We start from the raw sequence: 121896 nt of genomic DNA on the forward strand, positions 1-121896 counted from the left end.
TGGCTGTCATCCTACCAGCCTGGACCTTGGGGGTGGTGGTCAGCTGGCCCCTGTCTGAACAGTTACCCATCCTGCAAGGGAGGCTGTCTTCTTGCCACCAAGAGCCTTGAGAACCATGGGTGGCCTCTTCCTGCCAGTCAGAGCCTTGGGGGTCCCAAAGGCTAGCCAGTGACTGAGCAGTTAAGCATCATGCATGGATGGCTGGAATTCCACCAGCAGGGGTCATCAGAGTTCAGGAAAGCTAGCCTCTGTCTGAGGGTGGGGAGGAGTACTGGTGTGGCTGTCTTCCCATCAGCCAGAGCCTGGAAGACTCCTGGTGGCTATCTTCCTGAGCTGGAACCCTAGGAATCTAGGCGGGCTGGCCTGTCTGAGTAGTTAAGGATCAGGCTGGGGTGGCTGTTTTCCTGCAGCCTGGGCCTTGGGAGTCCCTGCAGAGTAGCACCTGTATGAGCTGTTAAGCATCAGGCGGGGCTGGTTCTCTTCCCATCAGGTACAGCCTTGAGGACCCTGGTTGAGCATCATCCCACCAGCCAGGGCCTTGAGGACCCCGGGTGGCTGTCTTCCTGACAGCCAGAGGTATGGGGGTACCGGCCCCATTCTGAACAGTGAAGCATCAGGCAGGGTTGCTGTAGTCCCGCCAGCAGGAGCCTTGGGGAAGCCAGTGACTCTGTTCCCACTAAGTAGGGCCTTGAGGACCCCGGGTGGCTCTGTTCCCACCAGCTGGGGACTTGGTAGTCCCAGCCAACTTGCCCCCTTCTGAGTAGTTAAGCAACAGGCAGGGGTGACTTTCTTCCTTCCAGCTGGGGTCTTCAGGGTTCCCCGGTGTGAGCAGCTAAACATCATTCACCTATCGCTGTCTTCCTGCCAGCTGGTGCCTTGCGACCTGGGGGGTGGACTCACATCCTATCCGCCAGGGCCTTCAGAAAGCACAGTGGCTCTCTTCCCACCAGTCAGGACGTTGGTGGACTCAGCTGGCTTGTCCCCATCTGAGGAGTTAAGGATCAGGTGGGGGTGGCTATGTCCTGCCAGCAGGAGCCTTGAGGACACCAGGTGACTCTCATGTCACCAGCCAGGACCTTGAGGACCCTGGGTAGCTGTCATCACACCAGCAGGGCCATGGAGATCCTGGTCGGCTGGCGTCAGTCTGAGCATTTAAACATCATGCAGGGCTGGCTATCTTCCGACCAGCCAGAGCCTTGAGGACCCTGGGTGGCTGTCTTAGGGACAGGTAGGGACCTGTTTGACCAGGCCAGCTAGCACATTTCTGAGCACAGAGGCATCCGGTGGGCATGGCTGTCTTCAGGCAAGCTGGACCCTCGAGGATCATGGGAGGCTGTCATCCTACAAGGCAGAGCTTTGAGGACCCTAGGTGGCTCTCTTCCCAACAGCAGGGGCCTTGGGATTCCTGGCCAGCTTGCCTGCTTCTGAATAGTTAAGTGTCAGGAAGGGTTGACTGTCTTCCAGCCAGCTGGAGCCTTGAGGAACCATGGTGGCTGTCATCCCACACATTGGGTCGTTGAACACCCTGGGTGGCTGCCACCCCACCAGCCAGGGCCTTGAAGACCCTAAGTTGCTGTCATCCAGCCAGCAGGGCGATGGGGATCCCAGTCAACTGGCCCCAGTCTGAGCATGGAAACATCATTCAGGGCTGGGTATCTTCACACCAACCAGAGGCTTGAGGACCCTGGGTGGCTGTCTTCCCAGCAGGAGAGACCTGTGAGTCCAGGCTGGCTAGCATACTTCTGAGCACATAGGCATCAGTTGGGTGGGGTTGTCTTCCAGCCAGCTGGAGCCTTGAGGACCCCTGGTGGCTGTCATTCCAGCCGCTGGGGCCCTGAAGACCCTGGATGGCTGTCATCCCATCATTGAAAGCCTTGGGGATGCCAGCCAGCTGACCCTTCTCTGAGCAGTTAATCTTGAGGAGGAGGTGGCTGTCTTCCTACCGACCAGGTCCTAGAGGACCCTTGGTGGCTGTCATCTCACCTCCCAGGGCCTTAAGGACCCCAGGTGGCACTCTTCCCACCAGCCACGGCCTTAGGTTTCATGAATGTAAAGCACCCATCTAAGCAGTTAAGCATCAGGCAGGATGGCTCTCTTCCAACTAGCTGGATCCTTGAGGACCCCGATTGCCTGCCTTCCTGCTGATGGGTCCTTGGGGGCCCCACAGGCTTGCCCAGTCTGAGAGGTTAAGCCTCAGGTTGGAGTGGCTGTCTTTCAGCCATCCTGGCCTTGAATGTTCCGGCCAGCTAGCACCCATCTGATCAGTTAAGCATCAGGCAGTGGTGGCAGTCTTTCACAAACTGGGAGCCTTGGGGACCTCAGGTGGCTGTCATCTCACCAGCCAGGGCCTTGGGGATCGTGGTCAGCTGGCCCAAGTTTGAGCATTTGAACATCATGCAGGGCTGCCTGTCTTCCCACCAGCAAGAGCCTTGAGGACCCTGGGTGTCTGTCATCCCACCAGTAGGGGCATGGGGATGCTGGTCGGCTGGCCTCCATTTGAGCATTTAATCATCATGCAGGGCTGGCAGTCTTCCCACCAGCCAAAGCCCCGACGACCCTGCGTGACTGTCTACCCATCAGGAGGGCCATAGGAATCCCGGTCACCTGGCCCCCGTCTCAGCATTTAAACATCATCCACGGTTGCCTGTCTTCCCACCAGTCAGAGTCTTGAGGACCCTGGGTGGCTGTCTTCCCGCCAGGCAGGGACCTGGGAGTCCAGGCCTTCTAGCACCCTTCTTAGCAAGTAAACATTAGGTGGTCATGACTGCCTGCAGGTAAGCTGGACCCTTGAGGATACCGGGTGGCTGACATCCCACCAGGCAGGGCCTTGAGGACCCTAAGTAGCTGTCATTCCATCAGCGAGTGCCTTGGTGTTCCCAGCCAGCTGGCCCTTGTCTGAGCTGTTATGCATCAGGTGGAGGTGGCAGTCATCCTACCGGCCAGGTCCTTGAGGACCCTGGGTGGCTGTCATCTCACCACCCAGGGCCTTAATGACCCCGGCTGGCTCACTTCTCACCAGCCAGGGCCTTGGGGTTCCGGAACCGCTAGAACCCCTCTGAGCAGTTAAGAATCAGGCCGGGGTGGCTGTCTATTGGCTATCCAGAGCCTTAAGGACCCCGAATGTCTATCTTCCAGCCTGAAGGGCCCTTGGGGTCCCGGAGGGTGGCCGAGTCTGAGACCTTAAGCCTCAGGTTGGGGTGGCCGTCTTTCAGCAAGACTGGGCCTTGGACGTTCCGGCCGGCTAGCAACTGTCTGAGCATTTATTCATCAGGCAGGTGTGGCTGTCTTCCCACTGGCAATAGCCATGAGGACCCCGCTTGGCTGTCTCCCTGCCACCTGGAGATATGTGCGTCTGGGACCCTTTCTGAAGAGTTAATCATAGGGCAGCATACCTGTGTTCCCACCAGCCAGAGACTTTAGGGTCCTGGGTTACTTTCATTCTCCAGCCAGGGCCTTGAAGACCCCTCCCAGACAGGGCCTAGAGGAACCCGAGTAGGCTGTCTTCCCGACAATGGGAGACATGGGGGTTCCGGCACCTGTCTGAGCAGTTAAGCATCAGGCAGGGTAGCTGTTTTCCTGCCAGGCAGAGCCTTGAGAATCCCTGGATATTCTCATCCTCCAATCAGGGCCTTGAAGACCCCGGATGACTGGCATGTTGCCAGACAGGGCCTTGAGGAACCTGGGTGGCTGTCTCCCGGCCACCCAGAGATATGGGGGTTCTGGCACCTGTCTGAGCAGTTAAGTATCAGGCATGGTATTTGTCTTCCCACCAGCAAATGAATCTGGGAGGAGTTGGAGTAGTGTAAAAGCATGATAAAAATATACTGTAGTGGAGAAATTTTAAATCAGCACAAAGAGGATAAACAAACAAACGAATCCTAAAACCTACTGCAACAATATACAATAACAAACAAAACAAAACAAGTCATGACAAGACCACAAACAAACAAACAGCTAGAAGACAGTGAGGTCCTGGGCACTAGAGGGAGCCCACTACTGCTACTTCCCAGACCAGGACACTTTCCAGCTGCATTCTGAATATGGATCCTTACATGCACAGATGAGCTTGGTTTGGCCCAGAGAGAGACTAGTACAGAAATGCAGAACCCAGGAAATTGTTGAGAATAACTGACTGTGGGGGGCTCATCTCCAACGAATATATCTACAGCACAACCCCTATACCAAAGGCTTAGGGAATATTTTGAAAGATGGGGCAGAAAGATTGTAAGAGCCAGAGGACCAGGACATCTGAGATGAAAAAGTTGTCTTCTATATTGATGGGGAAACTATGGTCACCTAAACAAGGCCTACACAATGACAGTATGAGTTTGCATACCAACGTGGATGGTGAAAATCTCACCAGGCCCTACACCTAAAAAAAATCACAAGCACTCGTACACATGCCAATACATGCATGTGTGTGTACCACAAACAAATACAAATACAAAGAGATAGTGCATCAGTCAATAATGTTTCTTCCTTGTTAGGATGCATTTTAAATTGTCTCCCTCTCTGTGATTTTCACTCAGCAGAGACCACTAAAATGGGAGGTGCAATTTGCAAAAGCAGCGCAAGTGTGTGGAACCAGATTAGGGGTGTGCGTTACCTCAGTGAAATGTGTGTGTGTGTTTTCTGATGTAATAAATACATATATGACTTCTAATGGTTTTACTCTTGATTGTATATTACTTCATGAAGTTTTAGGATTGTTTCATTTGTTTCTTTGTCTTGATAGAGGCTGAACTCACAGTCCTCTGCATGCCAGGTAAACTCTCCAAAATTGATCTATATCTCTAGCTAGAATGTTTTTCTTTTTTTGCACTCCTAATCTACTGACTAAAATTCTAGTATACACCATATACTGTCCTCGTTTATCCTCCAACCGTTATTGAAGGGAAAGGGGCCAGTGTTTTTAATTGGCCAGTAAACATTTGCATATTGGATATATGTAGCAGGTGTTGTTGTTTCCACAGTCCATATTCTGTGTCCACAGTTAACATAGAGGCCAGGCCCCCTGAATGTTTTTCTTCCTTGTGTTTCTCCTTTCTTTCTTTCTTCCTTTCTTTCTTTCTTTCTTTCTTTCTTTCTCTCTCTCTCTCTCTCTCTCTCTCTCTTTCTTTCTTTCTTTCTTTCTTTCTTTCTTTCTTTCTTTCTTTCTTTCTTTCTTTCTTTCTTTTTCTGGAGAGAGGGTATCTCTTTTTAACAGCCGTGACTCTCTTGGAACTCACTCTATAGACCAGGCTGGCCTGGAACTCAGAGATCTAATGTGATAAATCTATGGGAGCCTGGTTACGGAGTATGAGGGAAATTTCTTAGGGTGAATTGAGGAAATACACTCATGAATAGAGAACAGAGTAGACAGCTGAAGTCATCCTCTGATCTGACCTGGAATGAATGCACCTGGCAGTTTGATCAGACCAGGCAGCAGGCAGCAGGGAGAAGGGGTTCGTGACCTTTCTCCCTTTCCTTTTAAAAGGTCACCTACAACAAGAAGCACCACCTCCTTCAGGCCCTATGGCCCAAGGTCATGGGCAGAGTAAATACCACTACAGAGATCTACCTGTCACTGCCTCCCAAGTGGTGGGGTTAAAGGCATGTGCCACTACTGCCCGACTCAGGCCCCCCGAGGTTTTTTTTAATTTAATTTAAATTTTTTTATTAAGAAAAAAAATGTATTCATTTTACATACCAAAGATCCCCCTCTTCCCTCCTCCCACCCTCCCAGCCTCCCCCTCCCAACCCACCCCCCATTCCCTCCTATAAGAAGGCAAGGCCTCCCACTGTGGAGTACATTTAGTAGAGGCAGGCCAAGCCCCTCCCCTGGCCCCAAGGCTGTGTGGTGTCCCATCATACAAGTGGCCCCCTGAGTTGTTTTACAAGTGGTTTTGATGGTAGTTTAAATCAAACAAAAGAAAATCTTGCCATGTCACCCAGAGATTGTCCTTTTGGGTCTTCGTCCTATTGAAAACTTCTGTACACACACAACTTTTCATTCCACTGTTTATGGCAGCTTTCTTTGTAGCAGCTGGCCAAAATCTGGAAACCAAAGTGCCCAACAGATGAGTGAAAAAAAGAACTGACAGCACACCCAGACCATGGTATGGCACACAGCAATGAAAAGGAGTAGCAGGAGAGAGTCCATCTTTGTTTTCTTGTTGTTGTTGTTGTTGTTATTGTGTGGAGCTGGGGATTCAAAACTAGAGCCCCACACATGCTGGGCAAGCAGCTTGCCCAAAGCTACATTCCCAAAGAATAGAGTTTTGATATAAGCAATCAAGCGTGTAGAATGAAGGGCATGGTGGTGAGTGGAAAAGGCCAGCCCCAACACTTTTATATTCTTGAAATGATTGTGGAAATAGTGAACAATGCAGTGTCTGTCCCAGTTTAAGCATGCTGCTGCTGGGCGTCATCATAAGAACTAGCATAAGTAAGATATTTCTGAAGGAACAGAGAAGAAACTGGATTGCACTGGTAATGGCATGAATTACACATATGATGCAGTGACAGAGAGGTCTGCACACCCAGTTACCAGTGTGAGTGCCCTGCTTTTGATATACTATAGTTGTGTAACATATTAGGGGGACTAATTAGATGAAGAATGCTCTAATGTTCTGATACTTCTCTCTCTATAATGGTTTTGAAACACAAATTTCACATAAACACACACACACACACACACACACACACACACACACACACACACACACACACACCCCTCCACCACACCTAGTGCTCCTTCTGGGCTCCAGTCAATAAAATGGAATGGAAGCAGATTTGAAAAGAGCAAGCCAGAAACTCTGCATCGATGTTCTAACTTTATTGGCAACAAAGTAAAGGAGGAAAAGCCGAGACCGGAGGAGGGGAAATTGGTAGATCGCCCCATGGGAACAACAGCATGGGGAGTACAGAACCATCGCTATCTGGTTGCCCTAGCCAAGGAGCATCTGTTGCCAGAATGCCCCAGAGGGGATGCCAAAACCACTAAGAAAACGACTGTTACATTTCTGGAATAGGTTTGAAACTCGCCATCTGAAGATATTATTGTCACCAGGCTGGACATTTTTACTCCTCCTGACCATGCTCCCAAAAAGATTTCACCCTAGGGTTTGGTGGTGTTGACATTCATGATCCTGTAGGTTCTGATCTTCTTTACATGAGGATAACAATGCCAGAGTTATTCTGTCCATTCGTGGAGAAGCCTTTGAAACACCTTTTTGCTTTTCTGCTGCCAGTGCGTTTTGTTCTTTTCTCTCTTTTGTATTTCTTGCGCAAGAGTGGGCTGGGTGGTATCAGGGTTGAGTGACAAGTTACTGAGGTCTAGTATCAGCTTTTCACAGGATGGTGAATGAGAGGCTGCTTCTGTCATGGTCCCCGTCCCCATGGAGACCCCAGACATGTTCCCCACATCCTTCTGACAGTAGCAGCATTCACATGTGAACATCTCCTGATCTGCATCTCGAGGGGAAGAGGGTCTTCTTTTTCTCTCAGTTTGGTGAGGTAAGAGAAACCTAACACGTTTCTTTTTCTTGATTTCAGCTAGTTTTGTTTTCTTTTGGGGTGATTTTGAACTCTCCCAATGCTGATCTTCTTCCATCCTTTCCAAGAAAGAAAGCACACATTAGAAACAGAAAGGGTCTATTGAAAACAGCTCATGCTGTCCACATGCCTGGAGCACCTACCAACATGCACAGATACACATCTCAGAAGGAGACCCTCATGGTTTCAGCAAAGGAAATCTTAGCTTCTAACTGGTTTGTGCAGCTGTTTTCGGTTTGTTTTGTTTATGGGTACCCACATATCAACAAGCAAATGGTGAGCTCTTTGCATTTGAAATACCGGTTTTAGCCCGGTTTCCCTTGGACTTGATTATGTGTGCCACAAGGAACCCCAGGACAGAATTCCTTCAAGGGGAGCCCACAGATGACTACTTCTTAGTGTAAACCGCTGGTTTCTTTAGAAGCGACTCTTCACAAAGAGCCTCTTCTTTAACTTCTCCTTAAAGCTCTCGCTCCCTCCACATGAATGTGATTTGAGGCAGTCTCCTCTCAGAGGACGTCTTTGAGGTTTGAGGCTCTACAAATACAGTAGCTCCTAACACTGGTACTTAGGCCTTAAGAACAGTGATACGGTTGCAGTCTCACTTGCTTGGGCAGGAGAACAGGACCAATCAAAGAGACTTCCCCTAATCCAACTGCAAAGGACCCCTCTGGCCATCAGCCACAGCCACATTAACCAGAGAGGGGTAAATGTGCGGGGGGATTCCTGGGCACAGTATGTGCTCTGTGTAACCTGCGGCTCAGGCCATACTTGGTTTTCTCGCACCCCTTGCTGAGACAAATAGAATACCAGAGAACAGCAAAATGAACCCAAGGAGAAAGCCACTGGACACAGATTGAGGTTGGTCTGTGATGGGCCATGTCTTCTTTTAGTAGCACGGGTCAGATCCTGGAGAGCACAGAATGCCATGCTAACAGCAGCAACAAAGGCACAGGCCATCTTTCACGTGCCGGAACCCTGTCCTTGCACCTAGAAGCTACAATGATTCTTGGGACAGAACCAGGGGCTAGAGGTCGGGTGTGGGGGTGTGAGTGTGGGCAGAGTGGGGTGATTTCAACGGATGCATGCACTATAAGAGTTTAGATAATTGTAATTTCTAGCTATGGCTGCATTTGTGGGGGGAAGGTTTGGGATCCAGGCATGAAAGGGTTGATGCACGGGAGAAAGGCTCACTGTTTTAGCAGAGGAAAATTTGGTTCCTGGCAAGATCTTTACCTCTCTGAACTCATTTGCCTCCCGCATTAAAGGGTATTACAACCTACCACTCCCAGGTACAGTTCCTAAGAGTGACAGCACAGAGGTTATGCACTAAAGGAGTTTATTGGGAATGACAGCAGTTTCCCTTTGAAACCAAGGAAATAACTGGACTAGCATATGAAGATTTGTGGTCAAAGATGCTTATGCTACCTCCCCAGCCACACATATGCATAGAGGGAAAAACTGAAAGCAAAGGCCACCTGCAGGACTTGGTTGAATGAGTTAGGCAGGCTTTGCACCGGGATACGTAAATCAGTGTGACCATTATGGAGACAGTTATGGAGGTGTCTCAAAACATTTCAAATAGAACTTCCGCATAGTCTAGCCATCACGCTCATGGCTAGAATGCAAAGGAATCAACAGTGCCTTACGACAGTGATAGCTGAGTATCCATACTACTAACGGAAGCCACATAATGGATTCAGCCTAAGTGCCAGTCAGTGGATGAATTGATAAGGAAAATGTGGTACCCATACAAAGGCAGTCTCACTTGGCTGCAAAAAGGATGAAAGTACAGTGTTTGAGGGAGGACGATGGATCTTGTGTGAAATAAACCAGATTTGGAAAGACAAATATCACGTTTCCTCTCATGTGAAAGCCATAAAAATCCAAAGTAACCTAAAAGCCAATAAAAAGGAACATAAAATTAAATGAAGGAACACTGGGGCTATAGGAGGGGATTGGGAAAAGGGGAGGAGAAGGGATAACAAAGAGTAGTAACAAGGGTGAAGACAGCCAGATTCTACTACGGCGTATACAGAACTATCATAACTAAAGCCGCCCGTTGTATGGTTAATATACACTAATGTAAACTGAAAAAGACAAAGCTGCTTTGGATGGGTGGCTGGGAACTGTGCCGTCCAGGTGTGCTTTCGAGTTACCAAATGTAGCAAGTGATGTTTGACTCCTGAAAAAACAGATCAGAACAACAAGCTTTATCTCCTTTGACTCCCAGTACCTAGCACATGCTGCTGTGTGAGTCCTTGGGAGACTTTTCCCACACATCCGGTGCCCCCGCCCAGTCCAGCAAAGCATTAGGTGTCCACTCACAGGGTGACCAGCTTTTCCAGATTCCACCCCAAGTCTTTCCTTACATCCAACAATATCTACCATCTCCGCTTCTATAGTTAGCTGCCTTCCCACCAAGTCGATGTCTGCCCCTGCCTAGCACAGTGTTTGCGTGCCTTGTCACAGACTCTGAAATTCTCCTGGCTCTCCTGTACTCATGCCTCCTGTTTTTACTATTCCTCCAGACACCTTTACACCCTGATCCCTCCCTGTCTTGATCTATCTACTCAGGTAGGACGTTCTCGGTAAGGCTGGCCCTGAACACTTCATTTAAAAGTGCAAGCTGGGCCAGAGCTCGGGCGTGGTGGTGCACAGAGAAACTTTAATCTCAGCACTCTGGAGGCAGAGGCAGGTGGAACTCTGGGTTCCAGCCTAGTCTGGTGTACAGAGTGAGATCCAGGACAGTCAGGGCTATGTAGACAGCGTACCCTATCTCAAAAATAAAAAAAAACAAATCCACAACTACAAAAGTATTTGTCCTGGCATGCTAACCCGAAGGGGGTAATACTGACACACATACCTTGCCTGTAAGCAACAGCTTTCAAATTAGACTTAGGACTCACTCAAAAGAGAGAAATCATGCCTGCTCCCGGAAAGCTAGGCAAGTCTCCACAGCCTGGCACGGTCATGAATCTTGAAGGAGATGCCACAACTGCCGTTTTACAAAAGCAGCATAACCCCCAACTACCTTCTAAGTATTTTCCCTCATACCCACAGACAAGTCTGGTCCTCAGCCCTCACTAAGGAAACCTCACTTTGTGACAGACAGAGGTCAATAAGGAAAACCACAACCAGTCAAAATGCAGAGTTGTAAAGCCAGGTCCCAACAGATTCATCTACAACCAAAATCCTGCAGCTAAGGCTCACGGATCATTGTGGAAGAGGGCGCAGAAAGATTGTAAGAGCCAGAGGACCAGGGAGATTGCTGTGAGACCAGGCTTTGCCTCCTGGGAATGTCAGAAGCTACACATATATAAAACCCCACCGACATGGCCGCATAAACATGAGCTGAATACAGATGACCCCAAAAGACGTGCTGACATGGACAGGGTCGGGGTGGGGGTGGCAGGTGGGGATCCTGAAGTCTTAAAGAACTACAGGCAACTAAGGAATGCTGAGAGCAGGGAGTCATGGCCTTCCCAGAGAAGGTCCTCACCAACAGGTTATCTAATACCATATGCTCAGCCTTGAAAATATATACCTAAACGGAACGTATTACAGACTGAGCAGGTTGTCTTTATGCATTTAGGAATACGTATACATATATGAATACAACAACGATTCAGGAAAAAGAGAATGAATTTGAAAATGAACAAAGGAGGAGTATATGGGAGGTTTTGGAGGGAAACAAGGGGACAGGAAGTGATGCAATTTTAATCTAAAAACATTCTATTTAAGTGCATGCCCAACAATCACCACTGGCAACACCCACCCCAACCACCCTCCCATCCCCCATCCCTGCTCTGCTTTCCTGATAGCAAAGTTCTGCTTCCTACTGCACTACACAGCATGGCATGTTGATTCAGTAAGTTCAATGTTGATTTCTGTAGACCACAGTACCACATAAACTCCACAAGGGCTGACATTTCCAACGGTGCCCTGAATCATGTCCAGTTCTTAGGTCACTTCCTGCCACATGTCCAGCTCTTGACCCACTTCCTGCCACATAGAAGGCCCTTGCTAAATGTCCCTGGAGTAAAAGAAGTGCCTGGCATGGAGAAAGCCTCCGTAAATTACAGCCTTTGTTACTATTGCCCGCCCTCCCTGTTGGGTGAAGCTGGAGAGCAAGCAGAGAATCAGGGAAGGAACAGTGCAGTCTGATGAGCCACAGAGGGAGAGCAGGGCTTTAATGGGTCACCACGGGCCACACAGTTTGTGCAGACGAGAGTCCTGGAAGTTATTCTCCATTGAGCAGGCATCTCTCACTCTCCAGAGAGGTACACTGTAAGTAGTCACCATCCATATCACACTCTTCAAATTCCCAGTTGCCCAGTGTTCTGTTGTACATACCAGCACCAGAGCCAATACCCCGTGAAACTGCAACTGCGTTTCTCCTGACTACTAAGGAACAATGGAGAGCAATGGCCAAGACTGCTACGTCCAGACACATATCCACACTATAATATTATAGCCCCTGCAGATAAAGGAAATGACAGTTTAGCCAGAAACAGAGGCAAGCCCGAGGGAACAGAGCCAGTCACAAGGATGGCACTGACTGGAACCATGGTTGGAATAGCTCTGGAGCCTGTGAACTTACCATCCCACCTTTCAGATGGAAACATCGACATTCATGAGGGGAAATGTATGTATCACAGTGAAGGGTCAGTGGGAGGACAGTTAATAGACTTGAATAACTTGAAAAAGAACATCACACATGGGGCTTAAGAGTAGAATCTGTTCCTGAGTGGGGCGGTGGTGGCGCACGCCTTTCATCTCAGCACTTGGGAGGCAGAGGCAGGCGGATCTCTGTGAGTTCGAGGCCAGCCTGGGCTACAGAGCGAGTTCCAGGAAAGGCACAAAGCTACACAGAGAAACCCTGTCTCAAAAAACCGAAAAGAAAAAAAAGGGGTAGAATTAAACCTTTTTCCTTCGTTTGAAAATAGATTGTTTTCTCACAAAATCAATCCTGATTATGGGTTCTTCCCCTCATTCTACTCCTCCCAGTTCCTCCCCCCTCCCTTCTCCTCTACATCCACTCCTTTTCCGTCTCTCATTAGAAAAGAACAGGCTGCTAAGGGAAATATGGAAATATAACATATACATTACAACACGGTAAACAAACACCATCCATCAATGAACAGCGTCGGAAACAGACTTGGAACACCTACCCGTATCCCACAAACAGAGGCTCCGGGGAACTCAGAGTGTTCAGACGCCTGATGTAAAATGGAAACAAGCCGTTCCAACTGAAGGCACAGAAAGAAGATGGAGCCACACCCAAAGTCACTCGCTGGGACCACAAGGCCAGCAGTGGGAGTGTGTGAAGGCGTGCAGGGAGGAGAGCTGGGGAAGATATCTGAGATGTAAGCAGGTGGGGACCAACCGGGATCCACCATCACTGCACCACCCACAGACGGTGTCAGCGGTGCTCTTCCCTTCTCGTTCTCACTGAAGCCACAGGCACTGGGCTTTGTTTGTGTGCTTTCTAGAGCAGGTGTCTCCTTTCCACTGCTGGACTTGAACTGACTACCTAGTGAAGGACTAATGTGGATGATCTTGAGCTCCTGATCCACCTGCCTCCACCTGCTCAATCCTGGGATTGCAGGTGTGCACCCCCATGCAGGGCTTTATGCTGTGCTTGTGTGCCCTGTGTGAGAGGCAAGCATCCTAACCACAGGGCTACATCCACAGCCCTCGTTGGATATTTTCTAGGGAAATTTGTCTTGTAGAGTGAAGTATAAAAAGCACGCAGTCCACTTCAGAAAACTATGGCCCATAAGAGGTTCCGAGAACGCTAGTACAGGAGACATGAGCTTAAAGAAGGACTTGTATTATTTATGAATGGAGGCAGTCATGAAGGCAGACGGTGTGGGAAATGACAGATAGCAAGGGCAATCCCCTCCAATGAATGGCTCTCATAATGCACCTTCGTGGGGGGAATAACACGGATCAGGGTGTGAACTGTTCTGAGCCCTTCCTATGTCTTCCCTTACTCATGGCAATGTGACCCGTGAAAGACTCACAAACGGTCTCTTAATTCTTTCCCGTGTGTTAGTTCTCTGCCTCTGTGGTCAAGGAACATGCCCCAGGGACAGAGACAGCGCTGTCTCTGCTTCTGCCTTCATCCTGACAGATTACCTGGCAGAATGGGTTGACAAAGCATTTGAGTTCACAGATGAAAACGTTGACCTCATGGCATGCTGGGCCTTCTGGAATGACTCAGGAGAACTGAGAAGGCTGCCTGGCAGTGGGGAAAACACTGAAGGAAAGAAGAGCCTCAGCCTCAGCTCCCCAAAAGTCTACCCTGGGAGCACTCTGAGCAACCGGAAAAATGACACAGCCAACGGGACAGGAGGTGGAAAACGCAAATGAAGGTGCTCACAGACATATCCCGAGTCATGGGCCTGAAGACCATTGCTTCCTGAGGGCTGCCAGCTCAGGGTTCACATTGTTGTGTCTATGGCCCAGCTAGACCACTTGTGAGCTTGTGTCTATGTCCTAGCTAGACCACTTGTGAGCCTGTGTCTGTGTCCCATTCCACCACTTGTGAGCCTGTGTCTGTGTCGCGCTCCACCACTTGTGAGCTTGTGTCGGTGTCCCACTCCACCACTTGTGAGCCTGTGTCTGTGTCCCGCTCCACCACTTGTGTGCTTGTGTCTGTGTCCTGCTCCACCACTTGTGAGCTTGTGTCTGTGTCCCGCTCCACCACTTGTGAGCTTGTGTCTGTGTCCCGCTCCACCACTTGTGAGCCTGTGTCAGTGTCCCACTCCACCACTTGTGAGCTTGTGTCTGTGTCCCGCTCCACCACTTGTGAGCTTGTGTCTGTGTCCCGCTCCACCACTTGTGAGCTTGTGTCTGTGTCCCGCTCCACCACTTGTGAGCTTGTGTCTGTGTCCCGCTCCACCACTTGTGAGCTTGTGTCTGTATCCCACTCCACCACTTGTGAGCTTGTGTCTGTGTCCCGCTCCACCACTTGTGAGCCTGTGTCCGTGTCCCACTCCACCACTTGTGACCTTGTGTCCGTGTCCCACTCCACCACTTGTGAGCTTGTGTCTGTGTCCCGCTCCACCACTTGTGAGCTTGTGTCTGTGTCCCGCTCCACCACTTGTGAGCTTGTGTCTGTGTCCCGCTCCACCACTTGTGAGCCTGTGTCTGTGTCCCGCTCCACCACTTGTGTGCTTGTGTCTGTGTCCCGCTCCACCACTTGTGACCTTGTGTCCGTGTCCCACTCCACCACTTGTGAGCTTGTGTCTGTGTCCCACTCCACCACTTGTGAGCTTGTGTCTGTGTCCCACTCCACCACTTGTGAGCTTGTGTCTGTGTCCCGCTCCACCACTTGTGAGCCTGTGTCCGTGTCCCACTCCACCACTTGTGAGCTTGTGTCTGTGTCCCGCTCCACCACTTGTGAGCTTGTGTCTGTGTCCCACTCCACCACTTGTGAGCTTGTGTCTGTGTCCCGCTCCACCACTTGTGAGCTTGTGTCTGTGTCCCGCTCCACCACTTGTGAGCTTGTGTCTGTATCCCGCTCCACCACTTGTGACCTTGTGTCTGTGTCCCGCTCCACCACTTGTGAGCTTGTGTCTGTGTCCCGCTCCACCACTTGTGAGCTTGTGTCTGTGTTCCGCTCCACCACTTGTGAGCTTGTGTCTGTGTCCCGCTCCACCACTTGTGAGCTTCTGTCTGTATCCCGCTCCACCACTTGTGAGCTTCTGTCTGTGTTCCGCTCCACCACTTGTGAGCTTGTGTCTGTGTCCCGCTCCACCACTTGTGAGCTTGTGTCTGTGTCCCACTCCACCACTTGTGAGCTTCTGTCTGTGTCCCGCTCCACCACTTGTGAGCTTGTGTCTGTGTCCCGCTCCACCACTTGTGAGCTTGTGTGTCCCACTCCACCACTTGTGAGCTTGTGTCTGTGTCCCAGCTCCAGCATTTATAAGACATGCTATGTTGATTTCTCTCAGCCCTCCAATGTGCTACTTAACACAGCCCATGCCCAGAGTGTGAAGTAACTCCCACAAGAGGGGTGTGTGGGGGTGTGTGTGGCATGGTGGGAGAGCATCTTAAAACTATGTCTGTTGAAATGCAGAGCCTTTATTTACCCTGGGAGAATGTAAGCAATCGCCCCACCCAGAACTGTTCATCTTTTTTCATTCACACGGACAGGCATCTTTGCTCCTTGTCCCCCTCTTCTCTTCTACACTCTTCAAGCCTTCTCAGTATCTAATTCAGGAGCCCTCCCACCACATAAGGGATGCCATGCGTGTGACCTTGCCCTACACTTGGCATGGACTGAACCAGAATTCTCTGCTGAGTATCAATATGAGTCCTTTAAAAATCCTGTCCCCATGCAACCATCAACTGGAAACCCAGAGCTCCTGCAAGTCTGTACACAACACCCTATGGTAGGGGTTCATCAAATGCCCAAAGTGCCCACGCACCAGATAATGAGGTCTCCTGATTTTCCCACTTGAGCACGGCAGCTGCTGGACTTTGTTTAAAATACTGCTCGTCTGGATGCAGAGACACACAGCCAAACAAGTATACATAGAAGGACCCCAAATGGGAGATCTGCATCGGGTACCTCCCCTGGGTGCTCAGAAAACTCCCTCAGAAAAGGGGGGGGGGAGATCTGTGGGAGCCAAGAGTCTGTCAAGGACACTAGGAGAACAAGACCCACAGAATCTACTGAGCATGGCTCTTGGGAGCTCACAGAGACTGAAGAAACATTCACAGAGCCTGCATGGTTCTGGACTAGGTCCTCTACATGAATGTTATGGTTGTGAGCTCGGTGTACTTCTGGAACGCCTAACAGTGAAAGTGGGCATATCTCTGATTCTTTGGCCAGCCCGTGGGACACTTTTCTCCTACTGTTTTTCCTTGTCCAGCCCGATGAGCGGGTTTGTGCCGAGTCTTATTATAAATTGTTAGGCTGTGTTCTGTTGATATCTCCAGGAGCCTGCTCCTTTCTGAAGGGAAACAGGAAGAAAGGATCTGGGGAAGAGGGCAGGTGTGGGAGGGGACAGGGAGGCGTGGATGGGAGGGTGACTGCTCTGCTGTGGTCAGGATTTATTCTATGAGACAAGAGTAAAAGAAGTATAAAGAAAAAATAAGAAAAACTCGTGTGTGTGTGTGTGTGTGTGTGTGTGTGTGTGTGTGTGTGTGTGTGTGTTTGTACTGCTGGCCAACCCTTTGTAACTTTCTTATTTTCCCATCTTATTGTCTTCATCACTAATGACTGAGCAATGAAGCCAAGGAAAGCTGGGAACACCTGATTGTCTGGACATGTCACTCAGGTCACTCAGATTTCTAGTCACATTGCAGTTCCGGTGGTCACCACCATGCAGGAGTCTGGTTATCCACGGTGTGGCACTCACTAGATATTCTGGACAAGCTTGGTTATACAATAGGCAGTGCAGGAATGCAAACGCTTGCTTCATAAATCCTCTGATAACACCTTAAGCATTCCAGGACAAGGGCTCTCTGATTGCTTACATCCAGGGAAATATGCCTTACCCAACCCAACTGGTTTTCCGTCAATGCTCTGCCAATCAGCCACCAAAGCTCTGGCTTCAAGGGACTGAAATTTCTTATGCAATCGAATCCAAGCTTCAGAAGGCCATGTAGTGTTGGCCATAGGCCCTGCCTTGGGAATTAACAGGCCCCAAGCCAGATGTCCCTAGTGCTGCTCTCAGTACAGGAGGTCCTGAAGGAGCTGCCGGGTCCAGGCTCACTCCGGTTCCTGTGGGAGTTTAGTACTTCGACACGGGGGTGACCAGACCCCTGTACCCTTGCTGCCCAGCAGCTAAGCACAGTCAGGTGCTGCTGGAGAGGCTGCCCCAGTGCCCTCCTGTGCTCTCTTTCAGCCTCCTCCAGCAGCCCACTCCCGAGACAAAGCATTCTCTCTCTCTCTATGCCTAGGTCCTGTCACCTGTTGCTTCCAAGGTCCAACAGAAGCACGAAAGAGGTGCTGGCACAACTTCCGGGAGGGTCATGAGGGCATTCCCTTCTCCTGACTATGCACACAAGCTCCTGAATCATTTACCTCACCGCTACCGTAGTGACCCTTGTTAGCATTCAATATTCACTTAGTACTACGACACAGAAGACTTCATATCATCCAAAACTCGAGATATGGGAGACATCATATTTTAATTAGCCCTATCATCAGACATCTAAGACATTTCCAACCCTGACTGTTACGGAGTCCTCAACAAACATCATTTTATACACACCTTCCTCTACATCCTAAGTGGTTTCTTTGGTATATATTTGTGGCAGACCTGGTCATCTTCAGTGGGCATGTATTGTTTTTTTGTTGTTGTTGTTGTTTACATTTATTTTATTTTATTTTATTTTATTTTATTTTTTGAGAGAGAGTCTCACTATGTAACTGTGGCTGGCCTGAAACTCACTCTATAGAGCACACCACCCAAGAACTGGCACCGAAGTGCCTGCTTCTGTATCCTGATACCTGGGATGGGCTATCATGCCCTGTCAATTCTGGAAAAAAAATTGGGGGGGTGGGGTTGTTGTAAGCTACGTGGCCCAAAGTCTGAAAACGGAGTCTCTTCTGTCAGTCATTCAAGTCTAATTGGTTCGTGATGGACATACAACCTGTGGAGGTCCAGTTTCTCCAACCAGAAAGGGACCAAAAATATTCTGAACAGGATTTTAGATCATTAGATCATAGCCATGACCCTAGGAACAGGATACAACCCCTTACTCGGGAAGCCCATTGTGTCTGATAAACAAAGATCATATATATGTGCCCAGTCTGGTGGAAACACCGAGTCTCACCTCACCTGATCGTAGCAGATCACCTTTCTCTGTCTCTGGACGGAGTCCACGCTGCCTGGATATCAAACTCTGCTTCAGTTCTTCCTGCTACTGGATGTTGTACAATGGAGAGTGGCCTTGGGGGATACAGACAGCTGAACTCCCAGAGCTGAAGGCCTACAAGACAGTGCGGAGAAGCTGGGCCCTCCTTGCCAAGGTCTCTTGGGAACTGGAGCCTGGCTGTGTCCAGAGCCTCTCTGGGGAAACAGGATTCTTTCTCAGGAAGATTGGCTCTTTCCCTGAAGGGAGAGGGTAAGCTGGGGAAAGGAGACAGGACTAGGTCGAATTGGTGATCAGCTTCTTACCTTTAGCAGCCAGCTAGATTTCTTTTTTCTTTTCATGTGAAATCAAGTTCCACTCCCTGACTGGGGGCCCTGAGACCATCAGCCCCCCACACCACTCCCAGCCCCAGTGGACAGTGTGGCAGCCCTGGAGGAGACCTGCCAGAGGCTCTGCGGCCTTGCTGGGACTCATTGTGACCAAAGAAGAGTTTCCAAGGTGCTGAGAGTGACCTAACAGTGGAGGGAGGGAAAACTGGTCCTAAACACTGTCCTCAGGGTGGTGGTGTAGGGGGAAGTGTCCATGGTTAGGCCTGCCCATTGAAAAGGAGGGAGAACCACTGTGTGACAGGCTGGGATTGCCTTTCTGTTAGAGTCCAAGGAAAGGAGTAATTCAATGGGAACACTTATGTATTCATTGAAATGAGTTGAAATTGGATATTTATCAGGGTTTGGAGGTCAGGGTCTCATGTAGCTGAGTCTGGCCTCAAATTCCCTTTCTAAGCAGGATGATCTTGAGTTTCTGATCCTCCAGCCTCCACATCCCAAGTGCCAGGATTGGAGGCCTGTGCCACCACACCCATTTTATGTGAGGCTTGGGATCAAACCAAAGGCTTCCTGCGACATAGGCATCTCTGTCAAATGAAATGCAGTCCCAGCCCCATAAAGGGTTTATAAGAACCGAAATAACGGGTTTCTTCACAGCAGTGCACACATGAACACCATTGTACCCAGCCTGTACTCACCTGCTCCACAGTCCTCACTGGTCCCCTCTGCCCTTCTGCTTAGCCCCTTCCTCGACAAAACAGCATCTCTGTAGAGCCAATCATCATCTACAAAGGCAACATTCGCGTTCACTAAGGGATGGCGGCAGCGTTATGGTGTTACCATCACCTTTTTGTTCCCATCCCTCTCGTTGAGTCTGTGAAATGGAGGAGACACAGAGGGCTTTGACATGCTGTACCCAGTGAAGGATTTAACAGGTCCTGGAACCCCCATGCAAACCTAGGCATGTTGGTCTTAACCGCTGTGCTGTGTCGCCATCTACTGATGACTCCCAGCTCCACAGCTGCACCTCCGTCTTGGAGATGGTCCTCAGTTTCTAGTGTCCTCCCAGTCCACTCTTACCTGATAGTCCCAGGGATCCTGGACACTCTGTGCACCGAACTCACCATCGCCAAACACTTGTGAACCTCTGTCTCCTCTAGTCTCGGTAATCTTTGAAAGCCTCCACCATCTACCGGACTGGCCCACTGCCTCACAGTCCTCCACTGCTCCCACTGTCCCTAAGACATCCGGACTGTCTAGACGACCTGCCAATTCCTCTTTCACCCACTCATCGTCCTCTTCCCCTGCTACACTCATAGCCATGCAGGGAGTGACACAGCGACACAAAGAGGGTGCCTGCTATACAGAGACCTCTTCTCAGGTTGTCATGTCATTGATACTTGGACACAGTGTGTAAGCATGTGTGGTGCCTGTGCAGGTGGGAATGGCTATATACATATATATATATATATATATATATATATATGTATGTATGTATGTATGTATGTATGTGTGTGTGTTTGTGTGTGTGTGTGTGTGTGCATGAATGCATTCTCCAAGAGCCTGGCGGATGCATGTGCACAGTAGCCTGGAATCTCCAGACTGCAGCAGTGTGTGGGAGGTTGAATAAGCTTTATCACAGTTGGAAATCAGGTGCTGAGAAGCAGCGGCATTACGTGCAGACAGGAACACCAAATCTAATTTCGCACCTTACACAAAGGTGGTCAAGACTGGGTGAAGGACAAAGGGGAAGAAGGATGTGAAATCTTTACGGAGCAGACTGCTGGGGAGGCTCTGCCTTCCTGACCACTGGACTTAAGATGGGACTCTGTCTCAGTGTCAGCAGAGCCTGCTGGTTTCTGGGAATGCATCCCTTGCTCTCAGTGTGAAATGTGCAGTGAAGAATCAGCTCCACATCAGCCACATCACGCTTTCCACTTCCCATTGCTCTTCATGAACACGGGGGCAAGGGAGTGGGTGAAGAGGGAAGAACAGCACCACCAGATGTGATTTAAATGACCAGAGAAAAACTCTGTGCACGGACACCACATCATCATCGGCCATCATGGTTTGAATCGGCCCCCAGTCCAGATGGGATCTTCAGGCAAATGGAGCTGCACATCTGAGAATTCTCATTCTGCTGGGGTGGCTGGGTGCCTGTTCGACATGCGTTTCCAGGAAGGAGAGAACCATCTGCCTGACAGCTTCTGGAGTGCCATTCAGAGACATGAGGAGGCCTCAGCCATTACACTGGTATCCTCTGAATGTACCACCCACTCATGACAGCGAAAATCTCATTTCCAATGATGGACATGTAAAGCCTTCTGGGGCAGCTTCACTCACAGTCTGCCATTTTAAACCACTTAGCACACGACGCCTAAAAGTGGGGAGGTATAGAGAATCAAAAGTAGGGACTGGTACAGATGCTGTACTTACAGGGATGCCCTTTTCCCTGGTCACAGGTAATCCAGAACTCTGTGCCTGTGCCAGCATCCTTCTCCTCCTCGGAGGCCACTGTCTGTCCCAGGGCCTGGGGGTATAACAGGCCCTGAGAAGCTGCTTTGGATTCTGAAGTCAAGAAAGAAAGCATCAGATCCTCACTTGGGCCCACAAGGTAACTAACGACAATGAAGAACAAAAGTCTGGCATCCTTTTCCTGTTGGTCTCCTTTCCTTTGTCAGACCCCTGTGTCACCCTGCATACCTACGACAGTCACTCAGCGACTGTCTGTCTAGAAGAGCCATTTGTACCTAACCCTGTCCTCACTCCCATCCAGACTGAAGGCCCAAGTGGAGTCATTGTCCTGAACCTGTAGTCACCCTGGATTCTAGGAAGAGCAGAGCCCCACAGCAGAGGGACCATTACACTCCCTTGAGACCAGTTATCCATGATGGCGAGGCTACACACCCTGCAGGAGCCAGATCCACGTCCTGGAGGGGTGGCGGTATAACGATTTCTGCAGGTAGTCTTTCAGAACCGGACCTGGACAAGAAAAGCTCAGCTTGACCTTTGCTCTGGATGTCTTAGTTATGGACATTCCTTGACTGTTTTCCCAAGTTCTTCCTCACTTTAAGCTAAAAGCATATGTCAGGGTCAGCAGAACGACCCTGTGGTCACCAATCCCATTTATCTACCCCTGTGCCTATCTCAGGCTGGATCACCTCTCATCTCTTAAGTGGTCCTGGGCTGGGGAGCTTAGCCTAGAATTTTGAAGTAGCTGAGGCTGGAGGGATTTCTCTGAGCTCTGATTACAGCAGGGATGTTTATATCTCCATGCCTCTCATTGCAGAGAGAGGGTAAGGCGAGAAAGTAGGTCTCAGGGTCTCAATGAGTCTTGACAGGTGGATCACCACGTATAGGAAGCACAGGCCAATACTAAAATTGTTCTCTCAAACTCTCGATTATTAGACACCGTCTGCCCCCACCCCAACCCAAAACTCTCTAGACTAGGAAGGCTGGAAGAATGTTTCAAGTGCTTGGAAGAATGTTGTTTTCCAGGCAGGCAAGAGGACATTTACATTCCTTTTGACTCAAAGACTATGGCATAGGAGAAAACCAGCTAGGCTTCTTGCAGGCCTTCTCCTCTCTCTGTTCCCCCAGATTCAACCTCCCAGTCTGGTCCCTGGTGCTGCAACAGGACACCAGCTGGAGCCTCCCCCTCTCCACCTAGAACTCCGATGGATCCCAAAGACCGTCCCTGCCTAGTCTTCCTCCCCCCACACATTGCTGTATCCAGGCTCCCAACTCCAGCAGGCAACCTCTGCTAAACCATGGGCCATGGCTGTCAGAAAACAAGGTAGCAGGAAAGCTGCCTGCAGATTTCTCCTCTCTCTCTGTTCATCAGATGCAATCCCCAGTCTCTTCCCCAGCTCTGTAGCAGAGCACCCCTGACTGCCTTCCCTGCCCCCTGCCTCCATCTACTGGCTTTCCCACAGAGCTTCCCCTTCCAACATCACCCCCCACACTTGTTGCTTTGGTCCAGAAACCAACTCCAGCAGGCACCCCTGCTAACCCAAGGGCAACTCCTTCCAGGCCAACAAGTAGGCTGAAGGCAGACCCACACCTCTCCTACTGCTCCTGAGATGAAATCCCCCCCAAGTCTCATCCCCAGCCCTGTGGGGGGAAACCTGCTGTGGTCTCCCTTTCCTCTCTGACCCCATCCCCAACAGATCATAAGGACCTTCTCCTCCAACCTTCCTTCCCTCAACTCATCCAGTATCCCAGCCTCCAACACCAGCAGGCATTCCCTGTAAACACACCGATTGAGCAGGCCAGGAAAACAGGCAACACATAGCCATAACACACTGTGAAAATCAGAGAGGAAACAGACACCAAGGAACAAAACACCCACCCAATGAAGACAACACCAGATATCAGCATCTGGAATTGCAGACTTCCCAAACTCAGATGCCTGCATGCCAGTGTATAAACACAACCAATAGCACCCAGACAACATGTCACCACTAGAGCCCTGCTGTTCTTCCATATAGGTCCTGAATATTCCAACATAGCGGAAGCACAAGAAAAAGACCTTAAAACAGCCTGTATGAAGGTGACCGAGGCCCTTAAAGAGGAAATAAAGAAATCCCTTAAAGAAATCCAGGAAAACACAAGTAGTGGAAGGAAATGAATAAAACCATGCAAGACCTGAAACTGGAAAAAGAATCAGGAAAGAAAACCCAAACCGAGGTAATTGTGGAAATGAAATGTTCAGGAAATCCTATAGGAACTACAGAGACAAACAAACTTCACCATCAGAAGACAAGAGATGGAAGACTGAATCTCAGGCATTTAAGATAGTATAGAAGAAATGGATACATTGGTCAAAGAAAACGTTGTCTGTAAACAAACAAACACCTGACACAAGACATGCAGAAAATCTGGTACACTATGCAAAGACTAAACCTAAGAATAATAGGTATAGAGCAGTGGTACTCAAACTTCCTAATACTGTGGCACTTTTATACAGTCTCTCATGTTGTGGTGAACTCCAACCATGAAATTATTTCATTGCTACTTCATTAGTGTAATTTGGCTACTATTAGGTATCATAGTGTAAATATCTGATGTGCAGGACATCTGCTATGTGACCCCTGTGAAAGGATCTTTTGACACCCCCCCCCCAAAGGTGTCACAACTCACAGGTTGGGAATTCGTGGTAGAGAGGAAGGAGAAGAAACCCAGCTCAAAGGCCCAGAAATTTGTTTTTAAAAAAGTCATAGAAAAAAATTTCCTAACGTGAAGAGGGAGATGCCTATTATGGTATAAGAAGCACACAGAATACCAAATAGGTTGTAGTGAGAAAGAAAGTGAACCCACCACATCATAACCAATACAATAATTGTACAGAACAAAGGAAGAATAATAAAAGCCTCAAGGGAAAATGACCAAGTAACATATAAAGGCAGACTTGTTAGAATTACACCTGAAGTCTCAATAGAGACTCTAGAAGCCAGAAGGGCCTGGTCAGATGTGCTACCGACTCTTAAGAGACCACAGATGCCAGGTCAGACTACTACACCCAGCAAAACTTTCAATCACCATACATAAAGACAGGAAGATATTCCATGACAAAGGTCAATTTAAACAACATCTATCTACAAATATAGCACTACAGAACGTGCTAGAAGAAAATCTCCCAAACTCAAGGAGGCTAACCACATCCAGGAAAATACAAGAAATAAAGAATCTCATGCCAGCCAAACAGAAGCAAAGAGAACAATACAAAGAATCAATGAAACAAAGAGTTGGTTCTTTGAAAAATCAGCAAGATACACAAACCCTTATCCAAATTATGCAAAAGGCAGAGAGAGAATATCCCAATTAACAAAATCAGAAATGAAAAGGGAGACATAATAACAGGAAATCCCGAGATACACTAGGTCATACTTCAAAAGCCTATACTCCATAAAATTAGAAAAATCTAAAAGAAATGGACAATTATCTTGATAGGTACCACATACCAAAATTAAATCAAGACCAGGTAAACAATTTAAACAGATCTATATCCCCTAAGGAAATAGAAGCAGCAAAAAAAAAAAAAAAAAAAAAAAAAGCCCAGGACCAGATGGTATCAGCACAGAATTCTACCAGAATTTCAAAGAAGAGCTAATTCCAATACTCTTCAAATTGTTCCACACAATAGAAACAGAAGGAACATTAACAAACTCTTTTTATGAGGCTACAGTGACTCTGATTCCCAAACCACACATAGATGCAACAAAAAAAAGAATTACAGACCAATCTCCCTCATGATCATTGATGCAAAAATACGCAATAAAATCCTGGCTAACCAAATCCAAGAACACATAAAAAAAAAATCCACTGTGATCAAGTAGGCTTCATCCCAAAGCTGTAGGACTGGTTCAACTTATGAAAATCTGTCAATGTAATCTACCATATAAATAAATAGAAAGAACAAAAATCACATGGTCATCACATTAGACACTGAAAAAAGCCTTTGACAAAATCCAATACCCTTTGGTGATAAAGGTCTTGGAGAGATCAGGGATTCAAGGAACATACCTAAACATAATAAAAACAATATATGGCAAGTAGACAGCCAACATAAACTAAATGGAGAGAAACTCAAAGCGATTCCACTAAAATCAGGAACAAGACAAGGCTGTCCACTCTCTTCTTCTCCATGCAATACAGTAATCGAAGTGCTAGCTAGAGCAATAAGACAACAAAAGGAGATCAAGGGGATACAAATTGGTTAGGAAGAAGTCGAACTTTTGCTGTTTGCAGATGATATGATAGTATACATAAGTGACCCCAAAAGTTCTACCAGGGAACTCCTACAGCTGATAAGCAGCATCAGTATCGTTACTGGGTACAAGATTAACTCAAAAAAAATCAGTAGTCCTCCGATATATAAATGATAAACTGGCCAAGAAAGAAATTAGAGAAACATCGCACTTTACAATAGCCACAAATATTAAACATCTTAGGGAAACTCTAACCAAACATGTGAAAAACCTGTATTACAAGAACTTAAGTCTTTGAAGAAAGATATTGGAGAAGATAGCAGAAAATGGTAAGATCTCCAATGCTCATAGATAGGTAGGATTAACATAGTAAAAATGGCAACCTTACCAAAAGCAATCTACAGATTCAATGCCATTCCCATCAAAATTCCAAAACAATTCTTCACAGATCTCAAAAGAACAATGCTCAACTTCCTATAGAAAAACAAATAACCCAGGATCGCTAAAACAATCTTGAAAAATAAAGGAAATTCTGGAGGTATCACAATCCCTGAATTCAAGCTCTGCTATACAGCTATAGTAATTAAAACAGCATGGTATTGGCAAACACACACACACACACACACACACACACACACACACACACACACACACACACACACAAACAAACAGGTGGATCAATGGAATCAAATCAAAGACACTGACCTAACTCCACACACCTATGAACACCTGATTTTTGACAAAGAAGCCAAAATTATGCAATGGAAAAAAAGAAAGCATCTCCAATAAATGGTGATGGCATAACTGGATGTCAGCATGTAGAAGAATGCAAATAAATCAATATCTATCGCCAAGGTCAAAACTCACGTCCCAGGGGATCAAAGACCTCAACATAAATCCAGTTACACTGAACCTGATAGAAGAGAAAGTGGGAAGTAGCCTTGAATGCATTGGCACAGGAGACCACTTCTTTTCTGAATAGAATGCTAGTAACACAGAAGCTGAGAGCAATAATTAATAAATGGGAACCCCTGGAATTGAAAAGCTTCTGTAAGGCAAAGGACACTGTCAATAAGATGAAATAACACCCTACAGAACGGAAAAGATATGCACCAACCCCACGACTGACAGAGTGCTGATCTCCAAAATATATAAAGAACTCAATGAACTAGTCACCAAAATACCAAACAATCCAATTAAGAAATGGGGTACAAATCTCAACAGAGAATTCTCAACAGAAGAATCTCAAATGGCTGAGTCACACACTTAAAGAATTGTTCAACATCATAGCCATCAGGGAAATGCAAATCAAAACAACTCTGAGATACCATCTTACACCTGTCAGAATGGCTAAGATCAAAAACACTGAAGACAGCGTATGTTGGCGAGGATGTGGAGCAAGTGGAACACTCTTTCACTGCTGGTGGAATTGCAAACTTTATACTATACAGTCACTTTAAAAATCAGTACGGCTGTTTCTCAGAAAATTGGGAATCATCTACCTCAGGACCCAGCAATACCACTCTTGGACAGATACCCAAGGAATGCTCAATCATACCAGAAGGACACATGCTCAACTATGTTCACAGCATTATTATTTGTAATAGCCAGAACCTGGAAACAACCTAGATGCCCTTCAACTGAAGAATGGATTAAGAAAATGTGGTACATTTACACAATGGAGTACTACTCAGAAGAGAAAAACAGTGACATCGTGAAATTTGCAGGCAAATGGATGGAATTGGAAAATATCATCCCGAGTGAGGTAACCCAGACTCAGAAGGACAAACATGCTATGTACTCACTCATCAGTGGATATTAGCTGTAAAGTAAAGGATAACCAGGCTACAGTCCATACATAGCTCCAGAGAAGCTAGGTAACAAGGAGGGACCTAAGAGGGATGCATGAATTTCCCTGGGAATCAGAAATAGAAGAGATCTTCTGGGTAAATTGGGGGCAGGGGCTGGGGATGGGAGGATGGGAATAGGAGAGATAGGTTTGTGCTGCTTGGGAGCATGACGGAGAGAGAGAGTAATGAAACAGATAATTTGATAGGGGAGAATTTTGGAGTTAGGGAGAAACCTGGTTCCAGGGAGACTCCCAGTAATCCACAAGGATGACCCAGCTAAGACTCATAGCAATGGTGGAAAGGGTGTCTGAACTGGCCTTCTAGTGGAATCAGATTGTTATCAGAGAGCATTCATCCACTAACTGATGGAGGTTGATGCAGAGATCCACAGCCAAGCACTCTGTTGAAAAAAGGGAGGAGGGGTTGTACAAACCAGGGGGATCAAGTTCATGAAGGGTGGTGGGAACCCACAGAGACAGCTGACCTGAGCTCCTGGGAGCTCACAGACTCTGGATCCACAGCTAGAGAGCCTGCAGGGGACCAACCTAAGCCCTTTGCATGTGGGTGACTGTTGTGTAGCTTGGTCTGTTGTGGGGATCCTAGCAGTGGGATCAGGACTTATGACCACTATGGGAATCAGTATGTCAGTTCCTGAAATCATTAAGAATCAATCAACCTCAAGTTCCAGCTATACCACCCTTGGGCATATGTGCAAAGGATTCTTCATCCTACTTCAGGGACACTTGTTCAACCATGTTCATTGCTGCTCTAGTCCGAATAGCCAGAGACTGGAAACAACCTAGAAGTCTGTCCAAAGAAGAAGAGACAATGAAAATATGGTACAATTACACATCGGAACAGAACACAACTTTTAGAAATGACATGAAATTTGATGGCAGTGGATGGAACTAGAAAAAAAAATCATCCTGAGTGAGGTAACACAGACACAGAAAGATAAATACGTATGCACTCACTTGTAAGTGTGAATTAGCCTTTAAGTAAATGATAACCACTGGGAAGTGGTGGTACAAGCCTTTAATCCCTGCACGTGGGAGGCAGAGGCAGGTGGATCTCTATGCATTCCAGGCCAGCCTGGTCTACAGAGTGAGTTCTAGGACAGTCAGAGCTACACACTAAGAGCCTGTCTTGAAAAAAACAAAAGAAACAAAAGTAAATGATAACCAAGCTTCAATCCTTAGACCCAGAGAGGTTAGGTAGAGAGGAGAGGTCTAGGTGGGGATGCACGGATCTCCTGGAAGGGGGAAATATAGATTTTACGATAGGACTTGGGGGCAGGTGGGGACAGTAAGGAGGTGAGGAATTAGGTGGGGAAGTGCTAGAGGGAGAGAGTGGGGGAGGGAAGGCTGGATTTGGGGGACACTTGGGCAGTGGTATAGAAATATAGTGCATTGAAAACTTCCTAAAATCTTTGGAGATGATCCTCATGAGGACTCCTAGTAATGGGGGATGGACACTGAGTCATAACTGACCATCTCTTGAAGCCAGCCAAGACTTTCACTGGAGGGACTGGGTTACATTCAATTGAGTTCTGGGCCAAGGGGATCCCATGGAAATCCTCAACCCAGGCTGTATTTAAGACAAAGGGATGCACTCTGAAAACTGACAGTTGGAACCCATTGCTGAGGACACACAACTCATTGAATATGGAGAAGTTGAACTGCTGCCTACAAGGAGCTTTCACCCCCATGTTCTGGTCTCTTTGGTGTGGATGCTAACAGAGCCACAAAACTACTGACCTATAGTCTGTCCTTCTTGCAAAATGTGCTGGGGCAGTGGTGGTACAAAAAATGTCAGAGTGGCCAAACAATGTCTGATTTGACTTAAGGTTCACTACTCAAGAAGGAATTCATACATGACATTATTTGGATAACCAAGATAGAGAGCCCACAGACCTAGGGTAAAACCAAACACTGCTGGTCTAAAAAAATAAAAAAAAAATTATTTTCTAATGATGATCTGCTACACTCATAGATTAGTGCCTTAGTCAGTCATCATCAGAGAGGCTTCTTCCAGCAGCAGATGAGAACAGATGCAGACATCCACAGCAAGCTGTTATGAGGAGAGAGAGTCTACATTGGAGGTCTCTATCAAATCTCTACCAACAGAGCTCAGGAAATCCCAAGAGGCTAAAGACTGTAAGAGCCAGAGGTGCTGGAGGACACCAGCAGAACAAGGCCCTTTGAATCAACTAAGCAAGGCACACAGGAGCTCACACAGACTGAAACAGCAAGCACAGGGCCTACCTGGATCTACACCAGGTCCTCTGCATAGGTATTACACCTACTGGCTTAGTATTGATATGGGACTCCTGACTGGGAGGACATGGCGGGGGGGGGGGGCTCTCTGACTCTTGTGCCTGCTGTTGGGACTCTTTCCCTCCTGTGGGAACACCATGTCCAATTTGATATGATAGTTTTGGCTTCATCTTGTTGTATTTATTTTGTTGTTTGGTTTTATCTCGTAGAAGCTTGTTTGGTTTTTTTTCTAATGAGGTGTAGAAAGAGAGTGGATCCAGAGCAGAGAGAAGGTCAGGAGGAATTGGGAGAAGCAGAGGAAGAGGAAACCATCATCAGGATATATTATATGAGAAACAAATTTATGTTCCGTAAAACAAAAAAAACCTGTGAATAAAGATATTTATGTTTGGAGTATATTGGACACTAACTGAATCAAGAGAATACCAGTTTCTAAAAACCTCTTATTTCAATTTGTGTGTGTAGGGGTGTGTGTGTGTGTGTGTGTGTGTGTGTGTGTGTGTGTGTGTGTGTGTGGTGTGTATGTGTGTGTGTGTGTGTGTGTGTGTGTGTGTGTGTGTGTGTGTGTGTGTGTGTAAGGGACTGGATCTGCAAGTAAGTACAGTGCCTGTGGAGGCCATAATAGGGCATGGGATTCTCTGGAGGGCTAGGCTTCTTTGCATTTGTGGGGTGCCCCACAATGTTTTCTGGAACCAATTCCCAGTCCAATGCAAGAACAGCACATGCTGCTGTTAACTGCCAGACCCCCTGCATTTCATTATGTTCACAGAACTTCTTGGGCATCCATTTGATTTCTTTACCATTACTCCAGGCACACTGCACTCTCTCAGGATCGGCCTGACAGAAAGTGGGACAAGCTTTGTTAATGGAACACAAGGAAGATCCGAAGAGATCATGACTGGGAAATGAGGCTCAGTTGAGTTTGAAGGGCTTTGGACTACAAATGTGCAAGCTGATGGAATCCATCTGATGGATACATAGTCAGATACTGCCAGGGGGTCCTCTCTCCACTCTGTTCCCCTCAGTGGCCAGATATCACCCATGGGACTTTCTATCAAGCACAGCACTGGAGCCTGCCCAGTTGTAGTGTGACTCACACCAGCCCAGGTACATTCTGAAGGCAAGGGACCCTTCATCGTGTGTGCAGCAAATACTCAGGATGGTGTAGACATCTTGTTATATTTGCTTAAACGCCACAGTGAGCTCTGGGGATTCACTGGAGAATGTGGAGAGATCCTAGCATGGGTGCTCTTGGGAACAGGTCAGTCACAGCATCCTGTACCTGGAGTGTGCCAAGAACCTCTTTAGCCACCTGGCAAAGTGGAGGGTGTGTTCATGGGGGTTTTTAAGTCTTCCCTGAATTCCCCATGCTTCTGAGTAAGTTTGTGAGGGAATGTGTTCAACATTGTAGGAAGGGGGAGTAGTATGTGAGCTCTGTGGGAGAGGGGGCAGGGAGGCAAGAAAGAGGAGGGAATCCAGAGGCTGATGGGCAAGAGAATTGTTGGGCAAGGGGGAGATGTGCCAGAGTAGTTTCATGTTGAACAGGGAGTCATGAGTGCACAAGAAATGGGTCATCAAGGATGTCTTCTGGGGCTAGCTCTAGGACAGAGAGGAGACTGTGGGGGGAACCTGATGAGGTATATATGGTGTCTCTCATTCTTGTGAGTCTTGCTCCGGGGCTATGGAGTGTGAATATGAGAAATCTCACGGTCACATCATAAATTACCACAGAGGAAGTGGAATTGAGACACAATTAGAGGTCAGCGTGTTACTAGAAGGTCAGTGTTCTTGGGCTGGGAGCAGGTATAACAGACAAACTTTGGCCAAAAGGAAAGTGCCTCTTTTTTATTTCCTCAGACTATGGGCATCAAAATGAGACCAGATTTGGAGACCATAACCTGGGCAGGGGTAGCAGAGGTAGAGGTTTCAAGTACCAACGGTTTCCTAGGAAAACTACAAAATCCTCTAGCTGAAGGGGGCCATCAGGGCAATACAGGCTCTCCCTGTTTGGTAGGGGTGAGAACCAGTCTCACCACATAGATTTCTGAAGGTCTACAAATTCCTGGGGATTCTCAGGATGATTCTCAGCCACAGAATAGATAAGAGGGAATGGGGACCCGATGGCCGAGGCAAAGGGAAAACCCTGGTGGTTGACTGTGGGTCTCTTGGATCAGGAAGCTTGGCTGGGAAGAGAAAGTGGCAGGGGAACCGAGCATCCTAGCCATGAATTCTGTTCCCTCCTCTTCTGAAGAAGGGCAGCAAAGGCTGGCTAGGCTGGGAAAAGCAGGGAGGCAAGAGCAGGAAGAGGAAGTTCTGAAGACACATGTCCCTTTGCCCTGGATGAGCTGTCACTGTCCCCACACCATACTCTAAGGTGGGGGCAGCTTCCGGTGAGAAGAAGAGCAGCTCCTTACCCTGGGGGACTCTAGTGGATTATCCTCCTTTGCCATTGGCTTCAGGACCCACCAAAGTGTCAGCATGGCCAGGATCTGTCCACTGCCAATGGGAAGTCCTTCTTTGCACAAAGAGCCCAAAGGAACTCCAGAGCTCCGTCTTGAGGTACAGTGACTGTGATCTGGATTATTGGATCTGAAAAGATCAGTCGTCCCTCCTGAGACTGACCATTTGGAGAGCGGTCCCAGGGTCATTGGGAATGAGCCTCTAAATTGTTTAATAGGATGCCACAAGCCATCGGGTCACTTCAAAGAAGAGTCTGATGGTTGGAGAGTGGCAGGCTTTGCCTTTTTTTGTCTGTCTTTCTGTCTCTCTCCATCTCTTTGCCATGCTCTCCATGAGCATCCTATACCACACAGAAGTGATGGCTGTGGTTGAGTGTGTCCCCTAATGCTCACAGGAAAGAAGCTTTGTCCTCTAAGGAGCAGGGAGAGGAGTTGGTGGGATGCTTAGGGGTGGAGCAGTGGGGGAAGAAGTGAAGTTAAGGCCAGTTTGCCTCCAGAAGGTCTTTGACCTACGTCTGTGCTGTTTCTATGGATGTCGTATGTGAGCAGATACATGTTTGTTTGGGGGCACATGTGCCCAAGGGGAAGTGTGTGTCGGTTATGACACCCACACATGATTCAGGCATTGGCCACCTTGTTCGTGGAGACAGTCTTTCTGGTGGATTGAAGCTCATGATTAGCCTGGCCTTGCTGGGTGGTGATCCAAACCAATCTACCCACCAGTCTGTGCCTCACCAGATCTAGGATTCTGAGGGCAGGCTGCCATGCCTGGCTGTTCCCACTTAACTCAGTCACTCATGTTTGTGCTGCAAGCACCATTAGTGTCAGAGCTAACCCCCAAACTTTTCAAAATGGCGTTTCACAGATCTCGCGTGAACCTGCACAGGTTCGGTGCTTGCTGTCTGGACTGCTGTGAGTTCATTCGTGCAGCTGCTCTTGGATATGCACACATCCAAGAAAATTCTTGTACCACACATTGATCTTCAAGAAAAAAGTCTTCAGATTTAGGTGAATGTGGAAGGTTGGGTGGATCTGGGACGAGTTGGGGGGAAGGGTGTGGGGATGATGAAAACAAATTATATGAAAACCACAAAGAACTAGTAACGGTAATTTTAAAGGTATTTGATGGAGGTCATGGCCACTCAGATTGTCTCTCATTTCCTGTCTCAACTGAGTGTCCTGTCACCCTGTCCCATGCCCTCCTACAAGGAACTGGAGCTTTGCTGATTGGACACTCAGCCCCGCAAACTGGGGCCAAAATAAACATTTGAATGAGGTATGTGGTATAGTCATTCATTACCGGAAATGGAGTTTCAGTAGCAGTGAGTCTCTTCATCCAGCGGGTAATAATGCCAGCACATTTCCAGTCACAGTGTATTTCTTTTTGTTGGGGGGGGGGGTTCGAGACAGAGTTTCTCTCTGTAGCTTTGGAGCCTGTCCTGGAACTCACTCTGCAGACCAGGCTGGCCTCGAAATCACAGAGATCCACCTGCCTCTGCTTCCCGAATGCTGGGATTAAAGGCATGATACAGCATATTTCTTAAGTCCACAGTGTAAAGATTTCCTGTGATGCTTACCGACCAGCAGAATTCTAGGAAACAGAATACATGAAAATCTGAGACCAGGGAACAGCAAGATGATAAACCACTGTGTGAGCAAGCCTTTTGACTGAGTAGAGTTCCTTGACCCCATGTGGTAGAAGGAGAGAACAGACTCCCCGTGTTGTTCTTTAATATTCACATATGTGTGCTATGGCGTGTACATCTGTGAATACACACACACACACACACACACACACACACACACACACACACACACACACACACTTTTGAAATGTAAGAATACAATCAGAAAAATTGGAAATTATATTCTGGAAAGCACTTGGGTTCACGACACCCAGGAAAGACACCATCTTCTGGTGCCCAGGTGCCTGGGAACATGAGAAAGTCAGTTTGGACACTGTTGCTTGCTCTCCCCAATGCCTTTCCTCAGCCAAGCACCGAGGCAGTAGAGAACAAAATGGTTATGCAGGCAGAACCCGAGAACTGTTGCTGGTGAGCCCCTTCTTCCTATGCACGTGCACTTCCCTCTAAAATATGACCTTCCTCCCTGGATCCCTCAATTGTACCAACTGAAAGAGATAATGCATTCCATGTCCCTCACATGCAAGAGACCTGGACAGGACCAGAGGTGTTGAGGTCCTCTGCTCTAAAGCTGTCTTTCTTTGTTCTCCAGACTATTTGGAATTCAGTTCCACGTTGTGTGGACCTAGGGGAACAAGCCTGCCTATTAGATGAGTGTGTCCCTACCTCTTCCCAGAGGACTCCCCTTAGTAGCTGCTAGGAAAAGATGACAATCAGGCAAGCAGCAGTCTAATTTGGACAGTGAGTATAGGAGCTCAGAATGCCATTAATATTACTGAAGGTGTATGGTTTTGGGGATTCACTGTCTTGCTAGAAGGGTTCCTGTTCAGGCAGCAGGGTAGGTGTTTTGAAGTACTCAAAGCAGAGTTTCTTTCTCTGTCCTTTCTCCTGGTATCCGTGTTTTTAGTTCCTAATGCTTACATTGTCCTGAAGCCCTATAGATTGTCCATTGACTTCAGGAAGGAGAGGCTTCTCCCTCCCACAATTTCATCTGTGTTATGTACCCAAACACCACAAAGCAAGGACATCCATTGAAGTCTGAAGTTTGTTGAGCAATTTCAGCATCCAGCCCCCAGCATCAACATATCTGGAGGCCAAACCTTAGACTAGGCTCAGTATAGAGCAATTGACAGAAATGCTGAGGGCCACCATCAAGAACGCAAGCAAATCTGTAAGCCCATGAGGATGCTCTTTCCAGGTCATTACCAACACCTCACCACCCCCACCTGCACAGTACTCAGTTCTCCATGTGTCATCCTGTGTTGCATGTGCTCTGTGGCACAGGGCTTACCAAGAGACCTCACTCTAAATGGGGATAGTCGCACGTAAAGATTAACATCTGTAGGTGTCTTAGGGTTTTCTTGATATGAAGAGACATCATGACAGTGGCCACCCTTACAAAGGAAAACCGTTAACTCTGGCTGGCTTACATTTCAGAGGTTTAGTCCATTATCACCATGGTGGGAAGCACGGTAGCATGCAGGCAGACATGGTGCTGGAGAGGTAGCAGAGAGTTCTACATCTGGATCCACAGGCAGCAGGAAGAGAGTGAGTGAGCCACTAGGCCTGGCTTGAGCTTCTGAGACCTCAAAGCCCACCTGCCAGTGACACACTTCCTTCAACAAGGCCACACCTACTCCAACAAGGCCACACCTCCAATAATACTACCCCTTATGATTCTCTGGGGATCATTTTCATTCACACTACCAGAGTAGGGATAGCACCCATTGACTGGACATACTCATGACTGTTTCCATTCAAAGGACAAGGTAGTCATTAGGAATGGAGACTGAGCTGGGCGTGGTAGGTCTCACCTTTAACCCCAGCATGCAAGACCCAAAGGTAGAGAGATCTCTGTGAATTTTCTTCCTCACTGGGATATTTATACAGTTCTGGGACAGCTACAGCTACACAGTGTTGCTCAAAACAAAAACAAAACATAATGGAGACTGAAGGCAGAATGCCTGCTTCTCCTATTGCATCCCACTAACTTTCATGTCCTCTAAACTTGTTCCAACTTCTTTTCCCTCAGAGCTGGATATTCACACTGGGTCACATGTAAACTGTGATGGTACCCACATGCAGCGCATTTCTGTAAGGTTGAGTAGATCAGACATATGAACGTGGTGGGATTTGGCCCATGGTACTAGACAGGCAGGATGAAACATTGCACCTTAGGGGCATTCATCATGTTTTTGATCCTTTCCTTGAGAGGCACCTGCACAGTGTCTGTCCATCCCAGTCTTCACTTCCACCTGAGTCAGTGAGATATGGCAATGGCAGCTCATTTGTTATATTTTCTTTTTTTCCCCTTGATTTTGGAGACAAACATGAATGGGAATTGTTATCCTCAAATTCCATGGGGGAATTCTGCTTGGAATCTGTTGTTCATGCTTTTGAAGTCAAGTCTCAGGGCACATGTGTTAACGATTTTACTTGGCATGCAGCTCTGCAAAAATCCACCTCACCATGATGAACAACTTATTTTATCATTGTGAAAACGATATGACCATTTTTGGTTCCACACACAGTGAGGTCATGAAGTATACATGTATACATATAGTCAAGCTCATTTAACTCAGAATTACAGCCTGTGAGTGAATATATGGTGTGTAACGTATGACAATTTCCTCTCTTCTGTGTCCTAACAGAGACACTGAGAGAGAGGGAGAGATGGAGGGGGGAAGGTGAGGGAGAGGTTCTTTCTGCAATCTTGAGAATTCCTTTGTGCAACCACCAGACCATGGATTCTGAGCTTGTTCCATTTTAGCCCTTTTGTGAAAGCACCCGCACATGCAGCACAACAGGGCAGTCGGCCCAGAAAGCAGAGCATCTGTGGCACTGGGACCAGGACTGCACAGGTGTTCACAGACCCTCTCTGGGTTGCCAGCAGGAGGAAAGGAACTGCCCCATTTGGACACTCTCACTGAGAATCCAATGGGCCCTGTAGCTAGTGGCCGAGGCCCTGTTCTTGTCCTCTCTGACTCTGCTTCTCACAAACAGGCTCAGAGCACCTTCAGGAAACTCCTAATGTTGAGAAGGCTCTGAAACACTGAACATGCTCCCCCACACTCTTGCTTCAGGTCGGGGTCCTGCAGAATGAGGCTGGTCACGTGGCAGTCTCCATGAGCCCTGGCTCTCTCCTGGTAACCTAGGCAACCACCCACACTCCATCCGTTCAGAAAAATCTCTTTTTCTCCCAGGTTATTGATTTCCTCTGGCACAGCGGTTTCGGGATGAGATTACCAACCTACACCTCTGCCACCGCCTCCTGTCCACAGTCCTCACAGGGCCTCACACTGAGTCACGACATTTAAGGAACACGTATCTCCAACCTCTCATGAGAGAAAATCAGAATGGGGCACTGGGGGAATGTCTGTCTATTTCAAAAGGGCTGGGAGGGGTTGGCACGACACAGTCATAGAGGTAAATGATGTTGCACGATGAAAGGTATTCCAATGGCATCACCATGACAACTCCAATCAAGGCATAATTAGAGTCTCTCTTGCAGCACCAGCTTTTGAAACGTGCTTGTCGTTTTGAGAGCAGCAGCAACACACCTAAGGCACTGGAAAGTGCTCGGGAAGATGCTGCCTGCTGTCTTGTGAGTGTGAGGAACACATCCTGGTCTTCTCATCCAAGAAACACCTCACCAAAGACTGTGAGGCAGGAAGTGGGAGCACAGTGTGCCTGGGGGCTTTACGACTCAGGAAAGAGCTGGTGTTGTTTGAAGGTAGATTGCAATTGATTCCAAGTGTACAGCTCAGGGCTGGGGAGCCAGGTGGCTGGGAAAGTGTCTGGCTCATAGGCAAGAGAGCCTGAGATAGGATCCCCAAGCACTCACTCAAAACTCAGGCCTGGCAGGAACACCCCTAATCCTAGGGCTGCTAGGCAGAAAGAAGAGGATTCCTGGGACTCACTGTCTACCTGATCAAGCCACACTGGTGACTTCCCAGATCTTGGGAGAGATCTGGCTCAGAACACATGATGGAGAGAAATAGAGGAACACACCCAGAGTCAACCTCAGACCGCCAGCCACACAGGCATGAGGGCCCACACTTGCACACTCCTGCAGGCACTCACATACAACACACATATGTAATTGTACAGCTCAACCCCTGGAGCAGGACTAAGAAATGAAATGAAAGGAGGTAAAGACTCCTGCAGGCACTCACATACAACACACATATGTAATTGTACAGCTCAACCCCTGGAGCAGGACTAAGAAATGAAATGAAAGGAGGTAAAGATGATGAGTCAGTAGTCATGGTCAAGTGAGAGCGTCAATGGGACTCAAACAACCAAGGACAAAGTAAGGCGACTACCTCGTCGGAACAGAAGACAACCCGGAAGGGGAAGCAGGGAGCATGGGTGATGGCTCCAGTGACCATTAAGATGCCTGGGGCAGAGATCTTGGCCAAGCCTTCAGTGTTGTTATCCATAGAAGGCATGGAGTTTCCAGGGGGTGGGGCGCTGGAGCTGGCAGCTGAGCCTGGACCATCCTGCCAAAAGTTCCTGCATCCACCATGCCAACAGAATCACAGTGGATCCTGTTGTTGGTTGAGGTGGCTCACTTGACTATCCAGGGAGGTGGGCCTTAGGCCACATGGTTCAGTGACCTCCTCCTACTCTGTCATCTCTCTCTGAAACTTTACCAGTGTGTATTCTGACAAGGGGCATGTGGTCATACTGCATGAAGAGGTGCCGTCAGGAAGACCATCAGGCAGGTGAAGAATCAGGTAGGGGAAGATGTGACAGGAAGAAACCACCTACACCAAGAGATCCACTGTTGAAAAGGACAAAAGTAAGCATTGCTGTATCAAGGAAGGAATATCATAAAGTAACAAAGAAAACTTAACTGTAGTGGAAATTTAACTTGTCACATATCAGTAGTGTGGCTTAGACCATGTGTTACGAAACACACAACGTGTTGAACAAACAATCCACCCTGGATTAGGGTGGAGATCACTACACAGTTTTTTCACCTTCCCAAATCTCTGACAAAACGACATGATGACTTTCCAGTCCACATTAACAACAGGAGGCAGTTGGTCACAGAAGAGAATATGTTTTCACATTTGGAACAGGGCATTTCACGGCGTCTGGTACAAGCACAGGACACTACAGACTTGAAAAGAGCAAATCATTTCAATGATGGGGAAGGTAAAACCCACTTGTACGCCCTGACACAACTGATCAGACAGAGGTACAGGTGCCCTGTCCACTGACTGCATGTCAGGGGGCATGTGAGAAGTTAGGACTACAGAGAGCACAGCAAAGGACACGTCTCACCGTCTCCCCTTGTCGCCTAGAAGACAAGATTTATCCTAACAGGATGCCTTCACACTCAGAGCTATCAAGGCACCCCGAAATGGCTGGCAGGGATGTGTTTCCGAGACTCCACCAGCTCCCTCTAGCATTGAGAAGTCATACACTGAGCACTGCACAGCGGTTGCTAAGCAGCAACCTGGAGCAATGGCCAACTCTCTCATTTGAATAAGGCCCCAGACCACCCCACCTGTGTGGCATATAGGCAGGTCAAAGACTGGTCTTCTTGTCAATTCAACGAGGGGTGCATTCTGCCCTCCCATCTGCTCTCTTGAATCATCAGAGTCTTTTAGCAGCTAAGAGACACAGAGCGTGCACAGATCCCCAATACTACCACTAACAAACCTATGGAATACTTTCCACTGCTGGCCCTTGACCTGTAAGAGCAAACTTAAGGGCAAACTGACCTCCCCAGCTTCCACTCCATAATACGTGTATACCCAGGCCACGGTTATTTATACTGTCACTACTGGAAAACATGGGACTCGTGAAGACAGTCCTTATGAACATTCGCCACTTATCACCAGTTTCTGGTGATAACAATATGTACACCACTGTCCGGCACTATAATGATGCCACCCAAACCTTCCTTCAGTACAGTCCTTGCCCATTCCCCAGACTGTCCATGCTGACCGCAGCATGTACACTTGAGCTTCTCGTCTCTTTGTCTCCTCGTCTACATGAGACTATGTCTCTCTTGACCTGGCTGCATGTCTTTAAATGATTTCATTGAGCAGATGAAGAGGAAGGGGGTTGGTTGTGACGCAGTTCTGAAATTCCAAGTCAGCCTCTGCTACGGCAGAGTGAACAATAGGTAATTCCTGCAGAGATCCAGGATTTGGTATGGCTAAGGAGGGACTCCTCTCTTGTTCCGTGTAGGTTCAAACCCTGGGGGTTTTACTCAATACAGTGCATTCGGTAGCTAGCTGCTTTAAGCCTGCATTCCCTTGCTTCAACTTCTAGAAGCTGCAAGTCGATCTGTGTCTGCTATCCAGAACATGCATCCCATCATATCTGTAAGCCCTTTTCTGGGGCACTCAATAAACTGACATCAAGAAGGCATATAAAAGACATATGTATGTCTTATATATACATCATATATACATATACATATATACATATACACACAGAGACGATGTTGGTTCTTCTTAACTGGAAGATGGGGGCATTGAGTTCCCAGAAAAATGAGTGAAAACTCTGTGTGTGAATCACAACATGGGAGCTCAGTGATCCCTGGTCCCCAGTTTTCTTTTGTATCGGCTAACACACACCACCATACCCACAAAGGCATGCTTAAAGACATAAGCAGGGAAGTTGAAGCCTTTCCTAGGACAACTCCCATCATAGCACAAGTGTTGGGACTCATCCAAAGGCAGCTGACTGCCTTGATCTCAGAAGGGTCTGGGCCCCTGAGCTGGCCGTGCCACACTGTCTGAATACGTTTTCACCTCCATCCTCTGGGAGCCAGCTCCGCGGCCTTCTTCCATCCTCTACTTGAGCATCCTCTGGAACATCCTCAGGCTTTCCTGCTGCCTCTCCAGCTGGAGCATCTGCTCTGGCTCCTGATGCTCCCCAGGCCCCTCAGGCAGGGGGCTCGGTCTGTTGGCTCCCAGGCTGAGGGTGAGGCCACTGAGGCCCTGTACCAGCGTTTCCCAGGAGGGGGGGTTGGGAGCCTTGTTCCCGTCTCCACTCACCCCAGCAATGCTCGGCACGTGGCCCTGGCACCGGAGCTGATTCTGAGCTCTGTCACCTGAGGGAGAGCCTCTGACATCCCTTTCAAGCAGGTAAGGTGCCATGTGATCCCGGTGCCAGCGTCTCGAGTGTCTCAGGAAGACTTTCTTCCTCTGAGGAAAGCCCTGCTTTTCCCAGTATTGCTGCCACAGGGCCTTCTTCTCTCGGGCCTGTTGCTGGAGCAGTCCCTCTGACAGAGGAGCAGGGGCAACTGAGCCAGGGCTGCGGCAGAGGCTCAGGCCACTCAGACTCATCCTTAGCTTTTCTGAGGAGGAAGGCTGAGAGCCTGCTGAGGCCTCTTGGGAGCTTGTCACAGTGGCCATGCAGGAGGGCATGGAAATCGACATTGGATCCCATTTCTGCAGCGGATCCATGGGGCTCTAGTCTGAGCCGGAGGCCACCCTGAGCCCTGGTTCCAGGAGGAAAAGTGAAGGTGGAGACTTGTGGAATAACTAGGCGATAGCCAGGAGGAATGTGTGCAGCCGGGAAAATCCAGACTGTAACAAGAGGTGAGAAGAGAAGAAAGAAAGCCCATGATTATTCATCTCACTTTGTCTGTCCCTCATCTTCAACATGGGGCCACCTCCCAGGCTTCTTCCGAGGGTTACACGAGATGATACATGTCCAGAGAGCTTAGCACAGGGCATGGTACATCAACAGCATTCCTGGATGGCAGCTGGAACTCTTTCTCATGCCTGACAGCTCATGAGCAAGGGAGCATATGGTGAACCACATCGATTCTTGCCTCACTCCCCGCCCCTCTCTCAAAGGCAACTCAACTGCAATGAATGGACAGTGATCGCCATTCTTCATAGAGGTGTCTACATGAATTCATAGGACAGAATTGTTTATGAGCGTACAAGGATTGGAAACCTAGTACCTCACCCGTCTCTGATTTTCATCCCACTGATCATTGGCTTGCCATGCTCTCCTAGAACCTGCTCAGTTGCCTGTGTGAACACTTCCATGACATGTACTGAGATCATAACCAAATTCCCTCCTTGTGATGAGAATGATAGAATCTCGGCAAGGGGCTTTCATTGACTCTGAGGTGGCTCTTTCCTGTGTAGGAACATGTGACCTTAGACAAAAGTCAACAAGTAAACGTTGCCTGCCATTAAGTTTCAGCCACAGATGTCCTGATGTAGTGCTCAGAGCCAACTACCGCTCAACTGCTTGAATATGGTCTTGCCTTTACCTCCTGTAGTCCTACACCTACTCATCAACTGACCTGTGAAGACCATAGCCAAACTCCATTCTTGCACTCTGCAATGCCAGGGTTTGTGTCCTTTCACTTGGGCATGCAAACTGCGTCCCTGAGCATGGCTGACAGCTGCAAACTGTTGTGTTACACAGAAGTCTCCTCACCCAAGGGAAAAGCAAGGACCGTGAAAGGCAGGAAGTAAAACCAAAGGGGTATTGAACAATCTGGGTAAAGGTGGCATCAGTGAAAGAGGGCAAAGTCTGCTTAGTTGCTCATAGATTCGGACATGGGAGTCACACCTCTGCCTGCAGATAGCAGCAAGGTAGAGTTGGCCATGCTCTGTCCCAAGTGACTGCATGTTCTGCACACTTGAAAGACAGAGGACTGTGGAGGCTGAGGAAGGCAGCCTTCAGGAAGGCTCCCTATGTTAAGGCATGGGGGATAACTGAAGAAAGACATTCTGCGTATTTGTTCACCTGTGTGTGGGTGGTGGGGGGGGTGATCAAGTTAAGCTTCCTACTGCATGGAAGTGAAGAAACTGCTTCCAGGAAGGAGATACTAAATAATGTCACTGGGCAGCACTGCTAGTCAGCTGCCATTCAGTCTTGCAGCCTCCTGAGCACGAGCTTCACGAAATTCCAAGACAGCCAGGGAGGTCAAGAAGGGAGGGGTGAGGGAGAAGGAACGGAAGTGAGGGAGAGACTTTGAGAGAGAAACTAGTCCCACATTGTTCATCGAAGTCATCAGAAAATTTGCCACTGCTTTTTCACCTCCTCTGGACTTGGTTTCTGCTCTTCTATGCAGTCACTGAAGAAGGTCCCTGGCACAGCTACAAGGTCATTGTCCTTTCCACTCCACTTCCCTCTGCTCATCCAACTACGAACGGCAGCCATCATCACTGTGAACATGGTTAGCTTAATGATACCTGGTGACAGCCCATCTTCAGCACAATGGTTTCCTGGAATATGTCTTCCCTCTTGATGATCAAGGTCCTCCTCTCAAGATATTCAGAACGCTTTGCGTACCTTTCTCACCCAACATGTCCTTTCCTGGTTCTTCCCTGGAGACAATGGTTTCATAGGAAACCAAGTTACTCCTCAATCACCAACTTGCACTTCCCCAAGGCATGGATCTCTCCACATGCATTATGCCCCTACTACAGAGGAGCACTCCTTACCAGGCCGATGAGGGCCCGTCCTTCAGAAAGATAACCATTCCACAACTCAACCTGACACACCATGTGTTTTCAGGGTCTCTCATGTGTCCACCTCCAACAGAGGAAGAGGCAGGCTTGGCTGGGTGGAAATGAGGGATGCAGAGTGCACACTGCTCTCATTTAGCTATCCCACAAGAAACTGGAGGAGGGAGGCCATGTCTTTGTGTGGCAGCCATGTGAAGGCTCATCTTTGCCGAAGGCTGCTGACACCTCCATCCCTGCGGTGTGACTAGCTCTAGTCTATACTCCAGACCAGGTATCTGGTGAGGGTGCTCACATTCTGTCTACTGCTCAGTAAGTGATATTCATGGGGAACTTACAGGTGCTCTAGGAGCTGAGGTGTGAACTCATATGGATCCTTTTATCCGGGAGGCAGAGTATTTGGGGGTGGCGGATATTACACTCAAAAAAATAAATATTTATTTGGCTTTGGTCTTGATGCATGAACAAAACTACGATCTATCTCAGGATCAGGTAGCACAGAAAGCAAACCAAACAAAGCCACCCCAGGATATCCGAGCATGTAACAACCTTTGCATTGCCAGTTATGGGAAGACTAGGAATCCTCTGGGATAATGTGGAGGGCTGGTGTGGGGGTTGGAGCAGATTCTGCGTACAAGGACAGTGTGGTTGAGGGTTTTGAAGTGGGAAGCAGGGTGTCACAAGATGAGTCTAAAGTGGTAGCCGCTCACACTGCTCCATGAAGCAAACATTGTGGGTCAAGGGCAAGGGTTTGGGCACATTACCTTTAAAGCAGTGCCTAGGCTGCTGTGGCTGCTGACAGAATGCCAGTTCCCTCACTATATCCCTGCACTTCCATGGATATTTTGCACCATTCCTCAATTATGTTCAAAGAAATATTTCTATAGATGCGCCCAATCATACAGAGAATTCTACGGATTTGAACAGGAGAATAACGCCCTTAAATTACTCGTTTAAGAATTCAATGGGGGGGCTGGAGAGATGGCTCAGAGGTTAAGAGCACTGACTGCTCTTCCAGAGGTCATGAGTTCAATTCCCAGCAACCACATGGTGGCTCAAAACCATCTGTAATGAGATCTGGTGCCCTCTTCTGACCTGCAGTCATACATGCTGTATACATAATAAATAAATCTTAAAAAAAAAAAGAATTCAATGGGACCTCAATATCTCGTGATGGGGTTAGAAGTGATGATGCCAACAGCCGGGGTGGGAATCTTTCCAAGTCCTGCTGAGACAGGCTGATGGGACACTAGTGAAGCTGCAGCTTACTGGACAAATTCTAGGTGGAGGACAGAAGAGAAGACTTGTTGGGGTCCTGCTGTTGAGATTGGATGAAAGCAAAGAGCAAGCCTGAGACTTCTATGCCTATTGGGACAGTAAGATCGTGTTTGAAACTGGCAAGTGGGAGATGCTCTCGACTGGCAAGCTCTCAAACCGACAATGTCTCTACCTGTTGGGAGGGGATATTAATGATGTGGCAGAAGAGAAGTTCCAGGCCAGCCAGGCATATGCATTTGAAGCCTCTTGGCTTCACTCAGGGCTAGTGGACAGCACTAGTGAGAGGAGATCACCAAAAACTAGGCTTTGAAAATGCCACAATGCAAATGTCAGGTTTGGTGGTTTGTCTAAACTAAGAAGAAAAGGGCAAACGGAAATGAAATACAATGGGTGACATAGCCACACCATCGTTTAAGGACAGCAATGTGGCAGCATAGTCTCATGTCAGTCCTGTTGTCCCCCTTATTTAAGGAAACACGTCCTGATGACTGAGTCTCTAGACGAATTTCTAAATGGTCTTATTAAATAAGAAACACAGAGCCAAATATAGGGGTGAAAGCCTTAGAAATTAGGGAAATAGTGAGAGCCACCAGCACACCTTAAACTCATCAAGTAGCTTCCAAGAGAGCTACTTCCTGTCTACCCAGGCTTTTATTGCCTTGCTGTTCTGCCCTCTCATTGGCTCTTAGCCCAGCTACCTCACTTCCTGTTACTGCATGTCTGTACAGACCTCCAGGTCTCTGTGGTTGGTACTGGGATTAAAGGCGTGTGTCACCACGCTTGGCTGTTCCCTAGTGTCTCCTTGAACACACAGAGACCCTTCCTGCCATGTGATTGGATTAAGGGCGTGTTCTACCACTGCCTGACTTCTGTGTTTACCTTAAAATGCCTTGCTATTCCCTTTGATCTCCAGGCAAACTTTATTTATTAACATACAAATGAAGTATCACCTCAAGTCACCCTGGTGCTCTTACCTACAACAGTAGCTACCCTGTCCTGGAAGCTCAGTGCTGGCAGACAATCATCAAGTCAGATAACAGGATTTCGGTGGCCCTGGGGTGTATTCGGGTGTCCTTTACCTGAAAGCAATGAGACTAGGACAACTGCTCCACCACCCACTGTAGCTGATCCATTCCGAAAGCCTAATAGGTCCTTACTAACTTACTGAAGTTCCGTGTTCAGAACATACAGATTTAGGCATTCATTTAAACCCTTTTATGAATTTATTCTTTAGTTTTAATTTTTTATTTCAGGTCTCACTTGTAGTGTAGTTTGACCAGAAACTCACTATGTGGCACAGAATGATCTCAAATTTCTGGCCGTCTTCTTGCTCTGCCCTCTCTGGGATTATAGGAATTGGCCACTATGCTTACTGAATATGTGGGGATGTGTCTGGGTCTTCCACACTTATAAACCCGCTCTCACATGTGTGCAAGCTACATGTGTGCAATGTTTGCCACATGGCCTGGATCTCATTAGGCAGCCAAGGCTTGCCTCCAACTCCTGATGCTTTTGCCTCTGCCTCCCAAGATCCTGCCTGAGAGACTTGCTGACACCCATCTGCCTATCTCTAACACTTATCGAGGCATCTACGTTCTTAAGCTGAAAATGGAGAACATGGCTCTCCCAGTGTAGGGAAATAAATCCCATTGCTGACTACTGGATTCTTAGTTCTCTGCCTAAATTACACGTTTCTCAGTGGGGATGGGGGCACTCTGACTGATGGGGAACAGCACGCCCTTACTACACTTGACTTGAGCATTCTTCTTTAAACTTTGATAAAAGATTCCAAAGTAGACCTCCAGTAGTTCCACACAATGTGCTCCCGAGTTTTACCCTTGTAGGTTCTCAGCAGCAGCCGGTCCCCTCCAGATGACCAGATCCTAGCAAACAGATCAAGCATGTCACTCTCCATCCAGATTGAGAACCGTCACACTTGCCTCCTATTACTGCCTTCATCAATGGGATGCGCCACGGTCCATTTGCCAATAGTGGCTCCCCGGGCAGTGTTTCAGCTTCAGACATTGTGGGTCAACTGCCTTTGGAAATTAAAGTTTAAATTGTAGGTTAAACTGGACTAATGCCTTTCTGATTCATCTTCCCTCTGATGAGGCCAACAGACCCACGGATGTCCTCACTGTGGAGATTCAGTCTCTGACTTTGACATGCCTAGATGCATGGACTCTGTATAAAATGCCATGTAATCAGTCTGAGGCATTAGGCAAGCACATCTCATAATGTACTTGGGCCCAACCGCAGCATGCTGTAGAGCATACCCGAGGACCATCACATGACCACAAGAGTATCAAGAAAACACAGTCCTGTTCATGACTGGATGCTGCCAGTCAAATCGAGACTGTTACCATTTGAGTAAATGAGGCCACTCAGAGAGTTGAGAAATCACCAAGCATGTGTCAAGTCAACGTCAACAATGAAGGCCCTCAGAACATAAAGGAGACTTAACTGACCATGCTTAAGATGACCAGTAGGAAGTTAATGTCCAGTCCTGGGTCACAGGGATACCACCAGATCAAGCATTGTAAAAGAGAGTGCAATGAAGGTTATGATTGCATCCGTCCAGTCCTATTTGTTGAGTAACTTACCAGCATGTTGTCTCTGTGTGCTACATCACCTCTTTACAACTTTCCACTAGCAGGAAAGAAGATCCAGTCTGATCTCATACTTACATTGACTCCTGAGAGATGCCTACATGGGAAATAACTTCCATAAAACTTATGGACACTTTACTGGATTTTTATTTCTTTGTGTATGTTTACTTTTGTCTGTACATGGTATTGAACGTAGGGCCTGATATAGAGTAGGCATAAGCTAAAACTGGGCTACACTTACAGCCTTTTCTTTTGAAATTTTCTTTTGACACAAATTCTCACATCCTCTACACAGGCTATCCTTGAACTCAGTCTGTAGCTCTGCCTTAGAGTCTTTCATCCTCCTGCCTCTGCCTCCCAGCTAGCGGGGATTACAGGTATCCACCAGCAGGCATGTGTTTTCATTTTTATTTGAAGGCAAGTCCTTGGACAACTTTCCTCTTCCACAAGAAGAAAAGACCAGTACTGTTTATCCCGAGAGGGCCATCAATTATCAGCTCTTCCTTTTAGCTTCATTTACCCTGTATGTGCTATGGTGTTTTGAAAATTGACAAATAAATAATTTTGCTGTAACACGAAATCTCAGCATATAAAAATACAGTGGCCACAAGTGTGACAAAGGCCTGTGAATGAGAGTTATAACAATATTAAACTTCTTACAAACGTAAAGAATGTGTGCCATGTTTAAGCACCTATTCCCTGTCAAATGCAATTAAAGAAACACAGACACACAGACACACACACAGACACACACACAGACACACAGACACACACAGACACACAGACACACAGACACACACACACACACACACACACACACACACACACACACACACAAAGAAACCCAGACTGTGAGGTCCACCTTGTGAAGAATGCTTGTTTACCACTCTCTAGTCTTAGTTCATAACAAACCATTTCTTCTTTGCAGAAATCATCCTGGGCAGAATCCCCCACAATTGATCCCAAGCAGCAAAGGATGAGGTAAGAGTCGTTATCAGCTTGTAAATCTGCCTCAATTGGTGGGGACACAAGTGATCTTATTACCTAGACCTCACATGATATGAAACAAATAATGATGAAGAAATTGGCACAAGTCTTCAGAAAATCCTTCAACAGTTAGAGTTTGATGGAGACCTGGAAGTGACCTTTGTTTCAGTCAGTTCTGTGTTGTGGTTAAGTAGACAGAAAAGGATTCCCCAGAGGAAATGATCTAATGATCATGTTAATCTGCAGCAGGGACCATGTGCGAGTAAGAAGAAAGGATAGCATGAGGATTGTGATATCATGCAGGTGACTGTCATGTCTCTCAAGTGAAAAATCACGAAGTGAAACCAGTGCCATCGGCCCATGGCCCAACTGAGGAATTTCACAATAATGCTGCTGATAAGACATCCAGGAAGGAATACATAAGAACCTCCTCTGCTCATTAGGACTTGTCCAGGGGTCATTCAATGGGTACAAACAAGTCCACCATAAAGTTTGTCCCTCAAATTCCTTCTTGCGTAACTTGAGTCAAGATATCCCTCTTGTCTGTGGCCATGAGTAGACAAGCCCATCCTGAGTAAAGACATTGAATTGCTCCATGCATCAAGTAGTAGTTGTGTATGAAAAACCACCAGGAGGATGTGGGTTTCAGGTCAAAGTTCTTGATTTGGAGATGGAGGGAGTAAGTCAGGGAGAGAGGGAGGGAGGGAGAGCTTGAGAAAGAGTGAAGGTCAGAGATGGAGGGAGACAGAGTGTGTGAGAGAGAGGCAGGTGGGGCAGACAGAGAACCACAGAGCAGAAGAGAGGAAGAGAGAGAGACTGTTCCCAGTCTCTGGTGGTCCACTGTAAGCATCATGGATGGCATCACTAGGTTTAAATACTGTCTAGTTGCACAATGCAGTGAGTGGACATCTCCTGCTGAAGTGTCTAGAATCACCCGGCCTTGCCTAAAACAGCCCACCTACGTTAGAGGAAAGGGAGCTTGTGCTAAGTTGAAAAGACCCGCTTTTCAACTCTGGTGTTCTTTCTCTGAAGTTGTGTGCCTTAAGCTGCTCATGGACTCCTGTCACTTTCTTCAGGATCTGATGGACAGGTGGACAACTTGTGTCAAGGTGCCCTCCCTGCCTCTGACTTCTAAAGCTCACCCTACTTCTGTCTCAAGGGGTGTTGGGAGGAACTCCCTGAGGTGTAGCCCATACTAGATTGTTCCTAGAGGCCAGTTAGGTCCTTACTCCCTAAAAACAAGCCTTGTATCACCCTTGGCAAAACCTTCTTTCCTTGTTCAGATACCTGATTCTTCAGGGGAAAAGGATCCCTTCTCTTGCCTCTTGGTTACTTACAAAATACTTGTACTTTACACGAGGGACATTTGTGGAGGGTGAGATTCCACCATTCCAATAAGGACTTGGGATCTGTTAGGACATAGGCTGGTGATAACCAGTTAAATAACTTGCAAAAGACAGTACGGAGTTGACCCAGGACAAGAGTTATGAAGCAGGCAGATTTCCAGGAGTTTGAGTCCAGCTGGAGGTACATAGTCATTCCAGTTCCAGCTTGGTCACATGGTCAGAGTCCGACTTTAAAAACAAACACAAATAAACGTTTTAGAGAGATCAGACATGATGGCACAAACAGTGAACCCTAACACAATGGAAGCAGATGCAGGCTGTCCACCTCTGTTCCATGACAGCCTGGTCTACATGGAGAGTTCCGGGCTAACCCTGGTGAAATGTGAGACGAGAAGAGGAAGAGAGAAGAAAGGGAGAGAGGAAGACAGAGGGAGGGAGGGATAGAGAGAGACAGAGAGAGAAAAATTGCCTTTCTGCTTTCAAGAGGGCAGAGGACCACTTTCTGGAGTCCATTCTCTCCACACATCACGTGGCTGCGAGGCATTGTACTCAGGGTGTCAGGCTAGGTTAAAAGCACCTTTATCCCCCCAAGAGATCTCAGCTGCATGACTGTTACAGCTGCATACTCATGGAGAGCAACCTGCTGTAGATTTCACCCTGCAGAATTCTCCTTAGGTGTTCTGGAACTGTGTTGCACGTATGCAGCTTCAGATTTCAGATTCCTTCTCCTCTTTATTATTTATTTGCTTTACTCTTACAGAGAAAATGTTAACCAAGTTTCTGTTAACTGTCGCCTGCCAAAAACACTAGCATCTTCTCCTGAAGACCTGCTTCTCCAACTTTGGAAACAGGAGCCGTTAAAAAATGTCCTTTGCTTGGTCTCTGTTGGGGGCCCCCTGGCAGTAGGATCAGGATCCATCCCCGGTGCATAGGGTGGCTGTTTGGAGCCCACTACCTATGGTGGGACACCTTTAGAGCTTTGAGGCAGGGAAAGGAGCTTGGACTTGCCTCTACTGAAGATACCAGGCTCTGCTGACTCGCCATGGGGGAGACCTTACCTTCTTATAGGAGGGAATGTTGGGTGGGTTGGAGGGGAGAAAGCTGGAGGGGCAGGAGGAGAGAAGAGGGGGATCTGTGATAGGTATGTAAAATGAATAAAAGATTCCATGAGAAATAAAAATGTCCTTCACATGGCATGTAGTTTCCTTTATAGAGAGCTTGCTTAGCAAAGAGACTAAAGCTATTCCCATTAAATGTTAAAACAAGTTGTAGTGCTCACAACTAAAGGGCAATTAGTATGATACCTTCTGGTTCCTTGATCACCTACCTGACTACTGAAAAATTGTAACCATTAAAGAAGTGAGTCCCTGCACAGGTTGGATTGGTTGCTAGATGTGACTGAACTCAGGGACAGATCCATTACAAAGGGGCATTGCCTGTTTCTTCTAATGGTGCCTCAGTTCACTCATCACAAGCCACAGGAATTGTGCTGATAGTTAGACCATTACTGGGGTCTGCCATAGGGTAAACAGGCACTGTTCCATGAGCCCACCCTGCCCGAAACAACTGTATGGATTTTGATGATGTGAGATGCCCTCTTCCCCAAGAAAGACTTGTTATACAACGGACAGTCATCCCTCCCAGCTTTACAAGACCTCTTGAGTCAGATATCATGTCCAATAGCTTAGACTTTATCTACATTAGACATAATAGATGTAACTGTAAGGAACAATACATAAGCAGTTCACAAGTAGGTTTTGCACTTAAGCCACGGCATTGCTATGCACTTCTCTAACAGAATTACAAGTGCTTTGCACAAGGTATGAAGGGCACACACGGGAGCATTAAAGGAAGAAGGCTTCTCCCTTGGAATACAAAGAGTGCAGTTACTAGACACAGGCTTCACATTTACAACTGCATGGGCTGACATTGGCACCATTATAAGTGGAGATTGATTTCTGTAGAACATCTCCCTTCAGAGGAGCAGCCCTGTCATTCATTGTAGAATGAGAACCAGTCACATTCTCCCTCCTACCCAATGCTCATTACTGGTTGGTGTTGGCTCGTTTCTTGTTGCTGTTTCTTCTTTCAAGTTTTAATGAAAACCACACATTCTTTTTTGGGCCACTTAGCTTTTCAGAAGGAGTCACATTTTAAAACGACATTTAACACAGAGACCCTAGATGAGTGACTTGGAACCCAACCCGAATTGAACATATAAGTCATTCAGTATCAGGAGAAGTCCTCAGGTTGCTATTTTAACATGAACTGGACACCAGACTTGACAGAAAACATATCAAACTGTCATGAAGGACCTTTTGAAATCGCAGTGGTGGAGCAAAACAGCAAAAGATTACAAATGCCCATTGACCTCTTACTGAAAATACAGACAAAAGCCAAGACTGCTTTATGTGAATGCCATTGTTTTTTATAAACAAGGGAGGAGGACGCCTAGGTGATCATGTCGAAGATTGTCCTCTCTGCTGTAGGCTGTAGAAGTGAGCCTCCTTCAAGATCTGGTTAATGTGGGAGTAAGGACCATGACCTTGGAACAATGCATAGTCCTCGTGGGAGAACTCGGGGATATTGGAGTTAAGTTCGGCAATGTTCTGGTTTAAGCTGCTCTCTGGTACACTTTCTCTGTTGGGGTTATTGATGCTGCTGTGGATCCTTTCATTATCACTGCTTGACGACTGGAAGGAGAAAGACAGAAGGAGGATGGCTATTATGATACTGTCATCATTTCCTGTTCAGCTTGAAGAATAATGGCATCACACTCTACAAAAGGCTTCACAGTCTATAAAGTGCAATCACTTGGGTAGTCATTCCTTTCTCACAGCAGCACTATAGCTCAAGCTGGGGTTAATGGTACCCATTTGACAGAACAGGAAAGAGATGTCCCACAGGCCCAAAGGCCAGTCTCTGGGAATTTCAGGGAGAGGGTTCAAACACAGGCTTTCTCACTCCAAATGCCTCCACATATCCTCTGGCCCTGTTTGTACCGTGCATCCCAATTACCTGCACCAGGGAAGTGTGCTCCCAACCTCCAGGAGAAAGCAGCAATCAATGCTGCAGACTGTGATAGGGATTTGATGAAACAAGTAAGATGGAATGCAGGTCCACGTTCCAATGTGGCAAAGAAATGATGGGGAAAGCTCCATTTACATATATACATGCACAGGTACACACACAAATAACAGGATCTTTCCATACCTGTCCCCAAGAGTGGACATAAGTGTTTTTCCTAAATTCAAGGCTCTACTCATATCTCAAAATGCCTTTGATAGTTTTAAATGACAGCTATATGCCAACACTCAGCATTTCTAATGACTAACATCCCTAGGTCTCCTGTTTGTGGTTCAGTGTGCTTTCTGTACTGTGTGTTTGCTCCTAATATTGTCTTTCACAGAAATAACTTCACTCTGTCATATTGGTGATATTTTATGGGATCTCTCCACCAAAAAAAAGACTTATTTCGGAATTCTGTAGACTAGGAATGTAACTCAGTGGTAGAGTACTTTCCTCACATGCATGGGACCTTGGTTACCAACACCTTGAGTACAGGAACACACACTTATGCACACACTCATGGACTGCTTGCCTTTAATCTTAAGACTTTCAAAGTGGGAGGTGGTGATCACAATGACCCTTATCTGAATAGAAATCATGAACAATATTGGTATTGTATGTGTGTTTTGGTTTTTGTTTCGTTTGCTTGTTTTATTTTGTTTTGTTTTGTTTCCGAGTCAGGGTTTCTTTGTGTAGCTTTGGAGCCTATCCTGGAACTCGCTTTGTAGACCAGGCTGGCTTCAAACTTACAGAGATCCGCCTGTGTCTGCCTCCTGAGTGCTGGGATTAAAGACATGAGCCACTACCGCCCAGTCGTATTCTATGTCTTATAAGGCTATTTTTCATATTTGTAGCTCTAAGAATGAGAGAAACCAAGATGATTCGTCATTCTCAGGTCATGTGGATCTCCTCATCTCACTACATCACCCACAGGTATCATATGGCAGTACATATGCAATGAGATTCATGCATTCAAAGACTGTCTGTGAGAGACACAGAAGGCAAATGAATCTGTGTGTAACTGTCAAATAGCTTTCCATGGATTTAAGGGCTATGCTTGTGAAAGAGGTCTCTGAGGAACCCAGAGAAACTATACCTCTTAAAGGCCTCCAGGGAAAAATCTAGATGTAGCAATTTTACTGTATGTTTTGCTTATAAACACTCAAAAGCTATGTAACCTGTCACATTGAATAAAATCACCCAGCACACAATCTGGTTTCCCTTAGGTAGATATACTTTCTTAGTTATTTGGTGTGGGTTCGTTCGTTCTTTCTTCCTTTATTTCTTCCTTCCTTTCTTTCTTTCTTCCTTCCTTCCTTCCTTCCTTCCTTCCTTCCTTCCTTCCTTCCTTTCTTTCTTTCTTTCTCTCTTGCTTCTTTTTTCTTTGTTTTTTTTTTTCTGCTGGACTATATTCTGAACAATATGGCAAGTAGGGGAACCATCAGAAACGAGAGCATATTAGGTTTACACTCTTGTGTCATGAAGATTATAGGATCATATGAAGAGGGGATATAGTACATTTAGTGGCTGAGGATATGGTGAGATGGATAGAGAGCTCACCTAGCACACAGGAAATACTGGGATGAAGCCCAGTTTAGAACACCAGGTGCTGAGAAGCACTGGTGTAAAACCAGGTGGAGTTTGGAGGATCACAATGTCAAGGTTATGATCATCTTGGGCAAAACAGTCATGTTGAGGTGAACTTGAGCCACCAGAGACCCTGCCTATGAGAACTTACAGAAAAACCCACAGCCCTGAATGGAATTCTTCAGAGCCATTGAGAAGAAAACAATAGATGACCAGCCTCTCATTTCTAGTTGACATAAAATTTTTACCTCAGTTATGTAGAAGCATCATTATTACAGTAATGTTCATTGATGGTTTTTACAACTTCAGCATCTCAAATATTAACAACCACATATCATTAAACAATTTTTATAAGGGAAGTAACTGCCAGGGCATATTAGCACATACCTGATATACCACCACTTGGGAGGCAGAGGTAGAAGGATCTGGAGGTCAGTCTGGATTACATAGTGAGTTCCAGTAGGACATAGGCCAGTCCTAGCTGTGTATTGAGAATCTGCCCAAACAGAGAGACAGACAGGTAGACAGGCAGGCAGACAAGTAAAAAGAATGAATGAGAGAAAGAAGTCGGAAATAAATCAAATTCATCTAAATGATATTACTTCTATTAATTAAATAGAGTCTTCCGGCCCATTTCTCGTAACAAGGAGGGTACAGTTGTGTTTTTGATGATATAGAATGATGTTCGTGATTTCTTATGGGATGTCTATTTCTCAAGTCATTTGAAAGCATTGAAGGGTAGTTAATAAATGTCAACACTAATAATTGTGCAGAAACAGACTAATGTTGTCTTAGTTACTTCCTATTGTTGTGAAGACACCATGACTAAGGTGGCTTACAGAAGAGCTGTTGGACACCTACTGTTTCAGAGGGTAGTTAGGGTCTGTGACTACATGGAAGCTGCATGGCAGCAGGAAGGCAGGCATTGGCTGGAACCGGTGCTGAGAACTTTAACTGGACTCACAACCATGAGGCACAGAGGGGGTAGGAGCAAACTGGGAATGGCAAGGCATGAGAGTTTGAAACCTCAAAGCCCACCCTCATAGTGACACACCTCCTCCAACAAGGCCACACCTCCCAATCCTTCCAAAACAGATTCATCTACTGAGGATCAAGCATTTAAATATATGAGCTATTGGAGCCATTCTTACTCAAACTACCACACACTTACACAGCTTGAGACAGGAAACCATTATTTCTATTTTTGTGATATCTTTACTTTCTGTCTCATCTATAGCAAGAGGTTTATAGACAAAGATTCACTTTGTAAGTCACTGAATCACAGAATGCTACCACAATGCCAATGAAAATCTAAGTGAGACTCAGTTCCTCCTGACTTCCAACAAGAGATTAGACAAATGAAGTATAGTGCTGGAGAAGAGACCTTGGGAAGAGTGCTCAGTGTGCTCCATTGTGGCGAAGACAGACTAACCTCCTACTCCCCAGCAGTGCTTTCTCCATCCACAGTGGCTATTAATCTAATCAACAGTCCTCCCACTGACAAAGCCTGGACAATGTAACGTTCCTGCTGTGAGAATGACCTTGAGCAGGAATCTTTGAATTAAAGAAATATTTATGATGCAGGACCAACCGTGAGTTGGTTTACTGCTTGATCAGCTTGTCCTTTTGATAGCCCAACCTGCTCTTCATAACAGAAATATTTTCATCTTCCTACACCTCAGTTTCAGAGGTGAGTTCTTTTCCTAGAACATAAAAGACCTGATATGCTTCAAGATTGTCCAAAATTTTATTGACACATGAATGCTTCTTAGCACGTCCTGACTGGTCCCAGAAACGTCTCTTCAGAATGCCCACTCAAGTAGGAAACCCAATTCTTTCGGGGAAAAAAAGAAAACTTATTGGCTGAGTTATAGTGGCACATGCCTTTAATCCCAGCACATGAATAGTGAGGAAGTTGGATTTCTGTGAGTTCAAGGCAATATTGGTCTACAGAATGAGTTTCAGGACAGCCAGGCCTACACAGAAAATCCCTGTCTGAAAACAAACAAACAAACAAAAAAGATTGATTGATTTATGTGTTCTTGAGTATATGCTATGTGCACCATGAGTACTTAGGTGCCTGTGAAGGTCAGAACAGGGGGATGCATGCTCTCCAACTGGAGTTACAGGTGGATGGAAACCCCTCAGAATGGACGTCCACGTCCTCTGAAAGAGAGGGTACTGTTCCCAACTGCTCAGCCATCTCTTCATTCACACAAAGCCCACTCTTGTTTATCTACACTCTCAACATAGTTTATCACTTGTTTTGGGCACATCCTTGCAGGTCCACACACTCTATAAAATAGAAGCATATTTAAGAAGAATCTGGGGAAGAACAACTTACCATTTAAAAATCCGAGGTGTGCTAAACAATGATGATGTGGCCCAGGTGCATGTGCATGGGCAAGGTTATACATTGTTCAAGGCCTTAATAAAGTCTGCATGTTTTCCTCAGAGCCAAAGAAGCTGTGTGGCCAGCAGAGAACAGGTATAGTTCTATTTGAGGACAAGACAGAGAATCACCTGTGGTGCTTTTCTCTCAGTAGGCTCAGAGCCATACTCACTTGGACTGCACTTGTGAGAGAATGCCTGGGTAGGCACATGCCGTTTCGATGCCCAATCTACCCAAACACATGCTTGTGTATTTACTAATGGAGAAGGAATCTCATCCTGTCCCCAGAGGCCCCTGAGCTGGAACTGACCTGAAAGCCTCCTCCCTGAGGACTAGCTATCATGGCTGACTACCTTTCATGAGTAAAAGCTTGCAAAAGAGGGATGCAACCAGCAGTCCTACCCAGCAATGATGCCTGTGGACTATAACGACCAACACGGTTAGAAAACCCTAAGGGTGTGATAGTGGCACAAACATCAATGGTAACCTGCAGACCCTTAATCAGCCTTAAGCCCTGATCAGTAGGAGGGAAATCATACCTGGTACAGGAAACTTAGCCAACTACCCAAGGGTAGATGTAGTAATGGAATCTGGAGAACCAGTAACTGCCACTTTACCAAGACAGCATATTCCCTAACTACATTCCAAATGTTTACCTTAGACCCACAGAGAAGTGTGGTCTCCATGCATCATCATGGAAACTTCCTTATGCAACAGACAGAACCAATAAAGAAAAGCACAACTAATGAAAATGCAGAATTGTGGAGCCCCGTCACCACAGACACAACGAAAACAGTGGAAGAGGGGGCTGAAAGATTGTTAGAACCAGAGGATCATGGAGTTGACAGAGAGACTGTCTTCTAGAAATGAGAGAAACTGAACCCATAAAGTCTCACCACCAGGAGGGCCTAACCATGAACAGAAGAACAATTGTAACAGACATGCCAAAGTGGACAGTAACAGACATGCCACAGTGGACAGGGAAGGCCCGAGTCACTCAATGCTACAAAACGAAAACAAAAATAACACCTATAGCCAACTAAGGAGGTAGTGAGAGAAAAGAGCACACCAGCTGGTTATCCAATACCAAATGCTCAGTCCAGAAGACATGCATAAAAGTAAGATTATGCAGACTCAGCAGGTTGTATTTTTCAGTCACTCTGTGTGTGTGTGTGTGTGTATGTGTGTGAGTGTGTGTGAGTGTGTGTGTGTGCGTGAGTGTGTGTGTGTGTGTGTGTGTAAGTGTAATTACATTAAAGAAAAAGAGGCCTAAAATTTGACAGTGAGCAAGAAGGAGGGGTATAGGAAAGGGTTTCAAGGGGCAAAGGGAAGGGGGAGATGATATAATAATATTATGATCTTAAAGAATAAAATAAATGACTAAAAGAAAGAATGAAAGGCACCTGCACCAGCCAGTGTAGGACGGGCAGAATACTAACAGGCAGAACAGGTGCTGAAGAGTGTGAGGAAGATTTTGAGAGGCAGACACATGATGATAAGATGAGGGTTTGCGGCCCCTAGGGGATTTCTCCAGCCATAGAAAGCACAAGAACCGTCATGGCAAGAACATGTGGAGGAGTGGGGTTTCATGCTGAGAACTCCATTGAGCTGAGCAGACAGATATTCTAATGGACGGATGGGAAAGGAGGACAAAGAACACAGAGGCCACCCTCACAATTTTGCTAGGTATCCCCAAACAGGCTGTGCTCATCTTGATGATGTTGGCAGAAACACAAAGGAACATGCAGTGATACCAGAGAGTGGAGGAGGAAAGAGTCGCTGAGAGCTCTGTACATACACACAAGAACATCCCAGCCAATGCAGAGGACTCCTGGCAGGGCAAACATACATTCTGGGGATTGAGTTTAGCAGGCTCCCCAGGTTGAGTTCTCCAGTGTAAGTTATGGCCAAGGAAGGGGCTGCTGCAGAAAGTGGGGTGCAGTGAGCAGCTGTAGAAAAGGAACTGCCAGACAGATGGTGGCAGGGATGCAGACAGCAGCTTAGAATCACAGGAGAGAAGGAAGACAGCACCTGGAAGAAGGATGGCCGGTCTCCAGGCTTCACAGGAGGTGGAAAGAGACCTTCAATTGGCTAATGATAGTAATGACGGGAAAACAGAAACGGAAGCCATGAGGAACAATGTTATCATGGAACAGCATCACAAACACTGAATGGAAATTCACGTGTATTCGTGATATAGAACTGGATAATGCTTCCTAAAGTGAAAAGCAAGTGGATCCAAGATTTTTCTACCTTCAACCCCAGCTTTCCGTCCAATTCCATTCCTATATACCTGAGAAGCATTTGTTTCTGAACCCCAATAGTGTAACAAAATTCACCCTTAAACCTGCTGCACCTCCGGAATTACATGCTGCTTTTTACTAACTGAAACTGACAATCCCAACCATGCCCACTGCAGTCTCTAGACTAAGAACTCCCAAAGGCTCCTCACCATTTGCACTGGCGGCCTACCCTCTCTGATCTCTCCAGAACGATGTACACTCTCTTGAGTCAGAAGACTGTTGAATCACTACTACTTTGTTAATGAGCAAGGGAATGAAGGACATTCATATCTGAAGTTCTGTAGGCAGGTAGGGGACCTGATCCAGGCTCTCTGAAGACCAGGAGGTAAAATTGGGCCAGACCTTGAGTTCTAAGCTGTATTTCAACTGAAAAATTCAACCTGTGATACAAGCTATGTCGCCTCATCTGTGTGAAAGAAGGGAATGGATTTCAACAAAGCAAACCAAAGATGACTAGGAAAGCCTCACCTGCAGAAAACATGTGGACATGATTATCTTCAATCCACAACTCAGCTTCTAACGTGAAGGTGCACATGAGAGTGCTTGCCGTATTTGGACATGCTCCACGGACAAGGGTCCTTAAAGTGTCTACAAGCTATTAGGCCAAGCTCTCCCACCCCATGCACACCCATCCAAGGAATGTATCTCCCAAGAAGGTCATTTCAGGGGTACCCACTTTGCTTAGGCTTTGACAACACAACTAATGACATCTCTTTGGCTCAGTAAGAGACTCAGAGCCCTCAATTGCTCTGTCTTCCAGATCATAGAAAGAAATCAAGAGTGATGGAAATGGCCCCCTACTCAGTTCATTTCTGTTGTGGTGATAAAACACCCTGACCCAAAGCAACTCAGGGTTGAAAGTTTTTCTTTGGCTTACAGATCCAGGTTTTCATTCCTTACTTCAGGGAAGTCAAAGCAGGAGTTTAAGAGCAGCATCTCACCTTCAGTCATGAGCAGAGAGAGAAAGCACAGGGATCCTTGCTTGCTTATCCTTTGCTTATAGCTGGCTTTCCTTTTCTCCTATACATTCTGGATGCCTTGCCCAGGGAGTGGCACCACCTACAATGGGTTGGCTCTTCCTACATTCACCAACAATCAAGACATACCCCACACACATACCCCAAACTGACAGAAACTATTCCTCAGTAAGACTATTGAAAGTCAATGAACAACTTTGGAAAAAATTACACTGAGTAAGGTCACCCAATCCCCAAAAGGAAAAACACCACATCTTTTCACTCCAATGTGGGTCCAGGCCTCGAATATTTTGTTTTGTGTGCTTATCCTGGAGTCCATTTTGAACCCAAGAAACTAGAAACAGGCCACTGGGTTGGGGGACATCTGGTTGAAGAGAATGGAAATAGCAGAATACTTGTAAAATGAACATAGAGAGCACAAATCCTGGTGTCTGAAGGGTTCTTGCAGTTTCTGGATTGATGGGAATTGGAAAAGCAGGAGTTGGGGTAAGGGCTAACCAATATGAAGTGTGCAGAGAGAAGCTACATGAGAACCCATGGCCTTAGAACCCAGGTAAAAATATTTAACAAGATAATGTGGTGAAAGGCATGTGATATGAAAAAATGTGATGGGAATACTGGGGGTTAAAGTTTAAGTGAGAATAGGGGAAAAGGAATGGAGAATAGAAGGCAGGATGTGGACATGCTAAGGCAAACTAAGGATGTATGAACAAGCTTTATGAAAATGTACTCTACAGTATACAAGGTCATACAATGCAATTTATTTAATGATTCGTTTATCCTATGTGCATTGATGTTTTGCCTACGTGTATGTCTGTAAAGGTGTCAGATCCCCTGGAACTTGAGTTACAGACAAGTATGCCATGTGGATCTGGGAATTGAACCCAGGTCTCCTGGTAGAGCAGAAGATACTCCTAATGGCTGAGCCATCTCTTCAGCCCCCATACACGCTATTCTGAACAAGGATACTGCATGTGGGTGAACAATGGTATTCCCAGAAGCTGTAAGTCATTAAGTAAAATCTCAGCACGGCACATAAATTACCTCCCTATAGTCTGGCCAGCCTCAGAGGTGACCAAAGAATGAAGGCTATTGCCATTGCTCTTGGTTGCCCAACAGAACAAGATGGTAGGACCCTGTAACCTAGACACTATACACTTCCGTTGCAGGACACAGGGAAATCAGTCTTGAACTCACCAAGAAACTCTCCCAGCTGGCCAATGTCCATAGTACCGAGAAGGTATATATAAATGCTGGCTGTCGTGAGGGAAAAGACATAAGTGATCTTACCCATTGCTGGACCCTGCACGGTATAATACTGGCCCACCAGGCATGATTAACCCACTGGTGGAGTAGTTGCAGTTCTGTGCCTGGGGCTAACCAATTCTTCTCCTGATTGGATCTGAGGCCTGCTCCACATGAATGAGTGTATGCCTGGCACTGTAAACATAGTCAAAACCTATTATTAGTGGGTCCATGGTTCCTCCAAAGTGCTGGGGGTGGACTTACTGTTGTTCTGCTAAAGGCTATGTTGTCAAACTGCCTTCTGAATATTTATGTTTGCATGCATAGGTCTGCACTGCTCTCAACATTGGTTTCAGAAGCTCTAGTTGCAATGAGTAGTGGTCAATGTAGAAACACATAACTGTTCAAAGTGCTGACACTAAGCAACTGTGAGTGCTCAGCCACAGAGGGGACATCTACACCACCTGCCCCTGCCCTTGGGCTCAGGGAATATTGTAGATGAGGAGGCAGAAGGAATGTAAGAGCCAGATTACAGGGAGGAGTGCAGTGAAACACTGTCCCCTGGTTATGGTATGGCTCTTGCACACGGGAACCCATGGTAGTTGTGGTTACCTGAACATAATGAAGCCAGGTTAATCCCCTGGGAGGTGCTGTTGTGGCTGGACCTCTAGCTAAGGAGCTTTGGCCACTGATGGCTGCTGGAGAAGGAAGCATCTACTTCTCTCTGGGTAGATGGCCCCTGGTCAGTTACCTGGGACTCAGTGGATGACCCCTAGGCTCTGTGGACTTCAGAAGCACTAGCTGGACAGAGTGGGTTAAACAGGTACATGGATACACGGTGAAAAGGAGGCTCTAACATTTAGACCGATAGTGGTTGGGGGAGTCCAGGGTAGAGCTGCAGGGAGAGACTGCAGGTGAAGATGATCAAGAAATAGCATGTCTATGCATGACATTTCAAAGAATACAGAAGAGTATTAAAAAGAGATCCTCCTCTCAGGGGGTTCCATGTCCTGTGAGGCTGGCAGTTAAACTAACCAGCGTGGACCACAAACTGCTAACACCAGAAAGAAATGTAAGAGGCTACCAAACTTTCCAGCAGACAGCCTAACTCACCCAGCCTAAATCAGTGGTGTCACAGAGAGCTGTAGTCCCAACAGTTGGGGAAAATCAAGGATGCACAGATGTCTAACCGGAATAGGTGTGAGGCCCTTAATGTATTTTTTCCCATTTGTCTTACTGCTGTTTCCTTGGAACCTGAGCATTAGTTCCCATGTGATCAATAGCAGAGTAGAGGTCTGGGATCTGTACTAGTGACCCACAGCTCACCCCACACTGTCCATTTCTTCTTTTACTCAGCTATCAGGAAAACACTGTGAAGCCCTTGTTCTTTATCAGGAAGACAGACATGTACCAAAGCTTTGGGTCTTATGTTTGCACTACCATATCTCACACCTTTGTTCCAGGGAGCAGATTTACATGGAGGTCTAGGGTGCTAACATTGTAAACATAGGCCAGTATTCATATTTAGGTGACCATATGCAACAGAAAACTCAGTGGGTCAAGAACACTCCTTGCTTGACTTGGGTAAGTCTGGGTACATTTTATCCAAAACCTACCTGTGTTTGTGTCCCAGAGGAAGGCACATGTTGATAAGCCTTTATCTCTTGCTCGGGAAAGGAAAAATTGAGCCATACTTACTCATTACCTGATGAGACTTGTCCAGAAACCCTTTACAATGCTCCCTCCTCACTAAGTTATGCTTCCATTCAAACCATGCTGCATTACCACTTACTGGTTGTTAAACTGAAGTCTGTTGAAGTTGAAATGCCAGCTCTTCAGCACAAGCATCCCTAAAGCTTTCCCAAATCCCTTCACACAACCCCAACTTGGCTCTTTGTTTTTCAGGGAGAAAGCAAGAAGAGCACTGTAACCAGTAGTATGCCTCTCTGTTCTTGCAGTTTATTTCTATCCTAATCGTAGAAGGGGTTTGATTCTCCCTCCCCATTTGCAAGGTGGAGGAATTTCTGGAACCCCATTCCTCCTGGTTGTGCTTGGGAAAGCCTCTCTGTCAGCCCTGTCTCTGTTCTGATGCACAGTAAAATCATGCTTATGTCAATACTTAAAATCCTGCTCTGCCCCAAAGCCATTAGAGCCAAGGAGAAGACTTTCCCGAGGGCATCTGGGAGGGTTCTCTTGCCTCGTGGAGAAGGAAATGAACACCACAGAGCGGGCAATGTGTCAAGTGTTGAAGCTGGGTGGCCATAGTTCCTACCTCTATAGCCCGAGGGTCCTGGAAGGCCTGGTCCTTCTTATTCCTCTTCGAATGACGGGGAAGGTGGGTGTCTTCCTCATTGTCATCTCTTCTCCTTTTCCTGAAAAGAGTTTTAAAGGGAGAGGAACATCTGTCATCATTCAGCAACTGATCTTTCGGGTGCTTAACTTTCAGCCCTGTGCTAATACCCAAATCCACAGCCTTGTCTGGGGATCCACCAGTCAGAGCTTCCCTGATGGATTCAGATTCTGCAGGCAGATGGCACTAGGCAGTGGAGGAACCATGTCAAACAGGAATTCTATGTATACCCAAAGCCCAAGTTCAAGTTCCCAATCAGAATCTTAATGTGAACCACTGCTTGGGACCAAAAACATAAAGATTTTATGATCAAATGTTAAAATTCTACCTGACCAGCCCCATTGTCCACTGAAATAACCGTTCCAGGGTATATGATTTTCAGCTCTGCCAATAAGGCAGCTCTCAAGGTAGGTGCGGCTTCTCTTGCCTCTTTGCTCTTATGTGTCTTCAGCCAGTGGCTAGGAACAGACACTTCCTGTGTACTGTCAGATTATTCCTGTTGCTATAGCGACAACTATTATGTCACTGTAGCTACTTCACTGTCATCATGACACTGGCTGATTACTTCCCTGAAACTGAGTCTAGAAGTATTTTAATGAAACTATATATAGTGATGTATGCCTGTACTCCAAGCCCCAGGGATGCTGGGGCATAAAGATCTCTAGTTCCATTGCTACTTGGGCTACAGTATGAGTTTTAAGCCAGCCTGAGCTTTATATAAGATAAATGGTAAGACACTATTTCAGAGGGGAAAAAAAAAGTATATACCCCACCATTTAATCACCAATTTTGTTGTGGTGTTTTCCATTATAATTCATATCATCCTGTTTTCTTTTATTGTTCAGGGTCTCACTCTATAGCCCAATCTGTCATGAAACCCACTATCATGGCTTAGCTCTTCTTTAACTTGCTGTAATTTTCCTGCTTCTGCTTCAAGAGTGCTGGAAGCCTTGCCTGGTCTTAAAATTCTCACAGAAATCCTAGAATTTATTAGCCAGACATTCTTTTTAACCACTTAATTAGAAACCAGTTTTCACAGTTTGGCATTCCGTAGTACTGTTAATTCTAATAATGTCCATTATTTCTTTCGTCTCCGATCTTCCATTCATCTCTAAGAGACTTGAAGTGCTATCAGACTCTTTTTCAAACACCTTCCCCCTCTTTCCTGTTTCCATAAGCAGTGTGTAATAGAAAAATGGGGACTACTGAGAACATGGATGTTTAAGGACATCCCTCCTTGGATCTACTTTCCTTTTTCAAGTGCTATCCTCTCAAAATTGGGGAAACATCCTGGAGAAATGAAGTGACTAGATAATAAAATAAGGAAGAAGGGCAAAAGTGACTGGAGACCAATTTTCTTGAGTAATCACCCCATCCCCTCTTCTACAGGAAGGGGAAAAATTAGTGCATAATTAGATAGCTATTCAAACATTTTTTTGGTTTTTTTTTGTTTGTTTTTGTTTTTACGGCAAAGAATTTGACAGTGTAGTTAAAGTTAGATTATTTGTATAGAGTGGTATTTAAAAAGAAAATTCTCAGTAGCAAATACAAGATTTTTTTTTTCCAGGTATGTAAGGCATGCCAAAGCAACATCAAAACCAGTAGCTGGTCTTAGAGAATAAGAAATATTTCAATAAGACTAGCTTTCCTTCAAACACATTGTTTCCTGTGAAATAATTGTGTTCTTAATTACAAGAGTACAATAGTAGTTTGTCCCCTAAATTCATATTTCTAAATTCTATATTCTTCTGAGAACCCCTACTTCATACATGATCCAAATAAAAAATCCAATGTAACAATTTAAGCTAATTACAGATTTTTAACTCTTTCTCAGTTAACCTTGAGATAATTTCCAAAATCTTAGTTGTTATGACTTGCCTATGATACAGAACAGTGTCCTTGAAATATAGGAAATATAGTGAGAGCCAATCAAATCAACTCATGGAGCAACAATAACAGGTCCATCACATTACCCAGAGAAATTCTGTGATACATAGCATGTAGTTAAACCTCACAGAATAAAGGAAAGCACTTTGAACTTAGAAAGGTCAGGACTCTGTTTGTTACCAGCTAGCTAAATGGTTTCCCCTTGAGTGAACTAACCAGGCTGAAGCTAATAAAATTGATTTTCAAAACAAAATAATAAATAGAAAAAATGATGTAGAAAACTCTTTACAACACAATGCTATGAGTACTATGGCACATATATACACAATGAAAAATGCAAATGTTTTATTTCGCCACACTCACTGAGCACAGACTACAGTAAAGACATTCCTCCAGGTGCTGCATTCTGATTAAGCATAAATCTCAGCTCCTACCCTCACAAGACTGCATGCTGATGACTGTCCTTGAACCATGAGTTACTATACTCTGATCTCTTACTTAACTGAAGCTTTCACTACTTTACATTTTAGTTCTTAAACAAAAATGTGTATAATGTAAAAAAGGGTACTTTTCAAAAATCTAAAACTGAGCTCTAAAAAGCAGTATGTTTAAGTTATAATAAAACACGAGCTGGGCGGTGGTGGCACACACCTTTAATCCCAGCACTCGGGAGGCAGAGCCCGGAAGGTCTCTGTGAGTTCCAGGCCAGCCTGGTCTACAGAGTGAGATCCAGGATAGGAACCAAAAACTACATAGAGAAACCCTGTCTCGAAAACAAACAAACAACAACAACAAAAATCCCATGCCCCCAGTTTAGTTAAATATACTTCATGAATGAAAATATCTAGGAAAATTATCGCAGTTCATTATGAAAGCTTAATCTTTCAGCAGGGGGACTATGCATAAGATTAGCTTTCTGTATTGTATAATATCAGCCTTCTGAATTTTCTACAGTGAGAAAGAATAGTTACTATAAAGGATGAATATGTTGAGAAAGGCCTGTAAATCCCAGGACATCAATGGGTCCAAGAAATCAGAAAGATCTTTCAGAGAAGCAGAAATGCCAAGTTGCTCAGGTATCTGTGCAATTCCATGGGAGAACGGGATGTCTGAAACTCTAAAGGGTTCTATCACTAAATGATGACGTTTTGTCCAGAAGGCAGCAGCCCCACCACAATAGGAAGGGCTTCTCCAGCAAAAGGCACAGCTTTTTCCAAGGTGAAGGGCAGGGCAAAAGGCGGAGTAGCTGTGGCAAGGCACATCACTGCCATCCCTAAATCAGAGGACAATCTATCTTTCCAGCTACTTTTCTGTGGAAAACTCAGAGACTTGGCTGAGGAAACCAAGTAGGATGAAAGGGAAGATAATGGATGAACTAGTACCAGCAAAGACTCCAGCACAGAAACGTTAGTCCTGCCTTCAGAACCATGGCAACAGCAACAGGGAGTATATGAGCCACAGGAAGCATGAATGAAGTGGGAGAGACAGGAGAGGAAGTCTACCCTAAGACTGGCAGGTTCTAGGACTGTATAGGAACCCAGAGGTCACCTCTAGTCTCCAGCCTGGGGTTTGCCTAAATATTCCTTCTAAAGCTGTTGTGAATTGCAGGCTAAGAGTTTACAGCACTGATATAAGAAACACACTGACTAATTATTCCTGTTGTGCCAGAACTGAGACAAGTGCCAATTCCCTGGACATACTCCTCCCACTCCGGTGCTTGCGCTGTCTTCTCTGCAGCCCTCAACCTTTAAAAGTAACTGCTCACCTTGGTGTCCACAACACTGAGAAGGCCACCAGTGGGTCCTCTCCCTGGGGACATTCTCATTTTCTCTTGCTAAGCCTCCCTGCCTGTGGCCATGCCATGGGCAGCCATGGGCAGACTATGCCTTTCCATGGTGTCCTGTTCTTTCATTCTCCTCTCTCATCACCAGCAGTCCCATCTTCTGACCTTCCAACTCCCTAATCATTCCACATCACATCCACAGCCTTCAACTTCCTGGAGGCCCCACTCTACTGGCCACACTGTTTCTTACCATATACAAGACCTGTAGCTATGAACCCCTCAAAACTATTTCCTATGCTCCATCTTTCCTCCTCTTTAATCTGCAAATGCTCCAATCCTAGACAATGTCTATGTTCTCGCTCCTTGGTTTACAGTAGCCTTCCAAGAGCACCAACACCAACTCTTCTCATGCCGTTCACCAATCATTCCTTGACTAGGGTCTAGCTAAATGGTTCAGTTGCTTGCCCTACCAAGCATGAGGACCTGGGTTTGTATCCTTAGCACCCAGTAAGCATACTTTGTAACCCAGAGAGGGTAATTGGGGAGACAGGCAGATTCCTGGAACTTACTGGCTAGCCAGTTTAGCCAGATGTTCAGCTCCAGGTTCATTGAGAGACCCTATCTCAAAAATAATAAACAAACAAACAAATAAATAAATAAGGCGGAGAGCAAGTAAGAGGCAGTAGATCTCAAGGTCAAGGCCTGCCTGGGCTACAGAATTCAAGTTCAGCCTGGCCAGCCTAGTGAGGGCCTGGGCAGCAAGAAACAAAAGAAGACAGTATCTGAAAAGAAAAAAGTAGTCTGAAAGGGCATTATCTTGATTGCTAAGAGAGGATTCAGGTGACCCAATTTCTGTCACTTTGTGACAACTGACCCCAGAAGCTGTTGTGATGGGAGCAGGAAAGTTGGGAAGCAGATACAAAGTGTGTGACCTGTGAAGATGTAGCTGTGAACTTCCTCTTAGAGGAATGTGTTTTGCAGGATTTCCCCCCCATATAAGCTCCATGGATATGTGATGCAGGAAACCTTCAGGAACATGGTAACAACAGAAAGACCAGAACTTTGAAGATGACTACAGAAATTCCAGGAGAAATCTTGAGACATCAAGTCACAGAGAGACTTTGAACATAATAAAGATAATCCATGTGGCAATAAACTCAGCTGGATTCTAGATCCCACTGTGAACAAGAAAATCCTTGTAGAGTCAAATCATATGAAAAGCAGGTGTGTGGAGATGGAGACATCCTTGATGTTCATTCATCCCCAAATGTTCACATCACATCTCAGAAAGGAAACAAACTAGTATTAGGAACAGAAAAATAGGGTGAATGTAAAGAACATGGACATGCCTTCGCTTCTTCTCAATGTAAGGATTCACATTATACAGAAACTGTGAAAATATACAAAATGGGAAAACCTTCAGTTGTTCTGGTTCCCTGTGAAAATATATAAGTTCACAGAAGAGAGACGGAATATGAGAAGGCTCCATTATCCCAAGATGGCAGCACATAATAAAGAAAACTCATCAATGTTAAACACCTGGGAGCATCTTTGGTCATGTCAGTTCAATTAGTAAATATAAAATAACACCTTGGTGAGAAATCTTGATTAGAAGAGATATACAAAAATCATTAGTTTACCAATAGAGAATGAATACACAATGGATCAAAACCACATAAGTGCAAGATAAATCTGTCATCTGTAACAATGTCAGAAACCTGGGCAAATTCCTTATGTAGTGGAGTGGCACAATTACAAGTAATAGGACGTGCTTGATACAAAGCAATTTTCACACAAGGCTCCCAAAAATACATAATTGCAGGAGATGTTCTGAATGTTTTAAATGCACTGTGTCTGTCAGGTACTCACTGTGAAATTAATAAGTGTTACATTTCTCAGACACTGAGAAGGTATCCGCAAGACAATCATCAATTATATCAAATACACAAATATTTTTAAAAGAGGGCCTGGGCTCAGTGGTCAGGTGCTTGCCTAAATGCATCAATCTTTGGTTCGCTCCCCAGAACTGGAAAAAAAAGTAAAAAGTAAAACAAAAAACCCACATGCATGGATATTAAAGGCATGAAAAGACACCAAATCTCAAAATAATTTAAAAGATATTATTTTCATCTCTACTTTAGCAATCCACAAAAGGCACATTGTCTGAAATTAGAGAAATGACATATTTGTTGTACAATTTTTCTAATTCAGAAAAAATATAGGAATTTCAAAATACATTATGGAAGATACATGTGCTAGAATACTGAGAAATTTGAATTTCCAAAAATGTATTATTTAATATGAAAACTTTAGAATTCAGTATTGGATAACATACTTTGAGAGAGTATATTTATAGTGTTTGAAAATGTGGAAAAATTAATGTGATACACAAAACACATCAAAATAAGATGTTTATGAGATCTTCAGTAATGATTATTTCCCTTATTATTTTCTGTGTGTTCCAAAATTACAATAGAAATGAATTGTCAGGCCAGCAAGATGGCTCAGCAGGTAAGTTGTCTGCCTCCAAGCCTGTGGACCTGAATTATTCAATTTCCAGGATCCACATGATGGAAGGAAAGAACCAATTCCCAAAAGCTGTCCTCTGAATTCCATATGTGTATCACATCTCTCTCTCTCTCTCTCTCTCTCTCTCTCTCTCTCTCTCTCTCTCTCTCTCTCTCTCTCTCACACACACACACACACACACACACACACACACTTTTAATTTTTAAATTTTTTAAAAATTTATTTTATGCGTATGGATGCTTTCCCAGCATATAGTTTATTCACTGTATGCATATCCACTGTATGGCATCCAGAAGATGGCACTGGATATCTCAGAACTGGAGTTACAGACAGTTGTGAGCTATCCTGTGGGGAGCCAGGAATCAAACCTGGGTCCTTCGGAAGAGCAACCAGTGCTCTTAACCAATAAGCCATCTCTCCAGTCCATTAAACAAAAATTTATAGAAATGAATTTCATTTTTAAAGTAAGAGTGAATGCATGAAGAGATCTCCTTGGCAGATTAAGCAGGGAGCAGCCAGCCCTCTCCATCTAAACAATGAAGTCAGGTTGCCATACATCAAAGAAAGGAAGCAGATTTAAAACAGTTCACCATGCAAAAATGGACGCCCTCTTTAAGTGTGGAAATGGTAGAACAACTGTGATTAGTGAAGCCATTGCTCTCTCTCATCCAGAATAAATGAGCTGGCAGAGAGGAAGACTATAACAATATGCAATATACATACTACCAAGGCCTACATGTTAAAAAACAGAGTGTGAGCAAAAAAGCCTGCACTATGCAAATGACCTATAAATGGGTCAGTCCTCCATGCTTCTAACCTTCCTCCCAACTCCACCCCACTTCCTCCCTTGGAAGTGTATTCCTTTCTGATAAATTGTGTCTATTTCTGCTATTATCTACATTTCTTTGTCTAGCTCCTTGTTCTGGGACATAAGAACCCAGAAATCTCAATAGATGTCCACAAAACCCCAATATCTGCTGATATCACAGGTGCATGTAATCCCAGCACTTGGGGAGACTGAGGATTCCCAGGAGTTCAAGGTTAGCCTGGGCTGTATACCAAGTATCAGATTAGTCAAGGCTATATATACATAGCAAGACATGTCTCATAAAAAATAAAGGGTCGTTACTACATACTGTAGTAAATACAGTAGATAACAAGAATAATAGTGAGTCTACCCTGGCCAGGAGACAAGCTAAAAACATCTCTTGACTATTATGCAAAGCATCATCTCCCTGAAACAGGCAATTACTACTTTTAATGCATGCTTCCAGAGACAGCACAATACACGTGGAGTCAGTTATCAACACATCAGGAAACTTGAAGGCAAGCATAAAGGTTTACCAATGGCCCTCCTCTATCAAGTCTCTAGCCAACCCAGTGACTTAGAAGATGCTTTTCTGTCCTGTAATCCAAAAACGAGTAAAAGACACACCAAGTAAGAATGTCAAACAACAAACAAAGACTATTTTGGTAAATTGTGATAACAAACACATCCCCACAAGAAAGTGGAAGGAAAGATCATTTAAGAAACTGCAAATATGCCAGGCGGTGGTGGCGCACTCCTTTATTTAATCCTAGCACTAGGGAGGCACAGGCAGGTGGATCTCTGTGAGTTCCTGGACAGCCAGGGCTGGTACACATAGAAACTGTGTCTTCAAACATCTCCCCCAAAAAAGAAGAAAAAAGAAACTGTAGACATTACAGAGTTTTATAAAGTGACACATGCATAAACAAAATCAATTAACCAGAAGAGATGCTCCTGTGTTCAACAGATGCTGGTGTGGAGGGCAGGCTACTAGACCTGTTCTGTTGGTGTCCTGGTTGGGGGTGGGAGTAGGGGATGGGTATAACTAGTAAAGCTCCCATCCCAGGGAAAAGTCCTTTGTTGTTTAACATTTACATAGGAATTCAAGGGCTCCTTTTGTTTTCCATGTGAGTTCTGAAAGAACTGTGTCATAGCTGTAGCTCATTACTAGGATAAAGCTATCATAGGCTAGCTAGATATGTGGGCTTTGAAGGTAACTCACAGTAACTGTACAGGTAATGAGACTCACAGCAATAATTCCACAGGGTTTTTGTAATGTGCAAATATGGATCTCAGTATGCTTTAAATGCACCTGTATGGAAAACCTCTGAAGCAAGGATCACAAAGTGGAATTAATGGTGATCACTGGGTGACAGGACTGTGAGTAAAAATTGTTTTCATTAATACTCCCAGAAAATGTCCAGAATGCAGTGAAATACAATCTATACTGGAAGAAAATATTTGCAAAGTTGCATAAACTCCAAGGCCAGAAGGGGGAAAAAATGAGTTCCTAGGCTGCCCCACTAAAGCAAGGCCAACTAGAAAAGAAAAGGGCTTTGTCCAAGAGGTAGGGAGTTGGGAGGGAACCTCAGAGGAAGCTGGTAACTTAATCTCCTGCTCTGAGACTTTTTTTTAAAGCCTCTACATTAGAAAAAATGCTCCACAGCAGGGGATTTTTTTTTTTCGACACAAGAAGGGAGGGGGGATGGTGCAGAGCGGCCCACTGCTCTGAGAAATACTGCCATCTAAGGGTCAGAGAGCCGTAAAGCACCAATATCAGAGAAATGGTCATCTTTTCTGAGAATTTTCTGCCCCCAGCCCATTAAATGAAGATGAAAAAAAAAAAAGCCAACCTACTGAGATGACTGACCAGACAGATGATACAAGAAACTCACAACTCACACTTGCCCAAGTCTATACCAACAAAGGAAGCCTCCCTTAGTTCTGCTCTTGGACCATAGCAACGGCAAGAGGAAATCCCTACCACATTGCAAAGATGCTGCTCCTGGTAGTGGTGCTGAATGGCAGCCCCAGCACAAGTGTCCTAGGGGCCTTGGCGGCTCTGTCCTGAGGCAGGCCTGCACTTCCCTCCAGTGCTGTGGTTCTCTGCTGACCAAGGGATGCAATCGCTGATGCAGAATGGGACTGCTGATAAGGAGGACCTCTGGCCCTGTGCACCGTGCACCACGTGAGATGAATGCCAGTCCCTGGACACACTCCTCCCACTCCTCCCAGCCTTTGATCCGGCTTCTCAAGTGGCTGCACTCACTGTCTTCCTTGCATCACTCATCCCCTCTAATCCTAACTCCCTACCTCATGGCCCCATGACACGTAGCAGGCAGCCAATGGAGCCTTTCTTTCCTCTTGGGGACCCTTCTCTTCCCCTCCAAAGTCTCCTACTCATGGTCATGCCCTGGGCAGCATAGAAGACTATGCCCTTCTGTGATGTTCTACCTTACCCTGCTTGCACCACTCTGCTCCTGTCTTAACTTATTTTAACTCAATCCTCAGAGAAGTCAAAGGTGGGGGGAAAACACATATTTACTCAAAGGGGGAGAGGGAGTTAAACAGTCCTGTGAGCAGGGTAAGACAGGCCTTGGCCAGGGCTCAAGAGATCACCCCTTCCAGTCCAATAGCCATCAGCCTCTCCTGCTTTACTGGGGGAAAAAAAAAAGTAACCTGACAAGGAAAACTTTTTGTTCTCTGGGCAGGCTGTTTCTTTAACTTTAAGAAAAAAGAACCAGAAGCTGAGGGTAGCAGCAACCAGGCAGGAGAGTGTAAGAGAAGAACCTCTTCATCTACACCCCTCCCCTAACAAAGTTTCTTACACTTAAACAGTTTGAAATCTACTGGTCTCAAGCTCTCTAAGCTTTCTTCCTGGTGTCAAAGGATGTGACAAAGGAAAGTAAGAAAATGAGTAAACTTAACCATCCTTAATATAAACAGTTTGAAATCTACTGGTCTCAAGCTCTCTAAGCTTTCTTCCTGGTGTCAAAGGATGTGACAAAGGAAAGTAAGAAAATGAGTAAACTTAACCATCCTTAATACCAGGCACCCAGAAGTAGCCCCGATGCTTAGGTCTGCAACACTGGTAAGCTGTTAGCCAGGTATAAACTAATCAAATGACATAAAAAACAAACAAACAAAACTTTTTTCCAAGGTAGTGTATCTTTACTACCTTCTTGTGCCCTAGCCACATCCATCATTGAAAACCTCTCTACGGAGTTGGGTCCTATTTCTTCATGTGACTGTGTGCATCATTTCTTTTCCAAATAGCACAAGATACTTTTTCCTAAATTTAATTATCTAGTATCACAGGTTTTAACACTTTGTAGCAGAACTCTGTCTGCCATTTTGAAGATGTAAGGAAATTTTGTGTCCCCACCCCACCCCTTAAAATTTGTGCCTCCAGAGTTTGTGGTCTTATGTGGCTAAGACTATACACGTAAGCTTCTGAGAATCAAAGCCCGAAAGCTTCTGCTGCAACAAGACACCACAACATATGGTTAGGATTGGGTCCTGTCTTATAACATGAACAGTGGTTCCCACGAAGGAAGATCTATATGTTCTGTCCTCTGCAATCTTAGTGTGGCAGGATCACTCAGAAATAGCTAGCTCAAGGTACTGGGATGTGAAATGGGAGGAAAGTCATACATGTTACCCTGTTTAACTGATAGACACCAGGGAGAATCCTAAGATGGACCAACTCTAGAACTGAACCATGATGACAGTTTATATAGGGCAGGCAGTCTGTGACTATGATCTTTCTCAGATTATAAATCCGCATATGGAAATGTTTGGGGTGCATGGCTGACAGAATGTTCCTTGAGAAATGTTTGGATTGGTTTAATGTTCATTTATTTACTGTTTGTTTGTTGTTTTGATTTTTTTTGTGTAATTGGATTTACTTGCCCACTTGCTATGAAAGCTCAGTACCACTGAGACATACTCCCATGCCACAATGTGTTCCCTTTAAAACCAATATCACATATGAAATCTTAAAGTCATTTTCACAGAGTATATAAAAATGTATGAAAGAGCGAGCACTGAATCACAAATAATATAAAAGGTATTTTTAAAAACTAAGACAGCAAACTCAAATCTCAGCATAGTAACATTCTGAAGGTTAGCAGTAATCTCAAAACGCAGTGGTGCAGATACTGGCAAGTTTTCTTGGTCAGAGGAGTTTTGCAGTATGTATCCACTTGGCAGAAACCACAGTAGGCACATTGTTTAAATGAGGGCAATGACGTACTAACAATGTTTATTGTAGCATTATTTTTTCTTTTTCAGAAATAATGAAGGAACTGCTAATCATATTGTAGAAGATATATATGATAGACTATTGGGAAATTTGAATTTTAAGAAAATATTCTTATTACCTAGTAGGAAAAAACTACTTCATGATCTAATATTGAACAATATATTACCACAATTACGGGGAAAAAAATGAATGTAATATGTAAAACACATTAAGAAAAGATCACACTTTTTCATTTATTCTCTTCCATATATTCCAAGGCAACTACAATAGAAATGAATCAGAAAGTCAGGCTTGTGACACACTTGTTATCCCAGAACATGGAAGGCTGAGGCAGAAGAACAGAAACACATTGGACTGCATAGGCATACATACCCTACCTCAAAAATAACCAACAAAACAAGCAAACAAAAGAGACTGCCATGTCATCATATGGAATTAATGATAGACTAATAGTGAATGTGTGAAACAATTTCTTCAGCAGGTTTGTAAACTCCCACACTCACTGGACAGGATCAAAGGAGTAGTCAGCCTTCTCCATGGAAACAACAAAGTAAGACTGCCAGAGGACAGAGAAAGCAAGTGGAGTTCCTGCAGGTCTTCTCTCAACGCTGACATTCCTTTTAGGGTGGAAATGGTAGAAGAGTCATGGTTAGTGAATCTACCACTCCCAGTCACACTCATCTCTTCCTCTGATAACACCATCATTGCTTACTCTCACTACCAGCAATTCTTTGCCTTTCAGCTACACTGAAGGAGGGAGATAACTGCTTCCACACCTACCAGCTCTGCCCTCATCAGTGAAGGTTAAATTTAGGGACATGCATGGGCAGCTTTAATGACTCAGAAGCTGTGGGATCTAGTACTTCTAGTGAGAGTTTAAAAAGCATGTAATTGTGCTAAATGACTACAAGTTCAGGGATATACAGAATAGACATATATTGGAGTCCTAGAGGGTAGTGATTTTAGCAAGTTGTTCGGGAAAACCTTAAACATGTAGTCACTTGGAATTTTTACTTATTTGAGGTTTTCAAAGCATTTTGATGGGGACTTCATCAGGACAGTGGAAAACTAAACAGATTAGGCTAAAAATAAGTGGCAGGGGAGGTAGGACCAGATGGGACTTTCAGCTCCGTACCAAAGAATAAAGCGGTAGACAATGGGATTCAGTGCTTGGAGGAAGGCAGTAGTTCAGTGGTAGTGTGTTCATCAAGTCTCCAAGCTCTAAGTTCCACCCCGACAGAGAGGTGGGGGTGGGGGGGTACTAATAATTATATAGCTAAAGACCACAAACATCATTAAAAAGGAAAACATTTATAATACATATGTTACAGTGGGGTTAATTTCTACATTTGCAACATAAAATCAATACTATTTTTTAAAATTTATAAATGATTATGAGTGTACAAAAACCCAAAGTTCACATAGAACGGGAATTAACTTTCATGCATGTACCCATAGAATAAAAGTTTGGACTTACATATAATATTGTCAAAAACAAATTTCACTAATAAAAAAGTTTGGACTTGTAAAGTCAATGAATCTACTTGTAGAAATACAATAAGAATGTATGAAAATATTCTTTGTAAATTAAAGAAGCAATATCATTGAGTAATGTATTAATATTTTCCTCCTTGACTCAGTTCACTCAAAATTACAAAATGCTTTTCCTACTAGAAGGTAGAAATGGGAATCTCAAGAGGTTACATTTAAAGAGATTTTATCACACCCAGACTCAAATACAAATAAATAAAAAGCTGGTTTAAAACTCTCTCCCTACTACACATGTCATGGCCACCAGGACAGACAGCAATAATGTGACATCTAGCAGTGAGGACCCAAGTTAAGAACCTGTTGAGCTTTGTATGCAGGCTATCAACACTGAAGCAGATACTGCAGTCACCACCTTTTATATTCATGGCAACTGTGGCACACAGATGTGGAATGACATTCTAAATTATACACTCTTGTAGAACACCTTTTTGTGCTAAATATAAGAAAAAAACAAGACACTCTCGAAAGGAATGTAAACCTGAAAACAAAGGTGGTTTTACGTTCTAATAATATACTTATTACTCACATTGTTTAAATGGAAAGAAAAAGCATGTAGGAAACTAAACACTACAGGATATTACAAAATGTCACACAATATTTGTAAACAAAATTACCCCGTAGAAATCAAACACTAATTCTTACACACAACATATCTATTCAGAACACACTGCTAGCCACTTTTTTATGTGCTTAAATATAAATGGTGAGCAAAAAGGAAGCAAACTAGTACAAATTTTGTCCTCAGCAACAATACTTTTAAAATATTTGATAATGAGATGGGGTTATGGGTTGTTTGTATTTTTCATATCAGTTTTTAAATAATTTTGTCACACTGAAGAAAATGTTCAAGTGACAAATAACTCAAGCTAAATATATGAGATTTTTAATGTGACATATAGCAATTACATATATCAATGGAATTTGGTCTGATTCTATAAAAGGGTTTTTAAGATGCTAAAGCAAAGGCACAAATATGCATCCTAGTATGTTTAAAAGACCCGTATGGATTAGAAAATCTCTAAGGCAATTACCATAAAATACAATTAATGGTGACCATGAGGTGATGGGACTGCAGGAAAAAACTTGTTTTCATTAACACTTTACAGAAATTTTCCAGACGGAAGTGAAACAAATTCTACACTGAAAGAACACAAACCCCAGGACAAGCAGGGGGTAGAATAATAAGGCCTTTCAGGGAAGCCAAAATACAAGTAGCTGTAGTGTCTAGGCTGCCCTACAATAGTAAAGCCAACTTGAAAAATAAAGGGATTTGTTCTAAAGCTGTGAATATTAACAAGGTAAGTCTAGAATTTATTAACTCAATTGCCAGTTCCAGGCAGGCACAAATCCTACTAGAGGAAAAGGAAAGGGAGGGGAGGAGAAAGGGAAGAAAGGGGGAAAAGGAAAGGAAAAAAAGCCTTTTTAGTTTAAAAAGACTCACAGTATTTTTTCAAACACATAGGGCTGAGGAGAAGGGGCTGTATGGCGCAACACTGCCATCTAAGACTTTAAAGAAACAGACAGGCACCCACATCGGAGGATCGTCCATCTTCGGAGGATCATCCATCTTTTCCGCTGCTTTTCTGCCCACAGCCCATAAGATGAAGGCTAGGAAAGACAGGTGGGATGAACAACACACAACGCACTCAAACCTGAGCAAGGGGACTAGAGAACCATTCAAACAAAGGAAGCCTCTCTTAAGTCCCGCCCGCGGAACCATGGCAACAGCAACAGGAAGTCCCTACCACATTGGAAAGATGAGCTCTTCTTAGTGTAGGATTGGCTGGTTCAGAGTCTGCAAGCATATGCTGGCGAGGTTGCTGCTAGTCTGGCTGGGAGGCTCCTGCACTTTCCTTCCAACGCTGTAGCTGCCTGTTGCCTAAGAGACGTGGTTGGTGATGTCCAGAACCTGCTCCCGACAGCCCCCTGCGCCTCACGCTCAAGACGTGTACAAGGACACGCTCCTCCCACTCACCCCAGCCTCGAACCCACTTCTGACGCACTCACTGTCCTCCAGGCCCTCATCTAATCTGAATTTAACTGCTCACAGCAGCAAGCCAAGCAAGCCGCCACTGGGGCCTCTCATCCTTTGGGGCCTTCTTCCCCTCTTAGGTCACACCTGAGCATCAAGGAACAGTGTGCCTATTGGTCCAATAATGCATAGATGCCCTAGCTGTTACTGAGCTCCCAGGCAATGACAAGAAAAATCGCAAAAGCCTTCTGAATTATTTTTAGCTCTATCCAAACATAACTGAAAAAAATCATATTTCATAACAAAAACAGGTTTGATTTTTTTTAATGGAACTGTACACCATCGTTTTAATGACAATAGTAGGTTTGCCATAAAGACAGACAGGCAGTTCTTAACGTTTCACAGGGCCTCCCGGTGGGCCAGAGACTAAAAGAACTCCCTTTCATCTGAGTTCCACTATTTCCCTGAAGTACAGTCCCTTATTTTCTGGGCATGCTGTTTCCTCAACTGTAAGGATAAGAAGCCAGAGAATTCCGTATTCAGGCAAGGAGCTGAGAAGAAAGGCCCCGCTTCTGCTATAGCTCCGCCATGCACAGCACTTTCCCCTCCCAGGAGGTTCTATCTCTTAGAATTTAAAATCCATTGGTCTCTAAATTTTCCTTTCTCCTCAGTATCCCATAAGACAGAAAAATAAGATGAGAAATAAGAAATTACAAGAATGAGTAAACTTTGTCATCCTGAAGAGTACCCAGACACCCAAAAGTAACCTCTAAGCTTAGGGCTACATCAATGACAAGCTTTTGAATTAAGAGAAATTTTCATTCTTAAGATATTTTTTAGTGCCCTACTGTGTCCTACCTAAACAGTATGGAGGTGCATGGACAACAATAGCAACTACTAAACTCCACAGATATTTGAGTCCTTCTATTTCAGGTGAGGTTTTTTTTAACAAACTTTTTCAAACAGTAAGCTCATCATATTTTTGCCAGTATGTAGTTCCTAGTGACAATGTAGGTTGTGGTGTTGTTACAGCACCTTTTCTGATTTGAAGGTGCATGAGGAACCCGTTACTTCTAAAGGCGTGACTCCAGAGCTTGGGGGCTGTTAGAAAATCATGTACGATTTGAGTATACACTTAAGAATCAAAGCCTACAAACTTCAGGTTGCAAGTGTTACTACTACAGCCAGAGCCTAGGCCCTGGCAGACCACCTATCCTCAATAAGCCAATTAAACAAAGTAATGGTAAAAAGTGGAAAGATTTGTTTACTGCAGCCACAGTGGGCAGAGGAGCATAACACTCCAGTGATCTGCCCCAAAGCCCATTTTCCACTATACAGAAGTGACTTTTAGTTTTTATGGTTTTGTTGTTGTTTGGGTTTTTTTTTTTTTTTTTTTTTTTTTTGGTTTTGGTTTTTCGAGATAGGGTTTCTCTGTGTAGCTTTGCGCCTTTCCTGGAACTCACTCTGTAGACCAGGCTGGCCTCGAACTCACAGAGATCCACCTGCCTCTGCCTCCCGAGTGCTGAGATTAAAAGCATGTACCACCACCGCCCAACTTAGTTTTTTTGTTTGTTTGTTTAATTAAGAGATTTTTCTATTCATTTTCCACCAACAACCACAGATTCCCTTCCTCTCCCTCCTCCTGTCCCCCAGCCTCCCTCCCCCCATTCCCACCTCCTCCAAGGCAAGGTCTCCCATGGGGAGTCAGCAGAGCCTGGTACATTCAGTTGAGGCAGGTCCAAGCCCCTCCTCCCTGCACCAAGGCTGCACAAAGTGTCTCACCATAGGCACTAAGCTCATGCACCAGGGATGGGTCCCAATCCCACTGCCTGGGGGCCCCCCTAAACAATTCAAGCTAAACAACTGTCTCACTTATCCAGAGGGCCTAGTCCAGTACCATGGGGGCTCCTCAGCTATTGGTCCACAGTTCATGTGTTTCCAATAGTTTGGCTGGTCATCTCTGTACATTTTCCCATCATGATCTCGATGTCCCTTGCTCACAGAATCCCTCCTCTCAGCCGGGCAGTGGCGCATGCCTTTAATCCCAGCACTCGGGAGGCAGCGCCAGGCAGATCTCTGTGAGTTCGAGGACAGCCCGGTCTACACAGTGAGATTCAGGAAAGGCACCAAAACTACACTGAGAAACCTTGTGTGTGGGGGGGGAATTTCTCCTCTCTCTCATCGATTGGACTCCTGGGGCTTGGCCTGGCCATGGATCTCTGCATCTGATGACTTTTAGTTTTAAATAGAAGGCAGAATAAAGTATGCAGAACTAAGCTGTCTTGCTCAAGGTGTAGTCCTAGCCATCATCATATTTTAGACTCCAGTCTCTTACAAGGTATGCCAAGGTATCAGAACTATGTGCAATCTCTTCAAGAGCAGCTTCTCCCTGTGCCTGGCACAGGTTTCAGTATTTTAGTTCCCCAAAGTGAAATTCCTGGAGAAATTTCCAATTCCTTGAGGTCCACTGTTGAACAGATAGCCAAAGGAGAAAATATATAAGTATCTCTTTAGGACATCTTCATTCCTGCCTGGACACTTACACAAGGAAATAGCAGATTACACAGTCAAGAACAGGACTTGCTATTTCCCAGAGGAAAGCCTATGTGCTCTATCCTTGTCTGTAATCTTAGTGTGGAGAGATTGTTCAAATATATCCAAGGCAAGGTATCATAAGGTAAAAAATAAACACATGACTTAAATTTAGTAACTTTTGTGAATCAGGGTCTTAAGGAGACCATGCTGACCTCCAACTAGCTATATAAATGAGGCTATCTTGAGCTCCTGATTGGCCTGCCTCCACCTCCTAAATTCTGGGATTACAAATATGCACCACCATGCCCAGCTGTGACTCAAATATAAATGCCTATTCAACTGATATACACAAAGATAACAAGGAGGCTAGACAGCTTCAAAGCTGAGGCAAGATGGTAGTTCATCTAGGACAGGGAATAGAGTTTGTGGTTGGTGACTGTGTTCCACCTCAGGTTCCAAAACTTGTGGTTTCTGTGAGCTGTTTTCCACCCCTTTTATACATGTATTTATGAAGTTCTTTTTCTTTTTTTGTTATTACTCTTTGGTTTTTACTTTTTGCTGAACTGGGGATTGAACTCAAAGCCTTGCAAGTGCTAAGCAAATGCTCTAATACTGAATGTATAGTCCTGACCACAAAGTATTCATTTAACTTTTTTTAATTATTTTTTTTAATTTTTATTTTATACTTTATGTATGAGTTCTCTGCATGTATACCTGCATGCCACCAGAAGAGGGCATCAGATCCTATTATAGATGTTCTTGAGCTACTATGTGGTTGCTGAGAATTGAATTCAGGACCTCTGGAAGAGCATCTCTCCAGCCCTAAAGTACTCATTTTAAATGAACAGTATCTTATATGAAATCTTGTAAGCTCATTTTTATACAACAAGTATGAGAAACAAATGTATAGGTCTTAACTGAAAATGTAGACCTTTGATACAATTTAGGAGAATTTATTTTAAAACAAAAACAATATAGCAATGTCTGAATTTAGTAACATTTAAAAGGTCAGCAATAATCTCAAGGTACAGTAATGCAGACACTTGATAAATGTTCTCAAAGGAATTTTGCAAAATGTATCTCTAGCAGTCTCAGCAGGAGCCAAGATATTCTAAAGAGAGACACTTGTGCCCCTGCCTTGGTCTATCAAATTATTGAGAGACAATGGACCCTAAGAAATAGGATTTATCCCAAGAGTCCCATTCTGGGAAGGAAAAGGCTGGGCCCAGGTACCAGTCAGAGGGGAGCTTGTCTCCTGGAAAGAGATTTCACAGACTGCTGACAACACTATGGCTCTCCCTGCAGGGCTGACAGTCAAGTGTCAGCTGCTGGGAAGATCACATCCTGACCAGGACTGCTTAGTCATACCTAAGTGTCACCACCTGCTGAATCCTAAACCAGATGTCGGGACCAAAAATGGAGGTGGCTAGCCCTTTTTATCGGTTCCTCTTCCCAGTGTGGGCACACTGAAATCTCCTTTTTCTGCTCTTCACTATTAACCATCTCTCTAACTGGCTTATTGATGATGAATGGATGGCAGAGTCTATCTTGTGAGGACTGCCAGAACCAGGCTGCTGAAACCCAGCAACTCTAGAAACATGTCAACTTGTAGAAATCAACAGGAGAATTATCCTCTCAAATGTCGACAAGGATTTATTAACAATATTTGTTGTAATAGAAATAATACGCCTTCCCAGTGAGAAATTGCTCTGCACACTGAACATTTTAATTATGAATACTACATAATTAAGAGATTAATGAAGAAAAAAGCTCTTTCTAGCACTTGTCTAGCTCTGGCTAATGCTCAAAGAGGAGATGGCCAAAAACAGAAGATTTCACTAGCTTAAGTACACTTCAGGCTTACACACTCCACACATGCGGTCATCCGTAAATCTCTTTTAGATCTCAGCTCCAGGTTACACTTTGTGCAATTTAAACAGGCAGGAGACTCATGTCTGGCCACTTGGGCAGATGGGAGAGTTATATAGCAGAGAAATCGCCAGAATTTTTTCTTAAGTACACCTGTGTACATTTACACAATGGAGTACTACTCAGCTATTAAAAACAATATAATGAAATTTGCAGGCAAATGGATGGAACTAGAAAAAAATCATCCTGAGTAAGGTAACCCAGACCTAGAAATACAAACATGGTATGTACTCACACATAAGTGGATATTAGCTCTAAAGCAAAGCTACAATCCACAGACCCAGAGAGGCTAAGTAACAAGGAGGACCCAAAGGGGGACTCTAGTATCTCCCTGGGAAGGGAAAATAGAAGAGATCTCCTGGGTAGACTGGGGTGGGAACATAGGGAACCAGATTGGGTGGGTTGGAGGGGGAGAGTACTGAAAGAGATGACTGGAAAGGGGGTGCATTTCACGGTCAGATAGAAACCTGGTGTAAGGGAAACTCCCAGGAATCTACAAGGATGACCACAGGTAAGACTCCTAGCAATAGCAGATATGTAGCCTGAACTGGCCATCTCCTGCGACCATGCAAAACTTCCAGTGGAGGGATTGGGACACTAACACCAAGCCACAAAACCTTCAACCTACAGTCTGTCCTGCCTATGGGATGTGCTGAGGTAAGGATGGCACAGAGATTGTGGGAATGGCCAACCAGTGGTGAGTGGTCCAGCCTGAGACCCATGCCACAAGGGGAGCCAACCTCTGACACTGTCTCGAGTGCAAGGACCCAGAAGCATATAGCCCGGAGACCTATGATAATTGGCAAAAAAAAAAAAGGTCTGAAATGATGCCTAACAATATTTCATAGACTGGTGTCTAGCCCAGTTGTCATCAGATAATCTTCACCATGCAACTGATGGAAACAGATGTAGACCACAGCCAAATGTGGTGATATACTGTGCACCCCAATAAAACTTATCTGGTAATCAGAGGACAGTGATAGAAAACACCCCTAATCGTATCACTGTGAGTTCAAGGCCACAATGGGAACAGAGCCAGGTTTGGTGGCACACACCTTTAATCCCAACACTTGAGATCTCATGCCTTTGCTTGGGAAGCACACACACCTTTAATCCCAGGAAGTAAGATGGCAGGGCATAAAAAGGTATATAAAGTGTGAGGAAACAGGAACTCACTGTCTTGAGACTGAGGATTTCCTAGAGGTAAGAACTTGTGGCTGGCTTGTTCTACTTCTCTGATCTTTCAGCTTTCATCCCAATATTTGGTTCTGAATTTTTTTTATTAATAAGATTCATGATACATTTGGTGCCCAATGTGGGGCTGAATGATTATTTTTATAAGTATCTGAGGGACTGTGGGGCAGGGCAGGACCTGAAAAACCTTACGACTACATTTGGCTGCCTAGCATGTTGGCTTGAGTTTCCACGTAAAGCCTGAGAGAACTTAATAAGAGATTCTAAAATGGAGCCAAAAACAGCTTCCTACTTCATGTAGCATGTGGGCCGTGAGACACCACAGCATTCAGGCTTGAGTGCAGCATAGTGGATTCCCGCATTGGTACATAGAGCTGGCTCCCAGCTGCGTACCACACTGCATGGTGGATTTAGTTTTCACTCATACAGACAAAAAAGGTTTATTGGCCAATTGCATGCTACCTGATGGCAACATGGACAAAATTGAAATATGTACACCACACCATTGATACTTATTCAGGATTTCAATGGGCAACTGCTTTGAGTTCTGAAAAAACTGATTCTGTAATCACTCATTTGCTAGAAGTTATGGCCATCATGGGTATACCTGCACAAATTAAAACTGACAATGCTTCATCATATGTCTCTGTTAAAATGAAATCGTTTTTTGCTTATTACAATATAAAGCATATTACAGGTATACCACATAATCCTACAGGTCAAGCAGTTATAGAAAGATAAAACAGAACTCTAAAGGATATGCTAAATAAACAGAAAGGGGTAACAAAAACCCCCAGAAATAGACTACATAATGCTCTATTAACTTTGAATTTTCTCAATGCCAATGAGAAAGGAACAACAGCTGCAGAGAGACATTGGATAATAGAAAAAAACTACAGAATTAAATCAGCCTATATACTTTAAGGATGTGCTGACCTCAGAATGGAAACCAGGATATGTGTTACATTGGGGACGAGGTTTTGCTTTTGTTTCTGCAGGAGAAGATAAGAGAAGATAAGCTGTGGGTACCATCAAAATTGATAAAGGTTCGATTTGAACAAGAGAGACCTCTTAACTAGAGGAGGTGATAGTTCACCAACCAGCATGAACATCCAATTTAAACTAACTTATACCAGTAACACATGCCTTTTCATTTAATTAGATAATAACTTGCCAAAAAGGAACATCCCCAAAAAACCTTGGGGAAAGGTTTTTGTTTTTGTCTTTTGGGAGAATGAAGGTTAAAGAATCTGAAGAACACCGGACAAATGGGACACCTGAAGAAAAGGGACAAATCATCTATCCCAGGAAACAGAGTAAAATGGCGTATGGGTATATCATCTAAAAAATTTTATGTCTTCCTAAATGTTTGTTTCTGTTTTTCTCTAAAGATTTAACACTATTGGTCTTCTAATAGTCCCAGTTTAATTAAAATTTAAAGCTGAATTTGGAGTTGGAGAATGGCTCTCTCCTTCTTTAAACTCAAACATGTTGTTAAAAGGAAAATGCAAACTCCCTGTATCATGCCAGAAGAAAAGAGCCATCTTCTGCTATGGGACAGGAGAAAAGCCAAATTAATTAAGGGACTATGCTATTACAAATCTCAACTCTTTGATTCTATTCTGATTCTTTAAACTTTTCTTAAAGTATGAATTTTATATCAAAATTTACAAGATTAATATATATATAGATATATATACATTTTAAATTTTGTTAAGATATGAATGGTCATATAGAGCACTAAATAATTCCAGAAAGAAAAAAGGCTTTAATTAGCTGCATATATGTCTTTGTGTTCAAGTCTCTTATCAGTTTTCTGCAGGAAATCACAGCCAGGCCTAACATCAACTGAAGTCTCCAGGAAGAAGATGGGGCCCCACAATAACAATTCCACGTGGACAATAATAACATCACTAAGCTGACAAACATCATCTACAGATCAGCTTTGAACTACAAAGTGCTCAGAACAATTTTGAGAAGGCTAGCTGAAATGATCCAGTCTCAAAGACTACTTGAATAGGGATTTGAGATAAACCCTGAACTTTGGCATCATACACAGACTGGATAATGAAGGATATAGTTACCTTTCCTAAAATTTGACAATTAACCTAAAATTTTTCTTTTCAGGATAAAGATAACTTCGCCCATACCCAGCAGGAAGCAATTTTAAGAATACGACACCCACATTCCCAAAGAGGTGGTGTGGGGCAGGTGGTTTTTTGGTCTTTTAATGGGTTTTGGGTCTGGGATAATTTTCATTGATTAGGGAGGTTGGTTACAAGTTGTTGTCAAGGGTTAGGAAAAGGGCTAAGCAAAGGAGATTAGATTTAAGATTCTCGTTTAAAAAAAAAAGAAAGAAAAGAAAAAAGACAATTACTAGTTTTAAATACTTTACATTGGATTGGATTGTTTTATATTGTATACAAAATATATATATTGAAATTGATATTGTTAGAAAATGCTATATGTATATTTCTACCTGTATTTATACCATTCATTTAACAATGTAATACAATTTTCTGATCCTTGAATGTTATTATTACCAACTATTGGGATATAAAGAAATGAAAGTTAGTAGTTAGACATTATAATAGAACTTGTAGTCATATTAGGTATGTTTTCAAGATTGAGCAGATATATTTTAGATAAACAGGTCAACTTCAAACCCTTCTGAGATCTACAGAATATGGCATTTAAAATGTTTTAATAACTTAGAAAATTTTTCTTTTTTGTTATGACTATGAGACATGTCGGCTCCTGGCAGTACCAATCTACTTCAGAGAAAGTATGGGCATTGAAAAAACTGCAATTGGAGTTAACTTTCATTGTGGCAAAAGTTAGCCACTGGACAACAAAGTATCCTCGAATCAACTGCTGACAAACAGGACAGACAGGACATGAAACAAAGGACTACTGATTCTTGCCAAAACAAGTGTGGTTATGGCTTTATCAAAAGGCATTTTCTGAGGCCAGGACAATATGGCACCATCCCTGAAGTGGCCTTCGCAATCCGGAAAAGTTAGAGTGCCCTTTTCTTCAAAGGCAGCTGAACAGGCAGTGGGCCAATGGCTTCTGATGTGCAATGGAAAAGCAGCTGAAACAGTTATTCTTGAGGAGTAATTAAGCTCACGTCTCTCAATAGTAGAATGGCATTTAATAGAGAGATGTGGAGAAGAACGGGATGCTGAGATGGATCCACATACACACATAGCCAAGAAGAATGGACAGCTGAATTCAAAAAACATCAACAATTTCCAGAATTTAAAATCCTGAATCATGACATGACACTAGTGGAATTCAGGTGTTTCTGGTATATAGACTGCTCTCACCCAATGTGAGGTTGAACTGTTGACCTTGTGTACATCCTACTTCACAAATGAGTCTGTCAGATACGTTAAGCCTATAGGCTGAAGATGATGCCCCAACACTGCGGAGAAACCTCAGATGACTGTCCAAGCAGCTGGCTGTTTCTGTCAACTCACAATTTTTTTGGAAGTTGCTTGCATGTACTTCCTCTTTTTATTTTTGTTAGCTAATATTATTTCCTTCTTGGGTCTCTGAGGGAGTTGAAGATTAGTTAGAGTTGAAGATTAATTAGGATAGAAAGCGAATTAGATACAATAGGATAGATAATGGAATTATTTTCTCTGAATTTGTCAAATACAAATGGACTAGACATTGTTTAGGTATTTATTACTTGTATATATTGTATATAGTTATTGTACTTTTGTATATAGTTTTTATGTTATAAGCTTTTTCCTTTCTTTTTATTAAAATAGAAAAGGGGAAATATGGTGATATTTTATTTGTATTAAAATGTTATTTGTATGTTAATAAGTAAAGTTGCCCAGGGGGTCAGAGCTATTAGCAAGCCATAGGAAAGCTGGGCGGTGGTGGCGTACGCTTGTAATCCCAGCACTTGGTAGGCAGAGCTAGGTAAGTCTCTGTGTGTTCAGGGATATAGCCAGCATTGGATATACATGCCTTTAATCTCAATACCAAACATAGAAGACCTGGAGGTCTGTATAGACAGGCAGTGACGAAGCGGTCATGTGGTTGGGTTTACAACCAATGACAAGGCAGAACAGAAAGTCTATATAAAGACTTTAACACAGGGAGTAGCTCTCTTTTGGAGAGGTAGGACCATCGCAGGAGGAAGGGTAAGGTTTTTGCTCTTAGCTCTGACCTCTTGGCTTTCTTCTTTGCATTGGTTCTGTGTTTCTTATTTAATAAGATGGTTGGTTACATCTACAATGGACCCCAGAGTTGGCAGGGTAACTGTGACTCTCCTGGGTACCTCCACCATATTGGGAGGCTGAAGTTGGTGGAGTCAGCAGCCAGGGCTTCCACTTCAATCTTAGCCACGCTGCAGTTTGTAATGATCATAAAAGGCTTATCGATACACAAAAGACAGATTCAGATGGAATAAACCTCTAAATGGTTTACATTATATATAAAAATGTACACAGACTTGGGAGAGGAAAGGAAGATAGACAGTTATATAAAGAAATAGATAATTTTTAAAAAATAAAGTCTTCAAAGAGAAAGTAAAAGTAATATAAAAAATAAGCCACATAAAGATAGATGTTACAGAGAGTCTGGATTTTACTGTCTTTGGGATTTTTAACTACAAAAAGACATTTGATTGTAAAGGCTAAGTTAAACCAAAATACATATTTTAAAGGTATCTTGACTTAAAAACTTGGATCTAAGGTTATGTTGTTTTGGAAAGTAGGCTCTGCTTTTGTTTCCAAAGGAAGCAAGATGCTATGGGTTTGTTCCAGGATAAGATGGATTAGATTTGATCAAGCGAGACCTCCTGAACCTTAACAAATGGTACCTATCAACAAAGGTTATAGTCAGTCTTCCTAGGACTTGACTATTACCTCGAATTTTCTTAGGATCCCAATAAAATTGCCAGTGGTCCAATCAGAAGGAAGTAGCCTAGAACACTATGCCCACATTCCCAAAAAAAGGATTATTGATGTTTGTGTTTGTTTAGGTTGTTGGTTACAAATTGTTATTGGTCATAGTCAATCTCTAAAAGAAAGGGGGATATGATATAGAAATGTAGGATATAGAAATGACAGGATAGCCGGGCGGTGGTGGCGCACGCCTTTAATCCCAGCACTCGGGAGGCAGAGCCAGGCGGATCTCTGTGAGTTCGAGGCCAGCCTGGACTACCAAGTGAGTCCCAGGAAAGGCGCAAAGCTACACAGAGAAACCCTGTCTCTAAAAACCAAAAAAAAAAAAAAAAAAAAAAAAAGAAATGACAGGATAAAGGGTAGATTATTGAATCTATGTTGAAAAGAAAAAAAAGAGGATATAGATATGATAAGATAAAAGGTAGATTATTGAATCTACTCTGAAAAAAAAGTAAAAGTATAGAAATGATAGATAAAGGGTAGATTATTTAATCTACTCTGAAAAAGAGAATATGGACATAAGATAAAAAGATAAATTAATGAATCTACTTTTTAAAAGCAACTACTAGTTTTAAATATTTTACACTGGACTGGATTTTTATATATTATATACAAATTATGTATATTGATACAAATTTGAGATTGATTTTGTTAGGAAATACTGTACATATATTTCTAATCTTGTTCAAGGTATTATACAGATACAGTTCATTTAACAATGTAATGCAAATTGCTAGTCCTTGAAAGTTATTATTACCAACTAATTAGGATATAAAGAAATGCAAGTTAACAGTCATTACAATCAAACTTGTAGTCATATTAGGTATGTTTTCAAGGTTAAACAGAAATATATTTTAGATAGACAGGTCATCCTGAAACACTTCAGAGATCTATAGAATATGGCATTTAAGATGTTTTAGTAAAATAGATTCTATTTTCTATTACTATGAGACATGTCTGCTCCTGGCAGCACCAATCTACTTCAGAGAAGATGTTGGGCATTGAAGAAACTCCTTATGGAGTTTACGTTTTTTTTGTTCCAAATTAGCCACTGGGCAAGAAAATGTACATCAACTGCTGACAGTATGCTGTCCAAAATGGACAAGCAGGACACAAAACAAAGGACTGCTGATCCTTGCCAAGACAAGGCAGGGAGACCCTTTAGAAAATCCTGCTTCACAGATGAGTCTGTCAGACATGCTAGGCCTGTAGGCTGAAGATGGATGTTCCAATGTGTAGAGAAATCTTGAGTGCATGTCCAGGCAGTCAGCTGTTTCTGTCATTTCTCACATTTTTTGGAAGTCGCTTCTTACTTACTCAGTAAATATTATTCCCTTCTCAGGTCTCTGAGGGAGTTGAAGATTAGAGAGTTATAGTTTTTTGTTAACAAATTCAGAAAAGAAACTCACTAAGGTGTGTAAGTGTATAAATTTGAAAGACATCAAAAGATAGTTTTCAGTTGGCAAATCAAGTTAGGATAGAAAGTGAATTAGGTACAACACTTTGGACTCACCAAAATAGGCTAAATAATGGAGGTTTTTTGTCTGAATCTGTCAAATGTTAATGGACTGGACATTGTTAATGTAATTCTTAACTATATATATTGCATATCCTTATTGTACTTATTGTATATAATTTTTCTTACATTAGTTATATCCTTTTATTATTTTAGACAAAAAGGGGGAAATGTGGTGATATATTGTGCACCCCAATAAAACTTATCTGGGGATCAGAGGACAGAGCCAGCCACTAGATTAGACATAGAGGCCAGACAGTGATGGCACACACGCCTTAAATCCCAGGAAGTAAGATGGCAGGGCATAAAAAGGTATATCAAGTGTGAGGAAACAGGAACTCACTGTCTAGAGACTGAGGATTTCCTACAGGTAAGAGATTGTGGCTGGCTTGTTCTACTTCTCTGATCTTTCAGCTTTTATCCCCATAATTGGCCCTGAGTTTATTAATAAGACTTTTAAGATTCATGTTACAGCCAAACATTAGGCTGAGCTTGGGGAATCCTGCTGAAGAGAGGGTGGAAGGATTGTACAAGCCAGAGGGATCAAGGATATCACAAGAAAACCCACAGAATCATCTAACCTGGGCTCATAGGAGCTCAGAGAGTCTGAACCAACAACCAGGGAGCCTGAATGGAACTGACCTAGGCCTTCTACATACATGTGACAGTTGTCTAGCTTGGTCTACTTGTGGGACTCCAAACAGTGGGAGCAGGGGCTGTCCCTCTGACTCTTTTTCTGCCTTTTGGGAACCTATTCCTCATACTGGGTCACCTTGCCCAGCCTTAATACAACAGGAGGTGCCTAGTCTTACGTCAACTTGATATGGCATTCTTTGTTGCTATTCATGGGAGGCATGCCCTTTCCTGAACAGAAATGGAGGAGTGGATGGAGGGAGCAGAGGGGAGGTGGTGGGAGGGAATGAGAGGAGAGGAGGGAGCAGAAACTATGGTTGGGATGTAAAATAAATAAATAAGTTTAATTAATAAAATAAATTCTTTATAGCATCAATTTTACTACTTCAAGTTTCTCCTACATCAGTAGCATATATTTTCTGTTTCAGAGACAATGGAGGAAATTTTAAGCATTTTCTGGCAGATACTTATGCTGAATTATTGAGATTCTGGGTTTAAACAAAATATACTAATTACCTAATAATAAACTAAACAACTTCAGAATTCAGCATGGGGCAATATATTATCTCAAATACAGAACAATAAATGTGACATACAAAACGGGTTGGAAGTGGGGACCCGTTAAAAGGGATGTATGTGAGTAGCTGAGCCACAGTTATTTTTTTCCCCTTCTATCTTGTCTGTGTATTCCAAAATGACTACAATAGAAATTAACTGTTAGGCTGGACATGATGACACAAGCTCAAAAAAAGACTATCAGGATAATCAGACTTCCAGGCCAACTGGACTGCATAGCCAAACCTCTCAAAATAATATACCAAAAGATATAAAATGCCATTTTAGAGTAAGGGATTAATGATGGAGTGAGGGTATGAGAACATGGCTTCACCAGACTTTGTAAACTACAACCCACTGGACAGACTCAAGGGAGCAGTTAGGCCTCTTCATGATGACAATGAAGTCAGCTTGTCAGTGGCCATATAAAAGAGGTATAATTTACGCTGGTCTTCTCTGCAAAACTGATAACCCCTTTAATGTAGAAATGATAGGACAACTGTGGTGAGTGAAGCCAAGGATCCCGTTGTTAACGAATACAAAAGGATTCACAATTGCTAAAATAAGCAAAACCAAAACATAAGAGTGAAGAAAGACTTATTATCTGCAACATGCAAGGAGAGCACAAGGGCTATTTTCAAAGCAAAGCTCTCCTGGGAACAAAGAAGCATGGGCATTTTATTCAGGGATCTATACATATTCATAAGGGGTGGACCCATTCCTAAGAATGTTCAGCTTAAGGTCAGAGAGCACATGTCTAAGGAGATTAAAGTGATGAGCAGGAATGCTTTTCTCTGGGCAGGCTCAGTTTATACCATAAAGTTCTAGCTGAAAATAAATGAAAGAACACCTTGAAGGAACATTAATACAGGAGTCTGCCCTGAAAGTAAACGTCAGCTCCCTCTCTCTCTCTCTCTCTCTCTCTCTCTCTCTCTCTCTCTCTCTCTCTCTCTCGGCAGCAGAATCTCTTCCTTGCTTTCAGCATCCCACCCCCAGCAACTCTAGGCCTTTCCACCTATTCCAATAAAGAGGCCAATTTCCACAGCTGTCACTCTGCCTTCCTCTGGGTGGAATTTAAAACAATGTACATGTTCAAGAAGCTTACTAAATCAGAATACGTGGGGTCCAACATTTCTATTGAGATTATAGGACAGGGTCTAATTGAGCTACATTAGCACAAGTTCAATGATTATAAGGAAAATAGATATTAAGAGTCCAAGGCTATAGAGATGGCTCAGTGGTTAAAAGCACTTGCTAGTCTTCCAGATGACCCAGTTTCAGTACCTAAGACCCACAGCAAGTGCCCTACAACTGTTCATAACTCAAAGTCTAGGAGAGTCAATATCCTTTTCTAGCTCCTAGAGGAACTGCATACATACTGCATACAAGTGCACATACATTCAGGCACAAACATACACACATAAATAATACATTTTTTTTTCAAGACAGGATTTCTCTGTGTAGCTTTAGGGCCTGTCCTGGATCTCACTCTGTAGACCAGCCCGGGATCAAATTCACAGAGATCCATCTGGCTCTGCCTCCCGAGTGCTGGGACTAAAGGCGTGTGCTACTGCCACCGAGCATAATACACATTTTGTAAGAGTCCCAGAAGTTTTCACCTTCACAGGTAGCGAGTTTAGAAAAATAGTTGGTCTGTGCAGTGGTGGAGTCCTGTGGATATCACTTTGTATGCTGTGAATGTGTTGCTCTGATTGGTAAATAAAGTACTGTTTGGCCAGTAGCCAGGCAGGAAATACAGGTGGCACAAAGAGGAGAGAGGAGAATTCTAGGAATAAGAAGGCTGAGTCAGGAGTCACCAGCCAGACACAGAGGAAGCAAGATTTAAAAGTACCAGTAAGCCACAACCCATGTGGCAACATAGAGATTAATAGAAATGGGTTAATTTAAGATATAAGAACTAGATAACAAGAAGCCTGCCATGGCCATACAGTTTATAAGTATTATAAAGTCTCTGTGTGTTTACTTGGGCCTGAGTGGCTGCAGGAGCCGGGTGGACACAGGAAAACTCCAGCCACAAATGGCGCCAGAACGTGGGGCAAGAGTTTCCACCTAAAACCTGAGAAAGCTTAAAAGAAAAAGATTCTAAAACAGAGCTAAAAACAGCTTCCTAGTTGTCTCTCTCAAGTTAGCCACAGCCTGCAAGCTTGAGCTACTATATGGCAGGTTCCTGGCGTGCGCACTTCACCTGCAGTATGGCAGGAATGAGGCATCTGCAAGCCACACATTACACTGCTTGGTGGATTTAGCCTTTGCTAGTACAGACCCCCCCCCAAAAAAAAAAAACAAAAGTTTCTGGGCTACACGCTGCTTTGACAGAAGCATAGACCACTGTTTCTGAGAGTTGATGGTACACATGACTCCCAGACCCAGAGCTGGTGGTAAACATACCACCACCATGTTGGGAAGCTGAGGTGGTCGGAAAATGCTGCAGTTTAAAGCAATAAATCACAATAAGACAGATTCAGCTGGGATAAACCTCTAAACTGTTTACAATGTGTGTAAAAATGTATGTAGGCTTGGAAGAGAGAAAAAATGTAATATATTCAGTTATATAAAGAAACAGGTAAGTTTTAAAAAATAAAGTCTTTAAAGAGAAAGTAAAAGTAATATAAAAAATAAGCCACATAAACATGGATATCACACAGAGAATCTGGATTGTGTTGTCTTTGGCATTTTTAACTGCAGAGAGACATTTGATTGTAAAGGCTGTTCAGTTAAACCAATATGTATATTTTAAAGGTACCTTGACTTCAAAATTTGGATCTAAGGATATGTTGCTTTGGAAAGGAGGTTCTGCTTTTGTTTCCACAGAAAGCAAGAGGCTGTGGATTTGTTCAAGATTAAGATACGTCAGGTTTGACCAGCCAAGACCCCCAAAAGGTCTCCAATGACACGATGGCCCAAATGATCCAACATTCAAAACTGTTTCAAGGCAACTGGCCTAGACAATACAGTCTCATGGACTACCCCATAATCCTAAAATTTTCTTTATGTCCCCATAAGAATACAGCACCCTCATCCAGCAGGAAGTAGTATGAGAAGCTATGCCCAAATTCCCAAATATACCAAGCTGGCTTTGGAGATGGAATTGGCTCACCACTTCTCTAAACCCAAGCATATTGCTAAAAGAAAAGGTTGAGAGATTCTCCTGTCCTATATCAGAAGAGCCCTCTGGTGTGGGACAGAGAAAAAACATTATTTTTATTTAAAGCAGGTTGATGATAAATACAATCTTTCTAAAGAAGAAAAGGGGATAGTATAGATATATTAGGATGAAAGGGTAGTTTAATAAACCTACTTTTAAAGAACAACTTGTTTAGAAACGTTTTACACTGCTATGGATTTTAGTTTATTGATACAAGTTTAAACTTAATTTTGTTATACTGTATATATATTTCTACTCTCGTTGGAGGTATTATGTTTATGTGTGACTCATTTAGATTGTATGGATAATTTAAAAACACAGATTAATAATTAGTCTTCTATGACAGTCAAACTTAGAGTCATGTTAATTTTTCTAGGTATACATAGATATAATTCAATTAAGTAGGTAATCTTCAAACACTTCAAAGACCTACAGAATACGGCATTTAAAATGTTTTAAAAATTTAGACTTTCTGGACAGTGAGACATGTCTGCTCCTGGCAGCACTGATTTACTTCAGAGAGGAGGATGGGCATTGAAGATACTCTATATGGAGTTTATCTTCTTCTTGGCAAAAATATCCATTTGGGAAAGAAACTGTTCTTGCCTGGACTGCCTGATCGACTAGACATGCAGGACCCATAGGAAGGTGATCACTGAACTTTGCTTTGCAAAATGGTCCTTCAGGTTCCTGCTTCACAGAGGAAACTGCCAGACATTCTACAGGACACAGAAAGAAGTGACTGAAAGATTCTAGGCCTGTGGGCTAAAGACAGATGCATGAACTTTACAGAGGAACTTTGGATGATTGTCTAGGCTGCCAGCTGTCTGTCTACTCTCACAAGACTCCCAAATGTTGCTTGTGTCCTTCTCCCATTTCTCAGGTAATATTATATCCTTCTGAGGTCTTTGATGTAGTTGAAGACTAGATAGTTATAATTTCCTTAGTTACGATAAAAGATGAGTTAGATATGAAACCTTAAACTCACAAATATAGGATAGAAAGGATATCTTCTTTAATTTTGCCAAATACAAATAGACTAGATATTATAAAGACTAGATATTGTAATTATAATTCTTGTTTGATAATTGTTTTGTTATATGTAATTTTACTATGCTAAAGTTAAAACCTTCCTTTTTAAAAAAAAGAGAGAAGGGGAAGTGCTGTGGATATTGCTTTGTATGCTGTGAATGTGTTGTTCTGATTGGCTAATAAGTAAAGTACTGATTGGCCAGTAGCCAGGCAGGAAATACAGGCAGCACAAAGAGAGAGGAGAAATCTGGGAACAAGAAGGCTGAGTCAGGAGTCACCAGCCAGTCACAGAGGAAGCATGATGTAAAAGTATCAGTAAGCCACGGGCCATATGGCAACTTACAGATTAATAGAAATGGGTTAATTTAAGATATAAGAACTAGATAACAAGAAGCCTGCCATGGCCATACAGTTTATAAATAATATAAAGTCTCTGTGTGTTTACTTGGGCCTGAGTGGCTGCAGGAGCCGGGTGGACACAGGAAAACTCCAGCTACAGTGGGGCATGCCTGTAATCCCAGCACTCGGGAGGCAGAGGCAGGAGGATCTCTGAGAGTTCAAGGCCAACATGGTCTACACAGTGAGTTCCAGAATAGCCAGGGCTATTACACAGAGAAACCCTGTCTTGAAAAAAAAAAAAAGAAAAGAAAAGAAAAGAAAAACAACTGGGAGCCGAGCAATGGTGGCACACAGCTTTAGTCCCAGCTCTTAGAGGCTTTGGCAGGTGGATCTCTGTGAGTTTAAGGCCAGCCTGGTCTACAAAGCAAGTTCCTTGACAGCCAGAACTGAGCAAAGCTGTTTAAAAAAACAAGAGAAAGAGAAAAAAAATAGCTAGAATTATTCCTAGGCACTTCTGGAGTCACATGTCTACGCATGCGCTGTCAGCAGTCAGGCAAAATGCTTAATCACTCATCTTATATAATCTGTGCACAATGTGGTCATGTAATCTGTCTGCACAGAGCTGTTTGGGTGGGAGCTCCACCACACAGCTCCTCCTCAAGCCCGCCCCTTCAGAGCCTGCCAAACACAGCTCCTCCCCAATTTCACCCCTTCAAAGCCCGCCAAACACAGCTCCTCCCCCATTGAGGCTAAGGACGACACCCACAGGGGATATATAAGCGGACTCATGGTTCTTCCAGTCTTGTCCCTTTCTCCTCTCTGCAGGGCCAGTGAATCACCAGGGAACGCTTCACCCATTAAACCTGGGCTTTCCAACTCGGTCTGATTTGGTTTTTTGCAAAGGTGGAGAGGCCTTCCACAGGCCTAAAACTTATCATTTGGAGGTTCCACCAAGGGGGAGGTTGATTTTTCCCCACTGGCCCAGGGCCACTTGGTGGAAAAACAGAACTCTCCCCCACACCTGCTCTCTGCCAGACTTAGATCGGCTCTTGGTTGGTTAAGTTGCCCCTTTCAAGTCCTTGCCTAGGAGGCTCAGGGCCTCTTTGTTTTCGGGGTGTCTTGCCAGAGATGTGGCCATGCCAGGCCCCCAACTCTTTCCGGTGCAGAGGGCTGCCTCCACTCCACCCAACCCTTTCCGGTGCGGAGGGCTGCCTTGGCTCTACCTGACCCTTTCCGGTACAGATGGATGCCTGCGCTCCACCAGACCCTTTCTGGTGCTGTGGCGGGGTGCCTCCGCTCTACCCCGACCCGTTCTGGTGCTGCAGAGGGCTGCCTCCACTCCATCCAACCTGTTCCATTGCGGAGGGCTGCCTTCACCTCACCCGACCAGTTCCAGAGCAAAGGGCTGCCTTTGTTTCATGGGACCCCTTCTCCAGAAGATGTTCTGTTGAAGGGAATTTCACACACACCCCTGAGTTTTTTTGACCCAAGACTTACCACAGTGGATGCATTGTGTTAGGCTTCCTTCCCTGGTATAGACTTGAGAAAGGGCACTTGCCATTCAAAGCCTGATCCCCAAACACCCTGCTGGGTCTTTTACAAAATTTATTCAAACTGGGCTACAGAACTGCCCTATGTCCATGGTTTTTGGGTTCTGTGTTCCCACCCTCCCTACAGTGTCTTATATCACTGACCTATTCACTGCTGGAGACACTGACCCCTCCCCCACTTCCCCCAAACTCTACCTACCCAACCCCGTCCTCCCGGCCATGAATCTAAGACCAAATTCCTCCTCCTCCTCCTCCTTTTTGTCCTCCCCCCCACACTGCTTCCCCCTATCTCCCAATGCTCAACCTACACACTGGCCTAATGTCCTCAAATCTTCCCCAGGTTCTTCTCATACTTGATCTCACCAGACTCCTGCCTTCCCACCCATTTCATTTCTCAGTCAGCACCAGAAATTACACACACAAAAAAAAAATTTCAAAGGCTGAGGAGGATCCCCAAATTCCCCTACAGGAATTGGTGGAAATGGCTCCTGAAGTTTTTGATGCTTGAGAATGACAGCCAAGTCAACCCAACAGACAAGGCTGCAACAGAATACGCTCCAAGCCCAAGCCTTAGCAGCTGCTCTGAGGTCACCAGGGCGCCCGAAAGGGGTACAAGGGAAGTCGGCCACAAGGCTCCATCCTGCCGGCGCTCAGCCCAAGTCAACTCCACCAAAAACTTGCTTCAAATGCAGAAAGCAGGACCACTGGTCAAGGTATTGCCCTGACCCCCAGTCACCCGGGAGGCCATGCCCTGTCTGCCAACAGCCTGGGCACTGGAAAACGGAATGCCCCTGTGCAGGCTCATCCTCTATGCCATGCCATGGAGGTCCAGCCTCACCAACTCTGGCAACTGAGAACTCGTAAGCCTGGCGGAGAACTGACATGGCCTAGACCTGCTGACTCCCATTGCCCTCTCCAAGCCTAGGGTGACGCTGCAGGTAACGGGTAAGTCCATTGACTTTCTTTTGGACACGGGAGCTACCTATTCTGTTTTGACATCTCACTTAGGTCCTACAGTTCCCTCACCAATTTCTGTCATGGGGGTGGACGGGATCCCTTCCTTCCCACTGAAGACCCTGACATTTCCCTGCATTCTTGCAGGGCGATTCTTCTCACACTCTTTTTCTGGTCATACTTGCTTGCCCTGCACCTCTGCTTGGTTGTAATGTTCTCAGCCTTTTTGGGGCCATACTCACCTTGACCCCCACACTCTACTGAGTATTTCACAGGTCCATTCACAGGAGGCCCTCCAGATATGTCAGCCTCTGCACCAGCTTCAAGGACACCAGCCAGGAGGTTGAGAAGGCCAATGGACTCATCAAGCTCTTCATTGAACTCAGAAACAGATGCCTGAGGTCCCCAGGATGACAATTAACCAGATGTTCCTCCACTCACACCTCCTGCTGAATGTGAGCTCACCAATTCCCGACTCCTCTTCCCCACGTTGCCCCATGCCTGTAGGAAGTAGTCAGACTTGAACCAGTGTCCCTATACCCAAAGAGTCTGGAATGTTTGGGTGGGAGCTCCACCTCACACAGCTCCTCCCGAATCCTGCCCCTTCAAAGCCCACCAGACATAGCTCCTCCCCCAGAGAGGCTCAGGAGCTCCCACAGGGGATACATAAGTGGCATCCCAGAAAACATACTCTGTGGTTCTTCCAGTCTCTTCCTCTTTCTTCTCTCTGCGGGGCTGGGGAATCACCTGGGAACGCTTCACCCATTAAACCTGGGCTTTCCAATTTGGTCTGATTCGGTTTGTTGCAAGGTGGAGAGGCCTTCAGGAGGCCTAAAACTTATCAGGATCGTGATCACGTAATCTATGCGCATGCATAAGTAGCTACGTGAGCCCACATACGCATGTGCAAGGTGACCTATAAAAGCAGGCTCTACCCACTCCTCTCCCTCTCCATCTCTCTCTCACCCACCAGAGGTAGCGTGCACCTCTCCCTCTCCTTCTTTCGCTATATGACTCCGTAACTTTAGCACTAACCAATAAAATTCTGATAGCAGAGTACTAAACACCATAGTATCATAGCTACCAGCTAAGGATTTGAAATTCTCTTCAGTTGCTTCTTATGTCTAAAATTTGTCTCCTTCGTGAACTTAAAAATTCTTCTGAGCTCCAGGGAGTTGGCTTGAATCCACCCAGAAAGGTCAGATCCACTTCAGCGTGTGGGGTCCAAGCTGTCAGATCAAAGCAGCGCTAGATGATTCCACAGGGCTCCAAACAGCAGGAAGACAATCAGCTACCTCAGAATGTCCCACTACTTCAAGAAAAGCCCCTCTCCCAAACCCCAAGAAATTAACCAACGCCCACCAAGTCATCTGGAAGCAGTTACAAGAGACTGGAGCCCCCATCTCTCAGGATCGACTGACCCAGGTTCAACTGCTGTTCACACCAATGTTGTATTTTAAAAACAGCAGGAAGGAGTCACACCATACAACAGGCCCATGTGGGAGGTTTATTGAGGGGAAGCGGGGAAAGAAGGGGCAGAGAATGGGCAGAGAAGGGGGCAAGGACTGATCCTTGGAGACAAGGAAAAGAAAGAGAAAAAAGACAGGAAGTGGGCAAGGCCGGCCTTTTATAAGGAAATGTAGCAAATGCGCACAGGGGGTGCTCTTAGTGGCTGCAGCTGAGGTCTATCCGGTCAGGACCCTAAGGGCAGGCCAGCACAGATGCCTAAATGCTAACATTCCTCCCCTTTGTTTATTATAAAAAGTGAGGAGTTAGAACGGGGTAGCAGGTGAGGCGGGAATAAGGATGCCATGTTCTCGAGACTGCTTCCTGCTGGCCTGGGGGAGGTAGATCATCTCTGGGGACCTGAGAGAGCTGGGATGCTGACCATGTCCTGGGGTGGCTGGCTGTTTCACTTCACTGTCCAGGTCTGTGGAATCGTCCAGCACCACTTGGACCTGGAAAGATGCTGTTTGAGGTGGATCCAAGTCGACTCCCTGGAGCTCACAAGAAATCATGATGAGATCACAGCCAAGATGGAGGAGAGCCACGTGGTTGCTGTTAATAGTTACATGAACATACACACAGAATTAAACAGGAGTTGAGTAAACAGAAAGGGAGAACCGGTGTGTGCTGTGCAAGACGAAGCTGGCTTCTCCATCTCTGATTCACACGTTGCAGCAAACAGAACATTTAGAGCGGGAGAGCAGACAGACACAAGCAGGTCTTGGAGCAAAAAAGGGGGAAGAAAGTGGAGAATTCTTTCTCAGTTCTCCAACTGCCTGGTCCAAAGAATGGTCAGTGGGTCTCCAAAAGACATCCAATGGGAGGGAGCAGGTGTATGACACAGTTCCCAAGGATGAGGCACAGAGAAGGTCCAAAACCCTGAATGTTCTGGCATCCCAGGGATCCAGGGAGGATCAGATTAAGTGGGCACAAGCTGTTCAGTACGCTGTCATGCAAGAACAGGAGCTGAGGGCTAAGAGCCCGAGAGAGACACAGTCGCCTGGTGCCAGGACTTCGAGAAAAGCCAGAAGGCAAGAGGAGGACTGTGCTCAGGAAATGAAGCCTCACGTCTAGGGGAATGGTCAGAGGCGGGTGGCCCCACCAGAGACCCAACTGTTGCTATTGAATGGGAGGCAAAGCTGTTGTGAATGGGAGGCAAAGCTGTTGTGAATGGGAGGCAAAGCTGTTGGTGAGTGAGAAAGCAGATTTGTTGCAGGTGGAAGAGAGCGGATCAGAAAGCAGATCTGTTGCAGGTGTGAGGGAGGGGGAGCGCAAAAGAGTGAAAGAGTGAAAAGGTGCATTGGAGTAGGGACTGAACAAGAGAAAGCTTGAAAGCAGGGTACCCCCTTCCATCTATCGGATCACCGGCAGACGTTGCAAAGGTCCTGTAAAATACCAGGCAGGATATGGAGTGCTGGTAAGCGGTCATTTACCCAGTCTGACTACAAAGGCAGGTAAGTTAAGCCCTTATGGTGGTAGGCACATTTTCCATGAGTGAGGTAGGAAAGGTCCAAGGGCTGGAATCTCTACGAGATTCAGCGAGGACCCACAAGAAGGCACAAGCTGCTCAGTGGACCCTCATCCAAAAAAGCAGAGGCCGATGGACTAGGAGCCCGAGTGAGACACAGTCGCCTGGTACCAGGACTTGGAGAAAAACCAGAAGGTGGGGACTGTGCTGGAGAAATAACGCCTCATTCGTGGGAAATGGCCAGAGGTGGAGAAGGGGTAGCTTACCAATCGTCAGTGTTAGATGGAGAGTCCCAGCGATCCATTAGGTGGGAAAGTAGGGCTCTGGCGGGCAGACCAGGTTCCAGGGTCCCAGCATGTTTCAGACTGCTGGGAGAGCCTTCCTGGTCAGGGAACCAACGTTGTATTTTAAAAACGGCACAGGAAGGAGTCACACCATACAACAGGGCCCACATAGGAGGTTTATTGAATGGAAGGGAGAGAAGGGGGCAGGGATCGATCCATGGGGACAAGGAAGGGAAAGAGAAAGGGACTGGAGGTGGGCAAGGCCCGCCTTTTGTAAGGAAATGTAGCAAATGTGCACAGGGGGTGCTCTTAGTGGCTGCAGCTGAGGTCTATCCTGTCAGGACCCTAAGGGCAGGCCAGCACAGATGCCTAAATGCTAACAGCTGGGAGTTAGAGAAATCACAAGTGTGAATTCTGTTTGGAGTCTTTCTCGGTAGTTCTGGGAGACTTTATCACTACAGTGAGAAACAGAAAGGAAAAATAGGGGGAAAATCTAGTGACAGAAAAGGTCAGATCAGGATGACATTTTCAGTATGAAGCCTTGCAAAAAAGGGACAGTGTTGTGGGTATGTCTCAATGATAAAATGCTCACTTAACATTCTCCATGGACTGGGTTTCATGGGCAGCAGAAACTGTCATGGACTTAGCTACAGAAAAATAAAATTGTATATTCATCCTCAAACCAGAAGCACAATTAAAGAGCAAATCTCAAGGAAAGTAGTCACAACATTTGTGACACCTGGGATTCATGTCTATACTTGCAGTTATTAATTATGTAATACCGTGATATTTTAAAATTCATAAATGATAGTGAGGGTATATACTGGGTATTACCTTTCCTTCAGTATACACCCAAAGTATAAAGAGTCTAGGTTTTTGGGTTTTTTTTTGGTTTTTCAAGACAGGGTTTCTCTGTAGTTTTGCGCCTTTCCTGGATCTCACTGTGCACTGTGTAGACCAGGCTGGCCTCGAACTCACAGAGATCCGCCTGCCTCTGCCTCCCGAGTGCTGGGATTAGAGGCATGCGCCACCACCGCCCGGCCTGAGTCTAGGTTTTTAATACAGTAAGTCTACTTCAAGAAATATATTACAAACAATTCAATACAGTACAAATCAATACATCAAAATTTGTTTTATAGAAAGGACATCTTTGAGAAACGTATAAACGTGCTTTCCTGATTCACATCTCTTTCATGGATTTCCCTACAGATGACACTTCTCTTTGTATTAGAAAGCAGAAAGCTCAACGTATGTAACACATGAGCTGTGACATTTAGAGAGTGTATTTGGGGCTGAGGATCATCGAGCACAGTTGGTAGGATGCTTACCTGGCATACACAAAGCTCTAGGCTTGATTCCAAACCACATATGGACTGAGTATGGAGGTTCAGAGCTGTTATTCCAGCACGTAAGAAGTGGAGACAGGAAGATCAGATCATTCTCAGCTACAGTTAGCTTGAGCTGCATAAGAGTCTGAGTCTCAAGCCAGGCGGTGGTGATGCACGCCTTTAATCCCAGCACTCGGGAGGCAGAGCCAGGCGGATCTCTGTGAGTTCGAGGCCAGTCTGGGCTACAGAGCGAGATCCAGGACAGGCACAAAGCTACACAGAGAAACCCTGTCTCGAAAAACCAAAAAAAAAAAAAAAAAAAAAAAGTCTGAGTCAGTCTGTCTGTCTGTCTCTCTCTCTCTGGTTTTTTTGAGACTGAGTTTCTCTGTATAACAGCCCTGTAGACCAGGCTGGCCTTGAACCCATAGAGATCCACCTGCCTCTCTGCCTCCTGAGTGCTGGGATTAAAGGTGTGTGCTATCTTTTTTATTAAGGTACATTTTATCACAGTTTCAATTTTCTAAGAAGTGTCTACTCCACATTTTAACAAATATGAGAAATAACAATAGCATGCCATGTAACATTAGCAAGATATACACTAAGAGCCCGTTAGGCTACTATGTAGACCATCACTTCCTAAAGCAGGTCCTTCTACCATCTACTGATGAATTCTCTTTGTGGGAAAGATGCCATATAGATATGGAGCCAAGTATCAAGAGTCTCAGGACACAGCAAGGAAAAAAGGCATGTTCATCAATGCCCCTGATCTCTTCCACTCTACACTATCTATGGCTTTACAAAATGCTTTCCTGTTGCTAAATACATAGGTGAAGAATTTTACTTTTACATTTTTAAAGATGCATTTGTATGTGAACATTTTGCCTGAATCTATTTCTATGTGCCATGTGTGTGTCTGGTGCCCATGGAGGTCAGAAGAAGGCAAGGGAGAATCCCCTGAGATTAGAATTATAGATGGTTGTGAGCCACCATGCAGGTACTAGAACTCGAACCTGGATACTCTTCAAGAGCAAGCAACAAGTGCTGTTAAACACCGGGTCATCTCTCTAGCCACAAAAGATTTAGTTTAATTATAACAACATCTTCATGGCTTAGAATAAGGTGTTAAGTAGAAAGAAAAGTCACATTAGGTAAGTGTTCAAATACTAGAGTACTATGAAATATTTTATATTTATAAACAAAATTACCAAAAAAAAAAGTTGGCATGATGACTTAGCAGTTAAGAGCAAGTAATGTTCTTTCAGAGGACCCGAGTTCAGTTAATAGCACCTAGGTTTGGTGGCTTACAACAGCCTGTTACTCCAACCCCAGGGGATCAAATGCCTCTTACCTCTGTGGACACTTGCACTCATGTGCACATACACATGCACTCACACATGCATGCACACATACAATTAAAAATAAATCTTTAAAATGTAGTCTTCTAAAAGTTACTCTGAAGAAATCGTCACTTATATACATATTAAAGAAAATATACATATTTTGTGAGAGCACAGTTCTGGGAAAACAATGGTGAGCAAAAAAGAAAGCAAATAGAATAGGAATCATGTTTTGTTTTTGGGTTGTCTTTTCTTTTGGTTTTCTGAGACAGGGTTTCCCTGTGTAACAACAGCCTTGGCTGTCCTGGAACTCGCTCTGTAGACCAGGCTGGCCTCAAACTCAGAGATCCCCTGCCTCGGCCTTCTGAGTGCTGGGATTAAAGGCGTGCGCCACCACGCCCAGCTGGAGCAATGTTTTACGTAGAAAAATATTCATACCTTTTCAAATGATTATTTGGTTAAGGTGATTTATGTTAAATAAGAGATTGGGTAATACAAGTGTCAGGTCCCAACCCCCAATAATGGCAGTCTGGGCTCAGCATCTTCAGAAACCTTGTAAAGTGAGTTTGTGCTTGCCAGGAAAATCCACTGCTTTCTTATCTGCTCCTACAGCTCCCCAACCTCTGAAAAGGACATCTAGTTCTCCATTAAGTCAAACAAGCCTCCAACAGACCAGAGCCCCAAGCTGGTTCGCAGGCTGTCTCAGCTAACGTGCCGTTCTCCCAAACAATATAACCCCTTAGAACTGGCAGGCCTCTCCCACCAGTTTTGCTATCTCCTCTGCTCTCAGAGCCCTGGCAATTGCCAGTCTGCTCATCTCTGTCTAAGAGAGGTAGCCATGGCAGATTTCCCCCAGATGCCTTTGGCTAGTCACTCTTACCTATAACCAAACCTTCCCCACTAACCATGGAGTAGCCAACTTGTGGTTTCTTTACTGAGCCCCTAGCTTAAAACATATATATGAAGTTTACTGTGATGATCCTGCATATGTGTGTATGAAAGAAAACTGCAAAGAAGCTGTGTCTGCAGAGACTCATTGCTAGAGAACTGTGGAGAGATTGGGATGTTGCAGGTCCAGAGGCTACTTACCTTATTTTTGGTTAGTTCCAGCCCTAAGGAGGAATAGCCATTCCTTGCCCACCTCTATGTTGGAATACCTTGTGACTCACAGAAGCCTTTGGAATCTATTAACTTAGCAGAGCACTAGCTTCCAGCTACCCAAAAGCCTGTCAGCTAGCATCTTGGGCCTATAGGAAAACTTCTCTCATCTCAGCGTACCTGTCTCTTTGATGTATCCTCCAATGTATTTTAAACTTGCCTTGATTCATGACTTTCTTTATTCTCTAAAACTATAAAACTCCATGAAACTGCTTCCACGTGGGAACATGGAATTTGGAGTAACCTAAATCTGGGTCCCTGGGCCATGGTCATTCAAATGACTCCAAATAAACTATCTCTTATTTCCTTTAAGATGGAGAGCTGTGGTTTTTTGAGTTGACACAGATGTATGTAAAAAGATGTTAAACACACCAAGGCAGATATGGATCACAGTATGTTTAAAATGTACCTTTATGTAGGATAAAACCCACAAGGCAATTATCATAAAATATAAATAATGATGACCACAGGGTGATAAGACTGTGGTAAGAACTGTTTTTATTACACTTTACAGAAATTTTAAGACCAAAAATTGAATTTAGTCTTTATTACAAAAACGTACCCAAAAAAGTCCATAAGCCCCAGGGTCAGTAAGAGAAACTGACCAGACCTTTCAGAGGAGAAGAAACACTAAGAAGCCTGGGTGCCTAGAATGCCCCACAGGAGAAACTGCAACTTAAAAATCAAAGCATTCCAAATTCACAGACCCTGAACTATTGGGAGGGAACCTCCAGAACTCAGCAAATCAATCCCATAATCCCAGCAGACAAACCTTCCAAATCCATTTTTTTCAAGCACGAAGGGCAGGGGAAGCTATGTGCAGGCTCACATCCTAGAGCAGTACTGGCACCTACTGATCAAAACACCCAATTCGCACGCTTAAGAAGAAATGCTTCCCTTAAACTGGCTTTCAGCTGGAATCACTGAAAATGACGTGGCAAGAAAATGGCAGGATGACCGAAACCTTTCCCAAAACGGTCTAATTTTGCCAGGTGGACCCAGAAAATGACCCCCAGCACGAAAGCCTTCTCTGCTGAGGCCCTCAGAACCAAAGAAACAGGAAGTTCTTGATTCCCCTCCCCAGAAGAACTCAGCTGTCCCTACCCAAGAATGAGCAGGCTCTGGGCCTGTGCAGAAACAGTCAGTGAGGTCTCCAGCAGGCTCTGAGTCTCTGTGGAGATAGCCAGTAAGATCTCCACAACTCTCCCTCTTGGGGCCCACCAAGACATACCTTCCCAACGTCATAGCTGCCTCTAGACTAATGGATGGGACTGCTCATCTCCAGAACAGCTGCACTACCCACCAACAGATACCTGTCCTTTGGACACTACACCCACTCCAGCCAGCCTTGGAACTCATTCCTCTGGAGGAGCACTCACCGACTTTCTCTTAATCCTCACACTAACTACCCACCACAGAGCCAAGGACACAGAACAGGCGGCCACTGGACTCTCCTCCTCAAAAGCCTTCTGGATTCTCCTTACTATGCCCATCCTTTAGCATGCCCTAGGCGGCAAGAAAGCTTTTGCCTTTCTGTCACAGACAATAATGGACAGGTGCTCTGGATGTACCTGAGCTCCTGGACAGAGATAAGAAAACCATACTCTTTCTGAATTATTTACCTCTATTCCCTGAATAACAGGAAAAAAATCACATACTGTACCAAAACAAGCTTCCATTTTAAGCACTATCATAGGCAGACATGGTTTTCTGAAAGGCAGGTCTTGGACCCCAGAGAATTTCCTTTCCATCCCATCTGTCTGTCGGTCTGTCTCTAAGCCAGTTTGCCCTCGGTTTTAAAAAGGAGAAAAACTGGAGTGAGCAGCCTGCAGGGGGAGACCTGGTACTTCAGGCCAGGAACTGAAGATGCCATTTGTCTCCAAGGAAGCTGACATTGATAACCCAGTGTCTCAATGGCTGCAGAGGGCCCTTTCATTCTTTCTTCCTGCCTGGCATGGTCTATCAGTGACACGAAAAACTATAGAAACTTGAGTTTTTATTTCAAAGTAGTAAGATTTTCATGACAAAACTTTACCAAATAGCACATCATACCTTCCCTATACTTAACTAGCACTGGCATATGAAGTTGTGTTGTTTTGTTACAGACTCTTTTTGAAAGCAGAACGGCTGCTAGCTGGGGTGAAGACAGAGACCAGCAGGAAGAGGAAGGTAATGGTGAAGGGAGTGGGCCAAGGATCAACACAAAGTAGTACAAAATGCCATAATAAAACCAGTTACTCATTTTAAAAACTAACAACCCTTGGTTCCCACTTTGAAGAATCGAAGGAACTCTGTATTTCCCCTAAAATCATGATTCTAGAATTGATGGTCTTAGATATTATAAAATCACATGGCTAAGACTGAGTACTTACTTGGAGGAATCAAAGCCTTCAAACTGCAGGATACAGGAACACCAGACCACATAGCTGAACTTTCCTTTTCACAGTGGTGCTCAAGACCTTGTGCTCTCTGTGCTTGTCTGAAATCTTAGTTTCGAGGGGATGCTCAACCTGTCCAAGCCAAGGTACCACAATATTAATGAGAAAAATAATAATTGATTTATACTTAGTTTATTCAGCTGAAGCACACCAATGATGATGGTGAGACCGCTAACTCCACAGCTAAGGTGGATTGGAATTCCTCTAGAGCAGTGCTTCTCAACCTTCCTAATGCTGCAAACCTTTAATACAGTTCCTCATGCTGTGGTGACCCCCAACCATAAATTTATTTTCATTGCTACTTCATAACTGCAATTTTGCTACTGCTATGAATCCTAATGTAAATATCTGTCTGATATGCAGGATATCAGATGGGCAACCCCTGTGAAAGGGTCACTTAAACCCAGGGGTTAAGAACCACTGCTCTGGAGCAAGGAGAAGTCCACATGAGTGCGGTCAGTCCCACAGAAATCGGACTTTACTCAAGAATCTTATGCTCAAACAAAGTAAAGGCTGAAAGGCCTGATGCCAGCCAGAGGAGGAACTTGTCTCCCAGGGATGGATTTCACATGGTTCTGACAACAGACTGCCCTGGAAGAGAGATGGAATCTAAGCTGATGATGTGCCAAAGATAAGTGAGACCACCTCTTAACCAGGACTGCAGTTAACACATACCTCTTGCCCTCTTTATAAACCTAAATCTCATGCCAGCACCCACAAGATGGACTTGGGAGGAAGGGTGTCAACAGAGCTGTCCCTCTTCCCAGTGTGCCCACATAGACTAAATGTCTTTTCTCTGCTTTTCACTATTTACTTGTCTCTTTCATTAGCCTACTAAGGATAGGTAACAAAGCATAGCTTGTTATGGCTGTCAGGGTCCAGGCTGTGACCCTAACACCAGTAACACTAAATTCCAAATACCAACAGGTGAGTTAGACAGCTATGGTTTGCAGAATGATCCTGGGGAAAGAGCCCTCTTCTTTACTGCTATGTATTTACTTATGCTATAGGGTTTGGTTTTTTGAGATGAACCCAGGCCTTTGCATGTTCAGTGTACTCATTTTAAAATACTTGGATATGTAATCTTCGTAAAGAAGTAAATGAGTCTCTATTTAAAATGTCATGATTATTGACATAGAAAAATCTAAGAAAGGGGCTGGAGAGATGGCTCAGCAGTTAAGAGCACTGGCTGCTCTTCAAGAAGACCTGGGTTCAATTCCCAGCACCCACACAGCAGATACACAACAGCAGTTCTGTATCTCTACTTCCAGAGGATCCGATACCCTCACACAGACAGACAGACAGACAGACAGACATGTAAGGAAAACACCAATGCACATAAAAGAAAACCAAATAATTTTTTAAAATCTAAGAAAAAATACTAGAACTTAAGTGGATTTAACAAGTTACATAGTACTTGTTATACTCAACAGCTTTTATATATTAGTAACAAACAAGAAAATTAAAACTTTAAACTCAGTTTCTAGTACTGTGATGGTTAGTTTTAACTGTCAACTTACCACAGTCTACAATCAATCACCTGGGAAGAGACTCTCAATGAGGGATTATCTAGATCAGGTTGAGTGAACACATCTATAGGAAATTGTCTTGACTGTTAACTGACATGGGAAGACCCAGCCCACTGTAAGCAGCACCATTCCCTAGCCAGAGCAAGCAAGTAAGGATCCATGTTTGTTCTCCCTGTATTTGACTGTGGATGCTTTAACTTCCTCCCTGGACTTCCCTACAATAATAAACTGTAACCTAAAATTGTTAACCAATTAAGTCCCTTCTTCCCTAAGTTGCTTTTAGTCAGGGTTCTCTTTTGAAGAAGCAAAGAAGTCACCTTGTCAAAGGACAGAGAAAGCAGGTGGAACCCTGAATCCCTGGGTGAATGGGAGAACAACACTGACTAATGAAGTCACTCCTCTCATCTGCATATCCTCTCAGCTCTCCCTTTAATAGCAAAAGCATCCCTCAATCATCATCCCCCACAGGCCTCTCCAACAGCTACTTTGGCCCTTCCATCTATTCTGAGGAAGAGGCCTATTCCACAGTGACCACCTCTGCTGGTAGGGAGCTAAAAACAATGTGCATGCTTGGGCGAGTTACTGAACCAGAATTGGACAGGTCTGACACTTTGGAGAAGGGAAAGAGAAAGACAAAAGTAAGGAGATTACTTAAGAACATCTAATTGGAACATCCTCTCAAAATTCTACAAGTACTTATGGGTGGGCATTCCTATACAATTACTGTGGGTTTTCTTTTTAGTGGGAGGATTAGGCAGAGTAAGTAGAAACTCAAAAGAAGAAAAAAGACAAAAATAAGTGACAAGAGAAGTAAATCAGAGGGGATGTTTTCAGCTTTCTACCAAAAACTAAATCCTTGAAAACAAGGCATGAGTGAATGCTAAGTGATCAGTGGCGCTCTGCTTACAAAGTCTAAACACTGAATTTATCCCAGCATTGGGGCAAAAAATCAATAAATTTGGTTACAGAAAAAAAATTATACATCTGAAAATGACAAATGTAACTGCAAAGTTTAAAAAAGTCTAGGATTTACAGTTCAGCGTTCACTTCAGCAGCACCTATCTTAAAACCGGAGTAATCCAGAAACACATGGATGGTCCCTATGCATAAGAAGACATCCAAATTTGTGCAACATCCTATATTTTTTTTTAAATCAACCTTACCACCTGGGGAAAAAGCTTGTTTAAATTGACATAGTTCACATTTAAAAAAAAAAGAGAGAAGAATTTGCAATGCAGATGACAGATGGTAACTAATTTCTATACCTGCAATTATTAAATTCAATAAAATAACTACCTTTAAAAATTAGGGTTTGGGCTATAGCTTAGTGGTAGAGCATTTGCATAGCATGTATGAGGTCCTAGGTTAAATGCACAGTACCACAACAATAACAATTATTATTAATATATAATATTTATATTTAATAATTAAATGCTACTAAACTAAATTTTATTAGTCACATATAAGCATAAATATCCAATATTTTAAAGTCAAAATAATTTAATAAATATCTAATAAATTAATATTTAACATAATTATACAAGATAATGGCTACTATTTAAATGTTAGTTTATAATATTTACAATAATTTATTATATATAATATTTATAATAATTTGCTATTATAAATCATAGTAAAGGCATGGTAAACAAGAATCCTCATAGAATGAGTACTGAAACTTTCTTCCAAGAGTGAATGAACTAATAAATCTACTTCCAAAAATGCAAATTGTGGATAATTGGGAGATGTTGGAATAGTATGTCAGTACAAAAATATTCTTTTCACTTTCTGGAGGAATTATCTTTAAGAAATATACTGATATGTATTCCCCTGACACTACACCCCTAATCATAGCACTTGAGGATGTGGAGACAGGAGGATCAGGAACTAAAGTCATCCTCAGCTAGACTAGCCATTTCAACGCTACTCTGGGCTAAAGAACCTGCTCAAAGAAAAAAAAGTCAAAATCAAAACAGTATCCATGACTACTAGGGCACAGGCTAAAAACCTGTTGGCCTATGCGGGCGACCACCCCCTGAAGCAGGCTCTGCCACCACTCTTAGTTTATGGAAACTGTGGTACACAGGTATAGAGATGGTAACCAAGGGTATCAAGATGAGTAAAGAGTACCAATATTTGCCAACATACCTGGTCCATCACTGTCTAATCACTTGCCTGCTTTGTAAAATGCTTTGCTGCATTAAATACAAGGACGATAATAGACATGCTAGGCAAGCAGCCTACTATGGAGCAATATCTTCAGCTCTCCTGATTTTTTTTTTTTTTTAATTTCAGGACAGAGTCTCACTAAATAGTCCTAGCTGGCCTTCAACTCATTCTGTAGCACAGGCAGACTTTGAATTGCAACCCTTCCTACCTCAGGCTTCCCAGTAGCTATATTACAGGCCTGTACTACCAGGCCTGTACCACCAAGCCTGAACCACCAGGCCTGCTCCTACTTAGTCATGTTGTATGTATAGAAAATGGTACCCTGGCCAGGCAGTGGTGGCGCACACCTTTAATCCCAGCACTTGGGAGGCAGAGCCAGGTGGATCTCTATGAGTTTGAGACCAACCTGGCCTACAGAGCAAGATCCAGGACAGGCACCAAAACTACACAGAGAAACCCTGTCTCGAAAAACCAAAAAGAAAAAAAGAAAAAGAAAATGGTGCCCTGAAGAACTCAGGTACTTACTTGGTCATTTGTTCAAGAGATACCAATGTTGAGAATATACAGCTAGCCACTGTTCTGATGATGGTGAGCTGTACTATAATGGTGAGCAAGCAGAAAGCAAAGCAACTATGGTACAACCCTTAGGTACAATACTTTATGATGCATGCCACTGACATAAGTGGGAAATTGGTTATTAGATGATTTTGTCACATTTGGAAAAAATGTTCAAGTCTTAAAATGATTCATTTTTATCACTTTTTAATTATATGTGTCTGTCTGTGTATGTGGGTCCAGATGCTCAGTGAGACCAGAGGCGTCTGATCCCCTAGAGCCAAGGTAGGTGCTGGAAAGGGTCTTCTGTAAGAGCAGTACTAGCTTTTAACTGCTGAGCTGTCTCTCTATCCCCTCGTGTCTTTTTCAAATCTTTAAATAACACATAGTAATTATACATGTCAGAGGGGTTCAATGTGATATTTTTAAAGTTGTTAAAAGCAATAACGCGAATACTCATCTCTGCGTGTTTAAAATATACCCATATGGATTAAAAGAAAAAAAAAAACCTGAATCAGCTATCATAAACTATAAATAGTGAGCACTGGCTGATAGTGGGTAAGAACTGTTATCATTAATACTCAATACAAACGGTTAAATGAAAGAACAAGGATGCTTACAAAGATCTTTAAATATGACAAGTTAAAGAGAACGACTTTTGGAGAAGCCAAAATACAAGTAGCGTGGGTGTCTAGGCTGCCAAGAGAAAAAAAAAAAGGCGCCAATTTGAACAGCAAAGATTCCTCCACTGGCAAGCAAAAAGCAAGTCCAAAAAAAAAAAAAAAAAAAAAAAAAAAAAGGACCTGGTAGAGGAAGCATAATTTAGAAAACCTTTTTTTTTTTTAAGCACAAAGGGCGGGGTGGAGCAGGAAGGGTTACAATATCGCGTTTACACTGCCATCTAGCGGCCTCCGAAACTGAGACTCACCCACACAGGACTGAAATTTTTCCGCTGTTTTTCAGTCAAGAGCTGTAGAAATGAAGGCTGGGGAAGGTAAGCGGAATGGGGAAGACCACCGAAGTCTCTCGTACTTACCTAAGAGAGAGCGGCGAACCGTCTCCGCGACGAAAGCCTGTACGCCCATCCTCGCCCTAGAGAAACATCAGCAGAAGTCCCTCCCTCACCGGAAGGAAGCTGCCAGGCGTGGTCTAGGATTGGCTGATTCCGAGCTTGCGCAGTGATGCCAATGAGGTCGCTGCCAGTCTCCCTAAGAGTTGCCCGGATGGTTCTTTGAATCTTTTACCTATAGGACAAAGCATAGCACTAGAGACAGCCAGGGTCGCCCCATGTTCAAGCCGAGATCCCGGTCTCCAGGACTCGCTTCTCCCACTCAGCCTTGCTTTGAATAACAGTCTTCCTCGCAGCCCTCACCCCTCTGTTCATAGTCTTTTGGGATGATTTTACCTGTACCCTAAAAACACTGAAAAAAAAAATCACATCCTTTACCAAAAGAAAGTATATTTTGAACAGTATTGTACACAAATGATCTGAATTTTTTTTCTTTTTCTTTCGTTTTTGTTTGTATGTTTTTTGTGCGTGTTTGAGCCAGGGTCTCCTGTAATCCCAGTTGGTCCCAAACTTGCTATTTCACCAAGGCCAGATTTGAACTCCTGATCCTCATGCCTTCACCTCCAGAATGCTGGGATGTGCAGCACCAAGTTTGGCAATGGGAATGAATTCTTACTGACAGTTGCTTTAGCATCAGGACTTTTGTTTGGATGTGCAGTTTATTAGTTTTTACTTCTCATAGGGTTTTATAATGGAGAGGCCAACCTTGAGGTCTGGGCTCAGGAGAACTTTTCTTCCAGTCATAACTATTCCTGCCCTTGTTATTTTCCTGGAGTAAAGTCCCTTTGTTCTCTGGGCAGGCTGTTTCCTTAACAGTAATGACTAGAAGCCAGATGGAGTAGCATCCCAGGCAGCAGAGATCCATGCCAGGCCTAGCACCTCTTTCTTGCACTACACTTTTTTTCTCCGAAGTTTCTTTCATTTAAACAAAGAGTATTGTGGTGACAATCCATGAAAAGAAGCTGTGTCTGGTTGTGTGTATGTCTGCAGAGACTGGTGGAGCAATTGGAATTTCAGTATTATGGAGAGATTAGAATTTTACCGGTTCAGAAGCTAATTGCTTTATCATGGGGTAGTTTTAGGCTTCCTTGCCCCACTCTGTATCCGAAATAACATCTTGTGATAATAAATAAAAACCTCTTAAAAGCTATTAACTTGGCACTAACATTCTGTAATAATAAATAAAAATCTCTTAGAAACTACTAACTTAGAACTAGTATCTTACGATAATAAATAAAAACTTCTTAGAAGCTATTAACTTAGCAGAGCACTGCCTTCTGCCAATCCCAGGGCTAAGAATGTCATGAAATAGCATCTTAGGCCTATAGAACAGGTCTATCTTGTTGCACACACCTCTCTGGTATACCCATCAACACATTTTAAACTTGCCTTGATTTATGACTTTCTTTGTTTTGTAAAACTATTTTAAAAAAAAACTCCGAGAAACTGCTTCCACTTTGGAAAATTGAATTGGGGTAACCTAAATCTGTGCTCCTGGGCCAAGGTTACTTAGAATGGCTCCAGAAGAAACTATCTCCTGTTCCCTTTAGGATGAGAGCTGTGGGTTTTATGTCAACTGTACGAAATCCACTGCTCTACGTGCTCTCTAGACTTTCCTCTACTTGGTGTCCCAGACAGGAAAGTAGAATGGGAGGAAAAGGAAGTTAGAAAATGAGTAAACTTGGTCTTCCTTAGGAATATCATGCACCCAAAAGTAACATATGTAAACGTAGTTAGGTTTGCAACGTTGTAAGCTACTAAAGCAAACCTTAAGACATTATTTGTCAACAAAATTCATCTTTTTAAAACTACTTTATTAGTTGAGTGTGATGGCACACGCCTTTAACCATAGTACCCAGGAAGCAGGGGCAGGTGGATTTCTGTGAATTTGAGGCCAGCTTGGTCTACACAGCAAGTTTCAAGTCAGCCAGAACTACATAGTGAGACCTTGTCTCAAAACTAAAAATAAATAAATAAATAAGCGAATAAAATATAAAGCTAATTTATTGCTACCACCTTATTACATACTGTAACCCATATAGGAGCATATGGACTCCATAAAGACTCACTGAAAACTGACCTCTGGAAATATTTGAGTCCTTATATTCACCTTCAAGTGAATGGATTTTGAAGACCTAACTTTACCAAATAGCATCTTGGGCTTTAGTCTATATGTAATTCCCACTGGCATCTTAGATTATATTGCTTTGTTACACCATTAGAAGCTGGAGGGAACTCCTAACTCACCCTAAAATCTGGATTCCAGAGTTTGTGTTCTTTTCTATTAAAAAAAAAAAATCACATGGCAGGATCTTTGATTGATGTGTAAAATGAATGAAAAAATTTCCTAATAAAAAAATCACGTGGCTAAGACTGAGCATGTGCATCTAAGCATCAAAGCTAACCAGCTTCTGAAGTGAAAGAAACACAGGAACACATGGGCAGGAGGAGAATTCACCTTTCCACCTCTCAGTGGTTTCCAAAAGGGGGATCAGTCTGCTGAGTCCTTTCGTGAAATCTTAGAGTTGACAGGTGGTTCAGACCTATCCCAGACAAGGCACCACAGTGCCAAAGGCAAAACAAGACTTGCACTTTTGAGATGGCCTTTCATGCTCTCCCTCCCACTGACCCCTCAGGGATGGTGAGGTCAGATAACTGTACAACTGAAGCAGCATTGGAGTTCCCATGCGACAAGAGTGGACTATGGCATTGGTTAGTCCCAGCCTCCAAAATCTATGATGGGAAACATTGGGAGTTTATGATGGTTAGAATTGTCCTTTGAGAAATGTTTTTCTTTACTGATGTTCTTTCATTTATATACTTATTTTTGATGGTGCCAATGGTCAAACCCATAGTCTCATATGTAATTGAAATTGCACTCCCACAGAATATATTTTTTAAAACTAATAATATATGAACCTTATAAATTCATTGTACACAGAGAGAATATAAAAGTGGGTATTAAAGGTATTAAATGATAGTAAGCCTAAAAAACAATTTAAATGATGTTATATCAAAAAACAACAACAATACCTTTTCAGTTTAGCAACATTTACAAACTCATAGATAGGCATATGTTACAATGATACGGACAATGGAAAATGTTCTCAAAGAACTTGGAATTTTGTGTCTACAGTTCTGTTAGACAATAATTTTAAAAAATGTTTTAGGGGTTGGAGAGAGGGCTCAGCGGTTAAGAGCATGGGCTGCTCTTCCAGAGGACCCGGGGTTCAATTCCCAGCACTCACATGACAGCTCACAAATGTCTGTCACTTCAGTTCCAGGGAATTTGAAACCCTCACATAGACATACATGCAGGAAAAAATAAAAATAAATATAATCTTTTTAAAAAATTGCCTTGGCTGAAAAGTCGGGCAGGCGCATGCAAACTACACGTGTTAGACGAATCTGTCACTGTGAGAAAACTGATGCTTGTCCACTGTGGCCTGTCTTCTCAGCTCACTTCTGCAGTACAGCAGCTTTCTAGATCCTCTTGTTAGAGTTTGACTTAACACTGTTGAAGGTACTTTGCTACCATGAAACATTGAAAAGATAACATTTTAAAAAAAGCCAGGCTGGGCGGTGGTGGCACATGCCTTTAATCCCAGCACTCAAGAGGCAGAGCCAGGAGGATTTATGTGAGTTCGAGGCCAGCCTGGTCTACAGAGCAAGGTCCAGGACAGTCACCAAAACAACACAGAGAAACCCTGTCTGGAAAAAACTAAAAAAAAAAAAAAAGCCAGGAGGTGGTTGGTGTATGCTTTTAATCCCAGCACTTGTGAGGCAGAGGCAGGGGGATCTCTGTGAGTGCAAGGCCAGTCTGGTTTACAAAGCAAGTTCCAGGACAACCAGGGATGTTACACAGAGAAACCTTGTCTCAAAAAAAAAAAAAGAAAGAAAGAAAGAAAGAAAGAAAGAAAGAAAGAAAGAAAGAAAGAAAGAAAGAAAGAAAGAAAGAAAGAAAGAAAAAGAAAAATATGTTTTAGGTTTGGAAGAAAGAAAACCAAGATGATTTACCACCCTTTAAAAGAGTTTTATTTGGAGAGTTAAAAGCATCAAGCCATGGGCAACCTTGATGAGGTACTGAAGGAAAAGCCTTCAGTTCCAAAGAAAAAAGGAAATGTCTTCCTCCTGTTGGTTTAGGGTTGGGGAAAAGATATCCCATGCCATGTGACTTAACATACATGCCATAAGATATGAAGACAAGCAAAGCACCTGATAAGAATTAGGGCTTTAGTTCAAGGCCACTTTGAGCCTGGGAATTATTGGGGAAATGGGCACTAGACTCCACAGAGGCCTCGTTTTTCTGTTTAGTTTGCAGCTGTCTGGGGGAAGGAAATGACTCCACCAGAGGTGCAAGGTCACATCCACTCTCTGCAGCTGTGCTGAGAGAAAGGCTACAAGGAGTGTGGCCCAGTTTGGAGGAGAGAGCAGCTAGAGGCTCTGTAACCTAATCTCTCCACATAAGGCAGGTTATCCAAAGTATGGCAATGGTTTGCTAAGAGTGTTATAGAGTACCAGCACTCAAGAGGCAAAAGCCAGCCTGGCGTGCATAGCCAGCACCAGGATAGCCAGGACTACATAGAGAGACTTTGTCTAAAAAGAAGGAGAGAAAAAAAAAGAGTTGTAGTATTGGGTTTTTTTTATATTTTAGAAACAATGTAAGAATACTTAAACATGATGCAGAAGATCGATGTCTATGTCCTAGTCACCGTTCTATTGCTGTGAAGAAACACAATGGCCAAATGCAACTCTTATAAAGAAAGCATTTAATTGGGGCTGGCTTCCAGTGTCAGAGGGTTAGTCCGTTATTATCATAGTGGGAAGATTGGTCGCCCACATGGGGCTGCAGCGGTACCTGCAGCCTGATCCACAGGCAGAGAGAACTAGAGACACTGGGCCTGGCATGGGCTTTTTTTTTTTTTAATCAAAAAAGTTTAATTCATTTCCTTTTCACATCACATTTACTTTCTATTTGGATATGTCTTTACATCTGCTTTGTTACTTTGGAAGCAGTTTGTGGTTATACACTACTATACAATAAAACAAAACTGGAATCATTCTAGGTGGTACGGAGAATCCCCCGGATGAACTGGGGACAGACAGAGAACTTATAGACTGGTTGCAACTACAAGGAGTGGATGCAAATACAATAGAAAAGGTAAATTCTAAATCAAAGTATTCCTATGATACTGCTGAAAAGCTGCTTATCTCATACACTGAATCACTGTTTCAGATTGTTGAAGAGGATTATACACTTTCTGATATTCTCAACAACATTACTAAGGAAGACCTAAGGTGCCTCAGACTACGGTAAGAGCTTCCAAATGGTTTGAATAACAGGTCTTAGTGAATATTTTTAAATGAAGTACAAAAACAAAATGGTGATAGCTTCCTCCGATCTTAATGAAATTATCTTTGCACTCTTGTTTAAAATGCCCACACCTCTACACAGAGCCACCAACACTCCTATGGCACCAGGTCCAGACAAAGACAACACACTTGAATAAGTTAGAGATTATATTGGAAAGAGTAGCTGGCAAATGTAATCCTGTAGATCAAATGCCTGCTTCTCCTGCTTGGGAGGTTGCTGTTTTGCAGTGTGCTTTTCTTATGGAAACTCCTGTTTTGCAGCGGTGGTGTCCTCTGTAGGCTCTGGCATGCAGTCTCCCAGCACAGAAGACAAACGCAGGAGTCCTCACACTGAACCAAGCTGAAGGAATAAGCAAATATCCTGCCTACTTATGGTCAAAGCTTCTGTTCATGTACACACAAATCCTGCCTTTACACAGAAGGACCCTTGTCCATTTAATCCAAGCACGTATAAATTTAGACCATCCTTGTTTATAAACAGAATTGTATGTAACATCAACCATGATCTAATTTATTAAATTCTTAGGATTATATGTCATTTAAAAAGTCAGCATACCTTATAGCAACTGCTGGAAAGGTAAAGCATAATACTTAAATGTGAAAGGAAAAAAGTGTGCCTTGCAATGGGAGTATAAGTTCATGTTTGTTGAATGTCTAAATGGAGAAAATTAAATTATTTTACCTTTGAAGTAGCTTTATTTTAAAATACATGATTATATAGAGCCTTTGCCAACAGACGTTAGCCTCCACAATGTAGGGTGGCTGCCACTCTACCTGTGCATTGCATTAATCCCAGCATGCCTCACACCACAGAAAATGGCAGAGTTGTTCCATGTAGTAACTGGTGTAGGATATGATGAGGGGAAGTTATAAATTCTGCATTACCCATTTCAAATCCTATACAAATCCAATACATTCTAATTCACATGGATACACTGCATACAACAACATATAAACTGCATGCAACTTATTCTTCCTTAATTTACATGTTTTCAAGACTTTTTGTCTGGGTATTTCATGTCCTTAAAGTTGAAAGCACAGAGTTCTTACAGTGGATGATGAGCGGCCATCCATCTCACAGTCTCCCATTAACTGGTGGCCACTGCGTGGGTCTGCTGCGCTCCATGAGGAAGATGCTCGCCCCTGTGTCCGCGTGTTGGCAGGCGCTGCCAGAAGCCGGCAAGCAGAGTGCTAGTAGCTTCCCGTAATTTTGCAAATGATGCTACATTTGAGATTAAGAAATGTAACCTTCATCGGCTAAAAGAGGGCCCTCCAGTCACCACAGTGCTCATCAGAGAGGACGGGCTCAAGTACTACAGAATGATGTAGACTGTGTGGCGAATGAAGCTAAAGGCAGATGAGCTGTATAAACAGAAGATTATTCATAGTTTCTGTCTCTTGTGTGACGGTCAGGAAGCCTCTGTGTGGGCCTCGAGGCTGGCATAAACCTCACCGACCATCTCATCACAGCCTATCGAGCGCATGGCTTCACCTTCCCTCGGGGCCTGTCTGTCCGAGCAATTCTTTCAGAGCTAACAGGAAGAAGAGGAGGTTGTGCTAAAGGGAAAGGCAGATCGATGCACATGTATGCCAAGAACTTCTATGGGGGCAATGGCATCATTGGAGCTCAGGTGCCCCTAGGAGCAGGGATTGCTCTGGCCTGCAAGTATAATGGAAAAGATGAGGTCTATTTGACTTTATATGGTGTTGGTGCTGCTAATCAGGTCAAATATTTGAAGCTTACAATATGGCAGCATTGTGGAAATTACCTTGTATTTTCATCTGTGAAAATAACCGCTATGGCATGGGGACATCTGATGAGAGAGCAGCAGTCAGCACAGATTACCACAAAAGAGGAGATTTTACTCCTGGACTGAGGGTAGATGGAATGGATATCTTGTATGTCCGAGAGGCAACCAAGTTTGCAGCTGCCTATTGTAGGTCTTGTTAGGAGCCCATCCTGATGGAACTACAGACTTATTGTTACCATGGACATAGTATGAGCGACCCTGGAGTCAGTTACCACACTCGGGAAGAAATCCAGGAAGTAAGAAGTAAGAGCGACTCTATTATGCTTTTTAAGGATAGGATGGTGAACAGCAATCTTGCAAGTGTTGAAGAATTAAAGGAGATTGATGTGGAAGTGAGGAAAGAAATTGAGGATGCTGCCCAGTTTGCTACAGCTGATCCAGAGCCACCCTTGGAGGAACTAGGCTATCACATCTATAGCAGTGATATAGTGTGCTTTGAAGTGTGTGGTGCCAACCACTGACATGGGCTTTTGATACCTCAAACCCACCTCAGCAAAACTTCCACCAACAAGGCCACACCTCCTGATCCTTCTCAAGTAGTGCCACCCCCCATGACTAAGCATTCAAATATATGAGCCTATGGGGTCCATTTTTATTCAAACCACCACAATATATATTATGGACTATTGGCAAAATTTGAGTTTCCAAAAATATAGCAAATATTTAATGTCACACAACACAATTTCAGATTTCAATATCTGATGAGGTGAGGCTAGCTGTGGCTTGCTCTGTTTCTCTGATCTATCAGCATTCACCCCAATACCTGACTCTGGGTTTGGTTTTATTAATAAGACCTTTTAACATTCATGTTACATTTTATTATTCATTTTACATATCAATCACAGATCCCCCTCTTCCCTCCTCCCACCCCTCCAGCCTTCACCCACCCACCCACCTCCCATTCCCTCCTACAAGAAGGTAAGGCCTCTCATGGGGAGTCAGCAGAGCCTGGTCCATTCAGTAGAGGCAGGTCCAAGCCCCTCCCCCTGCCTCAAGGCTGTGCAAGGTGTCCCACCATAGATAGTGGGTTCCAAAAAGCCAGCTCATGCACTAGGATGGATCCTGATCCTACTGCCAGGGGGTCCCTTAAGCAGATCAAGCTACTGGCGAGACTCTTTCTTAACTGAACAGAACAAAACTAAACAGAACCACCCCAAACAAAACAGGTACAAAATGAGTTGCCTTTCTAGAGTACATGATAAATAATACAGTGAAAGTCTGAAAAGAGTTCTCACCTTGCCATGGAAGTCTCCGGGCCCTCTGGACAGAATCAAGGGAGCCCTCTTCACAGGACAATGAAGTTGATTTGTCAAAGGACAGAAAAAGCAAGTAAAAATCACCCAGGTATTCAAGCAAAACTGACTTACTTTTTCCTATGAGAATAGTAGAAAGACTGCGGTTAATGAAGCCACTACTGCTACTGGGGGACCCAGGATGCCTTTTGCAGATTCTTGGCCTCAGCTAAAAGAATTTAAAAACCACACACCTTTAATCCCAGCACTTAGG

At 44.3% G+C, this 121896-nt stretch overlaps 2 protein-coding genes, 1 long non-coding RNA gene and 1 pseudogene across 13 annotated transcripts; 1 reads left to right on the plus strand and 3 right to left on the minus strand.

Annotated features, from left to right (window-relative positions):
- Positions 1 to 6796: 6796 nt before the first annotated feature.
- LOC128121076 (uncharacterized) lies at positions 6797 to 20161 on the minus strand. The gene is made up of 4 exons (XR_008222063.1): positions 19782 to 20161; positions 19400 to 19486; positions 18342 to 18632; positions 6797 to 7595 (listed from the first exon to the last, which is right to left on the minus strand). It is a non-coding gene; the product is annotated as an uncharacterized LOC128121076 (long non-coding RNA).
- An 18530-nt stretch (positions 20162 to 38691) lies between these two features.
- Positions 38692 to 107931, minus strand: LOC128121008 (protein FAM156A/FAM156B-like). The gene is made up of 3 exons (XM_052755407.1): positions 107819 to 107931; positions 63166 to 63265; positions 38692 to 41195 (listed from the first exon to the last, which is right to left on the minus strand). Exon 3 carries the CDS (start codon positions 41070 to 41072, stop codon positions 40458 to 40460), a length of 615 nt encoding a protein of 204 aa, XP_052611367.1. The 5' UTR covers positions 41073 to 41195; positions 63166 to 63265; positions 107819 to 107931; the 3' UTR covers positions 38692 to 40457.
- On the minus strand, positions 50991 to 113369 carry LOC128120461 (protein FAM104A-like). Of its 11 annotated transcripts, XM_052754548.1 has the most exons (6): positions 113174 to 113369; positions 107819 to 107956; positions 102952 to 103239; positions 101606 to 101717; positions 63166 to 63265; positions 50991 to 52013 (listed from the first exon to the last, which is right to left on the minus strand). In XM_052754548.1, the coding sequence occupies exons 2-6, from the start codon at positions 107868 to 107870 to the stop codon at positions 51780 to 51782; spliced, it is 786 nt and encodes a 261-aa protein (XP_052610508.1). In that variant the 5' UTR covers positions 107871 to 107956; positions 113174 to 113369; the 3' UTR covers positions 50991 to 51779. The 11 variants fall into 11 exon arrangements, with proteins under 11 accessions (XP_052610508.1, XP_052610798.1, XP_052611082.1 ...); XM_052754838.1 differs by lacking the exon at positions 102952 to 103239 and having other exon boundaries at positions 113174 to 113342; XM_052755122.1 differs by lacking the exon at positions 113174 to 113369 and having other exon boundaries at positions 101606 to 101721; positions 107819 to 107917.
- A 4889-nt stretch (positions 113370 to 118258) lies between these two features.
- Positions 118259 to 120851, plus strand: LOC128113721 (pyruvate dehydrogenase E1 component subunit alpha, somatic form, mitochondrial-like; annotated as a pseudogene).
- Positions 120852 to 121896: the final 1045 nt, after the last annotated feature.

Source organism: Peromyscus californicus, unplaced genomic scaffold (genome assembly GCF_007827085.1).
Source record: "Peromyscus californicus insignis strain IS unplaced genomic scaffold, ASM782708v3 Scaffold_10__1_contigs__length_136768540, whole genome shotgun sequence".
NCBI classification, from domain to species: Eukaryota; Metazoa; Chordata; class Mammalia; order Rodentia; family Cricetidae; genus Peromyscus; species Peromyscus californicus.

Bases quoted from the DNA above. Each gene is read 5' to 3' on its own strand.
- LOC128121008 (XM_052755407.1), bottom strand. From the start codon at position 41,072: ATGGATCCGCTGCAGAAATGGGATCCAATGTCGATTTCCATGCCCTCC.
- LOC128120461 (XM_052754548.1), bottom strand. From the start codon at position 107,870: ATGTGGTCTGGTGTTCCTGTATCCTGCAGTTTGAAGGCTTTGATTCCT. The intron at 101,718-102,951 runs GTAAGCATCCTA...CTGACCAGGAAG, and splicing joins TAGAGCTTTGTGTATGCCAG to GCTCTCCCAGCAGTCTGAAA. The intron at 52,014-63,165 runs GTAGGAACTATG...TTCTCCTTCCAG, and splicing joins AGGACCCTCGGGCTATAGAG to TCGTCAAGCAGTGATAATGA.